Source organism: Manis javanica, chromosome X (assembly GCF_040802235.1).
Source record: "Manis javanica isolate MJ-LG chromosome X, MJ_LKY, whole genome shotgun sequence".
Lineage (NCBI taxonomy): Eukaryota > Metazoa > Chordata > Mammalia > Pholidota > Manidae > Manis > Manis javanica.
Window position 1 is genome coordinate 53,706,009 of NC_133174.1, and position 144,179 is coordinate 53,850,187.

Sequence of the window (144,179 nt, forward strand, 5' to 3'; positions counted from 1 at the left end):
TGAGTAGTGTGGTCAAATCTCCTAGAATGAATGCATTGCATTCTATTTCCTCCTTTAATTCTCTTAGTATTTGTTTCACATAAGTTGGTGCTCCTGTATTGGATGCATAGAAATTTATAATGATTAAATCCTTTTGTTGGACTGAGCTGTTTATAATTATGTAGTGTCCTTATTTATCTCTTGTTACTTTCTTTGTTTTGAAGTCTATTTTATCTGATACAAGTACTGCAACACCTGCTTTTTTCTCCCTATTGTTTGAATGAAATATGTTTTTCCATCCTTTGACTTTCAGTCTATGCATGTCTTTGGGTTTGAGGTGAGTCTCTTGTAAGCAGCATATAGATGGGTCTTGCCTTTTTATCTATTCTATTCCTCTGTGTCTTTTGATTGGTGCATTCAGTCCATTTACATTCAGGGTGATTATTGAAATATATTCACTTATTGCCATTGCAGGCTTTAGATTTGTGGTTACTGAAGGTTCAAGGGTAGCTTCTTTATTATCTAATAATCATCTAACTTAACTCTCTTATTAAGCTATTTTAATCACAGTCTGATGATTCTTTATTTCTCTCCCTTTTTATTCCTCCTATTCCATTCTTTATATGTTAGGTGTTTTATTCTGTACTCTTTTGTGTTTTCTTTGGCTGCTTTTGTGATTAGTTCATTTTATTTTTTGCCTTTAGTTAGTATTTGGTTGGTCTTCTGTCTGCTGTGATTTTATTTTCTCTGTTGACATCTATTTAGCCTTAGGAGACCTTCCATCTAGAGCGGTCCCTTTAAAATATCTTGTAGAGGTGGTTTGTGGGAGACAAATTCCCTCAACTTTTGCTTATCTGAGAATTAATCTCTACTTCATATTTAAATGATAGTTGTGCTAGATACAGTATTTTTGGTTCAAGTCCCTTCTGTTTCATTGTTTCAAATGTATCATGCCATTCTCTTCTACCCTGTAATGTTTCTGTTGAGAAGTCTGATGATAGCCTGATGGGTTTTCCTTTGTAGTTGATGTTTTTTCTCTCTCTGGCTGCCTTTAATATTCTTCTCTTTTCTTTGATCTTTTCCATTTAAATTATTATGTGTCTTGGTGTTGTCCTCCTTCGGTCCTTTGTGTTGGGAGTTCTGTGGGCTTCCGTGGTCTGAGAGACTATTTCCAGCCTCAGTTTGGTAAAGTTTTCAGCAATTATTTCTTCAAAGACACATTCTATCCCTTTCTCTCTCTTTATTCTTCAGGTACTCCTATAATGCAAATATTGTTCCATTTTGATTGGTCACACAGTTCTCTTATTATTCTTTCATTTCTGGAGGTCCTTTTATATCTCTCTTCCTCAGCTTCTCTGTATTCCTGTTCTCTGATTTCTATTCCATTAATGGCCTCTTGCACCTCATCCTGTCTGCTCTTACATCCTTCCAGAGATTGTTTTATTCCTGTATTCTCCCTCCCTACTTGCTCCTTTAGCTCTTGCATATTTCTATGCAGGTCCATCAGCATGATTATGACCTTTATTTTGAATTCTTTTTCAGGAAGATTGGTTAAGTGTATCTCCCCAGGACCTCTCTCTGGGGTTGTCTGTGTAATTGTGGACTGGACCAAATTCTTCTGCATTTTCATGGTGATATAGGTAGTCATGTAGCACATGTGTCAGCTGGGAGAACAAATTCCTTTCCTGTTTGCTGGGAGCCTTTCCCTTCTCCACTGCTTGTGTTGGTTACCTGCCCTCCTGGAGCAGCCTCCTGATTAATCCCCTAAGCTGCTGTGGGTGGGGTAGCCATCGGAGTAACCCAGAGCCCTTGGGAAGTGGCAGGCATGCCTGGTGTGCTCTCCTGCAAGAGCAGTGCCCCTTCACTCCTTGCCCCAGTTTCCTCTGCCTGCACCAGGCAGCTTCCCACTGGCTGCAGCCTTTCAGTCTGGCCCGAGTGGCTACTCAACAGGAGGAAAATCCGGGCAGCTGCTGTGGGCATGGCCACTCCATGGCAGGTCCGCTGCCTCTGTGGGTGCATGTGGCCACAGCTGGGTTGCTTCACCACTGCCACAGGTGTGCTCGGCCGCTCGCCAGCTACTGAACCACTGTTTCGGGGGCTGCACCAGCTGGGCGAATGTCTGGCAGGCTGCTTATCACTGTGAGGGGCTTCAGGGCTCTGCTGCCACCCAGGGAGCTGTGGTGTCTGACCTTCCTCAGGATTTCAAGACTGATGGGCTGAGTGTGCCGGTACAATTTCATCCAGCCAGGAGGCTCCTGTCCCTTTAAGACTTTCAAAAAGTACTCGCTTTTCTTTTTTCCCAGGGGAGCCAGTTGCGGGGACCCTCTTGTAGATTTTCCTTTTCCATTTCTGTAATATCCAGCACACCATGCAGTGTGTGTCTGTGCTCCTGGTGTGGATTATTAGAGCTGGTTATTTAGCAATCCTGGGCTTCTACTCCCTCCTTTCCTCCCACTGCAGAGCTGGGGCAGTGGGAGCACTCAGGTCCTGCCAGGCTGTGGCTTGCATCTTACTCTCTTCATGAGATGCTGAGTTCTTGCAGATGTAGATGTAGCCAGGCTGTTGTACTGTATCCACTGGTCTCTCTTTAAGGAATAATTGTATTTGTTGTATTTTCAAAAATATATGTTTTTGGGAGGAGATTTCCACTGACCTACTCACACCACCATCTTGGTTCCTTCTCGTGTGGAAACCAGATTTTTGACCCTCTTCATTTCTCATGATCTTTATCCTGTGTGTTATACCTGTGTGTATATGATGCTATATGGCAAAAAGTACTTTGCAGATGGAATTAAGTTCATGGACCTTAAAATGGTGAGATCATAATAGATTACCCAGGTTGGCCCAATGTGATCATATGTGACCTTAAAAGTGTAAGAATGAGAAAGAGGTGTCATTAATGAGTATGAGAGAGATGTGATATGGAAAGGACTTAACCCACCATTGCCAGTTTTGAAATTGGAAAGGGGTAATGAGCTAAAGAATGTGGGTAGTCTCTAGAAATTGGAAATGGCCATCAGCTGAAAGTAAGGAAGTAAATGTGACCTCAGACTTATAACTGAAAGGAACTGCACTCTTCCATCTTCCTGAATGATCAAGGAATTGGATTATCCATTGGAGCTTCCATAAAGGGCTGCAACTCTGCCAGCGCTTTGATTTCAGCCTTTTGAAACTCTAAGCAGAGATCTAGCTGAGCCTGCAAAGCTTCTGATCTATGACAATGGTAAGATAATAAAATACGTGTTTAAGCCATCAAATTTGCAGTAATTTGTTATGATAATGATGGAAAACTAATACACCCTTTATACATAAGTCTTATATAACATCAGGGTAAAAAGTGGGAGCCTATGCTATGGGGTGTGTGTTTGTCCTCTACATTATTGTTGTGTTTTTTTTCTCATACTTAATTCATACTCGTCCTTGATGGAGATGAGATTACAGTGGAATGAATTTTATTACATATTTCCTCGAATTTCCACATTCACTCTTACCTCCAACATTATTGCCACACCCTGGCCAGTGAGCTCAAGTTGAGTCTTTTCATCTCCCCCTTCTATTTCTTTTTTTAAATTTTTATTATTTTTATTATTTTTTAATTTTTTTTATTTTGGTATCATTAATCTACAATTACATGAATAACATTATGTTTACTAGGCTCCCCCATTCAGCAAGTCCCCCCCAGATACCTCTTCACAGTCACTATCCATCAGCATAGTAAGATGCTGTAAAATCACAACTTGTCTGCTCTGTGTTGCATAGCCCTCCCCATGCCCCCCACACACTACACATGCTAATCATAATGCCACCTTTTTTCCCCACCCTTGTCCCTCCCTTTTCACCCATCCTCCACAGTCCCTTTCCCTTTGGAAACTATTAGTACATTCGTGGGTTCTGTGATTGTGCTGCTGTTTTGTTCCTACAGTTTTCCTTTGTTCTTATACTCCATATATGAGTGAAATCATTTGGTACTTGTCTTTCTCTGCCTGGCTTATTTCACTGAGCATAATACCCTCTAGCTCCATCCATATTGTTTCAAATGGTAGGATCTGTTTTTTTCTTATGCCTGAGTAATATTTCATTGTGTATATGTACCACCTCTTCTTTATCCATTCATCTACTGATGGACATTAAGGTTGCTTCCATATCTTGGCTACTGCAAATAGTGCAGCGATAAACATAGGGGTGCATCTGTCTTTTTCAAACTGGAGTGCTGCATTCTTGGGTAAATTCCTAGAAGAGGAGTTCCTGGGTCAAATGGTATTTCTATTTTGAGCATTTTGAGGAACCTCCATAATGCTCTCCACAATGGTTGAACTAATTTACATTCCCATCAGCAGTGTAGGAGGATTCCCCTTTCTCCACAACCTCGCCAGCATTTGTTGTTTGTCTTTTGGATGATGGTGATCCTTACTGGTGTGAGGTGATATCTCATTGTGATTTTAATTTGCATTTCTCTCATGACTAGCGATGTGGAGCATCTTCTCATGTGTCTGTTTGCCATCTGAATTTCTTCTTTGGAGAACTGTTTATTTAGGTCCTCTACCCATTTTTTAATTGGATTATTTGCTTTTTGTTTGTTGAGGTGTGTGAGCTCTTTATATATTTTGCATGTCAATCCTTTATCGGATCTGTCATTTATGACTATATTCTCCCATACTGTAGTATACCTTTTTGTTCTATTGATGGTGTCCTTTGCTGTACAGAAGCTTTTTAGCTTGATATAGTCCCATTTGTTCATTTTTGCTTCTGTTTCCCTTGCCTGGGGAGATATGTTCATGAAGAAGTCACTCATGTTTATGTCCATGAGATTTTTGCCTATGCTTTTTCTAAGAGTTTTATGGTTTCATGACTCACATTCAGGTCTTTGATCCATTTCGAATTTACTTTTCAATATGGGGTTAGACAGTGATCCAGTTTCATTCTCTTACATGTAGCTGTCCAGTTTTGCCAGCACCATCTGTTGAAGAGACTGTCATTTCCCCATTTTATGTCCATGGCTCCTTTATCATATATTAATTGATCATATATGTTTGGGTTAATGTCTGTAGTCTTTATTCTGTTCCACTGGTCTGTGGCCCTGTTCTGCCAGTACCAAATTATCTTGATAACTGTGATTTTGTAGTAGAGCTTGAAGTTGGGGAGTGAGATGCCCCCCACTTTATTCTTCCTTCTCAGGATTGCATTGGCTATTCGGGGTCTTTGGTATTTCAATATGAATTTTTGAACTATTTGTTCCAGTTCATTGAAGATTGCTTTTCATAATTTGATAGGGATTGCATAGAATCTGTAGATTCCTTTGGGCACGATGGCCATTTTGATTATATTAATTCTTCCTATCCAGGAGCATGGGATGAGTTTCCATTTGTTAGTATCCTCTTTAATTTCTCTTAAGAGTGTCTTGTAGTTTTGAGGGTATAAGTCTTTCACTTCTTTGGTTAGGTTTATTTCTAGGTATTTTATTCTTTTTGATGCAATGGTGAATGGAATTGTTTTCCTGATTTCTCTTTTTATTGATTCATTGTTAGTGTATAGGAAAGCTACAGATTTCTGTGTGTTAATTTTGTATCCTGCAACTTTGCTGTATTCTGATATCAGTTCTAGTAGTTTTGAAGTGGAGTCTTTAGGGCTTTTTATGTACAGTATCATATCATCTGCAAATAGTGACAGTTTAACTTCTTCTTTACCAATCTGGATTCCTTGTATTTCTTTGTTTTGTCTGATTGCCGTGGCTAGGACCTCCAGTACTATGTTAAATAACAGTGGGGAGAGTGGGCATCCCTGTCTGGTTCCCGATCTCAGAGGAAATGCTTTCAGCTTCTCGCTGTTCAGTATAATGCTGGCTGTGGGTTTATCATATATGGCCTTTATTATGTTGAGGTACTTGCCCTCTATTCCCATTTTGATGAGAGTTTTTATCATGAATGGATGTTGAATTTTGTCGAATGCATTTTCAGCATCTCTGGAGATGATCATGTGGTTTTTGTCCTTCTTTTTGTTGATGTGGTGGATGATGTTGATGGATTTTCGAATGTTGTACCATCCTTGCATCACTGTGATGTATCCCACTTTGACCTGGTCTATTTTCCTCTTGACGTATTTTTGAATTCGGTTTGCTAATATTTTGTTGAGTACTTTTGCATCTATGTTCATCAGGGTATTGGTCTGTAGTTTTTTTTTTGGTGGGGTCTTTGCCTGGTTTTGGTATTATGGTGATGTTGGCTTCATAGAATGAGATTTGGAGTATTCTGTCCACTTCTATTTTTTGGACAACTTTAAGGAGCTTGGGTGTTATGTCTTCTCTGTATGTCTGATGAAATTCCAAGGTAACTCCATCTGGCCCAGGGGTTTTGTTCTTGGGTAGTTTTTTGATTACTGTTTCAATTTCAGTGCTGGTAATTGGTCTGTTTAGATTTTCTGGTTCTTTATGGGTCAGTTTTGGGAGGTTGTATTTTTCTAAGAAGTTGTCTGTTTCTCCTAGGTTTTCCAGCTTGTTAGCATATAGGTTTTCATAGTATTCTCTACTAATTCTTTGTATTCTGTGGGGTCTGTCATGATTTTTCCTTTCTCGTTTCTAATTCTGTTGATGTGTGTTGACTCTCTTTTTCTTTTAATAATTCTGGCTAGAGGTTTATCTATTTTGTTTAGTTTCTCACAGAACCAGCTCTTCATTTCATTGATTTTTTCTATTGTTTTATTCTTCTAATTTTATTTATTTCTTCTCTGATCTTTATTATGTCCCTCCGTCTGCTGACCTTAGGCCTCATTTGTTCTTCTTTTTCCAATTTTGATAATTGTGACTTTAGTCTATTCATTTGTGATTGTTCTTCCTTCTTTAAATATGCTTGGATTGCTATATACTTTCCTCTTAAGACTGCTTATGCTGTGTCCCACAGAAGTTCGGGCTTTGGGTTATTGTTGTCATTTGTTTTCATATATTGTTGGATCTCCAGTTTAACTTAGTCATTGATCCATTGATTATTTAGGAGCATGTTGTTAAGCTTCCATGTGATTATGAGCCTTTTTGCTTTCTTCGTACAATTTATTTCTGGTTTGATACCTTTGTGGTCTGAAAAGTTGGTTGGTAGGATTTCAGTCTTTTGGAATTTACTGAGGATCTTTTTGTGGCCTAGTATGTGGTCTATTCTGGAGAATTTTCCATGTGCAGTTGAGAAGAATGTATATCCTGTTGCTTTTGGATCTAGAGTTCTATAGATGTCTAGGTCTGTTCTACAGGTCCATCTGTTCTACTGTGTTGTTCAGTGCCTCTGTGTCCTTACTTATTTTCTTTCTGGTGGATCTGTCCTTTGGGGTGAGTGGTGTGTTAAAGTCTCCCAAAATGAATGCATTGCATTCTATTTCCTCCTTTAATTCTGTTAGTATTTGTTTCACATATATTGGTGCTCCTGCATTGGGTGCATATATGTATATAATGGTTATATCCTCTTGTTGCACTGAGCCCGTTATCATTATGTAATGTCCTTCTTTATCTCTTGTTACTTTCCTTATTTTGAAGTCTATTTTGTCTGATACTAGTATTGCAACACCTGCTTTTTTCTCTCTGTTGTTTGCATGAAATATTTTTCTCCAACTCTTGACTTTTAATCTGTGTATGTCTTTGGGTTTAAGGTGAGTCTCTTGTAAGCAGCATATAGATGGGTCTTGCTTTTTTATCCATTCTGTTGCTCTGTGTCTTTTTATTGGTGCATTCAGTCCATTTACATTTCAGGAGATTATTGAAAGTTATGTACTTAATGCCATTGCAGGCTTTAGATTTGTGGTTACCAAAGGTTCAAGGTTATCTTGTTTACTACCTTACTGTGTGACCTAACTCGGTTATTGAGCTGTTATAAACACAGTCTGATGATTATTTCTTTCCCTTCCTTTTCCTCCTCCTCCATCCTTCATATGTTGGGTGTTTTGTTCTGTGCTCTTATTAGGAGTTCTCCCATTTAGAGCAGTCCCTCTAAGATACCCTGTAGAGGTGGTTTGTGGGAGGCAAATTCCCTCACCTTCTGCTTGTCTGGGAATTGTTTAATCCCTCTTTCATATTTAAATGATAATCGTGCTGGATACAGTATCCTTGGTTCAATGCCCTTCTGTTTCATTGCATTCAATATGTCATGCCAATCTCTTCTGGCCTGTAAGGTTTCTGTTGAAAAGTCTGATGGTAGTTGGATGGGTTTTCCTTTGTAGGTGACCTTTTTACTCTCTTGGGCAGCCTTTAGTACTCTGTCCTTGTCCTTTATCTTTACCATTTTAATTATTATGTGTCTTGGTGTTGACCTCTTTGGATCCCGTCTCTCAGGAGTTCTGTGTGCCTCCATAGTCTGAGCACCTATTTCCTCCTCTTAGTTTGGGGAAGTTCTCAGCAATTATTTCTTCAAAGACACTTTCTATCCTTTTTTCTCTCTTCTTCTTCTGGTACCCCTATAACGAGGATATTGTTCCTTTTGGATTGGTCACACACTTCTCTTAATATTGTTTCATACCTGGAGATCCTTTTATCTCTCTCTCTGCATCAGCTTCTGTGCGTTCTTGTTCTCTGATTTCTATTCCATCAATGGCCTCTTGCATCTTATCCTTTCTGCTTATAAATCCTTCCAGAGTTTGTTTCACTTCTGTAATCTCCCTCCGGACATCTGTAATGTCCCTCCAGATGTCTGTAATCTTCCTCTGGACTTCATCCCTTAGCTCTTGCATATTTTCCTGCAGCTCTGTCACCATGTTTATGATTTTCATTTTGAATTCTTTTTCAGGGAGACTGGTTATTTCTGCCTCTGCAGATCCTTTCTCAGGTGTAATTATCTTGGACTCGATCAGATTTTTTTGCCTTTTCATCTTAATAGCAGTAGCTGTAGGCAGGTTGTGGGTGTGTCAGTTGGGAGAAGAAAGTCCTTTCCTGCTTGCTGGCTACCTGCTCTTCTGAAGCAGCCACCGGGTTAATCTCCTAAGATGCTGTGGGCCGGGTGTCTGTCAGAGCAACGCGGATCCTTGCAGGGAGTGGCAGGCAGGCCAGGTGCACTCCTCCATGTTAGTGGTGACCCTGCTGGGCAGATGTGTGGCAGCAGCGGCTTTTGATTCTGGCCCTGGTGGCTGTGCATTGGGCTCGGATTCCAGTCAGCTCCTGGGAGTGTGCCTGCTCCCTCTGGCTCTGCTGCCGGTGCACGCAGGGCTTTTCCATACAGGCTTCTACCAGGCTCTGGCTTCACTTCCACCGGTGCATGCGAGCCGTGCCCGGGCTGTTCAGTCGCACCGCTGCAGACTAGCCCAAGCCTGTCCTGCGGTGTATGGATCTGCTCTCGGTTCCTTCCAGTGCTTTGGCCCCTGGTGTGTGCTCCCTCTCTCCTGCTACTGGGCCCATGTGTCAGGGTCCACACCAGTTGGAGGAACAACTGGCAGGTTGCCTATTCCTGTGTGAGTCTTCACAGCTGCACTGCCTCCATTTAGGGCACCTACATTTCCCCGGTATTCCCAGCTGCCCGGAGAACTTCGTCCAGCTATAGGGTCCCTGTCTCTTTAAGACTTGAATAAAGCACTCGCTTTTCTTTTGTCTCAGGGGCACTGGTTGCGTGGAGCTGCCCACTGGTTTTGCTTTTCCATTTCTCTAATATCCAGCACCCCATGCACCTTGTGTCTGCGTTCCGGGTGCAGATTTCTATAGCTGGTTGTTTAGCAGTCTTGGGCTTTCACTCCCTCCCTGTTCCGACTCCTTCCCACCGGGTTTTGGGGTGGAGGATCATTTGGGTCCTGCCTGGCCGTGGCTTGTATCTTACCCCCTTCGTGTGATGCTGTATTCTCACAGATGTAGATGTGTCCTGGCTGTTGTACTGCACCCACTGGTGTCTCTTTCAGGAATAATTGTATTTATTGTATTTTCATAAATACATATGTTTTGGGGAGGAGATTTCCTCTGAACTACTCATGCCACCATCTTCCTGTGATCCCCCTGCCCAGCTTATTTTAGCCATACCTATGTGCTATATTTCCTTCTCTGATCCTAACAAAGTAATCTGAAACCTGGAAAAAAGACTAATTTAGTAAGCAAGCCCAACTATAAACAGCCCAAGAAGTTAAGAATTAAGATTCTCAACTTACTTCAGCAAACAGGCATCTACCCAGCCCACCTTGGGGGCAGGGTAGGCAGTCTTAATTTACATGCTCCCAGAGGACAACTGCTATCTTGAGAAAGAATCAGAGCTGAAAATCTCCTCTGTTACTCATCAAGAATGAGCATTCTGGGACCACTCAACAAGTCTTCACTCCTAACCCTTTACCCTCATTCCTGAAAATCCTCAACCATGCATAAAACCCCTAGACAATGAGCCAACCACGGACTCTCTTGTCCCCTCCTGGCATGAGCCAGGATATTTATTCTCTCACTTTATTTCTTAATAAAGGCCTGTATCTTGCTCTCCTATCTTGAGTGTTTGTGAAGCTCATTCTTCAGCTTCGTGAACAAGAACCCTGGCATCAATACCATCCATAAAGAGTCCACCCCTGGGGTTTTCCAGCACTGTAGGGAAGGCCCATTAACTCTCAACACCAGAAAAAATTACTCTCTTCTGCTAATCAGAGCCTTTCTCCTGATTCATGTAATATATGAAGCAGCTACCCTTACCACGCTGGCAATGTCTGTTGAAGAGCCACTAGCAATAGAGAAAGAAGGGCCCAGGAAGGCCAAGGTAAATACCACCAAACAGACTTCTCACCAGTGCAAGAAGTGTGACCTCTTGATGGGGCACTGTGAGTACATCTTCCTAACTAAACTCAACTGGAAGGCACCTGTGAGATAAGAACGTTGGGGGAGGTCAGTAGTCACACTGTTACCTCCTCAGGCCATCACCTTCTTCTTTGGGTCTTCCCCAATTAGGCTGCTAAGCTAGGTTTGCTTCTTTGTACAGCAGGCAAAAGTGTAAAGAACAAAGTGAAGAAACTCACATATAGTTCTCATATAGTATAAATTAGTACAATTATTTGGAAATGCACATATCCTCTGGTCTTTCCACATCACACCCATTATGTAACCTAGAAAAATGGAAATGAACTAAAATATTCAGCATAAGACATGGGATAAATAAATAATTATATAATCCTATTAGGTAACATTATTACAAAGCTCTTAAATGATGTGCATGTATTAATATAAATAATCCAGAGGGGAAAAGAAAATTAGAGTATATAGTTTGATATCATTTATACTAAAGATATGAAATATAAAATAATTTCATAAATTACCTATGAATATATACATATATTAAAAATAATACAAATATTAAAACATTGGGTGGAGAATATTGTGCAGTCATGGTGCTCATAATGCTCATATCCACATTCTTCCCAACATTTTGCATACACCCTTGTAGTAAGGCAATCACAATTTTTCTGGTCAATGGTCTGTGTGTAGAAGTAATGTGTGTCAATTGTAGACTGGAGTAATTAAGAGCCAGTATGTCTCTTCTATCTCTTCCCCTGTCCCACCAAGCTGGAAGCCACATGGTCTAGATGGAGGTAGTCTTTGCATAGCAAAAAATAAAGTTTTGTAGTATTAAGTCACTGGGACTTGATAATTTGCTACTGCAGCATAGCCTACTAATAAGATACATACAATTTAATGACAGTGGCTACTTCTGGGGAGGTAGGGAGAGCACCAAAATGGAATACCATTAGATCTGTGGATTCTTGTTCTTTTAAAAAAAATCTGAAGCAAATATGTAAAATGTTAATATTTAATAATTATGGATGTTTTGTAACTGAACATTTTTATTTTTATCTTTTTCTACATGTTAAGTATTTCTGCATATTTGAATTTATGATTTAAAAAATATGACAATAAATTAAAAAGAATAAGTAAATAGGCATACAGCTGGTAAATACATAAAAATGATAGACAGACAATTGGATAGTGACATATGCACAGACTAGGTTGTAGTACTTCATTCAGTCTTTTATTAGTCCTAAGCACTAAGGACTCCTACAAACTTCATATCACCACAGGTTTACAAATATTAGCATTTATAAATTGCTCTCTAACCCTATAATTTCATTAGAGCTAGACAGGTATCCCATGAGGTATGAAGAACAATAAATATCATGACTAATATATATTTTTCAGAAGAGGGAAATGAAGTTCAATCATTTTCAAGGACTTGCAGAGGGGTATACATTGTGGAACCAGGATCCAAATCTGATTCCCTTGCCTATCTACTCTACTGGAAGAAGTAAGTGAAATCTTTTCTACTACATCTTGTTGCTACCCAAAGGACTGGAGAGGAAAGGGAAAAATAGGACTAGATACACACACTGAATCTCAGAGGTGGTGGTCCACTTTGTGCTTGGGATGCACTCTTGGTCCTGCAGGCCTCCAATACGTGGTTTTTTGTAGAATCTGTGGTCAGAGCAATAAGGGATAGTAAGGTAATCAAACAAGGAATGCACCTGGATTGGTCCTTCCTGATACCATAGTCTTGCCCTCATGGAACTCAGCACCCACCCATACCCCTCATGAGTTATCTGTTTCTAGTCTGATTCTGACTCAGAGTCCAAGACACTCCACCTCTTCCCCCATTCACCACACCATATAGCCACGAAGAGGAACTACTGTCATAAGAGAAGGGAGCATTGCTTTGATGCCAACTGCTTCCTGGTTTTTAGGTCTACAGTGAGATTTACCGTGAATCTTGGGCCTGGACTAAGCATGTCAGCATGATGTAAAAGCAATTAAGTACTCATCTGTGGCTGACTGTGCTCTAGGTACTTTTTAGAGGGATCTTGGGAAGACAATGCTTCTCATGGGAGTTTAAAGTTATCATGATATGGACAGAATACTTCAACTAGGCTCTGAGAAGTAAGGATGAGGGAGACCTCCAAGGGCTAGAGAAGGCCCAGAAGTGCATGGTCTCATACAGTGGGCTTACCTAGGCAGACAGTCTCCACAGACAGCATTAGAGTTGGCTGTACAGTTACCTTCTGGACACGATTTATGACAGCACAGGTGATGCAAGTCTGACATCCATGGTGGCCCCAGCTGCTTTTATATCTGCAGGGAGGGCAGGCTGTGCAGTATGCATCTCCACCCTCTCCATAACCACAGTCCTGCAGAGAGATAGGAGCCACTAACATTGTTCTACAGGAATTTGGAGACAATATCAACTATGAGACAAGTGGACATTGTACAGAGTAGTGTTTTACAAGCTGCAAGTTGTAACCCATTACCAAGTTCATGAAATCAACTTACTAGGTTACAACTAGCACTGAAAATTGAAACAGGACAAAAGAAAATAATTATTTCAAGTATCGTGCATAGCATTCACTAAAACTGGTATTTATATGAGTTAGTATAGTCTAGGTTATGCTATGGCAAAAAGCAAATTCCAAATCTCAGTGTCTCAAAACAATAAAAAGTTTCTCACTCACATCATTTGTCTAGCAGAGGTTTCCCAGGGTTCTGCTTTACATTATTCTTAATGGGTTACCCAGGGTAACAAAGGCTTTATCTTTGTGCTTCCATGATTGGAGCATCACGGAAAAGAAAATATTGTGAACTGTGTACTGCCTTTTAAAGTTTTCCCAGAAATCATTTTGCTCACAAGTCTTTGATTACATATATCACCTGATCATTAGCAACTGCAAAAATAAAAGAAAGTGCAAGTCTTCAACATGCCAGGATGTGGAGAGCTGGTTGCAATGGATGAATAGCTGTAATCATGACCTACCTCAATATTGTTTTGTAAAACTTTTATGATAAAATATAAGAAGTACGTGTGGAGTTGTGATGAAAAAATTATTTCTTACTCTTGATAGCAGTCAAAAATTTGTGGATGTCAATGGTACAGAGGAGAGAAGAGTGATCCAGCTGGCTCTTGTCTCAATTATGGTACTGACTCCATGTAACTTTGACCAGCCCATCTTCATTTCTGGGTATCAGAAGCCCCAGGATCTGAAGAGCCTAAAATAGGTGGCCCCTTAATATTCTTCTAGCTCTAAAATTGTAACCTAGGAACAAGATTCCTGCCTTATATGTCATAGGTCTTTCTCAAAGACACAACTGTAGTTATGAAGGGATATCAGCTATTCGCTAGTTGTGGCAGAAGTTGGCTGGTTGTTCACCAAAATTATTGCCCTTTCTTCCTGGGAATAACACTAGTTAACACTCCCTAACCCTACTGAAGTTAGGTGGAATGGTGTGCCTAATTTCTAGCCAATGGAATATGGATAAAATGATGTGTGCCTCTCCCAGGCCTGGCCCCAAAAAACTGCCTTTATGCTTAGTTGATATTTAAAATATCCTTAATTTTCTTTATACTTTGACTTTCTGATACATAGGGACACCCAAGGAAATGTTGAAATTAATTAAAAATGATAGTGGACATCAAGGAAATGGAGGAGGCAGGAGTTCCAAACTTTCATTCCCTCAAAGAATCATAGAGAAGCAAGCAGAACCTGTCAGAATCAATGTTTTCAGAACACAGTAAAGGTTTACAGAAATGAATAAAATACTGAATCAAGAAAAATGCAATTCGAAAATGGTAGGAAAGGTTTGTGACCCTTTTACTTGCTCTCATAGTACCCCTTATCCCAAAGCAGCACCAGTCCTAAAGTGAAAGCAGGCAGTCTTAAAGTGGCAGCAGTTTGTGCTCCTAGTTTGAGACCTTCATCTCTAGTTCCAAAGTGAGCTGAGCAAAACTTATTCACTCAATTACTGTGTATATTTGCTTTAACTTGTCTGGGGGGCTACCTGAAGGACAAATACAAGGTACTCACCTCCGTTTCACTCAATTCAGAATGCAGATTGGAAAAGGGTGTAAATTTGTTTTAAAACGTTCCAAAGCAAATGAAAACCAAAGATGCCTGGGACAATAAATTATGCACGAAGATATAATACACGGCCTAAGCCTGGGAGCAAAAGCTGGGTGAGATTCTTTAGGAAATTATGATATTCAAAAGCACTCATATATATGGAGGGATTTAGAAAGGCACATGCATGCCCAGGGCAAAACACATGCTTAGAAAAGACTGGCAAACCCCAAAGCTTTCACATTGTGCTGATCCAAAGGCTAAGTGCAAGTTTGACTAAGTGTTGAAGGAATGCTTTAGCACAGAGCAAATATGCAAAGACTGGAAGAGGTACATGCTTTTGTTTTTGTTTTTGTGATAGTCATTTGGTCTCTTAAATCCTGATATTCATAGAAATCTGTCAAAATATTAGCAGAATATGATCTAAATTAATACAGACTTCAGCGACAACATATGGCAAGGGATACAGTCCTTGCAAAAATAATTTGGAAAAAAACACCTAATAAATGGACTACTATAGCCTTCAACAAATAAAGTTTAAAACACCCACCTAAATGTGGGGAAGGGGTAGAATATGATTTAAAGAGTAACATTATAACACAAAAATGACCAGTTTTCAACAACAAAAAATTACAAGGCATACAAAGAAACAGAAATGCATAACCCATTTAAAGGAACACATAAAACTGACAGAGACTACTTCTGAGGAGGTCCAGACACTGGAATTACTAGACAAAGATTAAAGAGTACAGATGTACCTCAGCGATATTGTGATTTTAGTTCTAGACCACCATAAACAAAGCAGATACAGCAATAAAGTGAGTCAAATGATATATTCTTGTTTCCCATTGCATATAAAAGTTATGTTTACATTATACTGGAATCTATTAGGTATTCAATAGCATTATACATAGAAAAACACAATATATATACTTTAATTAAAATATGTTATTGCTAAAATTGCTAGTCATCATCTGAGTTTCCAGTGAATTGTTATCTTTTTACTGATGGAGGGTCTTGTCTTGCTGTTGATGGCTGCTGACTGATCAAGGTGGTGGTTACTGAAGGTTGTGGTGGCTGTGACAATTTCTTAAAATGAGACAGCAATGATGTTTGCTGCAGTGAATAATTCTTCCTTTCACAATTTCTATGTAGCATGTGGTACTGTTTGATATCATTTTACCCACAGTAGAACTTCTTAAAAAATTCAAGGCAATCCTCTCAAAACCTTCCCTGCCTTATCAACTAAATTTATGTAATATTCTGTATTTTCTTCTGTCATTTCAACTATTCACAGTATCTTCACTGGAAATAGATTCTATCTTAATAAACCACATTCTTTGCTCATCCATAGGAAGTAACTCCTCATCCATTAAAGTTTGATCATGAGATTTCAGTAACTCAGTGACATCTTCAGATTCTACTTCTAATTCTAGTTCTTTTGCTGTTTCTTCCACATCTGCAGTTGCTTTCTTCACAAAAGTCTTTAACCCCTGAAATTCATCCATGAGATTTTTATTCACTTTTTCCAAATTCGTATTAACTTTGATATTTTGACTTCTTTCATGAATCACAACTGTTCTTAATGGAATCAAGAATGGTGAATCCTTTCCATAAAGTTTCAATTTACAAAACAATTTCAACTTACTTTGTCCAAATCCATGATAAAAATCACTAAGTATGGCAGATTAATTTTATGAAATGTATTTCTTAACTAGAGTTAAAAATCAAAATTTTCCTTTGATCTATGGGCTGAAGAATGGATGCTATGTTAGAAGGCAATGAAACAACATACATCCTGTTATACATCTCCATCAGAGCTTTTGGGTGACCAGGTACATTGTCAGTGAGCAGTCATATTTTGAAAGGAATCTTCTTTTTTTCTGAGAAAAAGTTTAAAAACTATTCACTAAAACATGGTGTAAATAGATGTGGTGTTATCTAGGCTTTGTTGTACATCAGCATTTGCTGCTTTATCTTGTGTTTCAATGGAGATGGCTTCTTTCCTTAAATTCTGTAGACCAGCCTCTGCTGGCTTCACACTTTTCTTCTGCATCTTCCTTACCTCTATCAGCCTTCACAGATTGAAGAGAGTTGGGTCCTTGCTCTAGATTAGGCTTTTGCCTAAGGAATATTGTGGCTGTTTTCATCTTCTATCCAGGCCAATAAAACTTTCTCCCTTCCGTAATAAGGATGTTTTGTTTTCTTACCATTTGTATGTTCACTAGAGTAGCACTTTTAATTTATTTCAAGAACTTTTCCTTTGCATTTACTATTTGGCTAACAATTTGGCTGAAAAGGCCTAGCCATCAGCCTATCTCAGCTTTCAGCATGCCTTCTTCACTAAATAATTTCTAGCTTCTAATTTAAAGTGAGACAGTTGGCTCTTCTTTTCACTTGAATACTTAGTGGACATGTAGGGTTAATAATTGGCCTAATTTCAATATCATTGTATTTCAAGGAATAGGGGTCAGAGGAGAGGGAGAGAGACTTGGACATGACTAGTCAGCAGAGTAGTCAGAACACACAAATCTATCAATTAATTTTGCATCTTAATATGAGAAAAGTTTGCAGAACGACCAAACAATTACAATACTAACATTAAAGTTCACTTGTCACAGATAACCGTAACAAATACAACAATGAAAATGCTTTAAATATTGTGAGAATTACCAAAATGTGACACATAGACATGAAGTGAGCAAATGTTATTAGAAAATGGTTACAACAGACATGCTTGACACAGGGATGTAACAAACTTTCAACTTGTAAAATAGCCCAATATCTAAAATATATTTGTACTATCTTAAATATGTTTAAAGAAAAAATATACAGACAAAGAATTAAGGGAAATAAAAGTTTAAGTGTATGAACAATGGAAATATCAAATAAAAATGTAGAACAAAATGAAGGAGAAATATTGGAGTTAAAAAATAAAATAATTGAGATTAAAATTTCACTAGTAGAATTCAACAGCAGATCTGAGCAAGCAGAAGAAAGATGAGCACACCTGAAAGTAAGACAGGTGAACCTATCAAGTCTGATAGGTAGAAATAAAAAAGAATGAAGAATGTAAAGAAAACCTAAAAGACCCTCAAGTGGACTAACATACACATTATGGGAATCTCAAAAGGAAAATAGAAATATAAAGGAACAGAAAGAATATTTGAAGTTATAATGCCTGAAAGTTTCCTAAATTTGGCAAATAAACATTCCACAATAACCAATGAACTTCCAAGAAGGAAAAATTCAGAGATATATATTGTGTCATAACCAAATGTGGATAGCCAAAGACAAACAGAAAATCTTGAAGTAGCAAGAGAGAAACAGCTTGTCAAGTACAATGGGTCTTCAGTAAAATTAAGTCAGTTTTTCTTCAGAAGATCTGGAGGCTGAAAGAATTCTATATCCAGCAAAAATATCCTCTAAAGATAAGGGAGAAATCAAAACATTCATAGATAAACAAAAGCTGAGGTTTTGATACTACTGGGCCTATACTACAAGAAATGCTAAAGGGACTTCTTCAGGCTAAAAAGAAAGGACACTGGATAATAACTGAAAGCCATACAAAGAAACAAATATCTCTGGTTAAGATAAATACATGGACATATGTAGAATGCAGCATTTTTGCATATTTTGTTTGTATCTCAACCTTTTATTTCCTATGTGATTTAAAAGTAAAATAAATAATAATAAAAATCTATGCTATTGGACACACAATGATTAAGATAACAACAAATATGACAACATTAACAGAAATAGAGGTGAGACAAAGCTGTATAGGAGTATAATGTTTGTATGGTATTGAAGTTAAATTGATATCAATTCAAACTGCACTGTTAAAATTTAGAACACACATGGGAATCTGCATGATAATCACAAATAAAATATCTAAAAATACACACAAAATAAATTATAAGGGCATTAAAATCTCTCACTGAAATAAATCAACAGAAAAACAAGCAATGATGTAGAAAATGAGGGACAAAAACTGTTACAAGACATTCATAAAACAACAACATGACAAAAGTACTCTCTTATCTGTATACATCTTATGTCAATGGATTAAACTTTACAAATATAGAGATTGGTACACTGGATTAAAAAAACATGATCCACCTATCTATGAGATGCACTTTAGATCTAAAGACACAAATAGATTGTAAGTGAAAGGATAGAAAACATATTCCATACAAACAGTACCAAAAAGAGACCTGAGGTGTGTATATTGATGTCAGACAAAATAGACTTTAAATGAAAAATTCTAAAACAGTCAAGATATTTTATGTTGATAAATGGTCCATACATTAAGAATATGTATCAATTATGAAAATATATGCACCAAACAAGAGAGCCACAAAATCTACAAAGAAAGCATTGACAGAATTTAAGTGCTTCATAGCAGTTCTACAAAAATAGTTAGAGGCTTCAAAGCCCCACTTTCAATAATAGATTGAATATCTAGAGAGAAGAACAATAATGATAAATCTGGCTTTAACAATGCTATAAACCAACTAGACTTAATTGACATAGAGCACTACACCGAACAAATGAATAATACACAGTCTTTTCAATTACACATGAAACATTCTTCAGGATTGATCATAGGTTATAAAACAAGTATCAATTGGTTTAAAAATGTTGAAATCATACAAAGTGCCTCTTCTGACCATAGAGAATGAAGTTATAAGTCAGTAACAGAAGGAAAAGTTCAGAATATACAAGTACGTGGAAATTAAATACTACTCACTTAAACAATCAGTGGGTCACAGAAAAAAATCACAAAGGAAACCAGAAATTACTCAAGAGATCAATGAAAATAAAAATACAACATACCAAAATTTATGAGCTAGAGCAAAGGCAATAGTGCTCAGATGGAAATCTATTACCAGTACATGTGTAAATTAAAAAGAAAAAAAGAGATCTCAAGTCAACAATCTAACTTTGTAACTTGAGTAACTAGGAAAGAAGAGCAAACTAAACTCAACTCTAGCAGGAAGAAGGGAATAATAAAGATTAGAGTGGAGATAAGTAAAACAGAGAGGAGAAAAACAATAGAATCAATGAAACTAAAATTCAATTATCTGAACATATCAACAAAATTGACACTCCTTTAGCTATATTGATAAAGAAAATAAGAGAATATGAAAATTATTAAGTCAGAAATGGAAGTAGAGAGAATATTACCAACATTACAGAAATAAAAAGGAATTATAAAAGAATATTGTAAACAATTATGCACCAACAAATTAGATAATCTAGATGAAATGGATATATTCCTAGAAATCCACAAATGAAGCTGATTGAAGAAGAAATAGATAATATTAGCAGATCTATAACAAGTACACAAAATCAAATCAGTAATTGAAACCTGTCAATGAAAAGTACAAGATCAGATTGTGAGTTTTACCAAGTATTTAAATTGACACTAATCTTTCTCAAAATCCTCCAAACAATTAAAGAAACGGGAACACTTCTTAACTCATTTTATGAGGAGAGCAATAACCTGATAAAATGTAAGATTAAAAACACATCACAGGAAAAGGAAATTACACACCACATGAATATTCATGCAAAAATCCTCAAAAATACACTATATGGTATATTAAAATGATTACACACCAAGTGGAATTTACCACAGGGATAGAAGTGTGATTTAACATAAGAAAATCAATGTTCATACAGCTTATTAATATGAGAATGGAGGAAAAATAAAATAAATGATAATCTTAATTGCCACAGAGGCATTTGACAAAATCCAACACTGTTTCATGATAAAAGTTATCAGAAAACTAGGAATAAAGGGGAACATCCTCAACATGATAAAAGACACACATGAAAAACCCTCAGCTAACATCATACTCCATGGTAAATAATCCCTTTTCTCCTATGATCAAGAACAAGAAACGGATGGCCACTTTTACCACTGAAATTCAACCTTGTACTGGAAGTCCTAGCCAGAGCTATTAGTCAAAGAAGGAAGAGAAATAACATGCATGCAAATTGGAAATGAAAAAGTGAGTTTATTTTTGGAAATGACAGGATTCTACACAGAGAAAATCCTAACTATTCATCTAAAACCTACTAGAGCTAGTAAATTGTTATGGGCTGAAATGTGTCTCACACTAAAATTCATATGTTTGAGGCCCTAACTTCTGGTACCCCAGAAGGTGGCTGTATTTTGGAGATAAGGGCCTTGAAAGAAATAATTTAAGATGGTATAGTTAGGGTGGGTGCTAATCCAGTGTGACTGATGTCCTTATTAAAAGAAGAGATTAAGATATAAAGAGAGACAATAGGCACACACATGCATAAAGAAACAACCATGTGAATACAAGCAGAATCTGCCACTCAAGGAGAGAAGCCTCAGAAGAAACCAAACCTGTCTACACCTTGATCTCAGAATTCTAACCTCAAGGACTATAAGAAAATATATTTCTGTTACCTAAGTTACCCAATCCATAGTATTTGTTATAGCAACTCTAGCACAGTAATACATAAAAGAATACAAAGGAAACATAAAGTTTCAAGGCCAATACACAAGAATCAGTTGTGTTTCTATATATCAGGAAGAAACAATCCACAAAGGAAATTAAAAACCAACTACATTTCATAGCGTCTAAAATGAAAAAAATACCTGGAGAAAATATTAACCAATGAGGCGAGAGGCTTGCATACTGAAAACTACAAAACTCTGAAAGAAATTATGTATGACCTAAATAAATTGAAAGACATCCTGTGTTCATGTATTGGAAGACAATATTGCTAAAATGTCAATGCTACTGAAAGTGGTATATAGATTCCACACAATCATTTACAGGGAATTGCAAAAGGCCCCAAATAGCAAAAAATCTAAAAAAGAAGAAAAAATTGAGGGCTCACACTTCCCTAATTAAAAACTTACTGTGAAGCTACACTTATCAAATAAGTCTGGTACCAGTATATTGGATATACAGACCAATGGAATATAATTCAGACTCCAGGAATAAACCCACATACACCTATAACCAATTAATTTTGGCAAGGGATGCAACTTCATCAAGTGACAAAAGAACAGTCTCACAAATGGGGCTGGGATAACTAGATTTCTACAGATAAAAGTATGAAGCCAAAATGAATAAATATCCTAAATATAAGAATTAAAACCATAAAACTCAGAAGAAATCAGGAATAAATCTTCATTACCTTGGATTTTGTAATGGATTTTGAAAGATGACACCAAAAACACAAACAACAAAAGGAAATAGATATATTGGATTTTATTGAAAATAAAAACTTTTATATATCAAAGGACAGTATTGGAATGAAAATGAAGTCTACAGAATGGGATTAAATATTTGCAAATCATGTATCTTATAAGGTTTTGGTATCCAAAATATATAAAGATCTCCTAAAACTCAAGAACAAAGATAACCCAATTAAGAAATGGAAAAAGAGTTGAATAGACATTTCTCCAAAGAAGATATACAAATGGCCAGCAGGCATATGAAAAGATGCTCAACATAATTAGTAATTAGGAAAATGCTAATCAAAACCACAATGAATAGCAATTCAAACCCACCAGGATGGCTTATTAGATGGCTTTTTTAAAGAACAAGAAAAACAGAAAATAACAAGTGTTGATGAGTATGCGGAGGACTTAGAATCCTTGTACATTGCAGCTGGGAATCTAAAATTTTACAGCTGTCAAGAAAAATAGTTTGATAATTCCTCAAAAAGCTAAACATAGAATTACCATATAATTCAGTAGTTCTACCTCTTGTTATATACCCAAAAAACTGAAAGCAGGTATTCAAATAGATGCTTGTATGCCAATGTCCATTACAACATTATTCACAATAGCCAGAAGGTGGAAACAATCTGAATGTTCATCAATAGATGGATACAAAAAAAATGAGGTATATACATTCAGTGGAATATTATTCAACCATAAAATGGAAATAATTTCTGATACTTGCTACAAAATGAATGAACATTGAAAACATTGTGCTAAGTGCAATACATCAGACACCAATGTAAAGTATTGTTATCATTCCACTTATGTGAGATATCTAGACCAAGCAAACTTATATATACAGAAAGTAGAATAGAGATTACCTGGAGCTGGGGAAGAGGTGACTGTGGGAGTTATTTATTTATGGGTACAGACTTTCTGTTTGGGGTGAGGATAAAGTCTTAGAACTATGTAGTGGTGATGGTTGTAAAAGAGTGTAAATGTGATTAATGCTACTGAATTTAAAATAGTTTTAAAAAACCCCAAATTTTGCATTTCATATTTACATTTTAAAAAATTAATAACTCAGTGTACCAAAACCCACTGAATTCTACATATTAAATGAGTGAATTATATATGTGAACTATAGTTTAAAAAACTGTTAATAAAATTACAGAGCCTCCCCCATAAGTCTGGGTCCCTGAATGACAAAGAATACTTCCATTCCCCATCACCAATTGGAGTTTACTAGAGTCAGAAATAAACCTTTAATCTTTTATATCACTAAAATGTTCGAATTTATTTGTAACTGTAGAATTTAAAGTAACTGAAGCAATATCAGATAAGCCATACTGTCCAAAGGGTTGGATAAACAGAGCATCAACCAAGTATTAAATACTTCTGCCATTCTGTCCATTTGCTTGCTCATTTCAGCCTTACTCAATTAATGACTGACAGCTCCACTTGCCATTATACCATCCACCAAAACAAACTCTCTGCTGGACACCAGGGACCTGACAGAAACCATGGATGTGGGACATCTGACATGAGTACTGGCCATTCTTTTCACAATCTGGGTTTCCAAGAAAGGCAAGGGTCTTCCTGGAGCTGCGGCTACCTTACATGAAACACTGGAATGGTGATGAATGCCATATCTGTTTATAGAGTAGACTGAAGAAAAAAGTAATAAAAAAATACAGTATAGTGATATATATAAAGCCCCATTTCCAGGGTCAAGGTGACCTAGCTTTAACTGCCATCCCTACCACTGATTAGCTATGGGACCTCAGGCAAGTAACTGGGATTGGATTTTCTTGTCAATATAATTGGAGATGATCCTACCTAATTTGTTAAGATTAAATGAGATGACCAAATGAACAAAGGGAGAATCGCAAATCAATGCGGAAAAGCTGGTCTTTTAATGGGTTGTCTTGGATAACTGGATAGCCATGTGATAAAACAATAAAATTTTATCTCTTTTGCATACTATACACCAGAATAAATTACAAATGGATCAAAAATTTATATACATAAAATATGAAAACCTACAAGTACTGAAAGGAAATATAGGTGAATTCCTCTCTAACTTTGAAATAGAGAAATCTTTCTTAACTATAGCTTAAAGACCAGAAGCAATAAGGGAAAGATAGCTGAATTTACTTACATAAAAAAAAGTGTTCTGCAGGGTAAAAGATTCATAAGCAAAATCAAAAGATAAATGACTGGGAAAATATATGCATCTTCTATTACAAACAAAATATTAATATTCCTAATATATAGAACAGCTAAAAATAAGAAAATAAAAACCCTATAGAAAACTAAACATATACTTCACAGAAAAAGAAATAAAAATGCTTCTTATCAGCTTAAAGATACTTGACTTCACTCATAATGAGGGAAATAAAATATAAAACTATATTGAAGGAGGAGGCGGAGCCAGGATGGCGGTGTGAGTAGAGCAGTGGAAATCTCCTCCAAAAAACACATAGAGCTATGAAAATATAACAAAGAAAAATCTTCCTAAAATAGAGACCACAGGACACAGGACAACATCCAGACCACATCCACACCTGCAAGAACCCAGCGCCTTGCGAAGGGGGTAAGATACAAACTCCGGCCCTGCGGGACCCGAGCACCCCTCCCCCCAGCTCCCGGTGGGTGGAAAAAACTGGAGCGGTTTTTTTTTGGCGAGTGCTTTTTGGAAGCCTAAAAGGACGGGCCCCCGTTGCTAGAGAGGCAGGGTGGTGGGACCGGTGAGCAAGTGCCTGGGACCGGCGCCTGAGGACAAAGAATATCCCACGTTTCTCCCTGCGGGACCGGCGGGCGGATGCCTGAGACCGGTGCCTGAGGACGGAGGAAATCGCGCGTTTTTCCCCTTTCTTTTTCTCTTTTTTGCGAGTGCTTTTTGGAAGCCTAAAAGGGACAGGGACCCCGGTGCTAGGGAGGCAGGGCGGCAGGAGTGGTGAGCGGGTGCCTGGGACCGGCGCCTGAGGACAAAGAATATCCCACGTTTTTCCCTGCGGGACCGGGGGGCAGGTGCCTGAGACCGGCACCTGAGGACAGAGGAAATCGCGCGTTTTTCCCCTTTTTTTCTCTCTTTTTGGCAAGTGATTTTTGGAAGCCTTAAAGGGACAGGGACCCATGTGCTAGGGAGGCAGGGCAGTGGGACTGGTGAGCGGGTGCCTGGGACCAGCGCCTGAGGACAAAAAATATCGAGCATTTCTTCCCTGTGGGACCAGTGGGTGGGTGCTTTTTGGAAGCCTTGAAAGGACAGGGACTCTGGTGCTAGGGAGACAGGGCAGCAGGACCAGTGAGTGGGTGCCTGGGACTGGGACCTGAGGACAAAAAAAAAAAAAAAAAAGCGTGTTTTTTCCTTTTTTTTTCTTTCTGTTCCCTCTCTCATTGTTGCTGTTGTTGTTTTGGTTTGGAGAGTGCTTTTTGGAAGTCTTAAAGGGGCAGGACAGGTCACTTAGACCAGAGGAAGGGAATCTGGGGATCTCTGGGCACTCTAAACCCCTGGGCAGCAGGGAGCATAGAGGCCCCTTACAGAGATAAATAGCCCCCCGGCCTCTCCCGCTCCAATGGGGCTCCACCATTTTGGAGGAACAGCCCCAGCCAGGCCAAGCCCACAGTAACAGCGGAGATAAACCCCAAAGCAACTGGGCAGGAAACAGAAGCCCTCTCTGCGCACAGCTGCCCAGCACAAGCCACTAGAGGTCGCTATTCTCCCAGGAAAAGGCTACAAACCAACAAGAAGGGAAGCTCTTCCAGCGGTCACTTGTACCAGCTCTGCAAACTATCTCTATCACCATGAAAAGGCAAAACTACAGGCAGACAAAGATCACAGAGACAACACCTGAGAGGGAGACAGACCTAACTAGTCCTCATGAAAAAGAATTCAAAATAAAAATCATGAACATACTGACAGAGATGCAGAGAAAAATGCAAGAGCAATGGGATGAGATGCAGAGAAAAATGCAAGAGCAGTGGGATGAGATGCAGAGAAAAATGCAAGAGCAGTGGGATGAAGTCCGGAAGGAGATCACAGATGTCAGGAAGGAGATCACAGAAGTGAAACAATCCCTGGAAGGATTTATAAGCAGAATGGATAAGATGCAAGAGGCCATTGAAGGAATAGAAGCCAGAGAACAGGAACGTATAGAAGCTGACACAGAGAGAGATAAAAGGATCTCCAGGAATGAAACAACACTAAGAGAAATATGTGACAAATACAAAAGGAATAATATTCGTATTATAGGGATACCAGAAGAAGAAGAAAGAGGAAAAGGTATAGAAAGTCTCTTTGAAGAAATAATTGCTGAAAGCTTCCCCAAACTGGGGGAGGAAATAATCGAACAGACCATGGAATTACACAGAACTCCCAACAGAAAGGATCCAAGGAGGACAACACCAAGACACATAGTAATTAAAATGGCAAGGATCAAGGACAAGGAAAGAGTTTTAAAGGAAGCTAGAGAGAAAAAGGTCACCTATAAAGGAAAATCCATCAGGCTAACATCAGACTTCTCGACAGAAACCCTACAGGCCAGAAGAGAATGGCATGATATACTGAATGCAATGAAACAGAAGGGCCTTGAACCAAGGATACTGTATCCAGCACGACTATCATTTAAATATGATGGCAGGATTAAACAATTCCCAGACAAGCAAAAGCTGAGGGAATTTGTTTCCCACAAACCACCTCCACAGGGCATCCTACAGGGACTGCTCTAGATGGGAGCACCCCTAAAAAGAGCACAGAACAAAACACACAACATATGAAGAATGGAGGAGGAGGAATAAGAAGGGAGAGAAGAAAAGAATCTCCAGACAGTGTATATAACAGCTCAATAAGTGAGCTAAGTTAGGCAGTAAGATACTAAGGAAGCTAAGCTGGAACCTTTGGTAACCACAAATCTAAAGCCTGCAATGGCAATAAGTACATATCTCTCAATAGTCACCCTAAATGTAAATGGACTCAATGCACCAATTAATAGACAAAGAGTAATAGAATGGATAAAAAAGCAAGACCCATCTATATGCTGCTTACAAGAAACTCACCTTAAACCCAAACATAAGCATAGACTAAAAGTCAAGGGATGGAAAAACATATGTCAGGCAAACAACAGTGAGAAGAAAGCAGGGGTTGCAGTACTAATATCAGACAACATAGACTTCAAAACAAAGAAAGTAACAAGAGATAAAGAAGGATACTACATAATGATAATGGGCTCAGTACAACAAGAGGATATAACCATTCTAAATATATATGCACCCAATACAGGAGCACCAGCATATGTGAAGCAAATACTAACAGAACTAAAGAGGGAAATAGACTGCAATGCATTCATTGTAGGAGACTTCAACACACCACTCACCCCAAAGGATAGATCCACCAGGCAGAAAATAAGTAAAGACACACAGGCACTGAACAACACACTAGAACAGATGGACCTAATAGACATCTATAGAACTCTACATCCAAAAGCAACAGGATATACATTCTTCTCAAGTGCACATGGAACATTCTCCAGAATAGACCACATACTAGCTCACAAAAAGAGCCTCAGTAAATTCCAAAATATTAAAATTCTACTAACCAGTTTTTCAGATCACAAAGGTATGAACGTAGAAATAAATTCTACAAAGAAAACAAAAAGGCTCACAAACACATGGAGGCTTACCAACATGCTAGTAAATAATCAATGGATCAATGAACAAACCAAAATAGAGATCAAGGAATATATAGAAACAAATGACAACAACAACACAGAGCCCCAACTTCTGTGGGATGCAGCGAAAGCATTCTTAAGAGGAAAGGATATAGCAATCCAGGCACACTTGAAGAAGGAAGAACAATCCCAAATGAATAGTCTAACATCACAATTATCGAAACTGGAAAAAGAAGAACAAATGAGGCCTAAAGTCAGCAGAAGGAGGGACATAACAAGGACCAGAGAAGAAATAAACAAAATTGAGAAGAATAAAACAATAGCAAAAATCAACGAAACCAAGAGCTGGTTCTTTGAGAAAATAAACAAAATAGATAAGCCTCTAGCCCAACTTATTAAGAGAAAAACAGAGTCAACACAAATCAACATAATCAGAAATGAGAATGGAAAAATCACGACAGACTCCACAGAAATACAAAGAATTATTAAAGACTACTATGAAAACCTACATGCCAACAAGCTGGAAAACCTAGAAGAAATGGACAACTTCCTAGAAAAATACAACCTCCCAAGACTGACCAAGGAAGAAACACAAAAGTTAAACAAACCAATTACAAGCAAAAAAATTGAAACAGTAATCAAAAAACTACCCAAGAACAAAACCCCGGGGCCGGACGGATTTACCTCGGAATTTTATCAGACACACAGAGAAGACATAATACCCATTCTCCTTAAAGTGTTCCACAAAATAGAAGAAGAGGGAATACTCCCAAACTCATTCTTTGAGGCCAACATCACCCTAATACCAAAACCAGGCAAAGACCCCACCAAAAAAGAAAATTATAGACCAATATCCCTGATGAATGTAGATGCAAAAATACTCAATAAAATATTAGCAAACAGAATTCAACAGTATATCAAAAGGAACATACACCATGACCAAGTGGGGTTCATCCCAGGGATGCAAGGATGGTACAACATTCGAAAATCCATCAACACCATCCACCACATCAAACAAAAAGAAAGACAAAAACCACATGATCATCTCCATAGATGTTGAAAAACCATTTGACAAAATTCAACATCCATTCATGATAAAAACTCTCAGCAAAATGGGAATAGAGGGCAAGTACCTCAACATAATAAAGGCCATATATGATAAACCCACAGCCAGCATTATACTGAACAGCGAGAAGCTGAAAGCATTTTCTCTGATATCGGAAACCAGACAGGGATGCCCACTTTCCCCACTGTTATTTAACATAGTACTGGAGGTCCTAGCCACGGCAATCAGACAAAACAAAGAAATACAAGGAATCCAGATTGGTAAAGAAGAAGTTAAACTGTCACTATTTGCAGATGATATGATACTGTACATAAAAAAACCCTAAAGACTCCACTCCAAAACTACTAGAACTGATATCAGAATACAGCAAAGTTGCAGGATACAAAATTAACACACAGAAATCTGTAGCTTTCCTATACACTAAAAACGAATCAATAGAAAGAGAAATCAGGAAAACAATCCCATTCACCATTGCATCAAAAATATAAAATACCTAGGAATAAACCTAACCAAAGAAGTGAAAGACTTATACTCTGAAAACTACAAGTCACTCTTAAGAAAAATTAAAGGGGACACTAATAAATGGACACTCATCCCATGCTCATGGCTAGGAAGAATTAATATCATCAAAATGGCCATCCTGTCCAAAGCAATATATAGATTTGATGCAATCCCTCTCAAATTTCCAGCAACATTCTTCAATGACTTGGAAAAAATAATTCAAAAATTCATATGGAAACACCAAAGACCCCGAATAGCCAAAGCAATCCTGAAAAAGAAGAATAAAGTAGGGGGGATCTCAATCCCCAACTTCAAGCTCTACTACAAAGCCATAGTAATCAAGACAATTTGGTACTGGCACAAGAACAGAGCCACAGACCAGTGGAACAGATTAGAGACCCCAGAAATTAACCCAAACATATATGGTCAATTAATATTTGATAAAGGAGCCATGGACATACAATGGCAAAATGACAGTCTCTGCAACAGATGGTGTTGGCAAAACTGGACAGCTACATGTAGGAGAATGAAACTGGACCATTGTCTAACCCCATATACAAAGGTAAACTCAAAATGGATCAAAGACCTGAATGTAAGTCATGAAACCATTAAACTCTTGGAAAAAAACATAGGCAAAAACCTCTTAGACATAAACATGAGTGATCTCTTCTTGAGCATATCTCCCCGGAAAAGGAAAACAACAGCAAAAATGTACAAGTGGGACTACATTAAGATGAAAAGCTTCTGTACAGCGAAAGACACCATCAATAGAACAAAAAGGAACCCTACAGTATGGGAGAATATATTTGAAAATGACACATCCGATAAAGGCTTGACGTCCAGAATATGTAAAGAGCTCACACGCCTCAACAAACAAAAAACAAATAACCCAATTAAGAAATGGGCAGAGGAACTGAACAGACAGTTCTCCAAAAAAGAAATACAGATGGCCAACAGACACATGAAGAGATGCTTCACATCGCTAATTATCAGAGAAATGCAAATTAAAACTACAATGAGGTATCACCTCACACCAGTAAGGATAGCTGCCATCCAAAAGACAAACAACAACAAATGTTGGCGAGGCTGTGGAGAAAGGGGAACCCTCCTACACTGCTGGTGGGAATGTAAATTAGTTCAACCATTGTGGAAAGCAGTATGGAGGTGCATCAAAATGCTCAAAACAGACCTACCATTTGACCCAGGAATTCCACTCCTAGGAATTTACCCTAAGAATGCAGCAATCAAGTTTGAGAAAGACAGATGCACTATGTTTATTGCAGCACTATTTACAATAGCCAGAAATTGGAAGCAGCCTAAATGTCCATCGGTAGATGAATGGATAAAGAAGATGTGGTACATATACACAATGGAATACTACTCAGCCATAAGAAGTGGAAAAATCCAACCATTTGCAGCAACATGGATGGAGCTGGAGAGTATTATGCTCAGTGAAATAAGCCAAGCGGAGAAAGAGAAATACCAAATGATTTCACTCATCTGAGGAGTATAGGAACAAAGGAAAAACTGAAGGAACAAAACAGCAGTGGAATTACAGAACCCAAAAATGGACTAACAGGTACCAAAGGGAAAGGAACTGAGGAGGATGGGTGGGCAGGGAGGAATAAGGGGGGGGAAGAAGAAGGGGGGTATTAAGATTAGCATGCATGGGGGGAAGGGAGAAAGGGGAGGGTGGGCTGCACAACACAGAGAGGACAAGTAGTGACTCTACAACATTTTGCTACGCTGATGGACAGTAACCGTAATGTGGTTGTTAGGGGGGACCTGATATAGGGGAGAGCATAGTAAACATAGTATTCTTCATGTAAGGGTAGATTAAAAATTGAAAAAAAAAAAAAAAGAAAGAAAGAAAAGGGAGATTACTCCTTAACAGGATAAAACTATTGGTAAATCAAAGATCAACGCATGCTTTAAATATCCTTAATGTTGATCACTTAAAGGGTGTCAGATGATCAGCTATGGAGGTACTCTTTTCTGATAATATTCCTTTCTCTTAATTAAAAAAAAAAAAAGCAATTACTGTGTGCTGACCTCCAATGAGTTCTGAACAGTGGTATAGAGGGCATGTCAAAGTGTGGGCAAAGGGTCTGTTTGTTTCTATGCAGAAGATCAAGGCCAAGCTTGGATACCCAGAAAGTGAACTAAGATACAATATGAGGAGGAGCTTCCGGCATCAGCACTCTCTGGAGGACTTGTGCCGGGGGATGATCATCAAAAAGCCTCCACAGGGATCCGGACGATGCTGCGGTTGTGGCTGCATCCAGCCCACCGTCTCCTGGACTTGCCATAAGAATGAGGAGGGAGATGTCTAGGCTGGCATGTGCATACAGTGAGACAACGAATTTGACCGGATCTGTACTGTTGGAACTCAACCAGGAGTTGGGAGGGGCGCAAGTTGTAGCACTCCAAAATCTCATGACTATAGACTATCTATGGTTAAAAGAACATATGGGATGTGAACAGATCCCAGAAATGGGCTGCTTTAATTTGTCTGATGGTTCAAGTACAGTTGGACAATATCCATCATATCATAGATAAATTTTCACAAATGCCTAGGGTGCCTAAATGGTTTTCTTGGCTTCACTGGAGATGGATGGTAAATATAGATTTGCTTTGTTTATGTCACTGTATTCCTATTATGTTAATATGTGTGTGCAAATTAGTTAGTAGTTTAAAACCTATACGTACTTAAGGTACTATACAAGAGGATATGTCAAAAAAATAATCAATCCCCCCATGTTTCCTTCATATGCTACATCTATAGCTTTTCTTCTTCCTTCCTAATTACAACCCTTAAATAGAATTCATGCCTCATATCGAATTTACCGAGTATCATAATTCCTCCAGGTGGTAAAGATACCTCGAGACAAGTGCTGGGCATAGAAGCCACAGGGCATAAATCTGCAAAGAAGTAAAAAGCTAACCTTTGCAAACAATATGGCTTCTCTCTCACTTACCAACTTTACATTTCCCTGTATGGCCCTGGAAGATGTCTGCTTAGCCAGAGACGGGTAAGATTCCTCAAGGGAGGAACAACCTAAGACAGGCACAGTTGCAGGGGGGCCATCAGGTGAGAATTTGGGGATCAACAGATGTGAGGCTCAGAACCTCATCCCCCTGCTTTGAGAGAAATCTTCTGCATCCGTGGATGTCTTGCTGCCCTTGTCTAGCCTGGATTAATACTTAGTCCATAGGCACACACCTGATCATCTGATCATCTACATTTGCCTTCTTACAGCACTAAACTATGTTTTCTACCTTTATCTGGTATCTACCTACCACTTCAGCATTTTATTAAAAATAATAATAATAATAATAATAGGAGAAATGTGGGATCAACATATAAATCAAGTACAAAAATCAAACGAATATTCATATTTGACCTGATTGTTTATAGGTCATAATGCATGATCAAAACCGAAAGTTTCTGTGATGAATGCCCTTGTACTGTTCACCATGTAAGAATTTATTCACTATGTAAGAATTCGTTCACCATGTAAGAACTTGTTCGTTATGCTTCAGAAGATTGGAGACTGATGAGAATTAGGCTGGAGATGGATTAATGATTGTATATTGAGCGTTGACCCCCCTATACTGAATTTTATTGTTGTTAACAATCATTTGATCAATAAATATGAGAGATGCCCTCTCAAAAAAAAAAAAACTATATTGACGGACCATTTTTCACTCATTAGATTCACAAAAATTCAGAAATTTTACAACAAGCTCTGCTGGAAAGACTGTAGGTAAACAGGCATATTGGTGGTGGTGATGAAAAATGTCACAGACACTATGAAGTGGAACCTGGCAATATCTAAACAATTGTTTAAGCATTTATTCTTTAACCCAACAACTGTACACTTAGAAATCTATCTCATAGATACAGTTACAAAAGTACAAACAGGTACATGCATAAGATACCCATTGTAACACTATCTATAATAGCAAAATGTTTATCTAGAGGAGGCTGGTTGAATAAACTGTGGACGATATACAATGGAGTATTTTGCACATATAAAAAGGAATGCTGGGAGAAGGTGGTGGTGTGAGTAGGGAAGTGGAAATCTCCTCCCAAAACCATCCATGTTTTTAAAAATGCAACAAATACAACTATCCCTACAAGAGAGACCAGAAGATACAGTACAACAGCCAGGCAACATCTACACCTGTGAGAACCCAGTGCTGCATGAAGGGGGTAAGATACAAGCCACAGCCTGGTGGGATCTGAGCACACCCACAACTCCAGCTCCCTGGTGGGAGGAGAGGAGTCAGAGCGTGGAGGGAGTGGGAGGCGAGGATGCTGAATATCCAGCCTTAGTCATCCACACTGGGAGCACAGACACATAGTGCGTGGTGTGCTGGATATTAGTGAAACAGAACAGTAAAACCTGCAAGCGGGTCCCCACAGCCAGGGCCCCTGGGAAAAAAGAAAAGTGAGTGCCTTTTGAAAGTCCTAAAGGGACAGGAGCCTCATAACTGGATGGAAGCATCATGGCACACTCAGCTCAGCAGCTGGGAATCTTGGGGAACTCCAGGCACCCTAACCCTATGGAAGGCAGCACAGCTCTGAGGCCCCTCATGGTGATAAACCCTCACAGTTGTTCCCCCTCTGGTGTGGCACAGCCATAGCAGAGCAGCAGCCTGAGTCCAGCCAAACTGACAGCAGCCAAGTGGAGCCTACTCCGCAGCCACCCAGGCCAGACTCAGAGACCCTGCTAGGGCTCAGCTACCAAGCACAAGCCTCTAGGGGTAACCATTCTTGCAGGACAGGAAGACAACAAGCAAGCAGGAAGGGACTTGGTTCTCCAAGCTGACACATGCGCCAGCTGCCAATGAATAACTCTATCACCGTGAAAAGGCAGAAGAATTTCATACAGACAAGAATAACCCAGACATCCCCTTAGAGGGAACCTGGGGAGATGGACTGAAACAATCTTCCTGGAAAATAATTCAAAATAAAGGTCATAACCATGCTGATGGAGCTGCAGAGAAAAATGCAAGAGTTAAAGGATAAAGTTGGGTGGAAGAATATAGAAATAAAACAATCTCTGGAAGGAATTAAAAGAAGAAAGGATGAGATGCAAGAGGTCATTAATGGAATAGAAATAAGAGTACAGGAATACAGAAAAGCTGACACAGAGAGAGATAAAAGTATCTCCAGGAATGAAACAATATTAAGAGAACTGTGTGAACAATCCAAACAGAAAAATATCCACATTATAGGAGTACCAGAAGAAGAAGAGAGAAAAAGGTATAGAAACTGTATTTGAAGAAATAATTGCTGAAAACTTCCCCAAACGAGGGGAGGAAATAGGCGCTCAGACAACAGAAGCACACAGAACTCCCAACAGAATGGACCCAAGGAGGACAACACCAAGACACATAATAATGAAAATGACAAAGATCAAGCACAAGGACAGAGTATTAAATGCAGCCAGAGAGAGAAAAAAGGACACCTACAAAGGAAAACCCATCAGGCTATCATCACACTTTTCAAAAGAAACCTCAAAGGCCAGAAGAGAATGGCATGATATATTTAATGCAATGAAACCGAAGGGCTTTGAACCAAGACTACTATATCCAGCATGATTATTATTTAAATATGAAGGAGGGATTAAATAATTCCCAGTGAAGCAAAAGTTGAGGGAATTTGTCTCACACAAAACACCTCTACAGGGTATTGTAGAGGAACTACTCTAGATGGGAACACTCCTATGGCTAAATAAATGGCATCAGAGAAAACAAAATCACAGCAAAGAAAGCAGACCAACCAAATACTAACTAAAGGAAAAATGTATAATCAACTACAGGCAAAAGCAGTCAAAGGAAACACAAATGAGCACAAAATAAAACACCTAACATATAAAGAACAGAGGAGGAGGAATAAGAAGGGAGAGAAATAAAGAATCATCAGACTGTGTTTATAATAGCTCAATAAGCCAGATAAGTTAGACAGTAAGAGAGTAAAGAATCTAACCTTGAACCTCAGGTAATCAGGAAACTAAAGCCCGCAATGGCAATAAGCACATATCTCTCAATAATCACCCAAAATGTAAATGGACTGAATGCATCAATCAAAAGACACAGAGTAATAGAATGGATAAAAAAGAAAGACACATCTATATTCTGCTTACAAGAGACTCACCTCAAACCCAAAGACATGCACAGACTGAAAGTCAAGGGATGGAAAATGATATTTCATGCAAGCAACAGAGAGAAAAAAGCAGGCGTTGCAATACTAGTATCAGACAAAATAGACTTCAAAACAAGGAAAGTAACAAGGGATAAAGAAGGACACTACATAATGATAAAGGGGTCAGTTCAACAAGAGGATATAACCATTATAAATATGTATGCACCCAGCACAGGAACACATACATATGTGAAACAAACACTAACAGAATTAAAGGAGGAAATACAATGCAATGCACTAATTTTAGGAGACTTCAACACACTGCACACTCCAAAGGACAGATCCACCAGACAGAAAATAAGTAAGGACACAGAGGCACTGAAAAACACACTTGAACACACAGATGTAATAGACATCTATAGAACTCTACACCCAAAAGCAGCAGGATACACATTTTTCCCAAATGCACATGGAACATTCTCCAGAATAGACCACTTACTACGCCACAGAAAGAACATCAGTAAATTAAAATAGATTGAAATTCTACCAAGCAAATTCTCAGATCACAAAGGTATAAAACTAGAAACCAATTGTACAATGAAAGCAAAAAGACCCAAAAACATATGGAGGCTTAACAATGTGCTCCTAAATAATCAATGTATCAACGACCAAATTAAAATTGAGATCAAGCAATATATGGAAACAAATGAAAACAACAACAAAAAGCCCCAACTTCTGTGGGTTGCAGCGAAAGCAGTTCTAAGAGGAAATTATACAGCAATCCAGGCATATTTAAAGAAGGAAGAACAATCCCAAATAAATAGTCTGAAGTCACAACTATTGAAATTGGAAAAAGAACAAATGAGGCTTAAAGTCAGAAGAAGGAGGGATATAATAAAAACCAGAGAAGAAATAATTAAATTTGAGAAGAATAAAACAATAGAAAAAAATCAATGAAACCAAGAAATTGTTCTTTGAGAAAACAAACAAAATAGATAAGCCTCCAGCCAGAGTTATTAAGAGAAGAAGAGAATCAGCACACATTGACAGAATCAGAAACAAGAAAGGAAAAATCACAACGAACCCCACGGTAATACAAAGAATTATTAGGAATACTATGAAAACCTATATGCTAACAAGCTGGAAAACATAGAAGAAATGGACAACTTCCTAGAAAAATACAACTTTGCAAGACTGACCAAGGAAGAAACAGAAAATCTAAACAGATCAATTACCAGCAAAGAAATTGAAGCAGTCATCACAAAACTACCCAAGAAGAAAACCCCCTGGCAAGATGGATTTTACTGCAGAATTTTATTAGACATACAGAGAAGACATAGTACCCATTCTCTTTAAGTTTTCCTAAAAAATAGAAGACGCAATACTCCAGAACTCATTCTATGAAGCCAGCATCTCCCTAACACCAAAACCAGACAAAGAAACCACCAAAAATGAAAACAACAGACCAATATCCCTAATGAACATAGATGCAAAAATACTCAACAAAATATTAGCAAACTGAATTCAAAAATACATTAAGAGGATCATACACCATGACCAAGTGGGATTCATCTCAGGGATGAAAGGATGGTGCAACATTTGAAAATCCATAAACATCATCCACCACATCAACAAAAAGGACAAAAATCACATGATCATCTCCAAAGACATTGAAAAAGCATTCGACAGAATTCAACATCCATTCATGATAAAATATCTCAACAAAATGGGTATACAGGGCAAATACCTCAAAATAATAAAGGTCATATATGACAAACCCACAGCCGACATCATCCTGAACAGCGAGAAGCTGAAAGCTTTTCATATAGATCAGGAACAAGACAGGGATGCCCACTCTTTCCCCTGTTATTCAACATAGTACTGGAGGTCACAGCCACGACAATTATACAAAACAAGGAAATACAAGGCATCCAGATCAGTAAAGAAGAAGTTGAACAGTCACCATTTGCAGATGACATGATACTGTACTTAAAAAGCCCTAAAGACTCTACTCTAAAACTACTAAAATTAATATCATAATTCAGCAAAGTTGCAGGATACAAAATTAATACACAGAAATCTGTGGCTTTCCTATACACTAACAATGAACTAATAGGAACTGAAATTAGGAAAACAATTCCATTCACAATTGCATCAAAAAGAATAAAATACCTAGGAATAAACCCAACCAAGGAAATGAAAGACCTATACACTGAAAACTACAAGACACTCTTAAGAGAAGTTAAACAGATCACTAACAAATGGAAACTCATCCCATGCTCTTAGATAAGAAGAGTTAATATCGTCAAAATGGCCACCCTGCCCAAATCAATCTATAGATTCAATGCAATCCCTATCAAATTACCAACAGCATTCTTCAACAAACTGGAAAAAATAGTTCTAAAATTTATATGGAACCACCAATGCCCCCGAAGAGCCAATCAATCCTGAGAAGGAAGAATAAAGTGGGGGGGGGGATCTCACTCCCCAACTTAAAGCTCTACTACAAAGCCAGAGTAATCAAGACAATTTAGAACTGGCACAAGAACAGACCCACAGACCAGTAGAACAGAACAGAGACTCCAGACATTAACCCAAACATATATGGTCAATTAATATACCATAAAGGAGCCATGGACATACAATGGAGAAATGACAGCCTCTTCAACAGTTGGTGTTGGCAAAACTGGGCAGCTACATGTAAGAGAATGAAACTGGATCATTGTCTAACCCCATAAACAAAAGTAAATTTGTAATGGATCAAAGGCCTGAATGTAAGTCATGAAAGCATAAAAGTTGTAGAAAAAAGCACAGGCAAAAATCTCTTGGACATAAACATGAATGACTTCTTCATGAACTCTCCTTGGGCAAGGGAAGCAAAAGCAAATATGAACAAGTGGGACTAAAACAAGCTGGAAAGTTTCTGTACAGCAAAGGACACCATCAATAGAACAAAAAGGTATCCTACTTTATGGGAGAATATATTCATAAATGACAGATCCGTTAAAGGTTTGACATCCAAAATATATAAAGAGCTCATGCACCTCAACAAACAAAAAGCAAATAATCTAATTAAAAAATGGTCAGAGTAGCTGAACAGACAGTTCTCCAAAGAAGAAATTCAGATGGCCAACAGACACATTAAAAGATGTTCCACATCACTAGTCATGAGAGAAAAGCAAAACTAAAACCACAATGAGATATCACCTCACAGCAGTATGGATTGCTACCATCCAAAAGACAAACAACAACAAATGTTGGCAAGGTTGTGGAGAAAGGGGAACCCTCCTGCACTGTCAGTGGGAATGTAAATTAGTTCAACCTTTGTGGAAAGCAGTATGGAGGTTCCTCAAAAAGCTCAAAATAGAAATACCATTTGACCAAGTAATTTCACTTCTAGGCATTTACTCTAAGAATACAGCAGCCCAGTTTGTAAAAGATAGATGCACCCCTATGTTTAATGCAGCACTGTTTACAATAGCCATGAATTAAAAGTAACCTAAGTGTCCATCAGTAGATGAATGGATAAAGAAGAAGTGATGCATATACACAATGCAATATTATTCAGCCATAAGAAGAAAAGAAATCGTACCATCTGCAACAACATGGATGGAGCTAGAGGGTATTATGCTCAGTGAAATAAGCCAGGTGGAGAAGGACAAGTACCCAATGATTTCACTCATCTGTGGAGTATAAGAACAAAGAAAAACTGAAGGAACAAAACAGCAGCAGAATCACAGAACCCAAGAATGGACCATCAGTTACCAAAGGGAAAGTGACTGGGGTGGATGGGTGGGAAGGGAGGGATAAGGGAGGGGGAAAACAAGGGGCATTACAATTAGCATGTATTATGTGGGGGGGAGCACAGGGTGGGATGTGCAACACAAAGAAGACAAGTAGTGATTCTACAGCATCTTACTATGCTGATGGACAGTCACTGTAATGGGGTTTGTGGGGGAGACTTGGTGAAGGGTGGAGCCTAGTAAACATAATGTTCCTCATGTAATTATAGATTAATGATACCAAAAAAACCCAAAACGGAATGAGGACTATCTATATACAATGCAATGGAATGATCTCCTAAACATATTGTCAAGTGAAAAAAATCAAGGTAGAGAAAAGTATGCTATCATTTATAAAAAAAGGAAGGTTAGGGGCAGAGCCAAGATGGCAGCATGAGTAGAGCAGTGGAAATCTCCTCCCAAAACCCCATAAATCTATGAAAATATAACGAAGATAACTCTTCCTAGAATAAAGACCAGAGGACACAGGACAACATCCAGACCACATCCACACCTGCGAGGACCCAGCACCTCGCAATGGGGATAACATACAAGCACCGGCCTGGTGGAACCCGAGCACCTCTCCCCCCAGCTCCTGGCAGGAGGAGAGGAGTCAAAGCGGAGAGGGAGAGGGAGCCCAGGACTGCTGAACACCCAGCCCCAGCCATTCAGACCAGATCACAGACACAGTGCATGCATGGGGTCCTGGATACTAGGGAAACAGGGCAGCAAGACTGGTGAGCAGGTACCAGAGGCCAGCGCTGGAGAATAAAAGACAGCCGAGCTGCCATTTTTTTTTTTGTCATTGTTTTGTTATGGTGAGTGCTTTTGGAAGTCTTAAAGGGACAGAGACCCCAATACTAGGGAAACACGGCAGCAAGACTGGTGAGCGGGTACTGGAGGCCAGCGCTGGGTATTGGAGGCCAGTGCCGGAGAACAAAAGAAAAGCGAGTGGCCATTTTCTTAAATTATTAATTATTGTTGTTGTTCTGTTGTTGTTTTGTTTTGGAGAGTACATTTTGGAAGTCTTAAACGGGCAGGGCGGGACACATAGTCCAGAGGTAGGGAATCTTGGGATCTCTGAGCACTCTAATGCCCTGGGCAGCAGGGAGCACGGAGGCCACTTACAGAGATAAATAGCCTCCTGGCCACTCCCCCTCCAATGCTACTCCACCATTTTGGGGCAGCAGCCCGAGCCAGGCCACACCCAAAGCAACAGCAGAGATAAACTCCATAGCACCAGGGCAGGAAGCAGAAGCCCTGTCTGAGCACAGCTACCCAGCACAAGCCACTAGAGGTCACTGTTCTCCCAGGAGACAAGAGAGGAAGGCCACAAAACAACAAGAAGGGAAGTTCTTCCAGCCATCACTCATCCCAGCTCTGCAAACTATTCCTATCACCATGAAAAGGCAAAATTACAGGCAAACCAATATCACAGAGGAAACACCAGAGAAGGAGACAGACTTAACCAGACTTCCTGAAAAAGAATTCAACATAAAAATCATAAACATGCTGATGGAGATGGAGAGAAAAATGCAAGAGCAATAGGATGAAGTCCAGACAGAGATCACAGATGCCAGGAAGGAGATTACATAAGTGAAAGAAACTCTGGAAGGATTTATAAGCAGAATGGATAAGATGCAAGAGGCCATTGATGGAATAGAAATGAGAGAACAGGAACGCACAGAAGCTTACATAGGGAGAGAAAAAAGGATCTCCAATAATGAAACAATATTAACAGAACTGTGTAACCAATCCAAAAGGAACAATATCCATATTAAAGGGGTACCAGAAGAAGAAGAGAGAGGAAAAGGGATAGAAAGTATCTGTGAAGAAATAATTGCTGAAAACTTCCAAAACTGGGGGAGGACATAATTGAACAGACCACGGAAATACACAGAACCCCCAACAGAAAGGATCCAAGGAGGACAACACCAAGACACATAATAATTAAAAGGGCAAAGATCAAGGACAAGGAAAGAATTTTAAAGGTAGCTAGAGAGAAAAAGGTCACCTATAAAGGAAAACCCATCAGGCTAACATCAGACTTCTCGACAGAAACCCTACAGGCCAGAAGAGAATGGCGCGATATACTTAATGCAATGAAACAGAAGGGCCTTGAACCGAGGATACTGTATCCAGCACGACTATCATTTAAATATGGTGGCGGGATTAAACAATTCCCAGACAAGCAAAAGCTGAGGGAATTTGCTTCCCACAAACCACCTCTACAGGGCATCTTACAGGGACTGCTCTAGATGGGAGCACTCCTAAAAAGAGCACAGAACAAAACACCCAACATATGAAGAATGGAGGAGTAGGAATAAGAAGGGAGAGAAGAAAAGAATCTCCAGACAGTGTATGTAACAGCACAATAAGCGAGCTAACGTAGGCAGTAAGATACCAAAGAGGCTAACCTTAAACCTTTGGTAACCACGAATTTAAAGCCTGCAATGGCAATAAGGACATATTTTTCAATAGTCACCCTAAATGTAAATGGACTTAATGTACCAATCAAAAGACACACAGTAATAGAATGGATGAAAAAGCAAGACCCATCTATATGCTGCTTACAAGAGCCTCACCCCAAACCCAAAGACATGCACAGACTAAAAGTCAAGGGATGGAAAAACATATTTCAGGCATACAACAGTGAGAAGAAAGCAGGGGTTGCAGTACTAATATCAGACAAAATAGACTTCAAAACAAAGAAAGTAACAAGAGATAAAGAAGGACACTACATAATGATAAAGGGCTCAGTCCGACAAGAGGATATAACCATTCTAAATATATATGCACCCAACACAGGAGCACCAGCATAGGTGAAACAAATACTAACAGAACTAAAGGGGGAAATACACTGCAATGCATTCATTTTAGGAGAATTCAACACACCACTCACCCAATGGATAGATCCACTGAGCAGAAAATAAGTAAGGACACACAGGCACTGAACAACACAGTAGAAGAGATGGACCTAATAGACATCTATAGAACTCTACATCCAAAAGCAACAGGATATACATTCTTCTCAAGTGCACATGGAACATTCTCGAGAACAGACCACATACTAGCCCACAAAAAGAGCCTTAGTAAATTCCAAAATAATGAAATTCTACCAACTAATTTTTCAGAACACAAAGGTATAAAACTAGAAATAAATTCTACAAAGAAAACAAAAAGAGTCACAAACACATGGAGGCTTCACAACATGCTCCTAAATAATGAATGGATCAATGAACAAATTAAAATGGAGATCAAGCAATATATAGAAACAAATGTCAACAACACAAAGCCCAAACGCCTGTGTAACGCAGCAAAAACAGTCTGGAGAGGAAACTATATAGCGATCCATGTACACTTGAAAAAGGAATAACAATCTCAAATGAATAGTCTAACATCACAATTATCAAAACTGGAAAAAGAAGAACAAATGTGTCCTAAAATCAGCAGAAGGAGGGACATAACAAAGATCAGAGAAGAAATAAACAAAATTGAGAAGAATAAAACAATAGCAAAAATCAATGAAACCAAGCACTGGTTCATTGAGAAAATAAACAAAATAGATAAGCCTCTGGCCAAACTTATTAAGAGAAAAAGAGAATCAACACAAATCAACATAATCAGAAATGAGAATGGAAAAATCACGACAGACTGCACAGAAATACAAAGAATTATTAAAGACTACTATGAAAACCTATATGCCAACAAGCTGGAAAACCTAGAAGAAATGGACAACTTCCTAGAAAAACACAACCTTCCAAGATTGACCAAGGAAGAAACACACAAGTTAAACAAACCAATTACGAGCAAAGAAATTGAAACGGTAATAAAAAAACTACCCAAAAACAAAACCCCCGGGCTGGAAGGATTTACCTCGGAATTTTATCAGACATACAGAGAAGACATAATACCCATTCTCCTTAAAGTGTTCCAAAAATAGAAGAGGAGGGAATACTCCCAAACTCATTTTATGAAGCCAAAATCACCCTAATACCAAAACCAGGCAGAGACCCCACCAAAAGAGAAAATTACAGACCAATATCCTTGATGAATGTAGATGCAAAAATACTCAACAAAATATTAGCAAACGGAATTCAAAAATACATCAAAACGATCATACACCATGACCAAGTGGGATTCATCCCAGGGATGCAAGGATGGTACAACATTCGAAAGTCCATCAACATCATCCACCACACCAACAAAAAGAAAGACAAAAACCACATGATCATCTCCATAGATGCTGAAAAAGCATTCGATAAAATTCAACATCCATTCATGATAAAAACTCTCAACAAAATGGGTATAGAGGGCAAGTACCTCAACATAATAAAGGCCATATATGATGAACCCACAGCCAACATCATACTGAACAGTGAAAAGCTGAAACCTTTTCCTCTGTGATTGGGAACAAGACAGGGATATCCCCAGTGTTATTCAACATAGTACTGGAGGTCCTAGCCATGGCAATTAGACAAAAGAAAGAAATACAAGGAATCCAGATTGGTACAGAAGAAGTTAAACTGTCACTATTTGCAGATGACATGATATTGTACATAAAAAACCCTAAAGACTCCACTCTGAAACTACTAGAGCTTATATCGGAATTCAGCAAAGTTGCAGGATACAAAATTAACACACAGAAATCTGTGGCTTTCCTATACACTAACAATAAACTAATAAAAAGAGAAATCAGGAAGACAATTCCATTCACCATTGCATCAAAAAGAATAAAATACCTAGGAATAAACCTAACCAAGGAAGTGAAAGACTTATACCCTGAAAACTATAAGACAATCCTGAGAAAGAAGAATGAATTAGGGGGATCTCACTCTCCAACTTCAAGCTCTACTACAAAGCCATAGTAATCAAGACAATTTGGTACTGGCACAAGAACAGAGCCACAGACCAGTGGAACAGATTAGAGACTCCAGACATTAACCCAGACATGTATGGTCAATTAATATTTGATAAAGGAGCTATGGACATACAATGGCAAAATGACAGTCTGTTCAACAGATGGTGCTGGCAAAACTGGACAGCTACATGTAGGAGAATGAAACTAGACCATTGTCTAACCCCATATACAAAAGTAAATTCAAAGTGGATCAAAATCCTGAATGTAAGTCATGAAACCATTAAACTCTTGGAAAAAAACATAGGCAAAAACCTCTTAGACATGGTGACCTCTTCTTGAATATATCTCCCCAGGCAAGGAAAACAACAGCAAAAATGAACAAGTGGGACTATATTAAGCTGAAAAGCTTCTGTACAGCAAAAGGCACCATCAATAGAACAAAAAGAAACCCCACAGTATGGGAGAACATATTTGTAAATGACAGATCCGATAAAGGCTTGACATCCAAGATATATAAAGAGCTCACATGCCTCAACAAACAAAAAACAAATAATCCCATTAAAAAATGGGCAGAGGAACTGAACAGACAGTTCTCCAAAAAAGAAATACAGATGGCCAACAGACACATGAAAAGATGCTCCACATCACTAATTATCAGAGAAATGCAAATTAAAACTACAATGAGGTATCACCTCACACCAGTAAGGATGTCTACCATCCAAAAGACAAACAACAACAAATGTTGGCGAGGCTGTGGAGAAAGGGGATCCCTCCTACACTGCTGGTGGGAATGTAAATTAGCTCAACCATTGTGGAAAGCAGTATGGAGGTACATCAAAATGCTCAAAACAGACTTACCATTTGACCCAGGAATTCCACTTATTGGAATTTTCCCTAAGAACTCAGAAATCAAGTTTGAAAAAGACAGATGCACCCCTATGTTTATTGCAGCACTATTTACTATAGCCAAGAATTGGAAGCAACCTAAATGTCCATTGGTAGATTAATGGATAAAGAAGATGTGGAACATATACACAATGGAATACTACTCAGCCATAAGAAGAGGGCAAATCCTACCATTTGCAGAAACATGGATGGAGCTGGAGAGTATTATGCTCAGTGAAATAAGCCAAGAGGAGAAAGAGAAATACCAAATGATTTCACTCATCTGTGGAGTATAAGAACAAAGGAAAAACTGAAGGGACAAAACAACAGCAGAATCACAGAACTCAAGAATGGACTAACAGGTACCAAAGGGAAAGGGACTGGGGAGGATGGGTGAGTAGGGAGGGATAAGGGGGTGGGAAGGAGAAGGGAGGTATTAAGATTAGCATACATAATGGGCAGGGTGGGAGAAAGGGGAGGGTGGTACAACACAGAGAAGACTAGTGATTCTACAACATTTTTTATGCTGATGAACAGTGACTGTAAAGGGGTTTATTGGGGGGACCTGGTATAGGGGAGAGCCTAGCAAACATAATATTTTTCTTGTAAGTGTAGATTAAAGATAACAAAAAAAATAAGAAAGGAAGGAAAGGGGGATTACTCCCTGATAGGATAAAACTAACTGTAAATCAAGGATTAATGCATGCTTTAAATATCCTTAATTTTGATCACTTAAAGGGTGTCAGATGATCAGCTATGGAGGTACATTTTTCTGATTATCTTCATTTCTCATAAAAAAAAACCAGCAGTTCCTGTGTGGTGACCTCCAGTGAGTTCTACACAATGATATAAAGGGCATTTCATAGTGTGGTCAAAGGGTCTGTTTGTGTTTATACAAAGGATCAAAGCCTAATTTGGCTACCCAGAAAATGAACTAAGATACGATATGAAGAACTTCCAACATCAGCACTCTGTGGAAGAGTCTTACCAGAAGATGATCATCAAAATCCTCAACAAAGATCCAGGCACTGCTGCAGTTGTAGCTGCATTCTTCCCACCAGTTCCTGGACTTGCCATTGGAATGAAGAAGGAGATGTCTAAGCTGGCCTGGGCATACAGTAAAACAGCAAATTTGACTGGATCTGTACTGTTGGAACTCAACCAAGAATTAGAAGTGCAAATTGTAGCACTCCAAAATCTTATGACTACAGACTATCTACTGTTAAAAGAACATATGGGATGTGAACAGTTCCCAGGAATGGGTTCTTTTAATTTGTCTGATTGCTCTCAAACTGTTCAAGTTCAGTTGGACAATATCCACCATATCATAGATAAGTTTTCACAAATGCTTAGGGTGCCTAACTGGTTTTCTTGGTTTTACTGGAGATGGCTGGTAATTATAGGTCTGCCTTGGTTATGTAACTATATTCCTATTATGTTAAGGTGTGTGCACAATTTAATTAGTAGTTTAAAGCCTATACATGCTTAAGTTACTCTACAAGAAGATATGTCAAAGAAATAATCAATCTTCCCATGTTTTCTTCCTTATGCTACTTCTATAGGTTTTCTTTTTCCTTCCTAATTACAGCCCTTAAATATAATTCGTGCCTCATATTGATTTACCGAGTATCATAATTCTTCCAAGTGGTAAAGATACCTCAAGACAAATGCTGGGCATAAAAGCCACAGGGCATAAATCTGCAAAGAAGAAAAAAGCTAACCTTTTCAAACAGTATTGCTTCTCCCTGACTTACCAACTTTACATTCCCCTCCATGGCCCCAGAAGATGAATGGTTAGCCAGAGACGGGTTAGATTCCTCAAGGGAGGAACAACCTAAGACAGGCACAGTCGCAGTGGGGCCATCGGGTGAGAAATTCTGGATCAACAGAGGTGAGGCTTAGAACCTACCCCCCCTGTTCTGAGAGAAATCTTCTGCATCAGTGGATGTTTTATTGCCCTTGTCTAGCTTGTATTAACACTTAGTTTATAGGCACACACTTGATCATCTATATTTGCTTTCTTACAGCACTAAACTATGTTTTCTACCTTTATCTTGCATCTACCTACCACTTCAGCATTTTATTTAAAAAAAATAATAATAATAAGGGAGAAATGTGGGATTCACATATAAATCAAGTATAAAAATCAAACGAATGTTCATATTTGACCTGATTGTCTATAGTTCATAATGCGTGATCAAAACCAAAAGTTTTTGGATGACTACCCTTATACTGCTCACCATGTAAGAACTTATTCACTATGTAAGAATTTGTTCACCATGTAAGAACTTGTTCGTTATGCTGCAGAGGATTGGAGACTGTTTAGAACTAGGTTTGGGGTGGATTAATGATTGTACATTGAGTCCCCTATACAGAATTTTATTATTGTTAACAACCATTTGATCAATAAATATGAGAGATGCCCTCTCGAAAATATATATATATATATTGAAAAATGAAAAAAATAAGTTCACATATAAAAGCCCTTTAATAGTATTAGCTTTTGTCTTGGTGCATGTTACAAATATTTTAACCACTTGTCAGTTGCCTTTTAATTTTACTCATCAAGTGTCTTCATAAAAGGTTTTCATTCATAAATGAGTCATTAAAATAAGGAATTTAGGTCATAAAAAAAGGAAGGTTAGGTACGCTTGGTCCAATACACACACACACACACACACACACACATTTTTCTGTTTATATTATAGTTGTGTGGTACAAGAATAGAAGCGTGAATTTGTGATTATGTTTTGTTTTATAGATTTTACTTTAGAAGAATGTAAATATTTTAAATGTATAACAAAATTAAATTGAAAATAAAGTAATATCTAAACATTTAAATGAAACAAATTAAACTAAAATGAATAAGAGAGTGTATGAGTGTGTGTGTGTGTGTGTGTGTGTGTGTGTGTGTGTGTGCATGTATAACCTGCTGCCTATATGCCTGGCACATAATAAGTTCTCAATGAGCATTAGGTATTGTCTTATGGCAGTAAGTTTTTACATTACCAAGAGCACTGAAATTGAAGACCTGGGCCTGACTGCCCACTTGTTCATCTACTAGAGAAAATAATGATGGCAGCTAGCTAGGATTTCTTAAGAATCAACCATGTGTCAGGCACTCTTTATTTTATTCATTAATTCAGAAATATTTATTGAGAAACTACTATGTACAAGAAATACTATTCTGGATGCTATGAGTATATAATTGAATCAATTAGACAAAAATTCCTGCCCTCATGGAATTATAATTTTGTTTATTATCCATAAAGCTCTTTAAGGTACACATCATCATCTGTGTTTCACAAATAAGCAAACTTGAATCACAAATGGTTGTGTCACAACATGTGGCCAAGGCTAGGAAGCCTCTTCCCCATGTGGCCCTGAGACTTTTCATCTACAACCAGAGACAGTGGGCTACAGGGGTTACTGGCCAAGGGCATGCTGAAACAAGTACCCTGTCCAAGAAGCCTTTTTGGCCTGTGGGTCTGAGACTTAGCCACACCACTTAGAGACAGGTAGCCATGGTGCACTGGCAAGTAGTACCCTACCACAACAAGCACTCTGGCCTGTAAAGTGCTTTTGCTCCCCACAACTCAGAGGCTTCTTTCCTCCAATCTAGGTGTACCAGTGAACTGCGCTAGGGAAATTCCTTCCACACCTTAAGCAGTAGCTATCAAAGAGTACTGAGAGCCACCGTAGCAGCAAATAATCCACTCAGACCAAAATCCTTACACAAAGCCCCTGAAAATTAAATCAACATTAGAACCACTCTTGTAAAAGTAGGCCAGGACCTCTGAGCTAAACCTAAACAAGTGACAGCATAGTAAAATAAAATAATTACATAAGACCCTGAGTCACCTTAACACAGTTGATAAAATTTCCAAGACATAAAAAAATAATCAGTCATAATAAAGAAAATCATAATATGGATGAGAAAATGCAATCAACTGAAAAGAAATTTCACAGGAATTTTCTTTAACTGAAAATCACAGGAAAGAAATAGAAGTTGCAGAAATATATAATTTCAGATAGAATTTATACAATTTTTTAAAAGAAAAACTCACTAGATGTTCTTAATATTAGGGAGGAGAAGTCAGATGACAGAATCACTTGAGGCCAGAACAATAGAATTTATGCAATCTGAACAACAGGGAGAAGATAGACTGAAAATAAAATGAGTAACACCTCACAGAACTGAGACAATAACAAAAGAGCAAACAATTATATCATCAGAATCTGATGAAAAGAAAAAAGTGTGTGTGTCTGAAAAATATTCAAATAAAGGCTAAAAATTTCACAAATTTGGCAAAAACCTACAAATTCAAGAGGATGAGCAAATCCCAAATAGAATAAAAGTTTTTAAAATATATACCAATATGCATTATAATAAAACTTCTGAAAACTAAAGACAGAAAACAATCTTGGAAATAGCTAGAAAGAAATTACATTACATAAAGAATATTAATTGGAGTAACAATAGGTTTCTATCTGAAGCTATGGAAAACAGAAGGAAGTTACAAACTTTCTTTTTTTGAAAAAAGCATTTTTCTAGTGCTGAAATAAAATAACTGTCACAAGTGCAAATTCTATGTCCAGTGAAATTTCCCTTCAGAAATGAAGGGGAAATAATGATATTACAAGGCAAAGGAAGTCTGAAAGAATTTGTTGCTAGTAGATCGACTCTTAAAGAATGGCTAAAGGGAAATCTTCAAATAAAGGAAATGACGAAGTGATGAAAGAGGGAAATTGGTAACATCAGAAAGGAAGAAAGGACACTGGATAACCAAAAGTATCAGTATATACAATAAACTGTTCTCATGAGTTTTATAAATTTTGTTTTATGATTAAAAGAAAAATCACAAAACTCTCCGATATTCAAGACAATGAATGATATTTAAAACTGGGGAAAATAAAGGAACCTAAATGGAAGTAATGTTTCCATACTTTGTTCAATAATAAAATGTTTTTCCCCTGTTTTATTGAAAAATAATTAACATACATCACTCTATAATTTTAAGGCACACAGCATGATGGTTTGATTTATACATACTGTGAAATGATTACTACAATAGGTTCAGTGAACATCAGTCTTCTTACAAAGATGCTTTGAGGAGAAAAGAAAGATGAAAAGAACAAAGGAAAAAAATTTTCAATGAAAACTTTTAGGATTTACTCCCTTGACTTCTTTCCTATGTATCATATGGTAGGGTTAACTATAGTCATCATATTGTATATTACATCACTAGTACTTATTTATATTTTAACTGAAGTTTGTATCTTTTCATTACTTTCATCCAGTTCTCCCTCCACACACAGCCTACCTCTGGTAACAAGTCTGATGTCTTTTTCTATGAGATGTTTTTTTCGATTCCACACATAAGATGAACTAATATTTGTCTTTCTGATTTATTTCACTTATTATAATGCCTTCAAAGTCCATCCATGTTGTTACAAAAGTAGGATTTCCTTCTTTTTATGGCTGTATAATATTTCATTATATATATATATAATATTTCATTGTATATATATATACATACACATACAATGTGATATATAGATATCAATATTTATTCATTTATTCATCCACCAAAGAACACTTAGATTGTTTGTGGTCTTGTGTATTGTAAATAAGGCTGCTATGAAGATAGGCATGAAGACAAATTTTTGAGTTAATGTTTTCATTACTTTTAGATATATTCCCTGAAGTGAAATTGCTAGATCATATGGATATGCAGTAGTTCTATTTTTAATTTAAGGATCCTCCATACTGTTTTCCACAGTGGTTGTACCAATTTACAATACCACCAACAGTACACTAACTAGGGTTTCCTTTTGTCCATATCCACACCAGCATTTGTTTTCTCTTGCCAATTTGTTGATGGCCATTATAATAGGTGTGAGGTGATATGTCACTGTGGTTTTAATTTGTATTTCCCTGAAAACAAATGATGTTGAGCATCTTTTCACATTCCTGTTGGCCTTTTGTGATATCATCTGTGACGAAATGTCTATTTAGTTTGTTTTCTAATTGGGTTCCTTGTATTTTTGGTATTGAGTTGAATGAGTTATTTATATGTTTTGGATATTAATCCCTTGATTATATGGTTTGTAAATGTTTTCTGCATTCTGTAGATTGTCTTCACTTTATTGGTAGTTTCTTTTGTTGTGCAGATTTTTCTAGTTTGATATAGTCACACTTGTTCATTTTTTATTTTGCTGATTGTGCTTTACTATGAGTATATATATATATATATATACTCATCATGAGGGAGGGGTTGGAGTGGATGAGTGTGATGAAGAGGCACAAAAATCTCAATCATAATATAAGTTGGTCACAGGGTTTGAAGTACAGCATGGAGAATATAGTCAGTGGTTCTGTAACATCTTTCTATGTTGACAGTTAGTAACTGCACTAGCTGCAGTGAGGATTTACTGATGTGAGTAACTGCTGAATCATTGTGTTCTATACTTGAAACCAATATAATACTATAGAAATCAACAATATTTCAATAAAAATGCTTAAAAATATGTAATATAAAATATATTATTACAAAGACATAAAGGAGTTTTGTTCCTACATTTGTCCCTAGGAATTTCATAGTTTCAGGTGTTACATTTAAATCATTTACACATTTTGAGTTAAGTTTTGTGAGTGATGTAACATATGTGCCCAGTTTCATTTTCTTACATGTGAATATCCAACTCTCCTAACACCTCTTTTTGAAAAGACTCCATTAAGTATTCTTGGACTCCTTGTCAAATGTTTATTGACCACGTATGCTTGGGTTTATTTCTGGGCTCTTGAATCTGTTAATATGGGGTACATTTCCATTTATTTGTGTCTCACTTGAACATGTTGAATGATCCCTTTAATGTGCTACTGAATTTAGTTTCCTAGTTTTTTATTGAGAATTTTTGTTTCTATTTTCATCAGGGACACTGGCTATAGTTTTCTTTTCAAATAGTGTCCTTTACTATGAGGATAATCCTGGCCTTATAAAAATGAGTTTAGAAATACTCCCACCTCTTCAAATTTCTGGAAGAGTTTAGAAAGAATTGCTCTTAATTCTTCTTTAAATGTTTGTTGAACTTTGCCAGTGAAGTCATATGGCACTGGATATGTCTTTAAAGGAAGACTTTTTTCATTTATTATCATATCATTGGTATACAATCGTATGCTCAGATTTCACATGAGCAACATTGTGGTTACTACATACCCACTATTATCAAGTCCCCACCATATACCCCATTATAGTCACTGTCCATCAGCATAGAAAGGTTCTACAGAGTGACTACTTGTCTTCTCTGTGCTATACTTCCTTTCCCATGCCCCCCCATATTATGTGTGCTAATCATAATGCCACTTAATCCTCTTAAACCTCCCTTCCCTTCCACATTCCCCAGTTCCTTCCACTTTGGTAACTGTTAGTCCATTCTTGGGTTCTGTTATTCTGCTGCTGTTTTGTTCCTTCAGTTTTTGTTTTGTTGTTATACTTCACAGATGAGTGAAATCATTTGATGCTTGTCTTTCTCTGCCTGGGATTTTTCACTGGGCATAATATCCTGTAGCTCCATCCAAGTAGTTGCAAATGGTAGGATTTGTTTCTGTCCTATGGCTAAATAATATTCCATTGTGTATATGTACCACCTCTTCTTTATTCATCTACTGATGGACACTTAGGTTGCTTCCATTTCTTGGCTATTGTAAATTGTGCTGTGATAAACATACAGGTGCATATGTCTTTTGAAACTGGCCTCCTTCATTCATAGGGTAAATTCCGAGGAGTAGAATTCCTGGGTAAAATGGTGTTTCTATTCTCAGTTTTTTGAGGAACCTCCATACTAATTTCCACAATGGGTGAACTAATTTACATTCCCACCAACAGTTTAGGAGGATTCCCCTTTCTCCACATCCTCACCAACACTTGTTGTTGTTTGTCTTTTGGATGGTGGCCATACTTCCTGGTATGAGGTGATATCTCATTGTGGTTTTAATTTGCATTTCCCTGATAATCAGTGATGTGGAGCATCTTTTCATGCACCTGTTGGCCATCTGAAATTTTCTCTGGAGAAGTGTCTATTCAGATCATATGTCCACTTTTTAATTGGGTTATTTGCTTTTGGTTGTTGAGGCACATAAGCTCTTGATATATTTTGGATGTCAACCCCTTATCAAATATATCATTTATGAATGTATTCTCCCATACTTTAGGATGCCTTTTTGTTCTACTGATGGTGTCCTTTGTGGTACAGAAGTTTTTTGGTTTGATATAGTCCTACTTGTTCATTTTCGCTTTTGTTTCCATTGCCACAGAGATATATTCATGAAAAAGCTGCTCATGTTTATATTCAAGTGAGTTTTGCCTGCTTTCTTCTAAGGGTTTTATGGTTTCATGAATTATATTCAGGTCTCTGATACATTCTAAGTTTACTTTTGTGTGTAGAGTTAGAAAGTAATCCAGTTTCACTCTTTTACATACAGCTGTACAGTTTTGCCAACAACAGCTGTTGAAGAGGCTGTCACTTATTTCCCCACTGTATGTCCATGGCTCCTTTATCTTATATTAATTGGCCATACATGTGTGGGGTTAAATCTGAGTGCTCTAATCTGTTCCATTGATCTATGGGTCTGTTCTTGTGCCAGTACCGAATTGTCTTAATTACTGTGGCTTTGTAGTAAAGCTTGAAGTTGGGGAGCATAATACCCCAATTTAAAATTCATTCTCAGATTTGCTTTGGCTACTTGGAGCGTTTGGTGGTTCCATATGAATTTTAGAACTATTTGTTCTAGTTTGTTGAAGTACGCTTTAAGTATTTTGATAGGGATTGCATTGAATCTGATTGCTTTAGGCAGGATGGCCATTTTGACAATATTAACTCTTCCTAACCAAGAGCATGGGATGAATTTCCATTTATTTGTGTCCTCTTTAATTTCTCTCAAGAGTGTCTTGTAGTTTTTAGAGTATAAGTCCTTCACTTCCTTGGTTAGATTTATTCCTAGGTATTTTATTCTTTTTGATGTAATTGTGAATGGAATTGTTTTCCTGATTCCTCTTTCTGCTAGTTCATTGTTAGTGTATAGGAATGCAACAGATTTCTGTGTATTAATTTTTATACTACAACTTTGCTGAATTCAGATATTCTAGTAGTTTTAGAGTGGATTCTTTAGGCTTTTTTATGTACAATACCATGTCATCTACAAAGAGTAACAGTTTGGCTTCTTTACCAAAATGGATACCTTTTATTTCTTTGTGTTGTCTGATTGTCGTGGCTAGGACCTTCGGTACTATGTTGAATAAAAGTGGGGAAAGTGGGCATTATTGCCTTGCTCCCAATCTTAGAGGAAGCTTCCAGCATTTCACTGTTATGTATAATGTTGTCTGTTGGTTTGCTGTATATGGCCTTTATTATATTGAGGTACATGATCTCTATACCCATTTTGTTGAGAGTTTTTATCATATATGTGTGTTGAATTTTGTCAAATGCTTTTTCAGCATCTATAGAGGATGACATTGATGGATTTCAAATGTTGTACCATCCTTGCATCACTGGGATGAATACCACTTGATCATGATGTATGATCCTCCTGATGTAATTTTAAATTCGGTTTGCTGAAATTTTGTTGATTATTTTTGCATCTATGTTTTTCATGGATGTTAGTCTGTAATATTCTTTTTTGTGGTGTCTTTGTCTGGTTTTGGTATTAGAGTGATGCTGGCTTCATAGAATGAGTTTGGAAGTATTCCCTCCTCTTCTATTTTTCAGAAAACTTTAAGGAGAGTGGGTATTATGTGTTCTCTAAATGTCTGATAAAATTCAGTGCTGAAGCCATCTGGTCCAGGAATTTTGTTCTTAGGTATTTTTTTTTTTATTACCGATTCAATTTCGTTCCTGCTTATTGCTCTGTTTAGACTTTCTGTTTCTTCCAGGGTCAGTCTGGATGGTTGTATTTTTCTAGAAAGTTTTCCATTTCTTCTAGGTTGCCCAATTTGTTTGCATATAATTTTTCATAGTATTCTCTAATAATTCTTTGTATTTCTGTGGTGTCCATAGTGCTTTTACTTTTCTCATTTCTGATTCTGTTTATGTGTGTAGATTCTGGCTAGCAGTTTATCTATTTTGTTTATTTTCTCAAAGAACCAGCTCTTGGTTTCATTAATCCTTTCTATTGTTTTAGTATTCTCAATTTTATTTATTTATTCTCTGATATTTATTATGTCCCTCCTTCTACTGAATTTGGGCCTCATTTGTTCTACTTTTTCCAGTTTCAATAATTGTGAATTTAGAATGTTCATTTGACATTGTTCTTCCTTCTTTGAATAGACCTGAATTGCTATACAATTTTCTTTTAGAAATGCCTTTGTCACATCCCACAGAAGTTGGGGCACTGAGCTGTTTTCATTTGTCTCCATATATTGCTTGATCTTTGTTTTAATTTGGTCATTGATCCATTGATTATTTAGGAGCATGTTGTTAAGCCTCCATGTATTTGTGCACCTTTTAGTTTTCTTTGTATAATTTATTTCTACCTTTATACCTTTGTGATTTGAGAAGTTGGTTGGTACAATTTCAATCTTTTTTAATTTTCTGAGGTTGTTTTTGTGGCCTAGTATGTGGTCTATTCTAGAAAATGTTCCAGGTGTCCTTGAGAAGAATGTGTATCCTGAAGCTTTTGTGTGGAGTGTTCTATAGATGTCTATTAGGTCCACCTGTTCTAATGTGTTTTCCAGTGCCTCTGTATCCTTACTTTTTTTCTGTCTGGTTGATCTGTCCTTTGGAGTAAGTAGTGTGTGGAAGTCTCCTAAAATGAATGCATTGCGTTCTATTTCCCCCTTTAATTCTGTTTGTGTTTGTCTCACATATGTAGGTACTCTTATGTTGGGTGCATGTAGACATTTATAATTGTTATATCTTCTTGTTGAACTGACTCCTTTATCATTATATAATGTCCTTCTTTGTCTCTTGTTACTTTCTTTGTTTTGAAGTCCAATTTTTTGATACAAGTATTGCAACTCCTTCTTTTATCTCCCTATTTTTTGCATGAAATATCTTTTTCCATCTCTTCACTTTTAGTCTGTGTATGTCTTTGGGTTTGAAGTGAGTCTCTTGTAGGCAGTACATTGATGGGTCTTGGTTATGTATCCATTCTGTAACTGTATGTCTTTTTTTTGGTGTATTCAGTCCATTTACATTTAGGGTGATTATCAATAGATATGTGCTTATTACCATTGCAGGCTTTGAATTCTTGTTTACCAAATGTTTAAGGGCAGCTTCTTTTCTATCTAGCAGTCTACCTTAACTCACTTATTACATTAATGGAAACACAATCTGAACATTCTCTCCCCCCTTCTATTTCTTCCTTCTCTCTTTATATGTTAGGTATTATATTCTGTACTTTTTATGTATCCCTTGACTGACTTTCTGGGTAGCTGATTTAATTTTGTACTTGGTTAATATTTAATTGATCTACTTACTTTTCTGTGGATGTATTTCTCTGGTGACAGCTATTTTGACTTATACATACTTCCATCTAGTACAGTCCTTTTAAAACACCCTGTAGAGATGATTTGTGGGTGCTAAATTCCCTCAACTTTTGCTGATTTGGGAATTGTTTAATACCTCCTTTAAATTTAAATGATAATCTTACTGGATACAGTATTCTTGGCTCGAGGCCCTTCTGTTTCACTGCATTGAATACATCATGCAATTCCCTTCTGGCTTGTAAGGTTTCTGCTGAGAAGTCTGACGATAGCCTGATGGGTTTTACTTTGTAGGTGAACTTTTTTCTCTCTCTGGCTGCTTTTAATAGTCTTTCCTTTTCTTTGATCTTGCCATTTTAATTACTATATGTCTTGGTGTTGTCTTCTTTGGATCCCTTGTGTTGGGAGGTCTGTGGACTTCCAAGTCCTAAAAGACTATTAACTTCCCCAGACAGGGAAGTTTTCAGCAATTATTTCTTCAAAGACACTTTCAATCCCCTTTTCTCTCTTCTTCTTCTTCTGGTACCCCTATAATACAATTATTATTCTGTTTGGATTTTTCACACAGTCCTCTTAATATTCTTTCATTCCTAGAGATACTTTTTTCCTTTCTTTGCCTAAGCTTCTGTTGTTCTGCTATCTGATTTCTATTTCATTAACAGTCCCTTCCACCTCATCCAGTCTGCTTTTAAATCCTTCCATTGTTTGTTTTATTTCTGTTATCTCTATCCTAAATTTATTCCTTAGCTCATGAATATTTCTCTGTCCCTCCATCAGCATGCTTATGCCTTTTATTTTGAATTCTTTTAAGGAAGATTGGTGATTTAAGTCTCACTGAGCCCTCTTTCTGTTGCTTGAGGGATTTTGGATTGAAATGGTTCTTCTGCCTTTTCATAGGCCTGGAGCAATGGGAGTTTTTGTAAGGAAGCAGCATGGGTGTCAGCTAGGATAAAAAAGTCCCTTCCTGGTTTCTGGTCCCAATGCCTGTCTTCTCTGTCTGAGCCAGTTAACTGCACACAAGGAGCCGCTTCTGGGTTAATCTGTAAACTGCCATGGGTGAGGACAACTTCTGTGGGCAGGGCCAACCTGGGGATGGCCTAGGGTGATGGCAGGGGTCGCAGGTGAGTTGTGCAGTAGTCTGCTGCAAGGAAAAAGTCCTTTTGTGCTTCCTGGTTGCAGGGCCTGTCTCAGCTGTCTGTACCAGTTAGCCACATGCAAGAAATGGCCTCTGCATTGTTCCCCTAAGCTGCCATGTGCAAGGCGGCCCTCAGGATGGCCTAGTGCAATGGCGGACGTCACAGGTGAGTGGCGTGGGAATCTGCCATGAGGACAAAGCCCTTTCATGCTTCCTGTTTGCAGGGCCTATCTCCACTGTCTGAGCCAGTTAGCTGCACACCAGGAGTAGCCTCTGGTTTAATTGCCTAAGCTACCTTGGGCAGGGCAGCCCTCATAATGGCCTAGGGTGGTGGAGTGGATCACAGGCAAGCAGCATGGTTGTTTGCAGGAAGGGCAAAGCACTTTCATGCTTCACGGTCTAAATGCCTGTCTCTGGTGTCTGGGCCAGTTAGCCACCCACAGGGAGTAGCCTCTGCATTAAGCTGTGTCATTGCTGCAGGTGGGGCTGCCTTCTGGCTGGTCTGCATCAGTTGCATGGTCAGTGGGTTTGCACACAGGTACTCATATGAAGAAAGGATCAGCAGGCTGCTTATAGCAGTGGGAGACCTTGGGCCTGTGTTGCCAACCGGGGGATGGAGCGCCTGAAGCTCCTGAAAGTTCCCAACCTGCTGGGCTGAGTGTGCCAGACTGATTTTGTCCACTTGTTCCTTCTCCTAAACCCTTTCCCTTTTAGCAGCCTTCTACTGTTGAGAAGTCTTTCAAAGCACCCCCTTTTCTTTTGTCCCAGGGAGCAGGTTGTGGGAACCTGTTCACAGTCTTCATCTCTGACTTTGTTTTTTGCTCTTCCAATCTCCAGAGCACCATGCAATGTCAGTTTGTGCTCTTTTGGTAGATTTTAGGGCTGGAGATTTGGCACTCCTGTGCTTCCACTCCCTCCCCACTCTGATTCTCTTCCTCTTGCCACCATCTTTTTTCCCCTCGTTTGTTGTGAGATTTTTGATTCCCAATTCAATCTCCTTATTGACAATGGGTCTCTTCAGATTTTCTATTTCTTCCTTGCTCAGCTTTGTAAGCTTTATGTTTCTTAAAGATTTTTTCCATTTCTTCTAGGTTGTCCAGTTTTTTGGCATATAGTTTTTCATGGTAGCCTTTTACTATCCTTTAAATGTCTATGTTATCAATTGTAACATCTACTTTTTCATTTATAATTTTCTTGATTTGAGTCCTTTCTCTTTTTTCCTTGATTATTCTAGCCAAGGTTTTGTCAAATTTCTTTATCTTTTCAAGTAAGCTACTCTTAGTTTGGTATATCTTTTCTGTTGTTGTTTTTGTTTGTTTGTTTTCTATTTCACTTATTTCTGCTCTAGTCTTCATTATTTCCTTAACTCTGCTAACTGTGAGCTCATTTTGTTCTTTCCCCACCCCAGTTTCTTGTTTGAGATCTTACTTGCTTTTTAAAAATGATGCTTCTTGCTATGAACTTCCCTCTTAGAATTGGTTTTGCTGCATCCTGTATGTTCTCATAGGCTGTGTCTCCATTTTCAATTGTCTCAAGAAACTTTTTTATTTCTCCTTTAACTTCTTTGATCCATTGGTTCCTCTGAAGAATTATTATTTCCATGTGTTCATGAATTCTCCAGTTTTCCTCTTGTTATTGGTTTTTAGTTTCATGATATTGTGGTCAGAGAAGATACTTGGCATGATTTCAGTCTTCTTGAATTTGCTAAGACCTGTTTTGTACCCTAACATATCTATCCTAGAAAATGTTCTATGTGTCCTTGAGAAAAATGTGTATTCTGCAATTTCTGAATAGAATGTTCTGTATATGTCTGTTATGTCTATTTGGTAGGCAGAGTTGTTCCAATCTATTGTTTCCTTGTTAATTTGTCTGGACAATGTATCTATTCTTGAGAATGGGATATTAAAAGTCCCAAACTATTATTATATTACTGTTTATTTCTCCTTTTAGCTATATATGTTAGTTTTTGATTTATATATTTATGTGCTTTAATGTTGGGCACATAAATATTTACAGTCATTATATCTTCTTGATGAACTGACCCCTTTATATAATGACATTCTTTGTCTTTTTGTTAGTATTTTTGTTTTAAAGTCTATATTGTGTGACTTAAGACTGATCTAAGAATACTGACTGTTTTTTTTTTTTTTTGGTTACCATTTGCTTGAAATGTCTTTTTCCATCCCTTCCCTGTTGGTCTATGCAAGTCTTTAAGGCTAAAGTGAGTCTCTTGTAGACAGCATATTGCCGGATTTTGTTTTGTTTTGTTTTTTTATCCATTCAGACATTCTATGACTTATGACTGGAGAATTTAATCAATTTACACTTAAAGTAATTACTGATAGGTAAAGACTTACTAAGGACATTTTGTTAATTGTTTTATGGTTGTTGTGTAATTTCATTATTTGTGCGTCTTATACTGCTGTTTTTTTTTTTTGTGTGTGTGTGTTTTGATGTCTCTTGGTATGAGTATGATTTGACTTCTTTCTTGTGTTCTTTTTTATAATTACTATCAGATTTCTCCTAGTGGTTACCATGAGGCTTACATAAAATATCTTAAACTTGTAATATCTTATTTTAAGCTTATAATAACTTAACTTCAATAGAATTTGTATACATTACACTTTTATGTCTTTTATGTCTCCCCCTCACATTTTAAATTACTGCTGGCAATTTACAGATATTTTTTGATTTATGATGGGGTTACATTCCAATAAACCCATCATAAATTGAAAATATCATTAGTCAAAAATGTGTTTAGTACACCTAACCTACTGAATATCATAGCTTAGCCTAGTCTAGCCTATCTTAAATGTGCTAACAACACTTGTATTTGCCTACAGCTGAAAAGTCATCTAACACAAAGACTATTTTATAATAAAGTATTGAATATGTCACATATTTTTGAATGCTATACTGAAAGTGAAAAACAGAATGGTTTTATGGTTATATAATGGTTGTTAGTATATTGGTTGTTTCCCTTCATGATTGTGTGACTGACTGGGAATGGCACCAAGCTACCACTGCCCAGCACTATGAAAGAGTATTGTACTACATATCACTAGCCCAGGAAAAATCAAAATTCAAATTCTGAAGTAGAGTTTCTACTGAATTTGTAGCACTTTTGTATCATTATCAACTCAAAGAATTGTAAGTCAAACCATCATAAAGCAGGGACCATCTGTACATGTCTTACATATTGTGTAAGTAGTAATAAATTATTGTATTTATGGTTATAATTATTTTTACAACATTCATTTCTTTTTTAACTTTTAAACTAGAGGTATAGGTTATACACCACTATTACTATATTGCAGAATCTATTTACCATTACCAGTGAGGTTTATGCTAATAAATGGTAAAATATTGATACCAGTAAAGAGTGTTAAGTGACATGTATATATTGTAATATGCAGAGTGACCTCTAAGAAAACCATACAAGAATACTACAAATAAATCAATATGGAATCCTAAATAATAACTTCTTGAATAAATGAATAAATAATTTCTTAATGAACAAATTATCATGAAAAAGTTATATTGAGACTCCTCTTTCCTAATTAAGAGGCAAAGAAAATTCTTCCAATTATCAAGGCCCCCAACATTTATTTACTATTAACCAGTTTTATTCCTGTAAAACACTGATCTTCTGTATTAATTTTACCAATCTGGCACAATTATGATACAAGTTTTGGTTTAGGTAGCACTATAAGTGTATCTATTATAAATAAAATATTAACTCAAAATATAAACAGGCATTTAAACCAAAACCACAAACTTGGTTTATACTGGGAATGTAAGGTGTTTAAATTTTTGGAATTTATTGATATATATCATAAAATTAATATGTCAAACTGAAAATAAATGAAATAGCTAAGAGATGATGAAATGAGACAAAATTCAAAACCATTTCTGTTTGTGAAAAACATTATACATTATAGAAAAGATGTAAAAAGACTCCATATTCTACTGCATGTCTGTCTACTCAGATGCTTTACATGAGTAAAGGATGAACAATAAACAAAAAAAGAAGAGAAAAAACAAGCAATCAGAAACAGTTCACAAAATTAGAAATGTAGACAAAATGTTGGTACTTTTCCCTATTGAATAGGAAAGTGAAAAAATTATCATAGAGTCCTCATAAATTAGTAATTTAATGTTACAAAGAAGACATAAAATTAACAGATGATAGAAACATGCATCATTTCTCTGTGGTTAGGTTTCTGGGATATTAGACTTCCATGCAGCATTGAAAGTAAATGTTATTGTAATGAAAAATTGTAAAAAATATTTCAGAAGTGTTACCTGCTAATATATTTCAAGAACCTTTAAATTGTATGCTTTATTTATATTGGTAATAATACTTCTAGGAATATGCCCTGAGAAGATGATGTTAGTTTCTCATAAATACTTACTTACAATGATACTTACAATTCATATGCATGAACTTTAAAGCTAAATAAAGGTAACTATAAAAACAAGGCTGTGTCAGATGCTATTAGTTGCTTATGTGAAAGTTGCTGCCCATTTTCTTTCTTATTAATAGAACATTGATTTCATTCTGGGTGGCAAGGTGACCAGACTCAAGAACTGATCCCTGATTGGTCTTAGTTAATCATGGCAATACCATTCCCATTTGCCAAGTACTCATTTCCCAGCCTACCTTGCAGTTTATAGATATTTACAGCACCCAGTTCTGGCCCATAAAATATATGGGGAAATCTGGGAGCTTATAAGAAAATACTTCTTCATTAATAAAAGTCCAGCTACTTTGTCCCTGCTCCTTCTTCCTGATTTTGAATAATGGTGTGAAAATGTGATACTTTGAGTTGTGGCATCCAAGAGGACAAAAGCATGAGGACAAAACTTCAGTACCCAAGATGAAAGACAAAAAATGCTTGGATCTTTAATGACATTATTGATCTTCCCAGCCAACCACAAAGCTCCCAGACTTCACTACACAAATAAATGTATTTATGGTTTAAGTCAGTATTCAGTATTATGTTACTTGTAACTTGGTACATCCTAACTGAGTCAGAGATGAACTAATTTGCCAATAGCAAATCTGAGACTCAAACCCATGTGTATCTGGCTCATGTTTATTTTTACTGAGCTATTGTGATTTTTAGCAAGTCACATATCCTCTTTGAGTCTTGGTTTCTTCATTTAAAATGGGGCTTATAGTACTTTCTTTGCGTGACGGAGGGTCAACTGAAATAATGCATAAAAGCTCTTTACAAAGTACAGATTGCTATTACAAGTACAAGCTGTTTATATATAAAGTTTTTGCAGGAGCACAGCATTGACATTCATTTTCTGTGGGCTTTCTAGTGGTGCTGAAATAAATAGCAACCATCGAGGTGTTTAAACAAATGTGCATTTCATCATGGGCCACATTTGGAGAGCTTGGTAAAAGTAGTTTGACAGAAAGACCTATTTTTCTCCCATGAAGTTCTGCTTGCAAATAAGGATGTCTTGAAATGTAACAGCCATGTACATCACAGGGACATTTGTAAGTGACTGCTCTTATAGGAATACATCATTAAGAACAGTATGATTTTAAAATAGATTTTGTGAAATCAAGTAGCTTATTCCATTGGGTCCCTCCCAATGTCCAGCATGACCTAACCTCTGATGACCTTTCCTTGGTCCTGGGATCCTTTGTGAGTGCCCCACTGTAGTACACAATGTTATGTGTAAATATTTAAAATTAGAGTTAGTGCTTGTTTCCATTGATACCCATGGGCTTTAGTCTCTTCATTTGTGAAATAGGGAGGTCAGAAGATGGACAAAATAATTGCTCTGTTTTCTTTCAGCCAAAGGATCATGTCACTCTCCTACACAAAACCCTCCAAAGGGATCCTGGTGCACTTAGATTTTTTAAAAAAGGAAGTTTCTCATCATGGACTTTAACGCTGTACATGGTCTGGCTCATGCCTCCCTTTGCGACCTCATTGTGTACTACCCTCCCTCAATCACCATGTATCAGATGCACGGACCTTCCTACTTTTCCTTGAACATGCCTAGTTCATTCTCACCTTGGGACCCTGCACTAGCTATATCCTCTCCCTGGAAAGCACCTCCTTAAGAAAGGCCTTCCCCTGCTATCTGATCTAAGTAGCTATGTAAAAGATCAGTTTTGATATCTGGTTCCTGAACTTCAAAAGGTGGACCTTGCATTAGTTGACAGAGTTCCTTAATGTCCTACAGTCTTCCTTCCTAGGCTTCTGTGTTCCATTTTTCCTCCTGAAATACCCCCATTATCCCACAGAACCCTTCCCTGATCCTTATCCTGCCAGGTTGACTTCCTGCTGGAGCTGTCACTGCTATTGTCATAATCTTTAGATTCCATGTTTTGCCTGCTAAACTGGATTAGCCACATGTGGAAAGGACAATCCTAATCTTGTTCACCTAATCTCAGTTGCCAGTCTGGTTCCTAAATATTACAGAATTGTGTAAGACTGACAAGGGAGACATACCTTGGAGAGCTCTTGTCCAGGCCAAAAAAGTTTGCAGGTGACACAGTGTCCCCATTGGTCCCAGTATTCATTTTCTTGGCAATCCATGGTGGGAAAGCTGTGGGTGCAGAACACAAAAACTAAAGAGCTAGTGGAAAGGGCTTGAAAGATAAATAGTGGCTTCCATATCACTTGGTTTATGTGTCCTTTTAATTTAGTCTCTGTCTCTGAGTTAGAGGGTTTGAAGAAACCAAACCAAAACAGCTAATGCTGATATAACTATGACCATGTGCCAAGAACTCTATTAAATGCTTTGCATGTAATAATTCATTCAATGCTTGAAATGGCCATATCAGGAATTATTATTAGACCCATTTACATATGAGAAAACTGAGGCAAAAATGCCAAGGAATTCACCAAAGTTCACATAGTTAGTGGCTGCACTGCTTGCTGAATTGGAAAGAAAATGATAAGACAAGGATCTGACTCCTTGCCAGGGGATAGAGAACAACACAATCTCTAACAGTTTAGAACGTACTTTTACATCCATTATTATTTGATCTGAACATCATGTAAAGTAAGCAGTATAGAAATTATCATCCTTCTTTTGTGAATGAGGATGCTGAAGCACAATTTTTTCTCAAAAACTGAATTACCTTTGAGGGTCACTAGCTCTCATAGCTTCTCTCCTAGGCACAGTACAAGGATAGGATGACACAACATGATTAAATGCCCTAGTGCACTAAGGTGTAGAGAATGGAAATGCTACTCAGATAATAGTTCTCAGAATATATATAACAGAGGGCAGTAGCACTAGCATTGGTCTAAGAGTTGGGAGATATGCATTCTAATCGTGGCTTTATATGACCCATATAACCACTCTCTAAGGTTTGTTTGGGACTAAGAAGCTTCCCTAGGACATGGGACTTTCAGTGCTAAAACCGGGACAGTCTCAAGCAAACGGGAATGGTTAGTCAACTTACCTGGCTTTTCTTATTTCAACCTGTGAATATGGATGAGTCACTTTAACTTTTCTAGCCTCAGTTACTTAATCTGAAAAAAGGGACTATATGTTCCACACCTACCTTAGATAGCTTTTTATTTTACAGTTTTTAAAAAATTTGTTATCATTAATCTACAATTACATGAAAAACATTATGTTTACTAGGCTCTCCCCTACCCCAAGTCCCCCCCACAAACCCCATTACAGTCACTGTCCATCAGCATAGTAAGATGCTATAGAATCACTACTTGTCTTCTCTGTGTTTCATGGCCATCCCCATTCCTGCCCCCCCCCACATTATACAGGCTAATCATAATTCTCCCTTTCGTCTTACTCACCCTCATCACTCCCTACCCTCCCATTCTCCACAGTCTCTTTCCCTTTGGTAACTGTTAGTCCATTCTTGGGTTCTGTGATTCTGCTACTCTTTTGTTCCTTCAGTTTTTCTTTTGTTCTTATACTCCACAGATGAGTGAAATCATTTGGTATTTGTCTTTCTCTGCTTGGCTTATTTCACTGAGCATAATACCCTCTAGCTCGAACCATGTTGTTACAAATGGTTGGATTTGTTTTCTTCTTATGGCTGAATAATATTCCATTGTGTATATGTACCACATCTTCTTTATCCATTCATCTACTGATGGACACTTAGGTTGCTTCCATTTCTTGGCTATTGTAAATAGGGCTGCGATAAACATAGGTGAGCATCTGTCTCTTTCAAACTGGAGTGCTGCATCCTTAGGGTAAATTCCTAGAACAGGGATTCCTGGGTCAAACCGTAAGTCTATTTTGAACACTTTGAGGAACATGCATACTGTTTTCCACAATGGTTGAACTAATTTACATACCCACCATTTGTGTAGGAGGGTCCCCTTTGTCCACAACCTCACCAACATTTGTTGTTGTTTGTCTTTTGGATGGTGGCCATCCTTACTGGTGTGAGGTGATATCTCAATTTGGCTTTAATTTGCATTTCTCTGATAACTAGCAATGTGGAGCATTTTTTCATGTGTCTGTTGGCCATCTGAATTTATTCTTTGGAGAACTGTTCAACTCCTCTGCCCATTTTTTAATTCGATTCTTTGCTTTTTGTTTGTTGAGGTGCATGAGTTCTTTATATATTTTGGATGTCAAACCTTTATCAGATCTGTCATTTATGAATATATGCTCCCATACTGTAGGGTACCTTTTTGTTCTATTGATGGTGTCCTTTGCTGCACAGAAGCGTTTCAGCTTGATATAGTCCCACTTGTTCATTTTTGCTTTTGTTTTCCTTGCCCGGGGAGATATGTTCATGAAGAAGTCACTAATGTTTATGTCCAAGACATTTTTGCCTATGTTTTTTTCTAAGAGTTTTATGGTTTCATGACTTACATTCAGGTCTTTGATCCATTTTGAATTTACTTTTGAGTATGGGGTTAGACAATAATCCAGTTTCATTCTCTTACAGGTAGCTTTCCAGTTTTGCCAGCACCATCTTTTGAAGAGACTGTCATTTCCTCATTATATGTCCATGGCTCGTTTATTGAATATTAATTGGCCATATATGTTTGGGTTAATGTCTGGAGTCTCTAATCTGTTCCACTGGTCTGTGGCTCTGTTCTTGTGCCAGTACCAAATTGTCTTGATTACTATGGCTTTGTAGTAGAGCTTGAACTTGGGGAGTGAGATCCCCTGCCCCGACTTTACTCTTCTTTCTCAGGATTGCTTTATCTATTCAGGGTCTTTGGTGTTTCCATATGGATTTTTGAGCTATTTTTTCCAGTTCATTGAAGAATGATGCTGGTAATTTCATAGGGATTGCATCAAATCTGCATTTTGCTTTGGGCAGGATGGCCATTTTGACTATATGAATTCTTCCTATCCAAGAGCATGGGATGAGTTTCCATCAGTTAGTGTCCTCATTAATTTCTCTTAAGGGTGTCTTGTAGTTTTCAGGGCATAGGTCTTTCACTTCTTTGGTTAGGTTTATTCCTAGGTATTTTATTCTTTTTGATGCTATTGTGAAGAGAATTGTTTTCCTTATTTCTTTTTCTACTGGTTCATTGTTAGTGTATAGGAAAGCCACAGATTTCTGTGTGTTAATATCATACTGAACAGCGAGAAGCTGAACACTTTTCCTCTGAGATTGGGAACATGACAGGGATTGACATGATATTGTACATAAAAAACCCTAAAGACTCCTCTCCAAAACTACTAGAACTGATATCGGAATACAGCAAAGTTGCAGGATACAAAATTAACACACAGAAATCTGTGGCTTTCCTATACACTAACAATGAGCCAATAGTAAGAGAAATCAGGAAAACAATTCCATTCACAATAGCATCAAAAAGAATAAAATACCTAGGAGTAAACCTAACCAAAGAAGTGAAAGATCTATACCCTGAAAACTCCTGTGGGCCCTATAGTATAGAAAAGAATGGTGAAGAAATGTGTAGACAAAATATCAAGGGAAATTTACATGGTATAATATTACTGACCCATCTGCTAGAGATAATAATGGCTATGATGTTTTTAAAGCAAGTCTTACTAAACACAATGCTGGCAATTACACCTGTGAAATGTTTAAAAAAGGAAATCCTGACACCCTATATAAAAGTAGTTTTTTGTATCTAAATGTATCAGTCATCCCAGAAAGCAATTTCTCACCTAATTTGTGGTTGCAACTTGCTACCCAAGGATTACAAAAATCATCTTTTTGTGTGTCCAGAGTTTCCTCTATTAGTGGGTTGTTAAAGAAAAATTTAATAGGTATTGGAGTCTCTCTTTTAGTATTTACTAATATATCAGACATAAATATTACTCTTCCTCCTAGAAGTCCTACCTCTGATGCTCAATTAAATTCACCTGTTAGTACTACTATAATCACTGACTGTATATGCATTAATTGTACTCATGTACCCTCTTATTGTAACTCCACAATCAATGTAACATGGTCTTCTGGATAAAGACTCCCAAGTGGTTGTGTATTTTTGTGTAATAACAAAACGTATCAATCTCTTTCTTCACATTGCCAAGGTGTTTGTGGCATGGGACGTATTCTTCCTGCTCTAATAGATCATTCTGGAAATAATCATAAAAGATTTCTTCGAGCTCTGCTGTCTGATTGTGATGACAGCTTGAAACTTTTACATCCCACCTCTGTTGCAGTTGCAGCTGCATTCATCCTGCCAGTTCCTGGACTTGTCACTGGAATGCAAATTGAGATAGCTAAACTGGCCTGTGTGTATAGTAAGACAACAAATTTGACTGCTTCTATATTATCTGAACTCAATAAAAAGCTAGGAGAAGTGCAAAACTGCAGTACTTCAAAATCGTTCCACTATAGACTATCTGCTGTTAAAAGAACATATGGGATGTGAACAGTTTCCAGGCTTATGTTGTTTTAATTTTTCTGACTTCTCTCAAACCATTAAAAATCAGCTAGACAATATTCATACTATTATTAAGTTTTCACAAATGCCTAGGTTACCTAACTGGTTTTCTTGGTTTCACTGGGTATGGCCCTTAATTGTAGGTCTGCTTTTGTTATGTATCAGTATTCCTGTTCTGTTAATGTGTGTACATAATTTAATTAGTAGTTTAAGACCTATACATGCTTATGTTACTATACAAAACTTATGACAAAGAAATAATCAATTTTCTCACATTCTTCCATTTGCTACTTCTATAACTTTACTTCTTCCTTCCTAAATACAGCCCTTTTCTAGAATTTGTGCCTTATACATAGAATTGCCATGTATCAAAACCCTTCCAGCTGGTGAAGATACCTCAAGACAAGTGCTGGACATAGAAGCCATGAGGCATAAATCTTCAAAGAAGCAAAAAGCTAACCTTTTCAAAGAATACTACTTTTCTCTGACCAACTTTACATCTCCCTGTATAGCCCTGGATGATAGCTGGTTAGCCAGAGACGGGTAAGATTCCTCAAGGGAGGAACAACCTAAGACAGGCACAGTCACAGAGGGGCCATCGGGTGAGAAATTGGGGGTCAACAGAGGAGAGGCTTAGAACCTCACCACCCCCAGTTTTGAGAGAAGTCTTTTGCACCCATGGCTGTTTTGCTGCCCTTGCCCAGCTCAGATCAAAACCCAGTCTATAGGCATAGACCTGACCTCCTACAAGTACTTTCCAATTGCACTGAAATCTACTTTCTGTCTCTATTTTACATCACGAGAATTAAAGAGGTAGACTATCTTTTATTTTATCCTATAGAATATGAGGAAGTAGGCTGTGTTAAAAAGCTTTCTACTAGAAACTGTCTACTTGTTACAATCTTTATTACATCTACCTACTATTTAAACGTTTTATTTAAAAAATAAGGGTGAAATGTGAGATTAATATATCATTCAGTATTTTAAAATTATGTGTACAATCTAATATAATAAAGTTATTTTCCTGGGCAGCTTATTCAGAACCTCCAGACCCCTGATGTGTGGACAAAAACAGAACAATACTACCTCCCTTACACTGTTCTATTGTAGATGAATATCCTTTAGGGATGGTACGCCCCAAGGGACTGGAGGCTGCCTGGGAACTGAACAGAAATTTGGAAAGTGATTGTGTGCTAAGCCCCCACTTGAACCCCTGCATAGATGTTAAAATTTACTCGCTCAATAAATATGAGGAGTGCTTTCTTGGTATTGCTCTTGTGCTGCAACGCCTTGAGTGCCCTGGCTGGTCCCTTCAGATCTTCAACATTTCGTCTCGTTCCCTCCCAATCTGTGGGTTAGAAGCACAGAAGAGCCGATAATACCCACTAGGGTGGCTACAATAATAACTTTTTAAAAGTTGGGAGTGATTAAATGTTGGCAAGGATGTGGAGAAACTGGAACACGTTGTTAAGTGGTACAGTACCATTGGAAGATCATTTTGTATTTCCTCAAATTGTTAAACAGCGTTACCACGTGACTACGCAATTCCACCCTTTGGTATATATCCAAAGGAACTGAAAATATATATCCACACAATTTTTCTTTCTTATTGCCAAGCTTTCCATGTCCTTTGGACATGATTTTTCTTGTACAAATTTCAAGTTACCAATTGTAATGGTATAATTTTTTCTCTTTTTAACTAAACATTTATTGATTTATTACCATGTTTCATATATAATCACGGGAGTTACTTGTATACAATTTAAGGAGATTTGATCCTTTATTGCTACCTCACTATGGTGATGAGTTTCTGTCCAGGTTTTGATTCCATTCCTTGTCTCATCTGCCTTATGCTGTTATGATGGGACTATACTGACTGATGTCTAAGACTTTTTTTATTGAAATATAGTTGATATACAATACTATATTTGTTTCAGATGTACAACATAATGATTCTATAATTATGCACATTACTAAAAGCTCACCACAGTAAGTATAGTTATCATCTGTCAACACACAAAGATATTACAAAATTGTCTATATTCTCAGTGCTCTTCTTTCATCCCCATGCCTAACTTATTTTATAATCGGAGATTTGTGCCTCTTTATCCACTTCACCTATTTTACTCATCCCCCTGTCCCCCTCTTCTTTGGCAACCACCAGTTTGTTTTCTTTGCTTATGAGCCTAATTCCTGTTTTATCTACACAAATGTTTCTGGCAGTGTTATTCATAAAAGCCAAAAAGTAAAAACTACCCAAATGTCTATCATCTGATGAATAGATAAAATATGGTCTACCAATATTATGAAACATTATTCAGCCAGAAAAAGGGATGAAATACTTAATACATATTACAACATGAATAGATCTTGAAAATATTATGCTAAGTGAAATAACCGAGACACAAAAGGATGAACATTGTATGATTCCATTTACACAAAATGTCCAAAACAGGCAATTCACAGAGACAGAAAGTAGACTCATAGTTGCCAGTGACTGAGGAAAGGAGACAATGGAGAATGACTGCTTGATGAGCATGAATCTCATTTGGGGATTATGAAATGGTCTGCAACTAGACAGTAATGATTATTGCACAACTTCGTGAATATGCTAGCAAACAGTGAATTGTTCTCCATGTTTTGAGTGTGTCTTTTGTGTTTTTATTTGTTCATTTGTTTTGTTTTTTAGATTGTACATATAAGTGAAATCAAATGCATTTTCCTTTGACTGACTTATTTCACTTATCATAATACCCTCTAGATCTATCCATGTTGTTGCAAATGGCAAGATTTCATTACATTTAATGGCTGAGTAATATTACATTGTGCATATATATCACATCTTTTTCATCCATTATTCTACTGTTGGACACTTAGGTTGCTTCCATATCTTGGCTATTATAAACAATATTGCAATAAACAAAGGGGTGCATATATCTTTTCAAATTAGTGTTTTTGTTTTCTGCAGGAGGGGGGTACAGGGATAGACAAAATAGGTGAAGGGGATAAAAGGGTACAAACCACTATTTGTAAGATAAATAAGTCACAGGAATGAAAGATACAGCATGGGGAATATAGTCAATAATATTGTAATAACTTTGTATGGAGACAAATAGGAACGATACTTATTGTGGTGAGCATTTTGTAATGTATATAAATTTTGTTCTGTACCTGAAACTAATAAATCATGTCGACTATACTTCAATTTTTAAAAGTTAATGAATTGTACACTTTAAAATGGTGAGTTTTATAGTACGTGAATTATATTTTGATTTTTTAAAAAGCCGATTCTTCAGCATTTTCTTTAATACTCTATACTACCCTGTATTATTCCAATATTCGAATATCATTCCTAAATTAGCCCCAAAATTTAAATTTAAAAAGCTGCTGTGAATATTCTTATATATGTCTCCAACTATGTTTTCTTCATCCAAATTATCTCGTAAGTGCTGTTCCAGTGTATTGATTGGATTTAACTATAGGAACTGACAAGTAGAAAAATACCTAGAGTATCTCATTTCATCTGTCTCTGTCATATGACTGCTCTCCCCGCCCATTCCACTGTCCTGATTTCCCCCCCAAAAAAATAACCCAGAAGAGCAAGAATGCAAGTAGACAGGGAAGAGGAAAAGCAATGAGGCTGACTAATAATAATCCCCACATTAGCTCATTGTACCCTAAATAATTGATGTTGGCCAAAATTCTGATGGATGTAAGGTTCTCAGGTTGCTTCCAGTGCAGATGTCTTTGTACATGCCTGTGGGGTGAAACATGCTCTATCTAGGACAAGTGGGCAGGACATAATGATAGGTCTAAATTAAGAACTCTGAACTTTAGTAGAGATATTTTCTTTGCCTGGTAGTGCAGTAGGTGTGGGATTAAAGAGGCAAGGAAGACAGCAGCTGATCCACACCCTGCCCATTATTCTCATGTAGACCTACCCAGTCGCCTGTGTGCACAGGACTGGCAAAAAATTATAGTTGCTCATCCTGGCCTTGAGAACACTACTTGCTTTGAAAATCAAGCTTCTAATCTGTACAAAGCCCTCATTCCTTCCAAATGTTTGGCCTATAATCCATATCTCCTCACTTGGATCTGGCTCTCAGCCTTTCCTTTCCTAGCCTGGCCCAGGGCCTCTCCTAACCCAGATTTATCTTGCCTATAACCTGCTTCAAAACTATTAAACATCTTATCATCATCGTATTCCAGTATGTGTTCATTTCATATTCATCAGTACAGTGAACAGTCCATGGCTCAGCTTTGCCACCAGAAGCATGTTTCTCCTCAATGCAGGATTCAAGGTCAACATTAATACCATGAAGATTCAGCCAATTTCTTTCACTAGTGGTTCTCAGTATAGGCTGTGCCTTGGGAGGTTCAAAAAATATTGATATTGAGGTACCGTCCTAGAGATTCTGGTGTAATTATTCAGGGGTATGGCCTGAATATTTGCAATTATTAAAGTTCACCAGGTGATTCTTATGTGCAGCCAACATCAAAAATCACTGTTTTAAGAGCTCTTTTAGGTTCCTATCTGTTTCACCTGAATATAAGGTACAATCAGATTTTTCTTTTTGTTTATTTTTTATTGAAGTATAGTTGATATATAATATCATATTGGTTTCAAGTATACAACATTGTGATTTGACAGTTATATACATTACTAAATCCTCAACCCAACTAGTGTAGCTAATATCTGTCAACATAGAAACATGTTACAGAACTATTAGCTATATTCTCTAAGTCTTTCTGTTCCCCCCACATTGAGAAAGAACTTGGTGAGGAAGTAATCTTGGGCTTACCCATTCTTTTTTATAGAAATAATAGGAAATAAAGATAAGAGGAATGAGGGTGGAGTGCTTCTTTTTAAACATGTTAGATCATGTCATTTCCAGCCTCAAAATCCATCGATGGTTCTATACTTTATTCAATAAAATTAAAATCCTTACAGTGGCCAATGAGGTCTTAAATGATTTGCCTACCTACCTTTACCTCAGTGACTCTTTGATCCCATGATCTGCTACTCTTACTCTTTTTCCCTTAATTCCAGCCAGACTGCTCACCTTGCTGTTCCTCAAACTAATCAGAAATGTTCCCACCTCAGTGCCTTTATACTTGCTATTCCTTCCCTTAATGAGGCATGTTTTTCTCTTAGATGTCCACATGACTACCTACCTCCCTCATCTTAGTAAGCCTTTTCTGAGCACTCATTCAGAAACTCAGTTCCCCTTTATATTCTCTATCCTCCTTTCCTAATTCACTATTCTTCAATAACACTTACGACCATCTGACATACTATATATCTTATTAATATTTTTATTGCTTGTTCATCCTCTAAGTAGAATGGAATCACCATAAGATCATGTTGAGCAAAACACAGAAATACAAGGCATCAAGATTAGTAAAGAAGAAGTCAAACTGTCACTGTTTTCAGACAACATGATATTGTATATAAAAAACCCTAAAGACCCCACTCCAAAACTACTAGAACTAATATCTGAATGCAGCAGAGTTGTAGTATACACAATTAATACACAGAAATCTGTTACAATCCTATACACTGATGATGAACTAGAAGAAAGGGAAATCAGGAAAACAATTCCATTCACAATTGCATCAAAAAGGATAAAATACCTAGGAATAAACCTAACCAAGGAAGTGAAAGACCTATGCCATGAAAACTACAAGACACCCTTAAGAGAAATTAATGAGGACACTAACTGATGGAAACTCATCCCATGCTCTTGGATAGGAAGAATTCATATAGTCAAAATGGCCATCCTGCCCAAAGCAAAATGCAGATTTGATGCAATCCCTATGAAATTACCAGCATCATTCTTCAATGAACTGGAAAAAATAGCTCAAAAATCCATATGGAAACACCAAAGACCCTGAATAGATAAAGCAATCCTGAGAAAGAAGAGTAAAGTCGGGGCAGGGGATCTCACTCCCCAAGTTCAAGCTCTACTACAAAGCCATAGTAATCAAGACAATTTGGTACTGGCACAAGAACAGAGCCACAGACCAGTGGAACAGATTAGAGACTCCAGACATTAACCCAAACATATATGGCCAATTAATATTCAATAAACGAGCCATGGACATATAATGAGGAAATGACAGTCTCTTCAAAAGATGGTGCTGGCAAAACTGGAAAGCTACCTGTAAGAGAATGAAACTGGATTATTGTCTAACCCCATACTCAAAAGTAAATTCAAAATGGATCAAAGACCTGAATGTAAGTCATGAAACCATAAAACTCTTAGAAAAAAACATAGGCAAAAATGTCTTGGACATAAACATTAGTGACTTCTTCATGAACATATCTCCCCGGGCAAGGAAAACAAAAGCAAAAATGAACAAGTGGGACTATATCAAGCTGAAACGCTTCTGTGCAGCAAAGGACACCATCAATAGAACAAAAAGGCATCCTACAGTATGGGAGCATATATTCATAAATGACAGATCTGATAAAGGCTTGACATCCAAAATACATAAAGAGCTCACACACCTCAACAAACAAAAAGCAAATAATCCAATTAAAAAATGGGAATATGATCTGAGCAGACACTTCTCCAAAGAAGAAATTCAGATGGCCAACAGGCATATGAAAAGATGCTCCACATCGCTAGTTATCAGAGAAATGTGAATTAAAACCACAATGAGATATCACCTCACACCAGTAAGGATGGCCACCATCCAAAAGACAAACAACAACAAATGTTATTGAGGATGGGAAGAAAAGGGATCTCTCCTACACTGCTGGTGGGAATGTAAATTAGTTCAACCATTGTGGAAAGCAATATGGAAGTTCCTCAAAAAACTCAAAATAGAAATACCATTTGACCCAGGAATTCCACTCCTAGAAATTTACCCTAAGAATTCAGCAGCCCAGTTTGAAAAAGACATATGCATCCCTACATATATTCCAGCACTATTTACAATAGCCAAGAAATGGAAGCCACCTAAGTGTCCATCAGTAGATGAATAGATAAAGAAGATGTGGTACATATGCACAATGGAATACTATTCAGCCATAAGAAGAAAACAAATCCTACCATTTGCAACAACATGGATGGAGATGGAGGGTATTATGTTCAGTGAAAGAAGCTGGGCAGAAAAAGACAAGTATCAAGTGATTTCACGCATACATAGAGCATAAGGACAAAGACAAAAACTGAAGGAAAAAAACAGCAGCAGACTCACAGAACCCAAGAATGGACTAACAGTTACCAGAGGGAAAGGGACTGGTGAGGGTGGGTGGGAAGGGAGGGACAAGGGGCCAAAAGGAGCACTATGATTAGCAGACATAATGTAGGGGGTGGGGGCACGGGGAGGGCTATATAACACAGAGAAGACAAGTAGTGATTCTAGAGCATCTTACTACGGTGATGTGCAGTGACTCTAATGGGGTATGTGGTGGGGAATTGATGAATGCGGTAGTCTAAGAACCATAATGTCACTCATGTAATTGTAGATTAATGATACCAAAAAAAATAAAAAAGAATGTTGGCACAACAAAGAACAAGAGCAGTCATTTCACAAAAGAAGAAAAGCAAATCACCAAGAAAAAAATAAAAATAAAAATAAAAATAAGATATTGTTGTGCCTGTTGTGTTCACTACTTCATCACCTGTGCTTAGAACTGTGGCTGGCATATTATAGGCACCAAATAAATATTTGTTAGATGAGTGATGGCAAAAATCTACAATCTTCTGCCTGCGTGAAAGGTTTCACAGTTTGTAAGGGTTCACATCAATTAGCTCAATGGATCCTTACAGTATAACCATAGGTGTTAATCAGGATTATCAGTTAATCTTTTAAATCCTGATGTTCAAAGAGAAAAAAATTCCTCTAGATTTAGTGAGAAACAAATCCAGAACTCACATGTAATTTAAGACCTATGAGTCTGGTGTGCTTTCCAAGGCAGTGTTAAACTCTAAAATAGGGAATAAGATGGAGGTTTTCCCAGCCTGTAACTGAAATTTAGTTTTTGATCATTAATGTTTAAAGTTAGAAAAAAAGGTATTTTCTGAATGTTAATCCTACAACACTTTAAAGAATGGCTAGATAGATTTACTACCCAAGTCTTAAGAGATAAATGCCACGACAAAGGTGGTAAGCAAAGGAATAGAAAGGAAAGATAATGTACTTAAATTTTCAAATTTTAAGTAAGGAGGCGTCAGAGGAACATGTGAATGGTGATTCCCAGCAGGCATATAAAATAGTAGAACATAGGTTGGAGCTAGAGATTAGTCAAATGCATAAAAAGACCAGTTCATGGATGCACATCAAAATCATCTGGGGGACTTTTAAAATATACCTATACTCTAGACAAATTAAATAAATCTTCTCGGAGGTTGAGAACCACTGGCCTAGGTATAACATGGCAGAGGCTTAAATGTGAAAGAAAAATGCCAAGAGTAAAACACTTAAGGACATCCATACAAGCTGGAAGAGAAAGCAACAACCAAGAAATGGAAGGCAGGGAAGAAAGAATAGAACCTGAATAGGGTAGCAGCACAAGACAAAATTTTAAGTCAGAGGCAAGAAGGGCTGAACAATAGTGTTAACTGTTGATAAAGGGAGGTGGAGTAGCATCAGAGCTGAGGATGCATTATTCGATTTCATTTTGTGGGTATACGATAAAAGTAAATATTCTTTATATGTTCAAGTATATTATAGTATGACATGGAATAAAAATAATTCAGAGACCACAGGTGGTTTTTACAGTTTTTAATGGGCTTCTCTCTCCATTTCCAAAGTGGCTGAGAATTTCAGCTGTTAGTGATAGCAACATCTGGTCCAGTAACGTCAGATTATAAACAGAGGAGAATGAAGGCCTATGTGCAAAATTAAAGAAGCTTCACATATTTACCTGTCCTTTATTCCAGTGTATGAGCAACAAATAATGCCTCAGCAAGAAAGACACTGGGGTAGAAAAAGAAAAATAAATCTGATTCAAAGCAATTGTTACTGTACAGATAGAATAAATAACCAATGGAACTAGGCTATTTCCATTCCTAATCTTATGAGTTAAATTCTTATTCTTTGAATACATGAGTGAGCATACACATCCACAACAAAAAAGCACAAACCTAAAAAGACAAACAACCTAAAAAATGTAAATTAAGGAGGACAAAAAGAATAAAAAATACATAAATTTTTGGTTGATGTCTAGAAACTGCTGTGAAAGGATTATTAAGGGGAGAAAAGAAAAGATATGTACAGACAAAAATATAGCAATATAATTAATAAAAGAAATAGGATGAAATGAAGACCAGCAAATTTTGTGCTGATTATGAAAGAGAATACCTTTCTAATGATTGTTGAAAGTCTACATGGGAGCAAAGGCATAGAAACCACTGTGGATGATGTTCAAGGGAAAAATTAGATAATACATGTGTGAGTGCTCTGGAAACTCCAGATTCTGCTTTATGTGAGGGGTTGCTGTAATTGTTTACTATCCCATCCATATCTGGGAAAGGAAGGGCATTGGAAACAAACCAGGGGACAGAACAATACTCAGTCAGTACCTGAAGTCCCTGCTTTGCTCACTCTGGACCCCTGGCAAACTGAGTAAATTATTCATGTACTGAAAACCAACAGATACCATAAAATTATAGTATCATCAAAAATTAGTTACCCCATCAGCAGTACTGGGGGTGGATATTCACTGACTTTCCAAGGAGGATATATTTCTGGCTGAGTGTCCCATATGGGAATTGGGTTCATGGTGTTTCTTTGCAGGGCTGGGAACTGGATAAAACTCAGTAAAGTGGGGGGTGGAGCCAATATGGCGGCATGAGTAGAGCAGCAGAAATCTCCTCCCAAAACCACATATACTTATGAAAATATAACAAAGGCAAGTCTTCCTAGAATAGAGACCAGAGGACACAGGACAACATCCAGACCACATCCACACCTGTGAGAACCCAGTGCCTCGTGAAGGGGGTAAGATACAAGCACCAGCCCAGTGGGACCCGAGCACCCCTCACCCCAGCTCCCAGTGGGAGGACAGGAGTTGGAGCGGGGAGGGAGAGGGAGCCCAGAACTGCTAAACCCCCAACCCCAGCCATCCACACCAGAGCGCAGACACAATGCATGCGTGGGGTCCTGGATATTAGGGAAACAGGACAGCAAGAACTGTGAGTGGGTCCCTGAGGCTGGCGCCTGGGGACAAAGAAAAGCGAGTGGCTTTTTTTTAAATTAATTAATTAATTATTTATTTATTTTTTTTGTGAGTGCTTTTTGGAAGTCTTAAAGGGACAGGGACTCCAAAACCAGACAGAAGCATCCTGGGACACTAAGTCCTGGGACACTTAGTCCAGCAGTAGGGAATCGGGGGAACTCTGGGCACTCTAACCCACTGGGCAGTAGAGAGCACGGAGGCCCCTCATGGAGATAAATAGCCTCCCAGCCACTCCCCCTCCAATGAGGCTGCAACATATCGGAGTAGCAGTCCGAGACAAGTCACACCCACAGCTACAGCGGAGATAAACTCCATAGGAGCCGGGCAGGAAGCAGAAGCCCTGTCTGCACGAAGCTGCCCAGCACAAGCCACTAGAGGTCACTGTTCTCCCAGGAGAGGAAGGCCATAAATCAACAAGAAGGAAAGTTCCTCCAGCCGTCACTCGTGCCAGATTTGCAAACTTTATCACAAAGAAAAGGCAAAATTATAGGCAGAAAAAGATCACAGAGTCAACACCTGAGAAGGAGACAGACCTAACCAGCCTTCCTGAAAAAGAATTCAAAATAAAAATCATAAACATGCTGATGGAGATGCAGAGAAATATACAAGAGCTAAGGGATGAAGTCCGGAGGGAGATTAAAGATACCCAGAAAGACATTACAGAAGTGAAACAAACTCTGGAAGGATTTATGAGCAGAATGGATAAGATGCAAGAGGCCATTGATGGACTAGAAACCAGAGAACAGGAACACATAGAAGCTGACATAGAGAGAGATAAAAGGATCTCCAGGAATGAAACAACACTAAGAGAACTGTGTGACCAATCCAAAAGGAACAATATCCATATTATAGGGATACCAGAAGAAGAAGAGAGAGAAAAAGGGATAGAAAGTGTCTTTGAAGAAATAATTGCTGATAACTTTCCGAAACTGGGGGAGGAAATAATTGAACAGACCACGGAAATACACAGAACTCCCAACAGAAAGGACCCAAGGAGGACAACACCAAGACACATAATAATTAAAATGATAAAGATCAAGGACAAGGAAAGAGTTTTAAAGGCAGCTAGAGAGAAAAAGGTCACTTATAAAGGAAGACCCATTAGGATATCATCAGACTTCTTGACAGAAACCTTACAGGCCAGAAGAGAATGGCATGATATATTTAATGCAATGAAAGAGAAGGGCCTTGAACCAAGGATACTATATCCAGCACGGTTATCATTTAAATATGATGGAGGGATTAAGCAATTCCCAGATAAGCAAAAGTTGCAGGAATTTGCCTCCCACAAACCAGCTCTACAGGGTATTTTAGAGGGACTGTTCTAGACAGGAGCACTCCTGAAACTAAACAGATGTCACCAGAGAAAATAAAATCACAGCAAAGAAAGAAGACTAACCAAATATTAACTAAAGGCAAAAAAATACAATCAAGTACCCAGTAAAAGCAGCTAAAGGAAACACAAAAGAGCACAGAATAAAACAACCAACATATAAAGAATGGAGGAGGAGGAATAAGAAGGGAAAGAAGAAAAGAATCTCCAGACAGTGTATATAACAGTTCAATAAGTGAGCTAAGTTAGGCAGTAAGATACTAAAGAAGCCAACCTTGAACCTTTGGTAACCACAAATCTAAAGCCTGCAATGATAATAAGTACATAACTTTCAATAATCACCCTAAATGTAAATGGACTGAATGAAACAATCAAAAGACACAGAGTAATAGCTTGGATAAAAAAGCAAGACCAATCTATATGCTGCTTACAAGAGACTCACCTCAAATCCAAAGACATGAACAGACTAAATGTCAAGGCATGGAAAAACATATTTCAGGCAAACAACATAGAGAAGAAAGCAGGGGTTGAAGTACTAATATCAGAAAAAATAGACTTCAAAACAGAGAAAGTAACAAGAGATAAAGAAGGACATTACATAATGATAAAGGGCTCAGTCCAACAAGAGGATATAGACATTCTAAATATATATGCTCCCAATACAGGAACACCAACATATCTGAAACAAATACTAACAGAACTAAAGGAGGAAATAGAATGCAATGCATTAATTCTGGGAGACAAACACACCACTCACTCCAAAGGAAAGACATACCAGACAGAAAATAAGTACGGACACAGAGGCACTGAACAACACACTACAATAGATGAACCTAAAAGACATCTACAGAACTCTACATCCAGAAGCAACAGAATACATGTTCTTCTCAAGTGCACATAGAACATTCTCCAGAATAGACCACATACTAGCCCTCAAAAAGAGCCTCAGTAAATTCCAAAATATTGAAATTCTACCAAACAACTTTTCAGACCACAACGGTATAAAACTAGAAATAAACTGTACAAAGAAAACAAAAAGGCTCACAAACACATGGAGGCTTAACAACATGCTACTAAATAATCAATGGATCAACGAACAAATTAAAATAGAGATCAAGAATATATGGAAACAAATGACAACAACAACACAAAGCCCCAACTTCTGTGGGACACAGCGAAAGCAGTATTAAGAGGAAAGTATGTAGCAATACAGGCACACTTGAAGAAGAAAGAACAATCCCAAATGAATAGTCTAACATCACAATTATCGAAACTGGAAAAAGAAGAACAAATGAGGCCTAAATTCAGCAGAAGGAGGGACATAATAAAGATCAGAGAAGAAATAAACAAAATTGAGAAGAATAAAACAATAGCAAAAATCAATGAAACCAAGTGCTGGTTCTTTGAGAACATAAAGAAAATAGAAAAGCCTCCAGCCAAACTAATTAAGAGAGAAAGACAATCAACACAAATCAACAGAATCAGAAATGAGAATGGAAAAATCACGACAGACTCCACAGGAATACAAAGAATTATTAAAGACTACTATGAAAACCTATATGCCAACAAGCTGGAAAACCTAGAAGAAATGGACAACTTCCTAGAAAAACACAACCTTCCAAGACTGACCAAGGAAGAAACACAAAAGTTAAACAAACAAATTACGAGCAAAGAAATTGAAACGGTAATCAAAAAACTACCCAAGAACAAAAACACCGGGCCGGATGGATTTACCTCGGAATTTTATCAGACACACAGAGAAGATATAATACCCATTCTCCTTAACATTTTCCAAAAAATAGAAGAGGAGGGAATATTCCCAAACTCATTCTATGAAGCCAACATCACCCTAATACCAAAAACAGGCAAAGACCCCAACAAAAAAGAAAATTACAGACCAATATCCCTGATGAATGTAGATGCAAAAATACTAAATAAAATATTAGCAAACCGAATTCAAAAATACATGAAAAGGATCATACACCATGACCAAGTGGGATTCATCCCAGGGATGCAAGGATGGTACAACATTCAAAAATCCATCAACATCATCCACCACATCAACAAAAAGAAAGACAAAATCCACATGATCATATCCACAGATGCTTTAAAAGCATTTGACAAAATTCAACATCCATTCATGATAAAAACTCTCAAAAAAATGGGTATAGAGGGCAGGTACTTCAACATAATAACGGCCATATATGATAAACCCACAGCTAACATCATACTGAACTGCGAGAGGCTGAAAGCTTTTCCTCTGCAATTGGGAACAAGACAGGGATGCCCACTCTCCCCACTGTTATTCAACATGGTACTGGAGGTTCTAGCCATGGCAATCAGACAAAACGTAGAAATACAAGGAATCCAGATTGGGAAAGAAGAAGTTAAACTGTCACTATTTGCAGATGACATGATATTGTACATAAAAAACCCTAAAGACTCCACTCCAAAGCTATTAGAACTGATATCGGAATACAGCAAAGTTGCAGGATACAAAATTAACACACAGAAATCTGTGGCTTTCCTATACACTAACAATGAACCAGTAGAAAAAGAAATAAGGAAATTAATTCTATTCACAATAGCATAAAAAAAATACCTAATAATAAACCTAACCAAAGAAGTGAAAGACCTCTACCCTGTAAACTACAAGTCACTCTTAAGAGAAATTAAAGGGGACACTAACAAATGGAAACTCATCCCATTTTTGTGTCTAGGAAGAATTAATATCATCAAAATGGCGATCCTACCCAAAGCAATATACAGATTTGATGCAATCCCTATCAAATTACCAGCAACAGTTTTCAATGAACTGGAACAAATAGTTCAAAAATTCATATGGAATCACCAAAGACCCCGAATAGCCAAAGCAATCCTGAGAAAGAAGAATGAAATAGGGGGGATCCTACTCCCCAACTTCAAGCTCTACTACAAAGCCATAGTAATCAAGACAATTTGGTATTGGTAAAAAACAGAGCCACAGAGCAGTGGAACAGATTAGAGACTCCAGATATTCACCCAAACATACATGGTCAATTAATTTTTGATATAGGAGCCATGGACATACAATGGGGAAATGACAGTCTCTTCCACAGATGGTGCTGGCAAAACTGGACACCTAGATGTAGGAGAATGAAACTGGACAATTGTCTAACCCCATAGACAAAAGTAAATTCAAAATGGATCAAAGACCTGAATGTAAGTCATGAAACCATAAAACTCTTAGAGAAAAACAGGCAAAAATCTCTTAGACATAATCTTGAGTGACCTCTTCTTGAACATATCTCCCCAGGCAAGGAAAACAACAGCAAAAATGATCAAGTGGGACTATATTAAGCTGAAAAGCTTCTGTATAGCAAAAGTCACCATCAATAGAATAAAAAGGAACCCTACAGTATGGGAGAATATATTTGTAAATGACAGATACGATAAAGGCTTGACATCCAAGATATATAAAGAGCTCACATGCCTCAACAAACAAAAAACAAATAACCCAATTAAAAAATGGGCAGAGGAACTGAACAGTTCTCTAAAAAAGAAATACAGATGGCCAACAGACACATGAAAAGATACTCCACATTGCTAATTATCAGAGAAATGCAAATTAAAACCACAATGAGGTATCACCTCACACCAGTAAGGGTGTCTACCATCCAAAAGACAAACAACAACAAATGTTGGCGAGGTTGTGGAGAAAGAGGATCCCTCCTACACTGCTGGTGGGAATGTAAATTAGTTCAACCATTGTGGAAAGCAGTATGGAGGTTCATCAAAATGCTCAAAACACACTTACCATTTGACCCAGGAATTTCACTCCTAGGAATTTACCCTAAGAATGCAGCACTCAAGTTTGAAATAGACAGATATACCCCTATGTTTATTGCAGCACTATTTACCATAGCCAAGAATTGGAAGCAACCTAAGTGTCCATCAGTAGATGAATGGATAAAGAAGATGTGGTTCATATACACAATGGAATATTATTCAGCCACAAGAAGAAAACAAATCCTATCATTTGCAACAACATCGAAGGAGCTAGAGGGTGTTATGCTCAGTGAAATAAGCCAAGCAGAGAAAGAGAAGTACCAAATGATTTCATTCATCTGTGGAGTATAATAACAAAGGAAAAACTGAAGGAATGAAACAGCAGCAGAATCACAGAACCCAAGAATGGACTAACAGTTACCAAAGGGAAATTAACTGGGGAGGATGGGTGGGTAGGGAGGGATAATGGGGGGGAGGAAGAAAGAGGATATTATTATTAGCATGCACAATGAGGGGGGTGGGAGAAAGGATAGGGCTGTACAACAGAGAGGAGAAGTAGTGATTATACATTTTGTTATGCTAATGGACAGTGACTGTAAGGGGGTTTGTCGGCGGGGACCTGGTATAGGGGAGGGCCTAGTAAGCATAATTTTCTCCATGTAATTGTAGATTAATGATAACAAAAAAAAGAAAGAAAAGGGGGATTACTCCCTGATAGAATAAAACTAACTGCAAATCACTGATTAATGCATGCTTTAAATATTCTTAATTTTGATCATTTAAAGGGTGTCAGATGATCAGCTATGAAAGTACATTTTTCTGATAATTTTCCTTTCTCTAAAAAAAAAAGCAGTTCCTGTGTGGTGATCTCCAAAAAGTTCTTCACAATGGTATAAAGGGCATATCAAGGTGTGGGCAAAAGGTTTGTTTGTGTTTATACAGAGGATCAAAGTCTAATTTGGCTTCCCAGTAAACGAATTAAGATACGATATGAAGAAGAACTTCCAACATCAACATTCTCTGGAAGAGTCATTCCAGAGGATCATCAAAAACCTACAAGACCCTGGTGCTGTTGCAATTGTAGCTGCATTCATCCCATCGGTTCCTGGACTTGCCATTGGAATGAAGAGGGAGATATCTAAGCTGGCCTGTGCATACAGTAAAACAACAAATTTGACTGGATCTATAATGTCGGAACTCAACCAAGAATTAGGAGAAGTGCAAGTTGCAGTGCTACAAATTCTTGCGACTATAGACTATCTACTGTTTAAAGAACATATGGCATGGGAACAGTTCTCAGGAATGTGTTGTTTTAATTTGTCTTATTTTTCTCAAAATATTCAAATTCAGTTAGACAATATACATCATATCATTGATAAGTTTTCACAAATGCCTAGGATGCCTAACTGGTTTTCTTGGTTTCACTGGATATGGCTGGTAATTGTAGGTGTGCTTTGGTTATGTAACTGTATTCCTATTATGTTAATGTGTGCACGCAATTTAATTAGTAATTTAAAACCTATACACGCTTATGTTACACTGCAAGAAGATATGTCAAAAAATAATCAATCTTCCCATGTTTTCTTCCATCTGCTACTTCTATAGCTTCTCTTCTTCCTTCATAATTACAACCCCTAAGTAGAATTCGTGCCTCATCGAAATTACCGAGTATCGTATTTCTTCCAAGTGGTAAAGATACCTCAAGACAAACACTGGGCATAGAAGCCACAGGGCATAAATCTGCAAAGAAGTAAAAAGCTAACCTTTTCAAACAGTATTGCTTCTCCCTCACTTACCAACTTTACATTTCCCTGTATGGCCCTGGAAGATGACTGGTTAGCCAGAGACGGGTAAGATTCCTCAAGGGAGGAACAACCTAAGACAGGAACAGTCGCAGGGGGGCCATCAGGTGAGAAATTGGGGATCAACAGAGGTGAGGCTCAGAACCTCACCCCCCCTGTTCTGAGAGAAATCTTCTGCATCCGTGGATGTTTTGCTGCCCTTTTCTAGCTTGGATTAATACTTAGTCTATAGGCACACACCTGATCATCTACATTTGCCCTCTTACAGCACTAAACTATGTTTTCTACCTTTATCTTGCATCTACCTATCACTTCAGCATTTGATTAAAAATAATAATAAATAATAATAATAATAAGGGAGAAATGTGGTATTCACATATAAATCAAGTATAAAAATCAAACGAATAATCATAATTGACCTGATTGTTTATAGTTCATCGTGCGTGATCAAAACCGAAAGTTTCTGTGATATGACTGCCCTTGCACTGTTTACCATGTAAGAACTTGTTCACCATGTAAGAACTTGTTCACCATGTAAAAACTTGTTCGTTATGTTTCAGAAGATTGGAGACTGTTGAGAATTAGGCTTGGGGTTGATTAATGATTGTGCATTGAGTCCCCTATGCAGAATTTTATTGTTGTTAACAACCATATGATCAATAAATATGAGAGATGCCCTCTCAAAAAAAAACTCAGTAAAGTGCATTAATTACTCATTTCTATTAGTGTTTTTGGTCTTGCTCACATTATCTCCACCTTGTTAATTTACCAAGAATTATAGAATAGCTGTATCTCTCTGAATATGTTAATAAAAACAGTACCTTTTCTCCCATAGCAATCTAAAATTCTGTTGAGTATACTATCCTATCAACATAGGCCAGAGAATGAAATAGCCTAAAGAAGGAGATAAACAAACATTTGAAAGCATAGCTCAGGCCACTTTTCCTTCCAGTAAGAATGGGCAAATCAGTCTGTAGATTGAAGCCTGTCTGTACAGCATGAGATACTGATACCAAAATATTTCTTGTCTTTATTCTTCAGAACACCCAGGAAAAAGCAGAAAGGTATAGGACTTGGCAGAGTAGTAGGGGAAAATTGAAATTTACAAAACAAGAAGCTTATGATTTCATATGTAAATGAACATTCTGTAAGACAGTTTTTAGAATCCTATAATCTTAGAGTTAGGAGGTAGTTTGAAACTCATCTTAATTCCAGCTGTTGCCCAATAAAGAAACACCATTTAGCTCTACCTGAACTCCTTTAGTAACAAGCATCTCAGTATTCACAAAACAGCACATTTTATTTTGGTTTATTAATTTTTCTCCTCTTTGACAACTGAGTAAAACTTCAACCATTAGATAATTCGTATGTAATGTCATGGAATCCTGAAAGGATTCTTCAAGACAACCTAACTCCATTCCCTGATAAGCCAGGTGAGGAGAGTCAGATCCAGAGAAAGGACAATTTTCTCAGTCACATTAGTTGGTCAGTGGCAGAACTAGGACTAGAATCCAAGTCTCCAAGTTCAGGGTGCAATGTCTTGTCTATTTTTCCATAATTTAAGAGAGGGTTAGGTCTAAGTTCAGAATGGATTACTCACTGAGTTTATTACCAAAGACCTAGCTTCTTTTCTTCACCCATACTACCACAGCATAATCTTGGTTCATTCTACCCTGAATAGGAACAGTCCCAAAGGGTAGGCTGGGTTAGGCAGAGATGATCCAATGGAAGGGAAGTGGTGCTGCCACTCCTTTTGGCTTATCCACAATGGTGACTAAAACCTCCTGGAAGTGAAGATATTTTACTTTTTGATTCTCTCATATATGTTACATGGCAATTCCTATATTTTTGAAAATGTCATGAGTCTTCCAGGGTAATTGAGGGATATCATATCTGTAGTCACACTGGGATAGGGAAGATGAATTTCTGGTTATTCAAAAAACATTGACAAGCTCTCTGTCTCTCTCTCTCTCTGCTGCCCCCTCTCTCTCTTTGTCTCTGTCTCTCTGTCTGTCTCGCTGCTCTCTCTCTTTGTCTCTGTCTCTCTGTCTGTCTCACTGCTCTCCCTGTCCCCCTGCTCTCTCTCTCTCTCTCTGCTCTCTATGTCCCACTGCTCTCTCTGTTGCTCCCTCTCTCCCCCCCCCCTCTGGGGCAGCCACTCTCTCCTTAAGATAATAAAGTCTCTTGTGTGGGTCTGTGTCCGAGCGGATCCGCCACAATAAAAGGCACCACGCTGCTGCCCTCTCTCTCTCTCTCTCTCTCTCTCTCTCTCTCTCTCTCTCTCTCTCTGCTGCCCTCTCTAAAAAAAAAAAAAATTGACAAGTACTATGCTAGACATTCTGTTAGAACTTGCTGAAAAGAGAAAAAATTGAATTGAAGGCAACATCTCTGCATTTAGGAAATCATAGTCTTGTGGGAACATAGAAAACTTAAATAGTTTATTCAAATTCGAACAAACTCCAGTCATCCTTATATCTCCCATGAGCACAGAATAATATTCCTTCCTTTTTACCATCTGATGGTGAAATTGACTTCACCTCCCTCCTGTTAAGTGCCCAGTGGGAAAAGTGATGGACGGAACTATCTTTAGCAAGAAAGCAGAGAAAAATAGCTTCAACTTTACTATTTTTTTTCTGATTTGGAAGCCTGAGGCCCTCCTTTCCAGTTTTTTTTTTTTGAGAGGGCATCTCTCATATTTATTGATCAAATGGTTGCTAACAACAATAAAATTCTGTATAGGGGACTCAATGCACAGTCATTAATCAACCCCAAGCCTATATCTCAACAGTCTCCAATCTTCTGAAGCATAACAAACAAGTTCTTACATGGTGAACAAGTTCTTACATAGTGAATAAGTTCTTACATGGTGAACAGTGTAAGGGCAGTCATATTACAGAAACTTTCGGTATTGAGCTTCATTTCCAAGAAAGGGCTCCAAAAGATCTCACCATCTGCAGGAGTCATTCTGGTGGAGCAGGTCAACAAGACATCTAAAGGAGGGTGTTGTGGACTGGCTGGTGTTCCCAGGTAAAGGTAGTCCTTGCCTCTCCTCTGGGGCTAGAGACTTTTGTACCCCATTAAAGAGCTTTTCTAAATGAGGTCCTTCAAAGAAGGAATAACTAGTGTAAGGTAATTAGAGTATCCATTCTCCTTTTGTCTCCTTCTCTAGTATCAAAGCTGGCCTAATTGCCCAGCCTATACCCTAAACCCAAACAGCTTTGGAAAATGAAAAAAATATACTGACGTTGAGATAAGGAGAATCTGGCTTCCAGTTTGGCCTCAGACCTTTACTAACTAAACAATTTGTAGCTAGTTGCATTTTCCGTGGGCCTATTTGATCACCTGTACAATTGAGAAAAGAAGACCTGCTCCTTCCCTAATTGTAGTGAGCAGTCAGTGCGATGATGGATTGGAAAATACCTGGTTCATAGTGGGAACATAATAAATTATAAAGGAATTTGTTACATTCACCCATCCTGTTCATTCTGCAGTGTTTCCTATCACTCTGAGAGCACCACCATCATCCCAATTTATATAGCTCAAAACCTGAGAGTCTTATTTGACTTGACACCGTGCTGTATGAGACATGGTGGACGAGCTGGGCTGTTTAATCTGGGATTGGAGGATACAGGATGATCTGGTCTCTTGTCTTCAGAGCTGTAAAGAATGATCATGGAAGAGAGTGAGCAGACTGCTGAGTGGCCCAAGGGAAAAATGACTAGGACCTTTGGGTGGAAGCCTGAGCTTAATAAAAGGAAGAACTTTTGAAGAGTCAAGGCTTTCCATGAAGGAAATGAACTCTCTCAGAGATCAGTAAGTCCACTCCCTCTGGAAGTGCTCAGGCAGAGACTAGCAAGAATGTTTTATGGTAAAGTCAACTGGTGTAAAAGAAAATTATGATTCATGAAAGCCTACTATGTGTCAGATATTGTGCTAGACACCTTACAGGGATTATCTCTTTTAACCCCCTCCCCTGGCAAAACTTTTTCTGAGTACTATTCTCTCTGTTTTTCAGAGTAGAAAACTGAGACTTGGATAAATTCATCATTTCTCAATGAGCTTACTACTGGTATATAAGTCAGTGTAAAGAATAATTCTTTGTTTGTTTGGCACTAAATGAAATAGTACCTCAGACTTTATGGAAAAATATTCACACTTCCCACACATATTTCTAAATATTCTATGGAAATATGATCCTGGCTGGGAATGACAGATAAATACCATGCTTAGGATCACAAACAACAGGTAAGTAGAAGCCTCAGGACTTGAAAACAGCTGTATGCAAAGTGGATATCCTTTCTATTTCACTATCCACAGAAGTGAATAGAAGTGGGATTGGAACATACAACCTTTTACATTTAGTCCAATACTGAGAAATTCTGATCCTCTCATTCCTTCTTTTCCAACCTCACATAATTTATCAACTTCTAAGTTGTCTAGATCCAACTTTTGTAATGTTTTATTAAATTCATTTCTTTCTTTCTATTCCCATGGCCACCACCTCAATTCCAGGGTCTTATCTCCTCTCTGCATATGGTATATATACTTCTTGTGTTTGCTCATTCCAGTCTAGTTAAATCACATTTATCAAATCATTCTTCATGAAATACAGATTTTACTTTTTTAAAGAGCTAAAGAGTCCAGGAACTTGCAATGGCTTTCCACTGTCTGCCAAATCAAATGGGAAGTCTAGCACCCAAAGGCCTTCCAAAGTTTGCTACCAACTTACCATGGCAATTTTAACTTCCACTTTTTTTCCTAGCCAGTATTCTTTTCATATGCTCTGAACTCCCCTGCTTCTCAACAGTTGTTCCTGTTGTTTTCTCTGCTTGGGCTGCCTTTTCTCCTATCTCTAAGTGTTGAAATCCTATCTGTGCTTCATGGTCCATCTCAAATAATAACAACAGTTAACATTTATTGAGTGCTTATTTTGGTTCAGCCACTGTATGTGCAAGTATCTTACATGGATTATTTAATTTAATTTAATCCTCACAAAAACTTGAAGAAGTAAGCTCTATTATTATTTCTGTTTTAGCCTAGAGCAAATGAGAGCTTAGAGAGAGGGAAATAATTCTACTTGTCCAATGTCACACAAATTAATAAATGGTGGGGATGGGATTTGAACTCAAGTCATCTTCCACTGGAGCCCTAACAGGCATTACAATGTCAAAAGACAAAAAAAAAAAAAACCCTTTCTAATTTACCCTGGCTCAACTTGATATGATCCTTACTTGACAATGTCAAAGCATTTTGACTTAATTTTTAAAGCTTATCTTATGTTATATTTTTTTGTTTTTATACCCATAATGAGAATGCCAGGTCCCACTAGGCACAGCCTATGTCTTAGGCATATATCTGTCCTACATAGTGGTGGTATGGTGGTCCAAAGTAGGTGGTGAGTGAGTCTGTTATGTTGAACTGAAGGTATGTTGGGATGGAGGAAGGGACAAGAGAGTTGTATAGGGAAATATGGCCCACACTCTCCATCTTAGCTACCCCACATGACATGACAATGGCCAGTGTGTCAACAATTGCCCAAACCAGACCTTGCAGTTTCTGTTTTGTCAGCCAGGTTTCTGGTGGGTCTCTTCTTGCCCTCAGTTCCCACAGCTGCACAGCTGCCAGTGTCTAGGGTAAGGAAGCATCAAAATATCACTGCCCTGGGCTCTGCTTCCAGGAGTGATTGATCAAGTGAAACCAGATGGGTGGATGAAGGGGTAGACTGAAAGCCCCAAGTAGAGACTGTGTGCTCTTTACACAAGCCCTGACTTGCCCAGGGGCCATGTGGGTGGGCGTGCAGCTCAACTTTCCTCGGGTGCTTCACATGTCTGATCCAACTCCTCCCTCCTCCCCTAAGTTCCCAGCCTCCTTCTCTTCTTTGTCTTCAAATCTCTGATGCTCAGGGTGTTGGACTCGTCCAGGCACTGTTCCCAGAGGCCATATAGGTCCAGTAAAAGCTTACACAAGGGAGAACGAGCCAAGACCATCGGTCCCTAGCACCTGAGACAGAATTTTCCAGATACAGATGGGTAGAGGGAAGACCACCACGGGACACCTTTCAAGCCATTCTGACTGTAGTGCCGTAGGCAGGGTCATCCTTACCTGAGCCTGAATTTCCACCCCTGTATCCCACAGGTCAGAGAGCCACCTTGGGACTGACTCCAGGGAGTGTTCTCACACTTACCCTGTAAATCTGTGGATGCATCTTGATCCAGCAATGGAATTCCTGGACAAAAGTACCTTAGCAAAAGCCAAATATTCCACCAAACCCCAAATCCTCATCCCCCAGCCTCCATACCACACTCACAGTAGATGAACTCCATTGCAACCAAAGCTCCCTTCAGACGCATTTCACATCCACGTGTATGAAACACAGCCCAGATTCATCCTGTTTTCCTTTCATGCCACACCTATTTCCCTGCTCCTGTGAGTTCTCTAGGCAGTTACTGGACTACTCAAGTGTCTAGGTGTGGTTAAGCAAAAAAGTTCTGTGCCTGTGAGGGAAACTGTTGGGAAGCTTGGGCGGGGAAGAGGAGGTAAATACTGACCAAGCCACTCCTATTGCAGTAATTTTAAAGTTTCAGGGACCTAAGTGGGCCAGAGGGTGCAGGGCAGGGAGTCAGGCCCTATCCAGTCTATGGGAACAGAACAGAACAAACTGTCGGAGGCACCATGCAGATTGCATTTTTTGTGACTGTTTCACAGTAGGATGCAGCTCAGCACCATAAAATCTCTGTGTAGGAGTGTTAGCAGACCTGGAGTTTGACAGGGAAAATAAATCTGGGAAAATTAATGATTTTCAGATGCATGGAAAAGCTACTTTCCAACTCTAGCCCTGACTTCTTTTATACTCCTCTGTTCAGAAAGGTAGATAGGGTTTAGACAGGAGGAAAGGAGACATAAAGGAGGGGAGAGACCAGTAAAAATCAAGGAGAATTGAACTGTGGAATCACCTTCTCTGAGTCCCAGAGTGTCTGTACAAGGCAGGCAGGGATTGGACTAGTCTCTATGGGTTCTTCCTTCAATGACACTCTAGGTGTTTATGAGTCTATGATCTCAGAGGGAGCCGTGGAGAAATCCTAGAATGTCACTCATCCCAGACCTTCAGAATTTGCATAGTAATTGGAGAGATAGGACAGACTGGACCCAGAGAATAATACACAGTATAGAATGAGGAGCCAGAGTATGACATACAGGCTAGAAATGCAGCAAGGGGACAGAGAGAAGGGAAAAGATTAAGAGAGAGGAAAGGAGAGAGAAAATATGGCCAGGGAAGGCAAATACCCTTCAGTAGATTAGGGGGCTTAAAAAATATGGAGGAGCAAATAGCATTATGGGTAAAAGGAAAGCAAAGCTTGAGCCAAAATATGGGGCTGGGAACAAAATAATATGCCATGATCACACTCTGAAGGGCCCCACCTAGTGTGGGCAAAGGCTGTATTTAGGAGTTTAGGGTAGAGTCTCTGTACAGGGGCTGCAAAAACTTTGGTGGCTAAGGGGCTGAATAGGTCCTGAGGTGACTTTGAATAGGTTCTTGGTGAAATGCAAATATGGTCCCTGCTTAGAGCTGGGACCAGAACATGTCCTGCTACTGTGGGCTTATCCCTAGAAAGAGGGAAAACTGCCTGAGTTAGAATCCTGTGTCTGTCTCTTAATACCCGCATGACCTTGCACAAGTTATTTAACTGCTCTGTGGTTCAGTATCTTCATCTGTAAAATGGGAACAATAATCATCTTTTCCTCATAGGGTTGTTTCAAGGATTACATGAGTTAATATACAAAATATTGTTAATAGGTATAAGGAGCTTAGCCACTGTCTGGGACACAGTAACATACAAGTGTTTACTGAATTTAAATGAAAAAAATGAATGAATGTACTTTATGGCTATCTGATGTCATCTGTGAGATTAAAATGAAAATACCTGTCTGATGCCTCTCTTCATTTTGTTATGTCATTTCCCAGAGAAGAGAGCTTTTTCTTTTTCTTCAGTGTGTGCCATCCAGAGAGGATGTGTTACAGCAATTTTGAGTCTCCACTGTAATAGAAAGAACCCTGGCTTGGGATTTATGAGTTCTGGCAAAACTAGCTCCAGTGTCAAATTAGGCAAGTCTCTTCCACACTCTAAACTTTCTTTCCTTCATTTGTAACCTGAAGAGTTTGTTGGACTAGATAACTTTGAAGTTTTACAGCAGACCTTCTCACATGTTAAATTGCATACAAACCACCTGGAGATCTTATTAAAAGCAAGGATTCTAATATGTGGCCAAGATTGACTTTCTAACAAATCCACAGGTGATGCTGATGCTGTTGGACCACAGACTATACTTATAAGTAGCAATGGTCTAGAATGACAGTAATTATTATGTGTGCATTCTGAGCACACAGGAGTCAGGGAGCTCGTTCAAATTCTGGCTGTGCCACTTCCCTGAGCCCCCTATGGGACCTTAGGCAAGTTATTCAACCTCTTTGAACTTCCATTTCCTCATCTCTAAAATGAAGATAATATTAATATCCATTTCATAAAGCTGTTTTGAAGATTGAATGAGTTACTACAAGTAACAGTACCTGGCACATGGCTCATGTTACGTATCTTCTATTATTATTCCATTGGTTCCACAGTCACTACACAATGAAAAATATAAATATTCAGGGAGGCAGCTGGAAGGAATACAGACTCTAGAATCCACAGACCTCTACTCCAACTCTGGCTCTACTAGCTTCTGGCTTTTCACCAAGGACTTATTCTATTTGAACCTCTAGTTGACCCATATGCAGTTGGAAGCTATTGATACTTTCTTCATGAATTTGTGAACATGAAATGACTTAAAATGTTCACAAAGCAAGTAGAATACAGTAATTGTCCAAAGGATACTTAGGTCTTAGAGTTTAAGAAGATGGGTGTAACTGGTGAGTTAGAAAACAGATTGGTGGAGTGAAGGTTGGTGGTAGATACTGATTCGGAGATTACTGCTGTGATCAAGGCAAGAGGTAATAGGGACTTAATCTCTGGGGGTGAAAAGAGGGAATGTAAGCAGGAGAAATTATAGAGCTGAAGTTAAGATCTCTGTGATATCAAGGGAGGAGTTGAGTCTTCATGACAGAATGTCACTTCCTCATGTAAGCTTTACTTGTCCATTCCTACCCCAGTCCCCTACACCCTGTTTAGCTCCTGTATGGAACTGAATTGCAATCTATAAACATTTAATGAATTAATTTTCTTCTTGGTTTAAATATCTGTCCTCTACTATCCACTAATCAGAAAGAATTATGAAGTAATAATTAATAAACACTTTCAGAGAATTTGCTGTCTGCCAGGCACTCTTCTCAAAATTTTACATGTACTAACTCATCTAAACCTTGTGACTACCTAGTATTCACAATTTAAAGAAGAAAAAAACAAGGCATAGAGTAACTCACCCAGTGTCAAACAGCTAGCAAATAACAAGGGTGAGAAGGAGTCTACCACAGAGTAGAAAGAATAAACAAATTAATGAGATGACCAGTATGCAAAAGGCAAAATGGGAGAGGGCAGAGAGTCTTTGAATATGTTGAACTTGAGTTGTCAAGGAGGCCCCAAGGTTGAAATGTTGCAAAGATGAAGACATGTGAGCTGGGAGCAAGAAGGACCATTTAGCATGGGGAGACTCTCCCACCTGGCACTAAACCACTCTGTCTTTAATATTTTAAACACAAGCCCCTTCCAGCTGATATGGAAATATCCTTCATAGCAGGATTAGGGGACTTTTGCAAATTCCAGCCTCAACAGCTTACACCACCTTTATACACATTATACACTGCTCTACTTCTTTTGATCCTGCTCAGCAAACTGAGTGCAAGGACAGGGAGTCATGCTAGGCCACTAGCAATGCTTACCTGAAAGAACTGAATTAAAAGGACATTTGCTGGAACATTGGCAAAGAGAATTCTTCTTTGAAAAGAAGGTGGGAAGGAAAACATTTACTAAGCATTTTTAAATCACACAAATATGCCCCTTCATACCTTGCAACAGTCTTATGAGACAGGGATTATTTCCCTTATTTTATAGATGAAGAGGCTCTTTGTACTGTATGATAGTTCCTGGAGGACAAGAAGAAGCTTGAGATAAAGGTACCAGGGAGGCAGATCACGGGAAGATGGCAGCGTGAGTAGTTCAGAGGAAATATCCTCCCCAAAACATATATATTTATGAAAATACAATAAATACAACTATTCCTAAAGGAGACACCAGTGGATGCAGTACAACAGCAAGGATACTTCTACATCTGCGAGAAATCAGCATCACACGAAGGGGGTAAGATACAAGCTGTGGCCAGGCGGGACTCAAACGCTCCCACACCCCAAAACCTGGTGGGAAGAAAAGAGTCAGAACAGGGAGGGAGTGAAAGTCCAGGACTGCTAAACAACCAGCTCTAGAAATCTGCACCCAGAACGCAGACACAAGGTGCACGGTGTTCTGGATATTAGACAAACAGAATAGCAAAACCTATGGGCAGGTCCCCACAACCAGTGCCCCTGAGACAAAAGAAGAGTGAGTGCTTTCAGCAAGTCTTAAAGAGACAGGGACCACATAGCTGGAAGAAGTTGTCCTGGCAGCTGGGAACACTGGAGAAACTTAGGCGCCCTAAACTGAGTCAGTGCAGCTCTGAAGCCCCTCACAGGACTAGGCAGCCAGCCAGTCATTCCTCCAACTGGTGCGGACCCCAACACATGGGTCCAGTAGCAGGAGAGTGGGAGCACACGTCGGGGGCGGAAGTGCTAGTAGGAACTGAGAGTAGATCCATGTGCTGCAGGGCTAGCACGCAGTGGCATGACCAAAGAGCCAGGAGGTAGCTCCCGCGCATGGGTGGCAGTGAAGCCAGAGCCCGGTAGAAGCCTGTGCGGAAAAGCCCTGCATGCCCTGGGAGTGGAGCCAGAGGGAGCAGGCACACTCCCAGAAGCCAAATGGAATCCTAGCCCAACGCACAGCCACCCAGGCCAGACCCAAAGGCTGCTGCTGCTACACAGCTGCCCAGTAGGGTCGCCACTACCACAGAGGAGTGCATGTGGTGTGACAGCCACTCCCTGCAGGGCTCTGCACTGCTCTGACGGACATCCCACCCATAGCAGCTTAAGAATTAACCTGATGGCTACTCCAGGAGTGCAGGTAGCCATCACAGGCAGTGGAGAAGGGCAAGGCATCCAACAAGCAGGAAAGGACTTTCTTCTCCCAGCTGACACACCCACAACCTGCCTATAGCCACTGCAATCACCATGAAAAGGCAAAAAAAATATGGTCCAGACCAAGATAGTTACAAGTGAGAAAGGAACTGCAGAGTCAGACCTAACCAGTCTCCCTGAAAAAGAATTCAAAATAAAAATCACAAACATGCTGACAGAGCTGCAGAGAAATATGCAAGAGCTAAGGGATGAAGTCCGGAGGGAGATTACAAATGTCCAGAGAGAGATTACAGAAGTGAAACAAACTCTGGAAGTATTTATTAGCAGAATGGATAAGATACAAGAGGCCATTGATGGAATAGAAACCAGAGAACAGGAACGCATAGAAGCTGATGCAGAGAGAGATAAAAGGATCTCCAGGAATGAAACAATATTAAGAGAACTGTGTGATCAATCCAAAAGGAACAATATCAGCATTATAGGGGTACCAGAGGAAGAATAGAGAGAAAAAGGGATAGAAAGTGTCTCGGAAGATATAATTGCTGAGAACTTCCCAAAACTGGGGGAAGAAATAGTTGCTCAGACTATGGAGGCACACAGAACTCCAGAGAGACAGGATCCAAAGAGGTCAACACCAAGACACATAATAATTAAAATGGCAAAGTTCAAGGACAGGGACAGAGGATTAAAGGCAGCCAGAGAGAGTAGAAAGGTCACATACATAGGAAAACCCATAAGGATATCATCAGACTTCTCGAAAGAAACCTTACAGGCCAGAAGAGAATGGCATAATATATATATATATATATATATATATATATATATATATATATATATATATATATTCTGTACTTTTCTATTCCTCTGCTGGGACTATACTATTTAATTAATGTAATATTATAGGCTGCTATTTTTTTTTGAGAGGGCATCTCTCATATATATTGATTAAATGGTTACCAACAATAAAATTCTGTATAGGGGAGTCAATGCTCAACGCACAATCATTAATCCACCCCAAGCCTAGTTTTCGTCAGTCTCCAATCTTCTGAACAATAACGAGCAAGTTCTTATATGGTGAACAAATTCTTACATAGTGAATAAGTTCTTACATGGTGAGCAGTACAAGTACATGGTGAACATCAAAGAAACTTTCAGTTTTGATCACACATTATGAAATATAAACAATCAGGTCAAATATGAATATTCGTTTGATTTTTATACTTGATTTATATGTGGATCCCATATTTCTCCCTTCGTAATTATTATTATTATTATTTTAAATAAAATGCTGAAGTGGTAGGTAGATGCAAGATAAAAGTAGAAAACATAGTTTGGTGTTGTAAGAGAGCAAATGTATATGATCAACTGTGTGCCTGTAGACTATGTGTTAATCCAAGCTAGACAAGGGCAATAAAACATCCACAGATGCAGAAGATTTCTCTCAAAACAGCGGGGGTGAGGTTCTAAGTCTCACCTCTGTTGATCCCCAATTTCTCACCTGATGGCCCCCCTGCGACTGTGCCTGTCTTAGGTTATTCATTCCTTAAGGAAACTTACCCATCTCTGGCTAACCAGTCATCTTCCAGGGCCATATAGGGAAATGTAAACTTGGTAACTGAGAGAGAGGCCATATTGTTTGAAAAGGTTAGCTTTTTACTTCTTTGCAGATTTATGCCCTGTGGCTTCTATGCACAGCATTTGTCTTGAGGTATGTTTACCAATTGGAGGAATTATAATACTCAGTAAATTCGATATGAGGCACAAATTATATTTAAGGGTTGTAATTAGGAAGGAAGAAGAAAAGCTATAGAAGTAGCAGGTGGAAGAAAACATGGGACGATTGATTATTTCTTTGACATATCTTCTTGTAGAGCAACTTAAGCATGTATAGGTTTTAAACTACTAATTAAATTGTGCACACACATTAACATAATAGGAATACAGTTACATAACCAAAGCAGATCTATAATTACCAGCCATCTCCAGTGAAACCAAGAAAACCAGTTAGGCATCCGCAGCGTTTGTGAAAATTTATCTATGATATGATGGATATTGTCCAACTGTACTTGAACAGTCTGAGAGAAATCAGAAAAATTAAAACAACCCATTTCTGGGGACTGTTCACATCCCATATGTTCTAACAGTAGATAGTCTGTAGTTGTAAGATTTTGGAGCGCTACAACTTGCACTTCTCCTAATTATTGGTTGAGTTCCAACAGTATAGATCCAGTCAAAATTGTTGTTTTACTGTATGCACAGGCCAGCTTAGATATCTCCTTCATCATTCCCATTGCAAAGCCAGGAACCAGTGGGATGAATGCAGCTACAGCTGTAGCAACGCGTGGATCTTTGTTGAGGTTTTTTGATGATCATCTTCTGGTATGAGTCTTCCAGAGAATGCTGATGTTGGAAGTCCTTCTTCATATCGTATCTTAGTTCATTTTCTGGGTAGCCAAATTAGGCTTTGATCCTCTGTATAAACACAAACAGACCCTTTGCCCACACTTTGATATGGCCGTTATACCATGGTGTACAACTCATTGGAGGTCACCACACAGGAACTGCTTTTTTTTTTTAAGAGAAAGGAATATTATCAGAAAAATGTACCTCCATAGCCAATCATCTGACACCCTTTAAGTGATCAAAATTAAGGATATTTAAAGCATGCATTAATCGTTGATTTACAGTTAGTTTTATCCTATCAGGGAGTAAACCCCTTTTTCTTTCTTTTTTTTGTTATCATTAATCTATGCATACATGAAGAATATTATGTTTACTAGGCTCTCCCCTATACCAGGTCCCTGCTATAAACCCCTTTACAGTCACTGTCCATCAGCATCGCAAAATGTTGTAGAATCACTACTTGTCTTCTCTGTGTTGTACAGCCCTCCTTTATCTCCCACCTCCCCCATGCATGCTAATCTAAATAACGCCCTTCTTCTTCACCCCACTTATCCCTCCCTACCCACCCATCCTCCCCAGTCCCTTTCCCTTTGCTACCTGTTAGTTCATTCTTGGGTTCTGTGATTCTGCTGCTGTGTTGTTCCTTCAGTTTTTCCTTTGTTCTTATACTTCACAGATGAGTGAAATCATTTAGTGTTTCTCTTTCTCTGCTTGGCTTATTTCACTGAGCATAATACCCTCCAGCACAATCCATGTTGCTGCAAATGGTAGGATTTGCCCTCTTCTTATGGCTGAGTAGTATTCCATTGTGTATATGGACCACATCTTCTTTATCCATTCATCTATTGATGGACACTTAAGTTGCTTCTAATTCTTGGCTATTGTAAATAGTGCTGTGATAAACATAGGGGTGCATCTGTCTTTCTCAAACTTGAGTGCTGCGTTCTTAGGGTAAACTCCTAGGAGTGGAATTCTTGGATCAAATGGTAAGTGTGTTTTGAGCATTTTGATGAAACTCCATACTGCTTTCCACAATGGTTGAACTAATTTACATTTCCACCAGCAGTGTAGGAGGGTTCCCCTTTCTCCACAGCCTCACCAGCATTTGTTGTTGTTTCTCTCTTGGATGGCAGCCATCCTTACTGGTGTGAGATGATACAATATTGTGGTTTTTATTTGCATTTCTCTGATAATTAGCGATGTGGAGCATCTTTTCATGTGTCTGTTGGCCATCTGTATTTCTTTTTTGGAGAACCGTCTGTTCAGTTCCTCTGCCCATTTTTTAATTGGGTTATTTGTTTTTTGTTTGTTGAGGCATGTGAGCTCTTTATATATTCTGGACATCAAGCCTTTATGGGATGTGTCATTTTCAAATATATTCTCCCATACTGTAGGGTTCCTTCTTGTTCTATTGATGGTGTCTTTTGCTGTACAGAAGCTTTCAGCTTAATATGGTCCCACTTGTTCATTTTTTCTGTTGTTTTCCTTGCCCGGGGAGATATGTTCAAGAAGAGGTCACTCATGTTTATGTCTAAGAGGTTTTTGCCTATAATTTTTTTTGAAGAGTTTAATGGTTTCATGACTTACATTCAGGTATTTGTTCCATTTTGAATTTACTTTTGAGTATGGGGTTAGACAGTAATCCAGTTTCATTATCTTACAAGTAGCTTTCCAGTTTTGCCAGCACCATCTTTTGAAGAGACTGTCATTTCCTCATTATATGTCCATGGCTCGTTTATTGAATATTAATTGGCCATATATGTTTGGCTTAATGTCTGGAATCTCTAATCTGTTCCACTGGTCTGTGGCTCTGTTCTTGTGCCAGTACCAAATTGTCTTGTTTACTATGGCTTTGTAGTAGAGTTTGAACTTGGGGAGTGAGATCCCCTGCCCCGACCTTACTCTTCTTTCTCAGGATTGCTTTGGCTATTTGGGGTCTTTGGTGTTTCCATATGAATTTTTGAATTATTTGTTCCAGTTCATTGAAGAATGTTGCTGGTAGTTTTATAAGGATTGCATTAAATCTGTATACTGCGTTGGACAGGATGGACATTTTGACGATATTAATTCTTCCTAGCCACGAGAATGGGGTGAGTTTCCATGTATTAGTGTCCACTTTAATTTCTCTTAAGAGTGACTTGCAGTTTTCAGAGTATAAGTCTTTCACTTCTTTATTTATGTTTATTCCTAGGTATTTTATTCTTTTTGATGCAATTGTGAATGGAGTTGTTTCCCTTATTTCACTTTTTTTTGGTTCATTGTTAGTGTATAGGAAAGCCACAGATTTCTGTGTGTTAATTTTGTATCCTGCAACTTTGCTGTATTCTGATATAAGTTCTAGTCATTTTGGGGTGGAGTCTTTATGGTTTTTTATGTACAATATCATGTCATCTGCAAATAGTGACAGTTTAACTTCTTCTTTACCAATCTGGATTCCTTGTATTTCTTTGTTTTGTCTGATTGCCATGGCTAGGACGCCAGTATTATGTTAAATAACAGTGGGGAGAGTGGGCATCCCTGTCTTGTTCCCGATCTCAGAGGAAAAGCTTTCAGTTTCTCGCTATTCAGTATAATGTTGGCTGTGGTTTATCATAAATGGCCTTTATTATGTTGAGGAAGTTGCCCTCTATTCCCATTTTATTGAGAGTTTTTATCATGAATGGATGTTGAATTTTGTCAAATGCTTTTACAGCATCTATGGAGATGATCATGTGGTTTTGTCTTTCTTTTTGTTGATGTGGCGGATGATGTTGATGGATTTTCAAATGTTGTACCATCCTTGCATACCTGGGATGAATCCCACTTGGTCATGGTGTACGATCCTTTTTATGTGTTTTTGAATTTGGTTTGCTACTATTTTGTTGAGTATTTTTGCATCTACGTTCATCAGGGATATTGTTCTGTAGTTTTCTTTTATGGTGGGGTCATTGCCTGGTTTTGGTATTAGGGTGATGTGGGTTTCATTTTATGAGTTTGGGAGTATTCCCTCCTCTTCTATTTTGGAAAACTTTAAGGACATTGGGTTTTATGTCTTCCTTGTATGTCTGATAAAATTCTGAGGTGAATCCATCTGGCACGCGGATTTTGTTCTTTGTTAGTTTTTTGATTACCGCTTCAATTTTGTTGCTGGTAATCGGTCTGTTTAGATTTTCTCTTTCTTTCTGGGTCAGTCTTGGAAGGTTGTATTTTTCTAGGAAGTTCTCCATTTCTCCTAGGTTTCCCATCTTGTTAGCATATACGTTTTCATAGTACACTCTATTAATTCTTTGTATTCCTGTGGGTCCATTGTGATTTTTCCTTTCTTGTTTCTGATTCTGTTGATTTGTGTTGACACTCTTTTCCTCTTAATAAATCTGTCTAGAGGCTTATCTTTTTTTTTTATTTTCTCGAAGAACCAGCTATTGGTTTCATTGATTTTTGCTATTGTTTTATTCTCAATTTTATTTATTTCTTCTCTGATCTTTATTATGTCCCTCTGTCTGCTGACCTTAGGCCTCATTTGTTCTTTTTTTTCCAATTTCGATAATTGTGACATTAGACCATTCATTTGGGATTGTTCTTCATTCTTTAAATATGCCTGTATTGATATATACATTCCTCTTAAGACTACTTTTGCTGTATCCCACAGAAGTTGGGGCTCTGTGTTGTTGTTGTCGTTTGTTTCCATATATTGCTGGATCTCCATTTTGATTTGGTCATTGATCCATTGATTATTTAGGAGCGTGTGGTTAAGCTTCCATGTGTTTGTGAGCCTTTTTGCTTTCTTCGTACAATTTATTTCTAGTTTGATACCTTTGTGGTCTGAAAAGTTGGTTGATAGGATTTCAATCTTTTGTAATTTACTGAGGATCTTTTTGTGGCCTAGTATGTGGTCTATTCTGGAGAATGTTCCATGTGCAGTTGAGAAGAATGTGTATCCTGTTGCTTTTGGATCTAGAGTTCTATAGATGTCTATCAGGTTCATCTGTTCTACTGTGTTGTTCAGTGCCTCTGTGTCCTTACTTATTTTCTGTCTGGTGGATCTGTCCTTTGGAGTGAGTGGTGTGTTGAAGTCTCCCAGAAGGAATGCATTGCATTCTATTTCCTCCTTTAGTTCTGTTAGTATTTGTTTCAGATATGTTGGTGCTCCTGTATTTGGTGCATATATATTTATGATGGTTATATCCTCTCGTTGGACTGAGCCCTTTATCATTATGTAATGTCCTTCTTTATCTTTTGTTACTTTCTTTATTTTGAATTCTGTTTTGTCTGATACTAGAATTGCAACACCTGCTTTTTACTCTCTGTTGTTTGCATGAAATATCTTTTTCCATCCCTTGACTTTGTCTGTCCATGTTTTTGTGTTTGAGGTGAGTCTCTTGTAAGCAGCATATGTATGGATCTTGATTTTTTATCCATTCTATTACTCTGTGTCTTTTGATTGGTGCATTCAGTCCATTTACACTTAGGGTGATTGTTGAAAGGTATGAACTTATTGCCATTGCAGGCTTTAAATTTATGGTTACCAAAGGTTCAGGGTTCGCTTCTTTACTGTCTTACTGTCTAACTTAATGTGCTTGTTGAGTTATTATAAACACAGTCTGATGATTCTTTATTTGTCTCCCTTTTTTTTCCTCCTCCTCCCTTCTTCATATGTTAGGTGTTTTGTTCTATGCTTTTCTTAGGAATGCTCCCATCTAGAGCAGTCCCTGTAAGATTCCCTGTAGAGGTGGTTTGTGGGAGGCAAATTCCCTCAACTTTTGCTTGTCTGGGAATTGTTTAATCCCTCCTTCATATTTAAATTATAATCGTTCTGGATACAGTAGTCTTGGTTCGAGGCCATTCTGTTTCATTGCATTAAGTATATCATGTCATTCTCTTCTGGCCTGTAGGGTTTCTGTTGAGAAGTCTGATGATAGCCTCATGGGTTTTCCTTTGTAGGTAACCTTTTTTTTCTCTCTGGCTGCCTTCAATACTTTGCCCTTGTCTTTGATTTTTGCCATTTTAATTAGTATCTGTCTTGGTGTTGCCCTCCTTGGATCCCCTGTCATGGGAGTTCTGTGTACCTCTGTGGTCTGAGAGGCCATTTCCTCCCCTAGTTTGGGGACGTTTTCAGCAATTATTTCTTCAAAGACACTTTCTATCCCTTTTTCTCTCTTCTTGTTCATCTGGTACTTCTGTAATGCGGATATTGTTCCATTTTGATTGGTCACTCAGCTCCCTTAGAATTCTTTCATTCCTGGAGATTCTTTCATCTCTCTCCGCATCAGCTTCTCTGCATTCCTGTTCTCTGTTTTCTAGTTCATTAATGGTCTCTTGCATCTCGTCCGTTCTGTTTTGAAGTCCTTCTAGAACTTGTTTTATTTCTGTATTCTCCTTCCTTAGTTCTTGCATATTTCTCTGCAAGTCCATCAGCATGGTAATGACTTTTGTTTTGAATTCTTTTTCAGGAAGACTGGTTAAATCTATCTCCCCAGGTTCCTTCTCAGGGGAAGATGTAGCAGATGCCCAAGCTGTCTGGGTTAGTCTTGTCTGGATCATATTTTCTTGCCTTTTCACATTGAAAGGTGCTATTGACTGTCAGCTGGGGGGGGGGGCAAACTTTCCACTTGCTACTGGCCTTTCTTTCTGGGACAACTGTGACCCCTAGTGGCTGCACTCTGGTGCGGATGGCTGGGTCTGGGTGTTTACAAGTCCTGGGCTCCCTCTCCCTTCCTTCTCCAACTCCTCTCATCCCGCCGGGAGCTGGGGGGAGGAGTGCTCGAGTACCGCTGGGCTGAGGTTTGTATCTTACCCCTTTGCCCGGTGCTGGGCTCTCGCACGTGTGGATGTAGTCTGGCTGTTGTCCTGTGTCTCTGGTCTCTCTTTCAGGATTAGTTGTATTTGTTGTATTTTCAAAAATATATATGCTTTTGGGAGGAGATTCCACTATCCTACTTATGTCACCATGTTGCCTCCACCATCGGCATGATATATTTAATGAAATGAAACAGAAGGGCCTTGAACCAAGGATACTGCATCCAGCACGATAATCATTTAAATATGAAGGAGGGATTAAATAATTCCCAGACAAGGAAAAGTTGAGGGAATTTGCCTCCCACAAACCACCTCTACAGGGCATCTTAGAGGGACTGCTCTAGATGGGAGCACTCCCAGAAAGAGCACAGAACAAAACACCCAACATATGAAGAATGGAGGAGGAGGAAAAAGAAGGGAAGGAAGTAATCATCAGACTGTGTTTATAACAGCTCAATAAGTGAATGAGGTCAGACAGTAAGGTAGTAAACAAGCTAACCTTGAACTTTTGGTAACCACAAATCTAAAGCCTGCAATGGCAAGAATTACGTATCTTTCAATAATCACCCTGAATGTAAATGGACTGAATGCACCAATCAAAAGACACAGAGTAATACAATTTATAAAAAAGCAAGATCCATCTATATGCTGCTTACAAAAGACTCACCTCAAACCCAAAGACATGCACAGATTAAAAGTCAAGAGTTGGAGAAAGATATTTCATGCAAACAACAGAGAGAAAAAAGCAGGTGTTGCAATAGTAGTATCAGACAAAATAGAACTCAAAGTAAATAACATAACAAGAGATAAAGAAGAACATTACATAATGATGAAGGGCTCAGTCCAACAAGAGGATATAACCATTATAAACATATATGTATCCAATACAGGAGCACCAATATATGTGAAACAAATATTAGCAGAATTAAAGGAGGAAATACAATGCAATGCATTCATATTGGGAGACTTTAACACACCACTCACTGCAAAGGACAGATCGACCATACAGAAAATAAGTAAGGACACAGAGGCACTGAAAAACATTATAGAACAGATGGACCTAATAGACATCTATAGAACTCTACATCCAAAAGCTACAGGATACACATTCTTCTCAAGTGCACATGGAACATTCTCCAGAATAGACCACATACTAGGCCACAAAAAGAACCTCAGTAAATTTCAAAAGATTGAAATGCTACCAACCAATTTTTCAGACCACAAAGGTGTAAAAGTAGAAATAAATTGTACAAAGAAAGCAAATAGGCTCACAAACACATGGACGTTTAACAACATGCTCCTAAATAATCAATGGATCAATGACCAAATTAAAATGGAGATCCAGAAATATATGGAAAAAAATGACAACAATAACACCAAGCCCCAACTTCTGTGGGATGCAGTAAAAGCAGTCTTAAGAGGAAAGTATATAGCAATCAAGGCATATTTAAAGAAGGAAGAACAATCCCAAATGAATAGTCTAATGTCACAATTATCAGAACTGGAAAAAGAAGAACAAATGAGGCCTAAGGTCAGCAGACAGAGGGACATAATAAAGATCAGAGAAGAAATAAATAAAATTGAGAAGAATAAAACAATAGCAAAAATCAATGAAACCAATAGCTGGTTCTTCGAGAAAATAAACAAAATAGATAAGCCTCTAGCAAGACTTATTAAGAGAAAAAGAGAGTCAATACACATCAACAGAATCAGAAATGAGAAATGAAAAATCATGACGGACCCCACAGAAATACAAAGAATTATAAGAGAATATTATGAAAACCTATTTGCTTACAAGTTGGAAAACCTAGGAGAAATGGACAACTTCCTAGAAAAATACAACCTTCCAAGACTGACCCAGAATGAAACAGAAAATCTTAACAGACCACTTATGAGCAACAAAATTGAAGCGGTAATCAAAAAAATACCCAAGAACGATACCCCCGGGCCAGATGGATTTATCTTGAAAGTTTATCAAACATACAGAGAAGACATAACACCAATTCTCCTTAAAGTTTTCCAAAAAATAGAAGAGGAGGGAATACTCCCAAACTCATTCTATGAAGCCAACATCACCCTAATACCAAAACCAGGCAAAGACCCCAACAAAAATGAAAACTATAGACCAATATCCCTGATGAACATAGATGCAAAAATACTCAATAAAATATTAGCAAACCGAATTCAAAAATACATCAGTAGAATCATACACCATGACCAAGTGGGATTCATCCCAGGGATGCAAGGATGGTACAACATTCGAAAATCCATCAATATCATCCACTGCATCAAGAAAAAAGGACAAAAACCACGTGATCATCTCCATAGATGCTGAAAAAGCATTTGACAACATTCAGCATCCATTCATATTAAAAACTCTCAACAAAATGGGTGTAGAGGGCAAGAACCTCAACATAATAAAGGCCATATATGATAAACCCACGGGTAACATCATACTGAACAGCGAGAGGCTGAAAGGTTTTCCTCTGAGACCTGGAACAAGACATTGATGCCCACTCTCCCCACTGTTTTTCAACGTGGTACTAGAGGTCCTAGCCGTGGCAATCAGACAAAACAAAGAAATGCAAGGAATCCAGATTGGTTAAGAAGAAGTCAAACTGCCACTATTTGCAGATGACATGGTATTGTACATAAAAAACCCTAAAGGTTCCACTTCAAAACTACTAGAACTAATATCAGAATTCAGCAAAGTTGCAGGATACAAAATTAACACACAGAAATCTGTGGCTTTCCTATACGGTAACAATGAACTAATAGAATTAGAAATCAGGAAAACAATTCCATTCTCAATAGCATCAAAATGAACAAAATACCTAGGAATAAACCTAACCAAGAAAGTGAAAGACCTATACCCTGAAAACTATAAGACACTCTTAAGAGAAATTAAAGAGGTCACTAACAAATGGAAACTCATCCCATGCTTCTGGCTAGGAAGAATTAATATCGTCCAAATGGCCATCCTGCTCAAAGCAACACACAGATTCTATGCAATCCCTATCAAATTAACAACAGCATTCTTTAATGAACTGGAACAAATAGTTCAAAAATTCATGTGGACCCACCAAAGACCCCGAATAGCCAAGCAATCCTGAGAAGGAGGAAAAAAGTGGGTGGGATCTTCCTCCCCAACTTCAAGCTCTACTACAAAGCCACAGTAATCAAGTCAGTTTGGTACTGGCACAAGAACAGAGCCACAGACCAGTGGAACAGAACAGATACTCCAGACATTAACCCAAACATATATGGCCAATTAATATATGATAAAGGAGCCATGGACATACAATGGGGAAATGACAGTCTCTTCAACAGATGGTGCTGGCAAAACTGGACAGCTACATGTAAGAGAATGAAACTGGATCACTGTCTAACCCCATACACAAAAGTAAATTCGAAATGGATCAAAGACCTGAATGTAAGTCATGAAACCATAAAACTCTTAGAAAAAAACATAGGCAAAAATCTCATGGACATGAACATGAGTGAGATCTTCATGAAAATATCTCCCTGGGCAAGGGAAACAAAGGCAACAATGAACAAGTGTTACTATATCAAGCTAAAAAGCTTCTGTACAGCAAAGGACACCATCAATAGAACAAAAAGGTATCTTACAGTATGGGAGAATATATTCATAAATGACAGATCTGATAAAGGATTTACATTCAAAATATATAAAGAGCTCACATGCCTCAACAAGCAAAAAGCAAATAATCTAATTAAAAATGGGCAGAGGAGCTAAATGGACAGTTCTCTAAAGAAGAAATCCAGATGGCCAACAGGCACATGAAAAGATGCTCCACATCGCTGATCATCAGAGAAATGCAAATTAAAGCCACAATGAGATATCACCTCATACTAGTAAGGATCACCATTATTGAAAAGACAAACAACAACAAATGCTGGTGAGATTGTGGAGAAAGGGGAACCCTCCTATACTGCTGGTAAGAATGTAAATTAGTTCAACCACTGTGGAAAGCAGTATGGAGGTTCCTCAGAATGCTCAAACTAGAAATACCATTTGTCCCAGGAATTCCACTTGTAGGAATTTACCCTAAGAATGCAGCACACCAGTTTGAAAAAGACAGATGCACTCCTATGTTTATCGCTGCACTATTTACAATAGCCAAGATATAGAAGCAACCTATATGTCCATTAGTAGATGAATGGATAAGGAAGATGTGGTACATATACACAATGGAATATTATTCATCCATAAGAAGAAAACAAATCCTAGCATTTGCAACAACATGGATGGAGCTACAGGGTATTATGCTCAGTGAAATAAGCGAAGTAGAGAAAGAGAAATACCAAATGATTTCACTCATCTATGGAGTATAAGAACAAAGAAAAAATGAATGAACAAAACAGCAGCAGAATCACAGAACCCAAGAATGGACTTGTCGTTACCAAAGGGAATGGGACTGGGGATGATGGGTGGGAAGGGAGGGATAAGGGTGGGGAAAAAGAAAGAGGGCATTACGATTAGCATGTATAGTGCATGGGGGACACAGGGAGGGCTGCACAACACAGAGAAGACAAGTATTGATTTTACAGCATCTTACTACGCAGATGGACAGTGATTGTGTAGGTGTATGTGGGGTGGACTTGGTGAAGGGGAGAACCTAGTAAACACAATGTTCTTTCTGTAATTGTAGATTAATGATACCAAAATAAAAATAAATAAAAAAAGGTACCAGGGAAACTTCAGGGTCTGCTAGATGTTGCCTCATTATTTGGAAAATGACCTTCAGCAGCAAATATGAAACTACTTCCATCCATCAGACCTGTCTAATAATTCTGTAATAGTGGCTAACCCTCACCAAGTACTACTCCAAGGGTTTTACATAGATTATTCATCTCATCCTTACAAAAAAGCCTATGAAGCAAAAAACACTTGAAGCATCTTTGCTTCTTCTTTCTCTCACATCTCACATCCAATCCATCAGCACAACTGATCAGCTCTGCCTTCAGAAGATACTATGAAACCCACAACTTCTCAGCACCTTCACTGCAATTACTCTTTTCCAAGCCACCATCACTTTTTACGGAGATCATTTCCATAGCCTCCAACAGTTGTTCTCTTCTTGTTCTTGTCCTTACTCAACTTCACTCAGTTCTCAGCACAACAGAATAATCCTTTGAAAATGTAAATTATCCCAAGTCTCCTCAAACAGTTAAAATGGCTGGTTTCTTATTCAGAGTAAAAGCCAAAATTTTTAACAATGGTCTATGATAGTCTAGACTCTGCCCTACTCCATCCCACCCCCATCACACTGTCTTTATATTTCTAACCTCATCATTTTGAAAATACAGCAAATACTGTTATTCCTAAAAGAGAGACCAGAAGATACAGTACAACAGCCAGACTACATCTACATCTGCAAAAACTCAGCATCTCATGAAAAGGGTAAGATTCAAAGCCATGACCTGGAGGAACCTGAGATCTCCCCCTAACCCAGCTCACTGGTGGGAGGAAAAGAATCAGAGTGGGCAGGGAGTGAAAGCACAGGACTGCTAAATAACCAGCTCTAGCAATCTGCACAAGGAGCGCAGACACACATCATATGGTGTACTGGATATTAGAGGAATGGAAAAGTAAAATCCAAGATGGAGACTGCAAGCAGATCCCCACAGCTGGCTCCCCTAGGACAAAAGAAAAGCCAGCACTTTAAAAGTCTTAAAGGGACAAGGGTTCAACAGGTGGACAAAATTGTCCTGGCATATTCAGTCCAGCAGGCTGGGAATCTTAAGGAACTTCAGGGCCCTAACCCCATGTGTGTCAGTGCAGCTCAGAAGCCCCTCACGGCAATAAGCAGCATGCTGTTCATTCCCCTTCAACTGGCACCGCAGCGGAGAAGCCAGGGAGCAGCCCCATCCACAGCAATCACACGGAGACTTCTCCCAGTGTGCAGCTAACCAGGCCAGATTCAGAGGCTGCCGCAGGCATGCAGCTTCCCAGTACAGACAGAAGAAGCTGGAACAAAGTCTGAAAGGGATGAAGGGGTGCTGTTCTCACAGGAGAACACATGCAGCATGCCTGCAACACCTGGCAGGGCCCTAGGCTATCCCGAGGGCTTCCCTGCCCAAGGTAGCTCAGGGGATTAACCCAGAGACTGCTCCCTGTGTGCAGTTATCCAGCACAGGCAGCAGAGAAGGGCAAGGAGAGCAGCAAGAAGGAAACGACTTTGTTCTCCCAGCTGACACATGATCCACTTGCCAGCAATCACCACGAAAAGCAGAAGAACATGGTTCAATCCACAATCACTTAAACGCCAGAGAGTGCCTGGTGAGACAGATATAACCAATCTTTCTGAAAAAGAATTCAAAATAAAAGTCATAACCATGCTCATGTAGTTACACAGAAATATGCAAGAGCTAAGGGATGAAGTCCAGAGGGAAATAATACAAATGAAACAAGCAAAGGAAGGACTAAAGAGTAGACTGGATGAGGTGCAAGGGACTGTTAATGGAAGAGAAATCAGAGAACAGTAATACAGAGAAACTGAGGCAGAGGGAGATAAAATGATATCAAAGCAATGAAAATTATTAAAAGAATTGTGTGACCAATCCAAACAGAGCAATATTTGCATAATAGGGGTAGCAGAAGAAGAAGAGAGAGAAAAAGGGATTGAAAGTGTTTTTGAAGAAATAATTGCTGAAAACTTCCCCAAGCTGGGGAAGCAAATAGTCTCTCAGACTACAGAAGCCCAGAGATCTCCAAACAGAAGGAACCCAAGGAGAATACCACCAAGACATATAATAATTAAAATGGTGAAGATCAAAGACAAGGACAGAGAATTTAAATCAGCCAGAGAGAGAAAAAAGATCACTTACAAAGGAAAACCCATCAGGCTATCATCACACACTTCTCAACAGAAACCTTACAGGCCAGAAGAGAATGGCATGATATATTTAATACAATGAAACAGAAGGGCCTTGAACCAAGAATACTGTATCCAGAAAGATTATCATTTAAATTTGAAGGAGAGATTAAACAATTTCCAGGTAAACAGAAGCTGAGGGAATTTACCTCCCACAAACAACCTCCACAGAGTATTTCAAAGGGACTGCTCTAGATGGAAGTATTCCTAAGGCTAAATAGATGTCACCATAGAAAATAAAATCACACCAAAGAAAGTAGACCAAACAAATACTAACTAAAGGCAAAAAATAAAATCAGCTATACACAAAAGCAGTCAAGGGAAACACAAAAGAGTACAGAATAAAACACCTAACATACAAAGGGTGGAAGAGGAAGAATAAGATTGGAGAGAAATAATGAATCATCAGACGGTTTTTATAATAGTGCAACAAGTGAGTTAAAGTTAGACTGTTATATAGTAAAGAAGCTACCCTTGAACTTTTGGTAAACATGAATCCAAAGCCTGCAATGGCAATAATTACATATCTATCAATAATCATCCTAAGTGTAAATGGACTGAATGCACCAATCAAAAGACACAGAGTAATAGAATAGATAAAAAAGCAACACCCATCCATGTGCTTCCTACAAGAGACTCATTTCAAACCCAAAGATATACTCAGATTAAAAGTGAAGGGATGGAAAAGGATATTTCACTCAAAGAATAGGTAGATAAAGGCAGGTGTTGCAACAAAACAGATTTCAAGACAAAGAAAGTAATAAGAGATAAAGAAGAGCATTACATAATGACAAAACAAGAGGATATAACCACTATAAATATCTATGCAACCAACACAGGAGCACTGACATATGTGAAACAAATACTAACAGAATTAAAGGAGAAAATAGAATGCAATGCATTCATTTTAGGAGACTTCAACACATCACTCACTTCAAAGGCAGAACAACCAGATAGAAAATAAGTAAGGACACAGAGGCACTGAACAACACACTAGAACAGATGGACCTAACAGATATCTACATAATTCTACACCCAAAAGTAACAGGATATACATTCTTCTCAAGTACACATGGAACATTTTCCAGAAGAGACCACATACTACGCCACAAAAAAAGCCTCAGTAAAATAAAAAAGATGGAAATTCTACCAACTTCTCAGAACACAAAGGTATAAAACTAGAAATAAATTTTACAAAGAAAACCAAAAGACTCATAAATACAACATGCTCCTAAATAATCAATGAATCAATGACCAAATTAAAACAGAGATCATGCAATATATGGAAATAAATGACAATAGCACAATGCTGCAACTTCTGTGGGATGCAGGGAAGGCAGTTCTAAGAGGAAAGTATATAAAAATCCATGCCTATTGAAAAAAGGAAGAACAATTCCAAATGAATAGTCTAAAGTAACAATTATTGAAATTGGAAAAAGAACAAATGAGGCCCAAAGTCAGCAGAAGGAGAGACATAATAAAGATCAGAGAATAAAAAAACAAAATTGAGAAGAATACAACAACAGAAAAAATCAATGAAACCAAGAGCTGGTTCTTTGAGAAAATAAACAAAATAGATAAACCCCTAGCCAGACTTATTAAGAGAAAAAGAGAATCTACACAAATAAACACAATCAGAAACAAGAAAGGAAAAACCAGGACAGACACCACAGAAATACAAAGAATTAGTGGAGAACACTATGAATATCTTCATGTTAACAAACTGGATAACATAGAAGAAATGGACCACTTTCTAGAACAATAAACATTCCAAGACTCACCAAGGAAGAAACAGAAAATCTAAACACACCTATTACCAGTAACGAAATTGAATCAGTAATCAAAAAACTATTGAAGAACAAAATCCCCAGGCCAGTTGAATTCACAGCTAAAATTTATCAGACATTGAGAGAAGACCTAATACCCATTCTCCTTAAAGTTTTTCAAAAAATAGAAGAGGAGGGAATACTTCCAAACTCATTCTATGAAGCCAGCATCACTCTAATACCAAAACAATGCAAAGACCCCACAAAAAAAAAGAAAATTACAGACCAATATCCCTGATGAACATAGAAGCAGAAATACTCAACAACATATTAGCAAACCAAGTTCAAAAGTACATCAAGAAGATCATACACCATGACCAAGTGGGATTCATGTCAGGGATTCAAGGATGGTACAACATTCAAAAATCCATCAACATCATTCACCACATGAATAAAAAGAGACAAAAACCACATGATCATCTCCATACATTCTGAAAAAGCTTTAGGCAAAATTCAACATCCATTCATGATAAAAACTCTCAACAAAATGGGTATAGAGGGCAAGTACCTCAACATAATAAAGGCCATATATGACAAACCCACAGCCAACATCATACCTAACAGTGAGAAGCTGAAAGTTTTTCACTTAAGTTTGGGAACAAGACAGGGATGTCCATTATCCCCACTTCTATTCAACATAGCACTGGAGGTCCTAGCCATGGAAATCATACAAAGAATAAAAAGGCATCCAGATTGGTAAGGAAGAAGTCAAACTGTCACTATTTGTACATGACATGATACTGTGCATAAAAAAACCCTAAAGAATCCACTGCAAAAATACTAGAACTAATATCTGAATTCAACAAGTTACAGTATACAAAATTAATACCCATAAATCTATTGCATTCCTATATATTAGCACTGTAGAAGCAGAAAGAGAAATCAGAAAAATAATTCCAATAACAAGTGCATCAAAAAAATTAAATACCTGGGAATAAGCCTAACCAAGGAAGTGAAAGACCTATACCCTGAAAACTACAAGACACTCTTAAGAAAAATTAAAGTGGACTCTAATAAATGGAAATTCATCCCATGCTCTTGGGTAGGAAGAATTAATATTGTTCAAATGGACATCCTGCCTAAAGCAATCTACAGATTCAATACAACCCCTATCAAAATATCAACAGCATTCTTCAATGAACTGGAACAGATAGTTCTAAAATTCATATGGAACCACAAAAGACTCCCAATAGCCAAAGCAATCCTGAGAAGGAAGAATAAAGTAGGAGGATCTCACTACCCAACTTCAAGCTCTACTCCAAAGCAACAGTAATCAAGAAAATTTGGTACTGGTACAAGAACACACCCAGTGGAACAGAATAGAGAGTCCAGATATTAACCCAACCATATATGGTAAATTAATATACAATAAAGGAGCCATGGATATGAAATGGAAAAATGATAGCCTCTTCAACAGCTGGTGTTGGCAAAACTGGACAGCTTCATGTAAGAGAATGAAACTGGATCATTGTCTAACCCCATGCACAAAAGTTAACTCGAAATGGATCACAGATCTGAATGTGAGTCGTGAAACCATAAAACTCTTAGAAAAAAACATAGGCAATAATCTCTTGAATGTAAACATGAGCAACCTCTTCATGAACAGATCTCCCAGGCAAGGGAAACAAAAGCAAAAATGAACAATTGGGACTGTATCAAGCTGAAAACCTTCTGTACAGCAAAGTATGACATCAATAGAACAAAAAGCCATCCTACAGAATGGGAGAATATATTCATAAATGACATCTGATAAAGGGTTGCCATTCAATATATATAAAAAGCTCACAAACCTCAACAAACAAAATCAAATAATCCAACTAAAAATGGGTGGAGGATCTGAACAGACACTTCACCAAAGAGGAAATTCTGATGGCCAACAGGCACATGAAAAGATTCTCCACATTTATAATCATCAGAGGAATGCAAATTAAAACCATGATGAGATATGACCTCACATCAGTTAGGATGGCCAACATCCAAAAGACAAACAACAACAAATGTTGGCAAGGATGTGGAGAAAGGGGAACCCTCCTATGCTGCTGGTGGCAATGTATATCCGTTCAACCACTGTGGAAGCAGTATGAAGGTTCCTCAAAAAAGAAAATATAAATACCATTTGACCCAGAAATTCCACCTCTAGGAATTTACCCGAAGAATGCAGGAGCCCAGTTTGAAAAAGACATGCACCCCTATGTTTATCGCAGCACTATTAACAATAGCCAAGAAATGGAAGCGACCTAAGTGTCCATCAGTAGATGAATGGATAAAGAAGATGCGGTACATATACACAATGGAATATTATTCAACCATAAGAGGAATACAAATCCTACCATTTGCAACAACATGGATGGAGCTAGAGGGTATTATTCTCAGTGGAATAAGCCAGGTGGAGAAAGACAAGTATCAAAAATTTCACTCATCTGTGTGGTATAAGAATAAAGAAAAAACTGAAGGAACAAAACAGCAGCAGACTCACAGGACGCAAGAATGAACTAACCAAAGGGAAAGGGACTGGGTAGGATGGGTGGGAAGGGAGGCATAAGGGGGAAAATGGGGCATTATGATTAGCACACATAATTTTGGGGGTGGGCATGGGGAAGGCAGTACAACAGAGAGAAGACAATTAGTGATTCAATAGCATCTTACTATTCTGATGGACTGTGACTGTAATGGGGTATGTGGTAGGGACTTGATAAAGGAGGGAGTCCAGTAACCATAATGTTGCTCATGTAATTGTAAATTAATGATACCAAAATAAAAAAGAATTCTAATTCAGAACTTCAACTAGCAGAATCACCTTCACTTGCAAATTTGTTTGAATGCAAATAACCTTGTCCCACTTCAACATAATGAATCAGAAATTTAAGAGGTAGGCCTGAAATCTATTTTAGCAACCTTTCCAGGGTTAGTGTGATGTTTAACTACCACTTGTTTTAAAGCACTCTCTAGTGAAATCTTTACTTTCCTTCCCAGTCAAAGGTTCTTTGCATTCATCCTGCACAGCTATTTTAACTTCTACCTTTTTCTTAAAGTCTCTACTTTGGCACCTAGTTATCAGTCCAGAAAAGTGTTTTCATTGAGAAAACAGAGGCTGTTAAGTATAAAGTCTTCCCACCTCTTTCCCTAAGCCTGTAAGGTTCTCCCTCTCTCCACCCATCCTGGACTTTACTTTTAGAGGAGAGGTGGAGAGAATGAGCCTCTTCCTTCTTCCCAGTGAAAAATGAGCTGTTTCTTATTTTTAGCCCCTCTCTTACTGTTAGCTTTATTATTCACCTTCCCTCTTGTGTTCAGTTTTTCTATCTGAAAAGATGTCTGAATTCCTTCCACTGTGGGGGAACCTTCTGTAGATAAAGTGAAGGTTCCTGCGGCCAGGATTCTCACCTGGCCCTGGTTGGCTGGCTCACTGCCCACATGTAGGCAATGCATAGTTATTGATTCTATATAAAAGCCCTTCCCAGGGCTCTGAGTGACATGGTGTCATGGCTGCATGCTGCAGGAGAACAGAGCAGAGGCTGGAGTGGTGGCAACACCGAGAACAGACTGAGACAGCTGTGCCAGTATAAAGGCCCAGAGGCAGAGACTGGCTTGCTGCATGCAGACTTGCTCTGAGTGGACGGGATGCTAGTGACTGACCAGCCATTGTGGAAATAAAGTTAGGTATAACCCTTTCACCCCAAGAATGTTCTACTGTCATTTCTTTGATCACATTGAATCCATAGTGAACTTGTTCAGGACTGAAACCCATTGGCAAGACACCTTTCCTCTACTTTGATTCCATTTCAAATTACTTTACCTCTGGGTTTATTTGAAAAGACTTTAACATTCTCCAGCAATAACCTCATGCATGCCTCTGCCTAACCACTACCTTCCACTTCCCTCTGACAACATTCATCTCCTTGACTCTAGCCCTCCACCTAAGGAAAACCAGCCTAATTAAGCTTAGAGTTCCCCTAGGCCTATTGAGAATCCAAAAAAAAAAAAAAACCATTAGTGGACATTTCATCTCATCTCTTCAGGGGAGTCTTATTGAGAATAAGCATTTGCCCACTCCCCTTACCACCACTATATCCAAAAATCAGCAGGACACCTTCCAACTGCATATGGCATAAACTCTGAAGTCTGTTAATGCATTAACTTGCCAATAACAAACAGTGATACCTATCATGTTGAGCATCAACTGGTTGGATAGGACTATATTAAGTACTTTTTTGAATAATCTGAGTCTCGAAGGAAACTTGAGGTACACCTATACACAGCCCTATTTAAATTAATCAAATTGAGGATCTAAGAAGTTAAGTGACTTACATAAGTATATATATATATATATATATATATATATCATTAGGTAAGTCATGATATATATATATATATATATATATATATATAGTTTGGCAGTAGCAACATCAAGATTTAAACATAGCCTCTGTTCTGACAATGAACCTCTTGATTACATTAACTACCATTAAATCACTGTCTAAATATGTGTGGGGAAAGTGGGGTTCCTATGGCCAGGAAACTCACTGAACTTAAACGACTTGATGATGTAACTGGCCTGTTGCTAGGCTACTGCTTACACACCCATAGGCAATAAGCTGTTATTGCACTGTATACAGAACTCATCCTAGTGCTCTGGGCAGATGCAGAGGCGCTAGTGCTTAACCTACCGCCAGGACAACAGGCTGGGTAATAAACACTTTCATCGCAAGGTACATTTGCTGTCATTTTCTCTGGTCACATTGAATCCATAGCGAACCTGCCTGGGGCTGAAGCCCATTGGCAAGAAAACTGGTGAAGTCGGCAGGGTTCACTGTTAACCAAGGAAAAATAAAGGTGGCCCTTATTGAAGGGGTGCTTCAGCGGGCTGCCTCTGTGAATGGGAAGACAGTGGATTGTCCCCCAGTGGGTATGTGGTCTCTATCCCGGGACTGGAAGCAAGTGGAGGTGACACTTGAGACAGTAGGGGTGGCCCTTAGTATCGTAAGTAGGTCTTTTGAGAAACAGAATGTGAGGACTGTGGGTTGGCTGCTTATCACAGTATTAAAAAAGTCTACAGACGAGAAGAACATGCTCCTGAAAGAAACACAAGAAATGGCAGCACGAGAATGCAAGCTGTGAAGCACTGAGGTGAAGGTAAGAGAGCTGCTGCTGAAGACTGATCTAGAATTGCTGTCAGGCACTGTAGAAAAGGTAAAGAATGTAACAGAGGAAGCACTTGGGGTTGTGGAGAGAAAGGTGCCATCAGCCCTGGAAATGGAGGAGCTGGGGAAGGTGAATGGGTGGTGCTGGAGACACTGACCCCTCCTCTATTGAAAGGATGCCCAGTGATTGTAAAAAACATAGAGACACAGCAGTGGAGGGTTACCCCAGGAGAGGTGCAGCCCTCTCTCCATGTCATAGAGCACTCTATGCTCTGCCCCTATACTCAGACTGAGATGGTGGATTTGGGCTCCCAGTTTAAGCAGAAGCCCTGGAAGTCAATATCAGCTTGGCTTCTGCATCTGTGGGACTTAGGGGTGGATGGAATTGTTCTGTCAGGATCAGAGATGGAAAGCTGGCCTTCCTGACAGTGCAGCCCACCTTGAGGCACTGATTACGAAATGCAGATCAGACCCCAGGGAATCACCCCCTCCTCGATTAGCTTGTGGCTCCACTTCATGCTCTGTGGCCCAATCAGGGTGATCTCTACCATCCTCTCCTTCTAGATGGCAGATGTATGTTGAGCTCCAACAGGTGTTACAGGAGCTAGGAATAAAAAGGGCCATCTATAGTCCAGAGAATCAGAGCCAAGTTGAAGAGCCTTTTACTGCAGGGATGAGAATATTGTGCTTCAAATGGCTCCCACATCCCTCTATAGGTCTCTTGTGCCTATGCTTGCCCCTCACTTAGGGTAGCCCATAAGTGAGGTTACACATACAGTAGAGACTTATAAGAGGCTGAAGCAATGAGAACATGGAAAGAAATAAGGTCTGCTACTCACAAGAAGGATTTAAACGGCCCCCTGAAGGTTATGAGGACCCAGATATGGGTTGATTTAATATGGGCAGAAGACAGAAGGATATTGGATGGGAAGTCAAATAGGATCTTACTGGAGCTATGGCAACAACTGAAACCAGAGCAGCAGTTCTAGCCATTAAGACCAAAGAGGCAGAGGTCAGAGACAGAGCCACAAGACTTGCCTGTGTGTTCGCAAGACTTCCTGCTGGAGAGTAAGCCAACCTCACTCAAGCCCACACAGGAAGGTGTTTGGGTAACACACTTCGACTGAGGGGAAGGTCGAGATACCTGCCCTGAGGGACCAGGGGGGAACTGGAGGCCACACATTGAAGTAGCTATCCATTGTTCCCCAGTGAACATACAATGTGACCTGGCCCTTGTGGACATAGCGGCTGAATGTTCACTGATTTATGGTAACCCTGAGACATTTCCTGGGACTCCCATTATCATAGATTGATATGAGCATAAGGTCATCAGAGTGTAAAAGCCCAAATCCCTTTGGAAACAGGGTCTCTAGCCCCAAAGAGTATATTATGTATGTATCTCCTATCCCTGAGTATATTTTGGGGATTGATATCCTGCAGGGTCTATGGTTGCAGACCACTGCAAGAGAGTTCAGACTGAGAACACGTGTGGTGAAGGCAGTTTTGAGGGGACATGCTAGGTACCTGCCCATAGCTTTGCCTGTGCCTTGGTGGGTGACTAATACCAAACAATACAAACTGCCTGGAGGGCATAAAGAAATTGAAGAAACCCTCCAGGAACGGGAAAAGGTGGGTATTATAAAGCCCACTCATAGTCCTTTTAATTCTGCAGTGCGGCCAGTAAAAAAGCCAGATGGCTCCTGGCATATGACCGGTGGATAAGAGAGAATTAAATAAAGTCATACCCCCTATGCATGCTTCTGTCCCCTCTATTGCAGACGTTATGGATACCCTCAGGCATGGACTAGGAACATACCATTAGGTGGTAGATTTTGCTAATGTCTTCTTTTCCATTGACATTGATCAGGAAAGTCAGGAACAGTTTGCCTTCACATGGGAAGGATGACAAAGGACTTTTGCTATCCTTCCACAGGGATACCTCCGCAACCCCATCTGTCATGGACTTGTAGCCCAGGACTTGCCTACATGGGAAAACCATCAGTGGTGCAGTTGTACAATTAAATTGATGATGTCATGCTCACATTCGATTCTCTTTCAGATCTAGAAGGTACAGCACCTAGAATGCTGCAACATCTACAGGAGAAAGGATTGGCTGTGAACAGTACCAAGGTTCAGGGACCTGGTTTGTCCCTCATATTCTTGCTGGTTGTCTGGGAAGGTAAGACTAAAGTTATACCAGATGCAGTCATAAAGTCCAGGCCTTTGCTACCCCCTGCAACTCTAGCATTGTTACAGGAGCTTTTGAATCTTCTAGGCTACTGGAGCATGTTTTCCTCACACTTGGCACAAATTCTGAAGCCCTTCTATAGGTTGGTACAAAAGGGCATCAAGTGGGACTGGGATGAGACATATGCATCTGTCTTTACTACATCAAAACAGGTACTCAAGACCATGCAGGCCTTGAGTGTGCTAGACTGATCAAGCCCCTGTGAGCTAGATATTCATGTGACTGGAGATGGTTATGGCTGGGGTGTCTGGCAGTGGCTTGAATGAACTCACCAACCCGTTGGATTCTGGTCACAAGTCTGGAAAGGGGCAGAGGTATGATACACTTAAACAGAAAAACAACTGGCTGCCATGTATCACACCTTGCTGGCTGCAGAACCCATTACTGGAATGGCCCCAGTAAAGGTAACAACTTATCCCATCTTGGGGTGGTTTTAAGACTGAACCCAAAAACCAAGGAGTGGAGTGATAAAAATTATAAAAATGCCTACACTGTCCAAATGGGGTGCTTACCTACAGTAGTGTAGTACCCTCTCTAGTATCCCCTTGAGTGAAGAACTCTAATGCTTACTGGGGCCAGTGACATATCCTAGAGAAAAGAAGGAAGAATTTACTTTTGAAACATTAGTAGCAGAGAGTTGTTATAAGGAGTAAAGAGGACTTAAACCCAAAGATGCATGGTACACAGAGTGCTCCAACCATGGGCAGCCCCCAAAAGGAGGGCTGTAGCTTTCCATCCTAAGACTGAGATAATATGGATGCAAGATGGTGAGGGATAGAGCAGTCAATGGGGAGAGTTGCAGGTTGTGTGGCTTGCGATCAGCCGGGAGCCTTCTGCTATAGTTCTCTGAACTGACAGCTGGACTGTCTATTGGGGATGGACCCTGTGGTTACCAAAGTGGTACCATGCCAACTGGCTGGTTGGTCACCGACCCCTTTGGGGACAAGAATTGTGGCAAGACTGATGGGCCTGTGCTCAGACTAAAACAGTTACAGTATATCATGTGACAGCTCATTTGCCACTGGCATCCTATGGAAATGATGAAGCAGATAAATTGGCCCAGATACATTAGCTAGAAGGAAAATCCTACCTCGGATAGAGTACAAAGATTACATCAGCATTTGTTGCATGTGGGGCAAAAGACAAAGTGGGCTGTAGCCTGTTAGTGGGGCTTGCCTTTGACCTTTGAAAAAGTTAGTAGAGCCCAGAAGCAGTGTGTCATGTGCTCCAAAAGGACTTACACTGAGTTTCACAGCACAATGATACAATACCTAAGAGGCCGATAACCCTTGTCTGGTGGCAGATAGACTATATTGGGCCTCTACCTGTTTCTGAAGGGTATCGGTTGCCATGACTTGTGTGGACACAGCTACTGGACTTCTGCTTGCTTTTCCTACCTGTTGCACAAACCAGCAGACTACCAAAAGAGGCCTGGAGCATCCCTTTGCCACCTATGGCTGATCACAGGTAATTGAGAGTGATCACGGCACCCATTTTACTAGACATACACTGCAAGAATGGGTGTGATAGCTGGGAATCAAATGGAAGTTTCATGTGCCATACAATCCTACAGCAGCAGGCATAATAGAGAGGTACCATGGCTTGTTAAAATCCAGACTAAAGTCAGATACCAATAGTCTGTGGGGTTGGTCAATCCGCTTATAGACCGTGCTATGGCATTTGAATGAGAAACCTTGAAAGGGAGCCCTGAGCCCCATAGACATGTTAACGCATATGGCTGTCCCTCATATACAACTACAGTACAAACCAAGGAAGAATCACTGAAGCTGAGTTTCGGCCACCAGAATATCTTGCTGCCAGTCCCAACTGTACTGAACCCCAGAGACTTCATTGAGTGGACATGGCCTTGGACCTTTTGACACAAGGACCATCGATGGCTGGCTCTCCTGGCACCTTGGGGACAAGGTCTGGAAGCTGGCCTCCTATGCATTCCTGGAATAACCGCAGAGTGGCTGCCAAAGGTCACAGTAGTATATCCAGAATGGCCAGAAGGTAGGAGCATCTTACCAGGGAGTTTTGTTTTATCATTATGGCCACTGCATGCACTTCCCATACCACTATATATAGACTCTTCAGTAACCCCAAAGGGGAAAGGAGTAAAAGTATGGTATACTAGACCTGGAAGGGACCCCCTTCCTTCTACAGTCCTATCACAGGACCACTCTCTGGCATGCATCCTACCTGATGGACAAGATGTGCCTATGTTGGTGTCATTAAAACATCTGTCTTATCACCCCTAAGATCTTTGTGGATTGGGAAATTCCTCTGGCTTGAGCATTATTATAATTTTTGTTACCTGTATCAAAATATGGTTGTATCTTAATTGTTGTTATTATCTCTAAGTTTTTGTTATCCTCTGCTGCTTTTGTGGAATCTGGTTACAGTGATCCAGCTTTCTTGCACAGGGACCATTGTGAAAGACTGAGAGAGTGTAGATTGTAAGACAAGAATCCTGGAGGGGTGTCGTGTGGGGAAATTTGGGGTTCCTATGGCCAGGATACTCACTGAACCTAAACCACTTGATGATGTAACTGGCCTGTTGCTAGGCTACTGCTTCCAAATCCATAGGCAATAAGCTACTATTGACTGAATCACTTTTTAAAGAGGTCTGCCCAATGCTCTGGGCAGACCAGAGATGAAGTAGGATTACAGACCTGCAGAATGCTGGATGCCAATGTAACTCTAGTGCTTGAACTACCACTGAGAGAACAAGCCGGGTAATAAATGCTTTCACCTCAAGAATGTTCTACTCTCATTTTTTTGGTCACATTGAATCCATAGTCAACTTTCCTAGGGCTGAAACCTACTGGCAAGACATATGTATTATATGCTATGCCTTATATATTTTGAAAATAGTAGTAAGACTAGCTGCCATTTTTAAGGATGTAGTATGTGCTCTGTGCTTTGTTATACCCTTTCCAAGCATTGTTTAATTTAACAGAATGACACCATGAGACAGATCCCATATTCTTGCTTCATGGATGATGTTGCTAAGACTTGAGAAGTGACATGTCTAACGTCATTAAGCTGGAAAGTACAAAAAACAACACTTGGAACCAGGTGTTTCTGACTGAAAATTCCTCTTCCAAGTACAGCATCTTGGCTGTTACTAATCAGTAGTTAAATGAGATTATAATATATAGAAAGGGCATGTGCTTTAGTGAGGAGAATTCTGAGTTCAAAGTCTAAGTTACCTACCTGTTAGATGGATTTAATCAAATTTCTTCATCTGAAATATGTTAGAAATACTATTTCTAGAGTGTTTGTAATAATCACATGTGTTTGTAAGTGTTCAATAATTGTGAATATCAATCTATCATCTTTCTATCTCATATCTTTTTGTTGGATGAAGTGAAGTCTCTTCTTTTGAATCTTCTAGGATGCTCCTTGTTGCCCTATAGATGAGCTGTTTGGTGGTGGTAGTGGGAGGATAACATTAGTCATCAATTGGTCAGTTATTACTCTCTAGCTGCTGATCCACAGGCCTCTACACAACTAGAGATACTCAGTGGTAATGCCACCTAGTACTCCTGAGTATGGCCTGAATGTCATCTCTTCTAAAAGAACTCTAACCCCCAGTACCTCTTGCCTTACCCATTTTCTCTTGAACAAACACACCCTTGACAATGAAGAGGTAAATGTGCTGAATTTCAGAGTGCAGAACGTCTATAGGGTGCTTTTATTGAACAACTTCCTAATTTACTTGCACCACTTAATGTAAGGAAGCCTTACCATTTAGGTCTTCAGGCACATGCCCCAAATAGATGCTCCTTCTCTTCCACCTTCACTTTTTCTCAAATCTCTTTATTCCTATTGCTTTTAGAGACCTCTTCTTCAATAGACTTAGTTCTGGTATCCTATGCCTTCCATATCTCCTTCCCTTGTATTTTGTTCTGTATTTCCTTTTTTTTTTTTTCAAATTCTAGTACCTCAGATTTTGGCAGATTTGATAATGAAAATACTTCCAGAGCTGATCTACCCAGAAGAAAAAGGAGTGGACCCAAATCCTATGGGTGAGTGCTGTGTGTTATGATATGAATTTATTCACACTGCCAGTGAAAGCCATGGATAATTTCTTCATGAATTACCTAAGACATAAGCACACCTTTCCAAACATTAGTGTTTTCCTGGGAAGAGTCAAGTACCACTGGATAGGAAGGAGATAAGAAAACATTTTAACATTATTTTGTGAACATGACTTTGCCTCTGCCATTTTTGTGAAATAATAATCCTGTAATTGCTGTGCCTTCTAAGCCTAAATTATTATACAAGTTGTGAAGAACTCTCCTTAAGACACCTTCAGTGTGTGACAGTGGCTTCAAATATGTTTTTCTTCTGTTTCCAATATCTTACCCTGAATAGAAAAAAAGATATTGGGAGCCTAATCTCACCTTGAAATCTGTTATACATCTATGAGAGAGAAGATAGTGAACAGAGGATAACTATCATAAGTGTGACTTGAGACAAAAAGAAACAAATGACAAACATACAACATCACTTTTTGGTATAATTAATCTACAATTACATGAGGAACATTATATTTACTAGACTCCCCCCATCACCAAGTCCCCTCACCAACCCAATTATAGTCACTGTCTATCAGCATAGTAACATGCTGTAGAATAACTACATGTCTTCTATGTGTTGCACAGACCTCCCTGTGCCTCCCCCCACATTACACATGCTATTTGTAATGCCCCATTACTTTCCACCTCCCCTTATTCATCCCTTCCCGACCATCCTCCCCAGTAACTTTCCCTTTGGTAACTCTAAGTTAATTCTTGGTTTCTGTGATTCTGCTGTTGTTTTTTTCCTTCAATTTTGTCTTTGTTCTTATACTCCACATATGAGTGAAATCATTTGGTATTTGTCTTTCTCTGCCTGGCTTATTTCAATGAGCATAATACCCTCTAGCTCCATCCATGTTGTTGCAAATGGTAGGATTTGTTTTCTTCTGATGGCTGAATAATATTCCATTGTGTATATGTACCACTTCTTCTTTATCCATTTATCTACTTATGGACACTTAGGTTGCTTCCATTTCCTGGCTATTGTAAATAGTTGCTGTGATAAACATAGGAGTGCATATGTCTTTTTCAAACTGGGCTGCAGCATCCTTAGAGTAAATTCCTAGAATTAGAATTCCTAAGTCAAATGGTATTTCTATTTTGAGCTTTTTGAGGAACCTCCATACTTCTTTCCACAATGGTTGAACTAGTTTACATTACCAACAGCAGTGTAGGAGGGTTCAGATTTCTCCAAATCCTCGACAACATTTGTTGTTGTTTGTCTTTTGGATTGTGGTGATCCTTACTGGTGTGAGGTGATATCTCATTGTGGTTTTAATTTGCATTTCTCTTATGAATAGCGATTTGGAGCATCTTTTCACGTGTCTGTTGGCCATCTGAATTTCGTCTTTGGAGAAATGTCTGTTCAGCTCCTCTGCCCATTTTTTAATTTGATTATGTGCTTTTTGTTTGTTGAGGTGCATGAGCTCTTTATATATTTTGGATGTCAACCTTTATTGGATCTGTCATTTATGAATATATTCTCCCATGCTGTAGGATGTGTTTTTGTTCTCTTGGTGGTGTCCTTTGCTGTACAGAAGCTTTTCAGCTTGATAGAGTCCCACTTGTTCATTTTTTGCTTTTGTTTCCCTTGTGTGGGGAGATATGTTTGTGAAGAAGTCACTAACGTTTATGTCTAAGAGATTTTTGCCTATGTATTTTTTAAGAGTTTTATGGTTTCATGACTGACATTCAGGTCTTTGATCCACTTTGAATGTACTTTTGTGTATGGTGGTAGACAATGATCCAGTTTCATTCTCTTAAATGTATCTGTCCAGTTTTGCCAACACCAGCTGTTGAAGAGGCTGTCATTTCCCCACTGTATGTCCATGGTGCCATTATCATATATTAATTGACCATATATGTGTGGGTTAATATCTGGACACTCTATTCAGTTCTATTGGTCTGTGGCTCTGTTCTTCTGCCAGTACCAAATTGTCTTGATTACTGTGGCTTTGTAGTACAGCTTGAAGTGAGTAGCAGCCTGCTTTATTCTTCCCTCTCAGGTTTGCTTTGACTATTCAGTATCTTTTGTGGTTCCATATAAATTTTAAAACTATTTGTTCCAGATCATTGAAGAAAGTTGTTGGTATTTTGATAGTCATTACATTGAATCTGTAGATTGCTTTAGGCAGGACGGACATTATAACAATACCAATTCTTCCTAGGCAAGAGCATAGAATGAGTTTCCGTTTGTTACTATCCTCTTTAATTTCTCTTAAGAGTGTCTTGTAGTTTTCAGGGTATAGGTCTTTCACTTCCTTGGTTATGTTTATTCCTAGGTATTTTATTCTTTTTGATGCAATTGTGAATGGAATTGCTTTCCTGGTTTCTCTTTTTGCTAGTTCATTGTTAGTGTATAGGAAAGCCACAGATTTCTGTGTATTAATTTTGAATCCTGCAACTTTGCTAAATTCAGATATTAGTTCTAGTAGTTTTGGAATGGAGTCTTTAGGGTTCTTTATGTAGAATATAATGTCATCTGCAAATAGTGCAAGTTTCACTTGCTCATTACGAGTCTGGATGCCTTGTATTTCTTTGTTTTGTCTGATTGCCATGGCCAGGACCTCCAGTACTATGTTGAATAACAGTGGGAAGAATGGGTATCCCTGTCTTGCTCCCAATCTTAAAGGAAAAGCTTCAGCATATCGCTTTAAGTATTATGTAGGCTGTGGGTTTATCATATATGGCCTTTATTATGGTGAGGTACTTGCCCTCTATACCCATATTGTTGAGAGTTTTTATCATGAATGGATGTTGAATTTTGTCGAATGGTTTTTCAGCACCTATGGAGATGATCATGTGGTTTTTGTCCTCTTTTTTTTATGTGGTGGATGATGTTGATGGATTTTCAAATGTTGTACCATCTTTGCGTCCCTGAGACAAATTCCACTTGGTCATGGTATATGATCCTCTTGATATATTTTTTAAATCAGTTTGCTAATATTTTGTTGAGTATTTTTGCAACTATGTTCATCATGGATATTGGTCTGTAATTTTCTTTTTTCATTAGGTTTTTGCCTGGTTTTGATATTAGAGTGATGTTGGCTTCATAGAATGAGTTTAGAAGTATTCCCTCGTCTTCTATTTTTTGGAAAACTTTAAGGAGAATGGGTATTATATCTTCTCTATATGTCTGATGAAATTCAGTGGTGAATCCATCTGGTCCAGGGGTTTTGTTCTTGGGTAGTTTTTTAAGTACTGATTCAATTTCTTTGCTGGTAATCAGTCTGTTTAGATTTTCTGTTTCTTCCTTGGTCAGTCTTGGAAGGTTGTATTTTTCTAGGAATTCGTCCGTTTCTTCTAGTTTTGCAGCTTGTTAGCATATAGATTTTCATTGTATTCTCTAATAATTTTTTGTATTTCTGTGGTGTCTGTCGTGATTTTACCTTTCTCATTTCTGATTCTGTTGATGTGTGTAGATTCTCTTTATCTTTAAACAAGTCTGGCTAGTGGCTTTTATATTTTGTTTATTTTTTTTAAAGAACCAGCTATTGAAGGATGGCGGCGTGAATAGAGCAGTGGAAATCTCCCCAAAACACATAGATCTATGAAAATATAACAAAGAAAACTCTTCCTAAAATAGAGACCAGAGGACACAGTGCAACATCCAGACCACATCCACACCTGCAAGAACCCAGCGCCTTGTGAATGGGGTAAGATACAAGCCGCAGCCTGGCGGGACCCGAGCACCCCTCCCCCTGGCTCCTGGTGGGTGGAAAGAAACCGGAGCAGTTTTTTTTTTTTTTTGGTGAGTGCTTTTTGGAAGCCTTAAAGGGACAGGGATGCCGGTGCTAGGGAGGCAGGGCAGCAGGACCGGTGAGTGGGTGCCTGGGACCGGCGCCTGAGGACGAAGAATATGGTGCGTATTTCCCCTTTTTTTTCTTTCTTTTTGGCGAGTGCTTTTTGGAAGCCTTAAAGGGACAGGGACCCCAATACCAGCGAAACAGGGCAGCAAGACTGGTGAACGAGTGCCTGAGAATGGCGCCTGGGGACAAAGAAAATCGCGCATTTTTCCCAATACTAGGGAGGCAGGGCGGCGGGTCCGGTGGGCGGGGGCCTGGGGCTGGCGCCTGAGGAAAAAGAAAATCGCGCATTTTTCCCTTTTATTTTTTGGCGAGTGCTTTTTGGAAGCCTTGGAGGGACAGGGACCCCAATACCAGGGAGGCAGGGCAGCAAGTCTGGTGGGCAGGTGCCTGGGACCGGCGCCTGAGGACAAAGAAAATTGGGCGTTTCTCCCTTTTTTTTTTCTTTTTGGCAAGTGCTGTTTGGAGGCCTTAGGGGTACAGGGACCCCAGTGCCAGGGAGGCAGAGCGGCAGGGCCGGTGAGCGGGTGCCTGGGACCAGCACCTGGGGATGGAGAGGGTCGCGTGTTTTTCCCTCTTTTTTGGGGGGAGTGCTATTTGCAGGCCTTGGAGGAATGGGGACCCCAGTGCTAGGGAGGCAGGGTGGCAGGACCAGTGGGTGGGTGCCTGGGACAGGCACCTGAGGAGAAACAATATCGCGCATTTTTCACTTTTTTTTTTTTTTTTGGCGGGTGCTTTTTGGAAGCCTTGAAGGGACAGGGACCCCAGTGCTAGGGAGGCAGGGCAGCAGGACCGGTGAGCGGGTGCCTGGGACCAGCGCCTGAGGGCAAAGAAAATGACGCATTTTTTCCTTTTTTTTTTTCTTTTTCCTCTTTTGCTGTTGCTGTTGTTGTTTTGGTTTGGAGAGTGCTTTTTGGAAGTCTTACAGGGGCAGGACAGGACACTTAGTCCAGAGGCAGGGAATCTGGGGATCTCTGGGCACTCTAACCCCCTGGGCAACAGGGAGCACAGAGGTCCCTTACAGAGATAAATAACCTCCCAGCTGCTACCCCTCCAATGGGGCTCCACCATTTTGGAGGAGCAGCCCCAGCTAGGCCACCCCCACAACAACAGCAGAGATAAACTCCATAGCAAATGGGCAGGTAGCAAAAGCCCTGTCTAAGCACAGCTGACAAGCATAAGCCACTAGAAGTCGCTATTCTCCCAGGAGAGGAAGGCCACAAACCAAGAAGAAGGGAAGCTCTTCCAGTGGTCTCTCGTACCAGCTCTGCAAACTATCTCTATCACCATGAAAAGGCAAAACTACAGGCAGACAAAAATCACAGAGACAACACCTGAGAAGGAGACAGACCTAACCAGTCCTCCTGAAAAAGAATTCAAAATAAAAATCATGAACATGCTGACAGAGATGCAGAGAAAAATGCAAGAGCAATAGGATGAGATGCAGAGAAAAATGCAAGAGCAATGGGATGAAGTCCAGAGTGAGATCACAGATGTCAGGAAGGAGATCACAGAAGTGAAACAATCCCTGGAAGGATTTATAAGCAGAATGGATAAGATGCAAGAGGCCATTGAAGGAATAGAAACCAGAGAACAGGAACATATAGAAGCTGACATAGAGAGAGATAAAAGGATCTCCAGGAATGAAACAACACTAAGAGAACTATGTGACCAATCCAAAAGGAATAATATTCATATTATAGGGGTACCAGAAGAAGAAGAAAGAGGAAAAAGGATAGAAAGTCTCTTTGAAGAAATAATTGCTGAAAACTTCCTCAAACTGGGGCAGGAAATAATCGAACAGACCACGGAATTACACAGAACTCCCAACAGAAAGGATCCAAGGAGGACAACACCAAGACACATAGTAATTAAAATGGCAAGGATCAAGGACAAGGAAAGAGTTTTAAAGGAAGCTAGAGAGAAAAAGGTCACCTATAAAGGAAAACCCATCAGGCTAACATCAGACTTCTCGACAGAAACCCTACAGGCCTGAAGAGAATGGCATGACATACTTAATGCAATGAAACAGAAGGGCCTTGAACCAAGGATACTGTATCCAGCACGACTATCATTTAAATATGATGGCGGGATTAAACAATTCCCAGAGAAGCAAAAGCTGAGGGAATTTGCTTCCCACAAACCACCTCCACAGGGCATCCTATAGGGACTGCTCTAGATGGGAGCACCCCTAAAAAGAGCACAGAACAAAACACACAACATATGAAGAATGGAGGAGGAGGAATAAGAAGGGAGAGAAGAAAAGAATATCTAGACAGTGTTTATAACAGCTCAATAAGTGAGCTAAGTTAGGCAGTAAGATACTAAAGAAGCTAACCTTGAACCTTGGTAACCACGAATCTAAAGCTGCAACGGCAATAAGGACATATCTCTCAATAGTCACCCAAATGTAAATGGGCTTAATGCACCAATCAAAAGACACAGAGTAATAGAATGGCTAAAAAAGCAAGACCCATCTATATGCTGCTTACAAGAAACTCACCTTAAACCCAAAGACAAGCACAGACTAAAAGTCAAGGGATGGAAAAACATATTTCAGGCAAACAACAGTGAGAAGAAAGCAGGGGTTGCAGTACTAATATCAGATAAAATAGACTTCAAAACAAAGAAAGTAACAAGAGATAAAGAAGGACACTACATAATGATAAAGGGCTCAGTCCAACGAGAGGACATAATCATTCTAAATATATATGCACCCAATACAGGAGCACCAGCATATGTGAAACAAATACTAACAGATCTAAAGAGGGAATTAGACTGCAATGCATTCATTTTGGGAGACTTCAACATACTACTCACCCCAAAGGACAGATACACCCGGCAGAAAATAAGTAAGGACACACAGGCACTGAACAGCACACTAGAACACATGGACCTAATAGACATCTATAGAACTCTACATCCAAAAGCAACAGGATATACATTCTTCTCAAGTGCACATGGAACATTCTCCAGAATAGACCACATACTCGCTCACAAAAGGAGTCTCAGTAAATTCCAAAATAATGAAATTCTACCAACCAATTTTTCAGACCACAAAGGTATAAAAGTAGTAATGAATTGTACAAAGAAAACAAAAAGGCTCACAAACACATGGAGGCTTAACAACATGCTACTAAATAATCAATGGATCAATGAACAAACCAAAATAGAGATCAAGGAATATATAGAAACAAATGACAACAACAACACAAAGCCCCAACTTCTGTGGGATGCAGCGAAAGGAATCTTAAGAGGAAAGTATATAGCAATCCAGGCACACTTGAAGAAGGAAGAACAATCCCAAATGAATAGTCTAACATCACAATTATCGAAACTGGAAAAAGAAGAACAAATGAGGCCTAAAGTCAGCAGAAGGAGGGACATAATAAAGATCAGAGAAGAAATGAACAAAATTGAGAAGAATAAAACAATAGCAAAAATCAATTAAACCAGGAGCTGGTTCTTTGAGAAAATAAACAAAATAGATAAGCCTCTAGCCAGACTTATTAAGAGGAAAAGAGAGTCAACACAAATCAACAGTATCAGAAATGAGAAAGGAACAATCACGACGGACACCATAGAAATACAAAGAATTATTAAAGACTACTATGAAAACCTTTATGCCAACAAGATGGAAAACGGTTACTGTCCGTCAGTTTAGCAACATGTTGTAGTATCACTACTTGTCCTCTCTGTGTTGTACAGCCGACCTTCCCCTTTCTCCCTCCCCCTTGCATGCTAATCTTAATACCCCCCTTTTTCTTCCCCCCCTTATCTATTTTGTTTATTTTCTCAAAGAACCAGCCTTTTTGTTTTCTTTGTACAATTCATTTCTACTTTTATACCTTTGTGGTCTGAAAAATTGGTTGGTAGAATTTCATTATTTTGGAATTTACTGAGACTCCTTTTGAGGCCTAGTATGTGGTCTATTCTGGAGAATGTTCCATGTGCACTTGAGAAGAATGTGTATCCTGCTGTTTTGGGGTGTAGAGTTCTGTAGATGTCTGTTAAGTCCATCTTTTCTAGTGTGTTGTTCAGTCCCTCTGCATCCTTACTTATTTTCTGCTGCTGGATCTGTCCTTTGGAGTGAGTGGTGTGTTGAAGTCTCCTAGAATGAATGCATTGCATTCTATTTCCTCCTTTAGTTCTGTTAGTATTTGTTTCATATATGCTGGTTCTCCTGTATTGGGTACATATATATTTATAATGGTTATATACTCTTGTTTGGCTGACCCTTTATCATTATGTAATGTCCTTCTTTATCTCTTGTTACTTTCTTTGTTTTAAAGTCTATTTTGTCTGATACCTGTACTGCTACACCTGCTTTTGTCACCCTATTGTTTGCATGAAATACTATTTTCCATCCCTTTACTTTTAGTCTGTGTATGTCTTTGGGTTTGAGGTGTGTCTCTTGTAAGAAGCATATAGATGGTCTTGCTTTTTTATCCATTCTGTTACTCTGTGTCTTTTGATTGGTGAATTCAGTCCATTTACATTTAGGGTGATTGTTGAAAGATATATGCTTATTGCCATTACAGGTTTTAGATTTGTGGTTACCAAAGGTTGAAGGTTAGCTTCCTTACTATCTGTCTAACTTAACTTGCTTATGAACCTCTTATTAGCACAGTATGATGATTCTTTATTTCTCTCCCTTCTTATTCCTCCTGTCCTTTCTTTATATGTTAGGTGTTTTATTCTGTATTCTTTTGTGTTTCCTTTGACTGCTTTTATGAGTAGTTGATTTTGTTTTTGCCTTTAGTTAGTATTTGGTTGGTTTTATTTCTTTGATGTGATTGTATTTTCTCTGGCAATCTATTTAGCCTTAGGAGTACTTCCATCTAGAGTAGTCCCTCTAAAATATTCTGTAGAGGTGGTTTGTGGGGGGTAAATTCCCTCAACTTTTGCTTGTCTGGAAATTGTTTACTCCCTCCATATTTAAATGAAAGTCATGATGGATACAGTATTCTTGGTTCATAGCCCTTCTTTTTCATTGCATTAAAATATCATGCCATTCTATTCTGGCCTGTAAGGTTTCTGTTGAGAAGTCTGATTGTAGCCTGATGGGTTTTCCTTTGTAGGTGATCTTTTTTCTCTCCCTGGCTGCCTTTAATACTCTGTCCTTGTCTTTGATCTTTGCCATTTTAATTATTATATGTCTTGGTGTTGTCCTCCTTGGCTCCCTTGTGTTGGGAGTTCTGTGGTCTTCCATGGTCTGAGAGACTATTTCCTCCCCCAGTTTGGGGAATTTTTCAGCAATTATTTCTTCAAAGCACTTTCTGTCCCTGTTTCTCTCTCCTCTTCCTCTGGTACCCCTATAATGCAAATATTGTTCCATTTGGTTTGGTCACACAGTTCTCTTAATATTATTTCATTCCTGGAGATTCTTTTATCTCTCTCTGCCTCTGCTTCTCTGTGTTCCTGTTCTCTGATTTCTATTCCATTAACGGACTCTTGCTCCTCATCCAGTCTGCTCTTAATTCCTTCCAGAGATTGTTTTATTTCTGTATTCTCCTTCCCAACTTTATCCTTTAACTCATGCATATTTCTCTACAGATTCATCAGCATGGTAATGATCTTTATTTTGAATTCTTTTTCAGGGAGATTGGTTAAGTCTATCTCCCCAGGCCTTCTCTTGGGATTTGTCTGGGTAATTCTGGACAGGACCAAATTCTTCTGCCTTTTCATGGTGATAGAGGTAGCTGTAGGTAGGTAGCACATATGTCAGCTGGTAGACCAATGTCCTTTCCTGCTTGCTGGTTGCCTTGCCCTTCTCTGCTGCCTGTGTCAGTTAACCCACACTCCTGGAGCACCCTCCAGGTTAATCCCCTAAGCTGCTGTGGGCAGTGTCTCCATCAGGGCACTGCAGGGCCCTGCGGGGACTGGCATGCATGCAGGTTATGCTTCTTTGCAAGAGCAGTGCCCCCGCCAGGCAGCAGCCTTTGGGTCTGGCCTGAGTGACTGTGCACCAGGAGGAGATTCTAGGTGGCTGCTGGGGGCATGGCTCTTCCTGGGCCACTCTGCCACTGCTGCCACCACGAGCTCACACAAGCCACTCTGGGGCCCCTCGGCTGCTGCTGCCAATGGCTCACGAGGTCACTCCCGGGCACCTCTGGTGCTGCCACCACCAGCGCGTGCAGCCCCGTCCCTACCGTGGGCATGTATGGCCACTCTCCTGCTACTGGGCCTGTGTGTCAGGGTCTGCACCACCCGGGGAAATGACTGGAAGGCTGCTTATCTCAGTGAGGGGCTTCAGTGCTGTGCTGCCACCCAGGGGGCTTGATTGCCTAGAGTTCCCTGTGATTCCCATGTGCTGTGCTGAGTGTGCTGGGATGATATCATCCAGCTATGAGGTCCCTTTCCCTTTAAGACTTTCAGAAAGTACTTGCTTTACTTTTGTCCCAGGGGAGCCATTTGTGGGGACCTGCTTGCAGGTTTTGCTTTTCTATTTCTCTAATATCCAGCACACCATGCACTGTGTGTCTGCGCTCCCAGCGTGGATTACTAGAGCTGGTTGTTTAACAGCTCATGGGTTTCACTCCCTCCCCTTTCTGACTCCTTTCCTCCCACAGGGAGCTGAGGGGGAGGGCCTTGGGTCCTGCTGGGCTGAGGCTTGTTTCTTATCCCCTTTGTGCGATGCTGAGTTCTCACAGATGTAGATGTAGCCTGCCTGTTGTATTGTATCCACTGGTCTCTTTTAGGAATAGTTGTATTTGTTGTATTTTCAAAAATATATGTTTTTGGGAGGAGATTTCCACTGAACTGCTCATGCCACCGTCTTGGCTTCTCCCCCCTACAATATCATTTTAGTATTGAAAAGCACTAATATGAAAAATAAAATATGAGAAGAGTATATGATGGGGATTGCCTATTTCAGAGAGGATTGTCAGGGAAAACCTCTTCTGAGACAGTGCCATCTGAGCAGTGACCTGCATGATGCTGGGAATCAAAACATGAAAAGGCCTTGGGAAACAATGTTTCAGGCTGAGTGAATAAAAGGGGCAAAGGCTTAAAGGTGGGTTGTTCAAAGAATTGCAGGAATGCCAGTCTCAGAAACAGAGGTCAGAGATAGGCATGTGGCAGATCATGTACTGCCTTTTGGCCATGGTAAGTAGTTTCAATTTTACTCTAAGTGTAATGAGAAGCCACTGGATGGTTTGGTCTGAGTTCATGATATGAACTCCACTCTAAAATAATGACTCTGATTTCTCTGTGGACAATAGACTTTATGGCGCAGGAGTGGTTATGAGGAGACAATCTAGATGATGGTTAAAGCACTAGGCCAGGCAACAAATAATTTTGGTTTGTACTTGGGTTAAAGTATTAGGAAATGTTTGGATTCTGCATTTGCATTGGAGGTAAAATTTAGATGATTTGCTATGGGATTGGGCATACGAGTGAGGGAAAAATTGGAATCAAGAATGACTTCTGTGTATTAGGCCTGAAAATATAGAAAACTGCTAATGCCATTTATTCAGGTTAGATGGCTGTGGGCAGAGTAAATTTTATGGAGGCAGAGAATAAAGTAAGCCATTATCTACATATTACATTTTAATCTACCTATTAGATTTTCCAGAGACTCAGCACATACTGATTCAGAATCCAAGCCCACAGACTGAGAAACTGGGGTCATACAGCAGCAGGAGTCAAAGACATGAGAACCCCTTCATAAACAGAAGTTGACTGGTGTGTTGCTTCTTATACACAAAAAAAATTTTTTTAAAAGAAAAGGGGACAATAGAATGGAAAATGATAGTACCATCAAGTCAGAACATTAAGGCTGGAAGCAAACTTCAAAAACATCTAACACCATTTTGCCATTTAATAATGGAATCTTATCTGTACCACCCCACTGAATTAATCCATCCTCCTCTTAATTACTTCCAGTGATGAGGATAAATTCATTCCATGTTTTGAAGCTACCCATTTTTATCACCTAAAAAATAATTTCATTGAAATTAGATGGTAGCCCCCTTACTAACCTGTTCCTATTAGATGTGCCACCCCAAGTGCCTGCATCATTCCTTTCCATCAGCCCTGCGCTTTTTCCAACCTAGAGCTGTGGGATATCAATAACACTAACTTGCCTTAAATACCTTGTTAGAAAGATATATCAATTTCAATAATTACTATTAATATACTCAAAGCATCCCCAACTTCCACTAACTTCCTGCTTAGGGTATTGCATCAGATATACAATACCACACCTCCAAAGTTCTATTGAAAAATTTAGAGTGTTTAACATGATGAAAACCCTGACTGTGGAAGGGACTTGAAATCATGTCGTATTAGGAAACACTATACTAACTAGGAATTAAGCCTATAGAAGAAAAGACTTGAAAAGCAGATTGTAGTGGAAAAAAATCAGTTGCTAGCTTCAGGTACCTAAGGAGCTGTCATGAGTAATGGGGAGAACCATATTTGCTTGCTGTTTCCTAAGATGAGAGAATGAGAGGGACCATAGAGTCAGGGTACCCACATGGACTTCACTGCCAAAGCCATAGAGGAAGGACAGGAAGGTGCTCCACCACTAGATAGTGGTGAAAGTCCATACTACCACCTCATCTATTTTTTCATTCATTTTATTATCATTAATCTACAATTACATGAAGAACATCATGCTTACTAGACTCTCCCCTTCACCAAGTCCCTCCCACAAACCCTATTACAGTCACTGTCAATCAGCATAGAAAATGCCGTAGAATCACCTCTTGTCTTCTCTGTGTTGAACAGCCCTCCATATGCCCCACCCCACATCATAAATGCTAATTGTAAGGCCAAATTTCTTTTTCCCAACCCATCCTCCCCAGTCCCTTTCCCTTTGGTAACTGTTAGTCCATTCTTGGGTTCTCTGAGTCTGCCGCTGTTTGGTTCTTTCAGTATTTCTTTGTTCTTATACTCTATATATGAGTGAAATCATTTGGTACTTGTCTTTCTCCACCTGGCTTATTTCACTGAGCATAATACCCTCTAGCTCCATCCATGTTGTTGCAAATGGTAGGATTTGTTTTCTTCTTATGGCTGCGTAATATTCCATTGTGTATATGTACCACATCTTCTTTATCCATTCATCTACTGAAGGACATGGAGGTTGCGTCCATTTCCTGGCTATTGTAAATAGTACTGTGGTAAACATAGGGGTGCATCTGTATTTTTCAAACTGGGCTGCTGCATTCTTAGGGTAAATTCCTAGAAGTGGGATTCTTGGGACAAATTGTATTTCTATTTTGAGCTTTTTGAGGAACCTCCATACTGCTTTCCACAATGGTTGAACTAATTTACATTACCAACAGAAGCGTAGGAGGGTTCCCCCTTCTCCACAACCACGCCAACATTTGTTGTTTATCTTTTGGATGGTGGCGATCCTTACTGGTGTGAGTTGATATCTCATTGTAGTTTTAATTTGCATTTCTCTGAAGACCAGCGATGTAGAGCATCTTTTCATGTGTCTGTTGGCCATCTGAATTTCTTCTTTAGAGAACTATCTATTCAGCTCTTCTGCCCATTTTTAATAGGATTATGTGATTTTTCTTTGTTGAGGTGCATGAGGTCTTTACATATTTTGGATGTCAACCCTTTATCGGATCTGTCATTTATGAGTATATCCTCCCATTCTGTAGGGTACCTTTTTGTTCTATTGATGGTGTCCTTTGCTGTACAGAAGCTTTTCATCTTGATGTAGTCCCACTTGTTCATTTTTGCTTTTGTTTCCCTTGCCCAGGGAGATATGTTCATGAAGAAGTCACTAACGTTTATGTCCAAGAGATTTTTCCCTATGTTTTCTTCTAAGAGTTTTATGGTTTCATGACTTATATTCAGGTGTTTGATCCATTTCGAATTTACTTTTGTGTATGGGATTAGACACTAATCTAATTTCATTCTTTTACATGTAGCTGTCAAGTTTTGCCAGCACCATCTGTTGAAGAGACGGTCATTTCCCCATTGTATGTTCATGGCTTCTTTATCAAACATTAATTGACAATATATGTTTGGGTTAATGTCTGGAGTCTTTATTCTTTATTCTGTTCCACTGGTCTGTGGCTCTGTTCTTGTGCCAGTACCAAATTGTCTTGATTACGGTGGCTTTGTAGTAGAACTTGAAGTTGGGGAGCGAGATTCCCCCCCACTTTATTCTTCCTTCTCAGGATTGCTTGGCTATTCGGGGTCTTTGGTGGTTCCATATGAATTTTTGAACTATTTGTTCCAGTTCATTGAAGAATGCTGTTGGTAATTTGATAGGGATTGCATCAAATCTGTATATTGCTTTAGGCAGGATGGCCATTTTGACGATATTAATTCTTCCTAGCCAGGAGCATGGGATGAGTTTCCATTTGTTAGTGTCCACCTTAATTTCTCTTAAGAGTCTCTTATAGTTTTCAGGGTATAGGTCTTTCACTTCCTTGGTTAGGTTTATTCTTAAGTGTTTTATTCTTTTTGATGCAATTGTGAATGGAACTCTTTTCCTGATTTCTCTTTCTATTAGTTCATTGTCAGTGTATGGGAAAGCCACAGATTTCTGTGTATGAATTTTGTATCCTGCAACTTTGCTGTATTCTGATATTAGTTCTAATAGTTTTGGTGTGGAGTCCTTAGGGTATTTTATGTACAGTATCATGTCATCTGCAAATAGTGACAGTTTACTGTCTTCTATACCAATTTGGATTTCTTGTATTTCTTTATTTTGTCTAATTGCCATGGCTAAAACCTCCAGTACTATGTTGAATAGCAGTGGGGAGATTGGGCATCCCTGTCTTGTTCCCAATCTCAGAAGAAGTTTCAGCTTCTCACTGTTCAGTATGTTGTTGGCGGTGGGTTCATCATATGTAGCCTTTCTTATGTTGAAATACTTGCCCTCTATACCCATTTTGTCAACGCTTTTTATCATGAATGGATATTGAGTTTTGGCAAATGCTTTTTTAGCACCTGTGGAGATGATCATATGATTTTTGTCTTTCTTTTTTATATGTGGTGGATGATGTTGATGGATTTTCAAATGTTGTACCATCCTTGCATCCCTGGGATGAATCCCACTTGGTCATGGTGTATGATCCTTTTGTTGTATTTTTTAATTCAGTTTGCTAAAATTTTGTTGAGTATTATTGCATTTACGTTCATCAGGGATATTGGTCTGTAATTTCTTTTTTTGTGGGTTCTTTGCCTGATTTTGGTATTAGGGTGGTGTTGGCTTCATAGAATGAGTTTGGAAGTATTCCCTCCTCTTCTATTTTGTGAAAAACTCTTAGGAGAATGGGTATTATATCTTCTCTGTATGTCTGATAAAATTCTGAGGTAATCCATCTGGCCCGGGTGTTTTGTTCTTGGGTAGTTTTGTGATGACTGCTTCAATTTCATAGATGGCAATTGGTCTGTTTAGATTTTCTTTTTCTTTCTTGGTCAGTCTTGGAAGGTTGTATTTTTCTTGGAAGTTGTCCATTTCTTCTAGGTTTTCCAGCTTGTTAGCGTATAGGTTTTCATAGTAGTCTCTCAGAATTCTTTGTATTTTTGTGGGGCTGTTGTGATGTTTCCTATCTTCTTTTGGATTCTGTTGATGTGTTTTGATTCTCTTTTTTTCTTTCTTTGTCTGGATAGAGGCTTATCTATTTTTTTTTTTCAGAGAACCAGCTCTTGGTTTCATTGATTTTTTCTATTGTTTCATTCTTCTCAATTATATTTATTTTTTCTCGGATCTTTTTTATGTCCCTCCTTCTGCTGACTTTAGGTCTCATTTGTTCTTCATTTCCAATTTTGATAATTGTGGCATAAGACTATTCATTTGGAATTGTTCTTCCTTCTTTAAATATGCCTGAATTGATATATACTTTCCTCTTAAAACTGCTTTCGCTGTGACCCACAGAAGTTGGGACTTTGTGTTGTTGTTGTCATTTGTTTCCATATATTGCTTGATCTCTATTTAATTTTGTCATTGATTGATTATTTAGAAGCATGTTAAGCCTCCATATGTTTGTGGGCCTTTTTGCTTTCTTTGTACAATTTATTTATAGTTTTATACCTTTGTGGTCTGAAAAGCTGGTTGGTAGAATTTCAACCTTTTTGAATTTACTGAGGTTCTTTTTGTGGCTAGTATGTGGTCTATTCTGGAAAATGTTCCATATGCAGTTGAGAAGAATGTGTATTTTGTTGTTATTGGATGTAGAGTTCTACAGATGTCTATTAGGTCCATCTGTTCTAGTCTGTTGTTCTGTGTCTCTGTGTCCTTACTTATTTTCTATCTGGTGGATCTGTCCTTTGAAGTGAATGCTGTGTTTAAGTTTCCTAAAATGAATGCATTGTAGTCTATTTCCTCCTTTAGTTCTGTTAGTATTTGTTTTACATATGCTGGTTCTCTTGTGTTGGGTGCATATATATTTATAATGGTTATATCTTCTTGTTGGAATGAGCCCTTTATCATTATGTAATGTCCTTCTTTATCTCTTGTTACTTTCTTTGTTTTGAAGTCTATTTTGTCTGACACTAGTACTGCAACACCTACTTTATTCTCCATATTGTTTGCATGAAATATCTTTTTCCAACCCTTGACTTTTAGTCTGTGCATGTCTTTGGGTTTGTGGTGAGTCTCTTTAAGCAGGATATAGATTCGTGTTTACCAAAGGTTCAAGGTTAATTTTCTTACTACCTAAGAGTCTAACTTATCTCACTTAGTATGCTGTTTCAAACACAATCTAAAGGTTCTTTTCTGTTTATCCTCCTTTCTCTTCCTCCTCTATTCTTTATATATTATGTATCATAGTCTCTAATTGTTGTCTATCCATTGATTGCCTTTGGGAATAGTTAATTTAATATTGCATTTGCTTAGTAATTAGCTGTTCTACTTTCTTTACTGTGGTTTTATTACATCTGGTGACTCTTATTCAACCTTAGGAACACTTCCATCTAATGCAAGCCATCAAAATAGACTATAGAGATGTTTCGTGGGAGGTAAATTCTCTCAGCTTTTGCTTATCTGGAAATTGTTTAATCCCTCCTTCAAATTTAAATGATAATCTTGCCGGATAAAGTAATGTTGGTTCCAGGCCCTTCTGCTTCATGGCATTAAATACATCATGCCACTCCCTTCTGTCCTGTAAGGTTTCTGCTAAGAAGTCTGATATTAGCCTAATGAGATTTCCTTTGTATGTGATCTTGTTTTTGTCTCTGGCTGCTTTTAACAGTCTTTCCTTATCCTTGATCTTTTCCATTTTATTTCCTATGTGTCCTGGTGTTGCCTTCCTTGGTTCCCTTGTATTGGGAGATCTGTGGATATCCATGGCCTGAGAGACTATCTCCTTCCCCAGATTGGGGAAGTTTTCAGCAACTACCTCCTCAAAGACACTTTCTATCCCTTTCTCTCTGTCTTCTTCTGGTGTCCCTATAGTGCAAATATTGTTCCATTTGGATTGGTCACACAGTTCTCTCAATATTCTTTCATTCTTAGAGATCCCTTTTTCTCTCTGTGCCTCAGCTTCTTTGTATTCCTCTTCTCTAGATTCTATTTCATTTATCATCTCCTCCACCATATCCAACCTGCTTTTAATATCCTCCATCATGCTCTTCAATGATTGGATCTCTGACCAGAATTCATTCCTGAGTTCTTGGATGTCTTTCTGTACCTCCATTTGCATGTTGATGATTTTAATTTTGAACTCACTTTCAGGAAGTGTCATGAGGTTCATATCATTTAAATCTTTCTCAGGAGTTGTATTAATAATTTTACCCTGGGTCAGGTTTCTTTGGCATTTCATATTTGTATATGGCTCCCTCTAGTGTCCAGAAGCTCTCTTCTGGATCTGCTCAGCCCCTGAAGCAATGTTGGGGGTCACAGGGGAGTGGTATTGGTGCCTGCAGGGAGGAAAGAGCTGTTCCCTCCTCTCCAGCTGCTGTGCCTGTCTCCACTGCCTGAACCAGAGTGCTGAGCACACAGATATAAGCTTTTGTCCCAGAGCAGCTGGCTATGCATCCCTGCTTTCTCCAAGTGGCTGGAATCCCATTCTCCCCAGGAACTCCTCCTGTCCCAGATTTCCAACCTTGTAATCAGAAGAGTATGATGAAAGCACCATGAAATGTAGGTTTGTGCTCTCAGTTCAGATCTCCAGAGTAAGGTACTCAGCAGTCCCAAGCCTTCCACTCCCTCACTGCTCAGTTTCATTTCCTCCCACCAGTGAGCTCGGGTGGGGGAAGGCCTTGGGTCCTGCCTGGCCACAGCTTTGTTATGTTACCCCGTTTGGTGATGTCTCCTCTTTTCTCCAGGTGTATACAGTCTCATTCTGTCCTCTTTCCTTTTGCTCTCTCAGGATTAGTTGCACCAACTGTATTTTCTAATTGTATCCAGTTTTAGGAGGAAGCCTCTGTCTGTCCTCTCACACCACCATCTTTTTGCACCTCATTTCTTTTAAAAATTACCCACTGGGGAAAGTGGTTGGGAGTGCCTCATTATAGCCTGGCAAGTATGAAAGTCTTGGTTCCCCATTTGACCTTTGCCAGAAGAGGTGAGTATGGGGCTACCATTTTGTTTTGTGGTCTTTGCTTGTGGTAGACCTGCTATTGTTTAAATTTTTTATATTGCTCAGCTTCTCTTTTCCTGATCCTTTGTCAGAAGAGAGAAAACCTTTCCCAGGGAATTTTCTCTGCTCTCTGGTGTTTCTGGGTTGTCACCTTCTTCAGTATCCATTCTGGTAAATGCAGGCAAAATGAAAACTCAGTGTTCTCATCAATTATTAGTCCTCAGGTTTTGAAGACCTTCTCCAGAATTCGTAGTTTTTTTTATATACAATGTTTAAGTATTTTAATGGTACTTAGTAGGGGAAACAAGGAAAAATATCATCTGTTCCAACTAAACATTTCACAAAGCTGTCCATGGATAAAATGGGAAAACCAGAGGTGTAACAAATTCTCTTTTCTTGGAAGTATCCCAGCAGAATCAGGAATAATCAACTTGGCTAGTAATGCTATAGATATACAGTAAGTATTGGATTGGGAGTTGAACTGAATGTTTGAAAAGTTTCTTTCCAATCATATGTCTACACTACTATGACTTAATAGGTATTTCATCCTCTTAATCAACAAGTATTGAGTGTTTTCTATATGCCAATATCTGTGCTTGGTACTGGTAATTCAGCATTGAATAAGACATGATGGTTCCCAGTTGTCATGGAAATTATATTCTAGAGAAGGGAGACAGAAAAGCAGATAAATAAATAAAGCAGACAGACAAAGCAAATAATAGTATTAATATAATTTCAAATATAAGTAGTGGAAGGTATAAAGAGGTCATAATAAATAGCATGGTCCAGCAGGGGAAAAAAGATGGTGGTGTGAGAAGTGAGGTGGAAATTGCCTCCCAAAACCACATATATCACGAAAATACAGCAAATACAACTCTTCCTA

The 144,179-nt window shown here is 38.7% G+C and overlaps 1 protein-coding gene across 1 annotated transcript; it reads right to left on the reverse strand.

Moving 5' to 3' along the window:
• Positions 1-10,544: 10,544 nt before the first annotated feature.
• Positions 10,545-64,090, reverse strand: EDA2R (ectodysplasin A2 receptor). The gene is given in 6 exon segments (XM_017651250.3): positions 10,545-10,735; positions 10,738-10,761; positions 12,279-12,364; positions 12,894-12,942; positions 12,945-13,071; positions 64,004-64,090. Coding segments are annotated over 6 exon segments (564 nt in total).
• Positions 64,091-144,179: the final 80,089 nt, after the last annotated feature.